This window comes from Nicotiana tomentosiformis, chromosome 2, assembly GCF_000390325.3.
Source record: "Nicotiana tomentosiformis chromosome 2, ASM39032v3, whole genome shotgun sequence".
Lineage (NCBI taxonomy): Eukaryota > Viridiplantae > Streptophyta > Magnoliopsida > Solanales > Solanaceae > Nicotiana > Nicotiana tomentosiformis.
In genome coordinates, this window is record NC_090813.1 from 67,932,666 (window position 1) to 68,076,844 (window position 144,179).

A 144,179-nucleotide genomic window follows, 5' to 3' on the forward strand; every position below is an offset into this window, starting at 1 on the left:
GCATGATATGGAGATAACCATTCCATACCCAGAATAATTTCAAAATCGATCATCTCGAGCAATATGAGATCTGCTCTAGTTTCATAACCACGGAATGTAATAATACAAGACCGGTAGGTCCGGTTCACATAACAGAATCGCCTACAGGAGTGGAAACATAAACAGGAGTACTCAAGGACTCACGAGAAACACCTAGGAATGGAGCAAATAGAGATGACACATATGAATACGTGGATCCTAGATCAAATAATACTGAGGCATCTTTGCCGCAAACAGAAATAATACCTGTAATCACAACATCTGAGACCTCTGCATCTGGTCTAGCTGAAAAAGCATAGAACCGAGCTGGAGCGCCAATAGGCTGGCCTCCGCCTGGCTGACCTCCACCTCTAGGATGACCCCTACCTACTTGTCCTCCACCTCTTAGTGGTCGGACTACTGGTGGAGCAACTGGTCCGATAAGCATAGGCTGCTAACCCTGCTGTACTAGTCTACCCCGAAGCTTGGGGCAAAACTTCCGCATGTGACTGGGATCCCCGCACTCATAATAACTTTTCAGTGCGATGGGCTGCTGACTAAGTGTCGGGCCCTGGGGAACTGAATACCTACTGGGAGGACCCTGAATAGCTGGTGGGCGGTAAGAACTCTCTGGTATAGCACTAAGATAAGGTCGCACTGGAGCACCTCGAGGAGGTGGTGGTGCTGGATATGGGGGTCTGCTGGACTGCCCCCTCACAAACTGAACTCTTCCCCCAGACGGAGCACCCCTGAACTCTCCAGAGTACCTGAACCGCTTATCTCTCATAATCTGCTCTCGGCTCCGCTGACTCACACCCTCAATCCTCCAGGCTATCTCCACAACTCGCTCATAAGAAGTACCCATCTAAACCTCTCGAGCCATAGTGGCCTGAATACCAGTATGTAAACCGGCTTCAAACCTCCGCACTCTCTCTGCCTCAGTAGGGAGTATTATAAGTGCATGGCGAGATAATTCAGAAAATCTCACCTCATAATCAGTCACTGACATCTGATCCTACTGGAGCTGCTCAAACTGAAACCGTAACTCTTCCCTCTAGGAGGGTGGAATATACCTGTCCAGGAAGATACGAGTGAACCTGTCCCAAGTCATGGGAAGAGAATCTGCTGGTCTGCCAAGAGCATAAAACTGCCACCATCTACGGGCTCTGCCCTCTAGCTGAAAAGTAGCAAAGTCAACCCCATGAGATTCCAATATCCTCATGTTGTACAGTATATCCTTGGAACGATCAATGAAGTCCTGTGGATCCTCATGTCATTCACCCCCAAAGACAGGAGGATGTAGTCTAGTCCATCTATCCAATAATTTCTGAGGATCGGCGGCTACAACTGGTCTGGGCTCAGGTGTAGCTGCTGCCACTGGCTGGGCTCAACCCACGGGTAGTGCACCCTGGGTCTGATATACAGCAACTACCTGTCTATGAGCCTGTGCGGTAGGGGTTTGTGCTCTCCCGCCCGCCTGAAAAGTGGTTGGGTCTGCCAGAAATAAACTGGCCTGAGTCATATTGTCCATGAACCGCAGCATACGACCCATGACATCCTGAAATCCCGGTGCAGATGTGAAATCCACCGGAGCTGGCTCTGCCACAGGAACCTCACCCTGCTTCTCAATAATGGGATTCTCTGTTGGACCCACTGACGACATAACTAGAACAGTCCTGGGGCGTCCTCGCCCTTTACCACGGGCTGGAGCCCTCCCTCGGCCTCTCGTCACCTCGTGCGTACCATAATTTAGGTCTATATCCACCCTCCAGTATTTATTCTTCTCTACTAAAGCAACAGGTATGGAATCCTAATTTTCCTTCACCAAATCCTTATGTTTTTCAATTAGTATTCTCCTATTTATCGTTTTTCCACAATCTCCTTGCTTCACATATCTTCGCCGCCATTATAATTTCATCCATATATTTTCGCCCATAAATCGTAGCCGATATTTCTCTCTCGTTAATTCAAGTTATAACTCTATTTGTTTTGTTTACCCTATTATTTTATTATACTTGTACCTTAACATTTTCCACAATCTTTGTTTACAATAATTACTGTCTGCTTTGTTCTAAGAAATAATTTAAATTTGAAGATTAGAGTTCTGTCACGACCCAATTTCACATATAAGTCGTGATGGCGCCCAACACTATAGCTAGGTAAGCCAACTAATAAATTAAGCATACATTGATAAAATTTAAAACCAAGAATGTATAATAAAACCCAAACTCTACCAATGTATGTGCCAAGACCTGGTGTCACAAGTTTATGAGCATCTAGTAGATTATACAAAACCTCAAATACTGTCTGAAATAAAAATAGACAGAATAAAAAATACAAAGAGAGACACTAGTAGCTGCAGAACGGATCAGAGAAACAACTCACCACTATGCCCTTGGATAACGTGGGTGTAAGACGATAGGTCCCCCACTAGTACTTGCCTCAGTTCCTGCACAAAAAGTACAACAAGTGTAGTATGAGTACGTAAACAATGTGTACCCAGTAAGTATCAAGCCTAATCTCGAAGTGGTAGGGACGAGATGGCCGGCTTTGACACTCACTATGAGTCAATAATAATAATTGAAATACAACTAGGATATTTAAATTAGTATGATTTACTAAGTTTAAAATAATTTATTTAATCAGCGGAAATAATTAAATTTCTTCAAATGCAACAATTCTCAATATATTAATTAAATTCCTTCAATTCAAATAATTTCCAGTTTATCAATTAAATATCATTTATAGGGATAATAATTAGTTCTTTAACAAGCAAGAATAATAATTCAATGAACTCCAAGGATTTTTTCAATTTATCAATTAGCTTCGCAAGCTGAAATAAGCTATTAGAGTATCGTGTAATTATTATTATTATTAAGCACGATTTCTGCCAAGGACGTACGGCCCGATCCAGAGTGTCGTGTATACTGTCGAGGGACGTGCGGCGCGATCCATAGATGCATCTATCCTGCCGAGGCGTTCGGCCCGCTCCACAAGAAAGGAGGACATTTTCTTATGTACCTCCGGAAGGAGAATTTATTTATTATGAGATCAATTCGGGAGGAAGAATAATTTCTTTTAACAGTTAACTAATTTAAATAGAAAAGCAAACATATAAATTTTCCATCCTGTAATATTTTAATCTAACAATTCACAATATATATATATATATATATATATATATATATATATATATATATACCAAATAATATTAATTTAACAAAAAATATAATTTACACAAGTAATTCATGCTTTGAGTCCTAAACTACCCGGACTTTAGCATTAATAGTAGCTACGCACGGACTCTCGTCACCTCGTGCGTACGTAGCCTCCGCAATTATCAATAATTATTCAATTTATCCTTATAGGGTAATTTCCCCTCACAAGAATAGACAATAGACTTACCTCGTCTCAAAGTTCACTTTCCGATTATCGCGTCACGTAAAATTATCGATTCAATGCCAAAAAAATCCGAAACTATCCAAAAGTTATATAAAATAATTAATATATGCTCAATAATTCAAAATTCATCTATTAAATAAATTACCCTATCCAAAATGGTAAAATTTCTAAATTTAACCCCGAGCCCACGTGCCCGAATTCCGGAAATTTTCGGATGAAAATATTACCCATAATCTCAAGAACTCAAATATATAATTTCTATCTATTCCATAACCATTTTCGTGGTCAAAATCTCGTTTTTATAAAAATCTAGGTTTTTTACCTAAACCTTTGATTTCTAAGATTTACTAGTTATAATCTATGTATTTAACTCAAGGGGTGTAGGATTAACTTACCTCCAAATTGCTAGTTGATATCCCCTCTCAAAAAGCTCTAAAATCGCCCAAAAATGGAAGAAGAATTGGCAAAAATAGTGAAATCCCGTTCTTTTAAGCTTTCTGCCAAACAGGTCTTTCGCACCTGCGGAAATTGGAACGCACCTACGGCTCCGCACCTGCGAAAAAATTCTCGCAGGTGCGAGTTTCACTTTCCCGGACAATTCTCGCATTTGCGCACAAAGCTTCGCACCTGTGCGTTCGCAGGTGCGCAAATCGTCCGCATCTGCGGTGGATTGTCCCTTCCCATTTCTGCTTCTGCGCTCAAAATCTCGCATATGCGAGTGCCGCACTTGCGAGCTTCTGTCGCATCTGCGAAAGTCGCACCTACGACTGGCCAAGCGCAGGTGCGATTATGACAGTAGCTGGGAGCTTCAGTTTTAGCTCCCAACTTCCAACTTGGTCCGAGTCTCGTCCGATTGACACTCGGGGTCCCCGGAACCCCGCCCGAACATACCAACAGGTTTGAAATAATAAAACGGACTTGCTCGAACTCACGGAACGTGTAAAACAACATCAAATCTAAGAATCATACCCCAAACCAAATTAAATCAAACTTAAGAACTTCAAGTTCTTCAATTTACTTCTAATACGCCAAAACATACTTAAACTACCCGGAAGGACACGAAATTTTGCGTGCAAGTCTTAAATCACAATACGGAACTATTCCCAAACTCGGAATTCCAAACGGACTTCAATTTCTCAAAAACCTACTCCAAACCAATTTTAAAGAACTTTAAACCTTAAAATAGTTAATTTTTACTATTAAGCGCCAAAATGCTCACGGGTTATCCAAAACCCGATTCGGACATACGTCCAAGCCCAAAATCATCATACAAACCTATTAGAACCGTCAAATTCCGATTCTGAGGTCATTTTATCAAAATATTGACAGATCTAGGGACCTCCAAATTAAATTCCGGGCATACATCCAAGTCCCAAATCACGATACGGACCTAGCGGAACTGTCAAAACACTGATCTGAGTCCGTTTGCTCAAAATATTTACCAAAGTTAACTTAGTTGAGTTTTAAGGCTCTATTTCTCATTTTAATCAATTTTTCACATAAAACCTTTCCAGAAAATTATACGGACTGCGCACACCAGTCGAGGAATGATGAATAGTGCTGTTTGAGGTCTCAGAACACAGAAATAATTATTAAATTTAAAGATGACCTTTTGGCTCATCATATTCTCCACCTCTAAAACAATCGTTTGTCCTCGAAAGAAATTATAAAAAGGTACCTGAGCTGGTGAAAAGGTGTGGATATTCACTCTACATTTCTGACTGAGACTCCGAAGTAGATGTTTCTATTGGCTGACCTCTTCATTGCACCCGAACTGAAGGATAACTCTTAGACCTTAACTGTCGGACCTGTCGGGCTAGAATAGTTATCGGCTCCTCTTCGTAAGTCAAATCCTTGTCCAATTGGACTGAGCTGAAATCTAACACATGAGACGGATCACCATGATATTTTTAGAGCATAGACACATAGAACATCGGATGAACCGCTGATAAACTAGGTGGTAATGCAAGCATGTCGGCTACTTTACCCACCCTTTCAAGAATTTCAAAGGGTACAATATACCTAGGGCTCAACTTGCCCTTCTTTCCGAACCTCATTATACCTTTCATAGCTGAAACCCGGAGCAATACTCTTTCTCCAACCATGAATGCAATATCATGAACCTTACGATCGGCATAATTCTTTTGCCTAGACTGAGTTGTGCGAAGTCGAACCTGAATAATTTTGACCTTATCCAAGGCATCCTGCACCAAATCGGTACCCAACAACTGGCGAACGACATCGCCTCCCGTACAATACTTCATACAGAGCCATCTGAATGCTCTACTGGTAGCTATTATTATAGGCAAACTCCGCAAGTGGAAAGAATTGATCCCAAAAACCTCCAAGTCTATAACACAAGCACAAAGCATATCTTCCAATATCTTAATAGTGCGTTCCGATTGTCCGTCTGTCTGTGGATGAAATATTGTACTGAACTCAACCCCCGTACCTAACTCACATTATACAGCCCTCCAGAAGTGCGAAGTGAACTACGTACATCGATCAGAAATGATAGACACGGGCACACCGTGAAGGCGGACAATCTCACGAATGTAAATTTCAGCTAACCGCTCTGAATAATAGGTAACTGTCACTGGAATGAAATGTGCTGACTTGGTCAACCTGTCCACAATGACCCAAACTGCGTCAAATTTTCTCTGAGTCCGTGGAAGCCCAACAACAAAATCCATAGTGATATGCTCCCACTTCCACTCAGGAATTTCTAACTTCTGAAGCAAACCACCAGGTCTCTGATGCTCGTACTTAACTTGCTGACAATTCAGACACCGAGCTACATATGAAACTATATCCTTCTTCATTCTCCTCCACCAATAATGTTGCTGCAAATCTTGATACATTTTGGTGGTACCCGGATGAATAGAATACCTGGAACTATGGGCCTCTTCCAGAATTAATTCACGAAACCCATCCACATTAGGCACACAAATACGACCTTGCATTCGCAGAACTCCATCTTTCCCCACAACAACCTGTTTGGCATCACCGTGCCACATCATGTCTTTAAGGACAAGTAAATGAGGATCATCATACTGCCGCTCTCTGATGCGCTCATATAAAGAAGACTGGGCGACTGTGCAAGCTAGAACCCGACTAGGTTATGAAACATCTAACCTCACGAACTGATTAGCCAAAGTCTAGACATTTACAGCGAACAGTCTCTCACCAACTGGAATATAAGCAAGGCTGCCCATACTCACAGCCTTTCTCCTCAAAGCATCGGCCACCACATTAGCCTTTCCGGGGTGATACAAAATGGTAATATCATAGTCTTTCAACAACTCCAATCATCTTCTCTGTCTCAAATTAAGATCTTTTTAATTGAACAGATATTGAAGGCTACGATAATCAGTAAATACCTCACACGAGACACCGTAGAGGTAATGCCTCCAAATCTTCAGCGCATGAACAATGGCTGCCAATTCTAAGTCATGAACAAGATAATTCTTCTCGTGAACTTTCAATTGTCGTGACGCGTATGCAATCACCCTGCCATCTTGCATTAATACTGCACCAATCCCAATGTGAGATGCATCGCAATATACCGTATAAGATCCTGAACATGTGGGTAATACCTTTGAGCACCTAATTTTTGACTATATTTAAATTTTTATCACCTTCTACTATGTAAATATTTTCAGAAATTTAATATATATATTTTAGCTTTGTTACACTTATATATATATATATATATATATATATATATATAGGGTAAAAATTAATAATAATTTAAAAGATCAATTATTATTATTAGTATTATTTTTAATTTTATTATTTTATTTTAAAATGAAATAAATTAAAAAAAATCGGAAAAAAATTTAATATTTAAAAAAAAAAATTCGAATGGGAATTAAAAAAAAAAAGGAAAAGTAAAAATATAGAATTAAAAAGTAAAAGTAGGTGAAAATTATTTAATAAAAAGGTAAAAAAAAAGTGGAAAATTAAAAACATAAAAGTTTAAGAATGTAGAAATTTTAAAAAAAATGAAAAGTAAATGAAAGTTGGAATTAAAAAATAAAAGTAAATGTAGCTGAAATTATTATTTTTTTAAAAAGTAAAAGTAAGTGGAAATTTAAAAAAAGAAAAGTAAAATAAGTGGGAAATAAAAAAAGAAAAGTAAAAAAAGTGGGAATTTAAATATAATAAAAGTAAAAAAAATGAAAAATTAAAAAATAAAAGTAAAGAAAAGTGGAAAATTTTGTTTTTTTAAAAAAGAAGCAAAATGGGAAGTGGGAATTCTTTTTAATTAAAAAATAATAATAAAATAAAATAAAACTAAAAATTCCGAAAATTTTTCTATTAACAGAAGAGAAATGTGAGGAGAAAAAAGGGAGATAAGGAGAAAAAATAGGGAGGAGGGAATTGAGAGAAATATTTTTGCTTATTCTACGCTAAGGAAATTTTTATTCGTATAATGCTTTCTTCAACTTTCTTTCGAAAAAATCCAGCAATCCATCACCAAACTCTAACCCCGAAACCAATTGGAAACCAAGCTAAAAAGCACGACAAAAATGAGCTGAAAACCCAGCAAAATAGTCCCCTTTTGTACAAAAAACAATAGCTCCAAAGTTGAGTCGTTGAGTTCGAGCTCCGTTTGTCGATTTTGGTCGAGGCTCTATTTGCATTCTTGTCCATTATTCGAGCTTCAAAACAGTCTTGTAAAGGTCCATTTCTCCCATCATTGTTTTGTTAAGATATTATGCTTGAATATCTAATTTGATCTTATTTAGCTTCATGAAGATTGAAATGTTTTTTTCTGTATTAATTGTTAGGTCTCATTAGCTTTGTTAAATTTTGTTACGTTCTTGTTTGATTAACATGAAGATTGATGAAAACATAATTTTTTGGGAACGTAGTGAATGTTTGAACTTTGGGGATAAAATCCATGTCTGCTAGTTGAAATTAAAAATTAAGGTTTAGACTTTTAAAAAAAATGATTGGGCCCGGTGGTTGGGCTTTGCTTAATAAAATATGTACTACTTGAATTGACTAATGAATAGTGGAGTAGCTTGATGAACTAGTAATTAGACATACTCATTAATTGGCTTTAAAAAGTCAATTGTGCTATGATCAATTTTAAGTTATTTGGGCCAGAATAATTAAGAGAAAAAGTTGGTCTTTTTTCACAATTGATTTCATAATTCATGGCCTCACTAATCTCACATCTTAGGAGAATAAATAATATCCGAACCTCGTAGCTTGCTTTAGGCGCGATTAATAATAAATCTTCGTGATTATGGGTACGGTTCCAGTGGCATAATCATGATACATAATTCTAATTTCAAGTGCGCGTTTCACGCGACTTGATCCCAACTTCAAATAATAAAAATTAACATGTTGCGGATCGCGGGTGCGTTTCACGTGGCGCGATTTGCAATATGTACAAAAACAAGCGAGTGCGCGATATCGTAACTTGTTTAAATAAATTCCATAATTGTTTAAAATAATTAAAAGCGGTATAGAAGCATTAACACATAAAGGGTTCTAAAACATGTAATAAATCAGATAATTAGGCCAATTATTAATAGTTGAGCGACCGTGCTAAAACTACGGAATCCGGGAGTGCCTCACATCTTCTCCCGGGTTAACAGAATTCCTTACCGGTCTTCTGGTTTTTGCGGACTTTAAAACATAGTTAAATTTTCTCGATTTGGGATTTAAAATAAACCGGTGACTCAATTATTCCAAGTTGCGACTCTAAACTAAATTAAATAATCCAATTTTGATTAATGTCACTTTAATTGGAAAAACTCCCTATCCCCCAGGAAAAAAAAGGTGCGACAATACCAATATTGGCGCCGTAGTCAGAGCAGTCTTGAGCTTATGAAAGCTCAACTCACACTCGTGTGACCATCTGAATGGAACACCTTTCTGGGTCAGTCTGGTCAATGGGCTTGCTATAGATGAAAACTCTTCCACGAACCAATGATAATAGCCTGCCAAACCTAGGAAAATCCGGATCTCTATAACTGAACTAGGTCTAGGCCAATTCTGAACAACCTCAATCTTCTTAGGATCCACCTTTATGCCTTATGCCGATACAACATACCCCAAAAAGGCAACTGAGTTTAACTAAAACTCGCATTTTGAAAATTTAGCATATAACTGATTATTCTTCAAAGTTTGAAGCACAATCCGAAGATGCTACTCATGCTCCTCTCGACTGCTGGAGTAAATCAAGATATCATCAATGAATACAATCACAAAAGAATCCAAATATGGATTGAACACCCGATTCATCAAATACATAAATGCTGCTGGGGCATTTGTCAACCCAAATGACATCACTAGGAATTTGTAATGCCTATATCGAGTCTGAAAAGCTGTCTTAGGAACATCAGATGCCTTAATCTTCAACTGATGGTAACCAGACCTCAAGTTGATCTTTGAAAACACCTTGGCACCCTGAAACTGATCGAATAAGTCATCAATTCTTGGCAGTGGATACTTGTTCTTGATAGTAGCCTTGTTCAATTGTCGATAATCTATACACATTCGCATTGAACCATCTTTCTTCTTTACAAATAATGCTGGTGCACCCCAGGATGAGACACCGGGTCTAATGAATCCCTGATCAAGCAAGTCTTGTAACTTCTCTTTAAATTATTTCAACTCCGGCGGGGCCATACGGTATGGTGGGATAGAAATGGGCTGAGTTCCCGGAGCTAAATCAATACAGAAGTTAATATTTCTGTCGGGTGGCATCCCCGGCAAATCTGCAGGAAATACTTCTAGAAATTCACAAACAACTGGTACTGAGTCCATAGAAGGAACATTCACACTGGGATCACGAATATAAGCCAAATAGGCTAGACACCCTCTCTCGACCATACGTCGAGCCTTCATATAATAAATAACCCTGCTGGTAGAATGACCAAGAGTTCCTTTACACTCTAACTGAGGTAACCCCGGTATGGCTAGGGTCACCGTCTTGGCGTGATAATCCAATATAGCATGATAAGGTGACAACCAATCCTTACCCAAGATAACATCAAAATCTATCATATCAAGAAGTAGAAGATCCACACTAGTCTCAAGCCTACCAATAGTAATCACACATGAACGATAGACATGGTCTACTACAACAGAGTCTCCCACAGGTGTAGATACACACAGAAGCACTCAGAGAATCACGAGGCACAACCAAATCTGAAGCAAAATAGGAGGACATATAGAAATAAGTAGATCATGGATTAAATAGAACTGAAGCATCTCTATGGAAAACTGGAATAATACATGTGATCACGTTATCGGATGACTCGGCCTCAGGCCTAACTGGAAAAGCATAAAATCGGGGCTGGGCCCTACCACTCTGAACTATGTCTCTGGGATAGCCTCTAACTAGCTGAACTCCACCTCTAACGGTCTGACATCCACCTCTAGTTGCCTGACCCCTACCTCTAGCTGGCTGAGCAGGCGGTGAAGCAACTGGTGCCGGTATGATGGCATGAGAATCCTGCCGAGATTTGTTACTCGACAACCTAGGGCAATACCTCCTTATGTGACCAATGTTCCCATACTTATAACACCCATCCTGATGTCGTGGCTGCTGAAGCTGAAGCTGACCCGAATGGGCCGGATAACCGCTATAGTGACTCTGGAGTAGTGGTGCACTGATAGGAGCTGAATGTGCACTGACAAGGCCTCTTATCCGAGACCTGTCCTCTCTCCTGTGCAAGAACCATCTTGATCCTCCTCGTGACATTAGCAGCCGCCTGAAAGGAAATCTCACTTCCGGTCTCCTTGGCCATCTGAATCCTGATAGGGTGAGTGGGTCCCTCAATAAGCCTCCTCACTCTCTCTCTCCCTTATTAGGTAGTAAAATGAGAGCATGACAGGCTAAATCCACAAAACGAGACTCATACTGAGTAATAATCGTACTTCCATGCTGTAGACTCTCAAATTGCCTGCGGTAATCCTCTCTCAATATGATAGGGAGGAATTTCTCTAGAAATAGCCGTGAAAATTACTCCCAGGTCAATGCAGGCGATCCAACTGGTCTGGTCAATGTATAATCTCTCCACCATATCTTGGTGGAACCCATCATCTAAATACAGCAAAATCGACCCCATTGGTCTCAACTATACCTATGTTCTGCAGCACCTCATGGTAGCGGTCAAGATAATCCTGTGGGTCCTCAGAAGGTGTACCACTGAAGTGAACTGGAAAGAGCTTAGTAAACTTATCCAGTCTCAATAAGGCCTCAGATGACATGGTAGGCCTATCACCGGCCTGTGCCGCAACAACTGGCTGAACTACCCCAACTGGTGGGACTGCTGGAGCCTGATTCTGGGGAGTCATCTGCTCCGGAGCGGGAGTAGTGGGAGTTTGTGCTCCTTCCCCAGCCTGTGAGACGGTTGGTGCCACAGGAAATGTACCATTCTGGGCCACGCCCTCCATAAGACTCACCAAACGGACTAGAGTGTCCTGAAGCACTGGAGTAGCTATGAGTTCTTCCGGGACCTGAACTGATCCAACTAGTTCATTCTAAACTGGAACCTCTTCCTGAAGATCCACCTGAGGTTCTACAACAGGTGTTGCTGCTCGAGCTCTAGACTAAGCTCTACCTCAGCCTCGGCCTCTAGCACCACCTCGGCCTCGACCTCTAACCCTGGCCATAGTTGCCACCGGGGGCTCTGGTCCCTGTCCGTCGGTAGATGTATTACGTGTCCTTGCCATCTGCGAGAGAATAAGAATAGAATGGTTCAATCATCGATGATAGAATAAAATCGCTCGACATGATAAGAAATAAGTGATATTGTTCCTAAACTTCATAGCCTCTGAAAGATAAGTACAGACGTCTTCGTACCGATCCTTCAGACTCTATTAAGTTTGCTCATGACTCGTGAGACCTATGTAACCTAGTGCTCTGATACCAACTATCACGACCCGAAATTCCCAACTTCTGGACCATGATGGCGCCTAACATTTCACTTGCTAGGCAAGCCAACGTTAGAATATAATCAGCCATTTTAATACAATTTTAAATTAATTAATAACAAAGAAAACAAATGCGAAAATGGAATCTGAAATAAAGTGTATAATCCATAATAGACGCGATATCTAAATACCATCCCAGAATTGGAGTCAGAAGTGCACGAACTTCTAGAATAATATAAATAAAGGTCTGAATAAAGTTCGAGCTGTTTAAAATATAATACACATCTGAGATAAGATAGAAGGGGACTTCAGAACTGCGAACGATGTGCAGTTATACCTCAAGTCTCCACTGGTAGTTGCATCTGGGCAAATCTACAGTACGCCGCCAGGACCAACTCCGAAATCTGCACAAGAAGTGCAGAGTGTAGTATCAGTACAACCGATCCCATGTACTGGTAAGTGCAGAGCCTAACCTTGATGAAGTAGTGACGAGGCTAAGGCAAGTCACTTACATTAACCTGTATGCAATAATAATAATAATAATAATAATAATAATAATAATAATAATAATAACAATAATAATAAAAATAAATCAGGTAACTCATTTTAACAGTTGAAGTAAACTCCGCAGTTATAACTAATTATTATTTCAATCAAATTTCGTTACGGCGTGCAACCCGCCCCAATAATATAATTCCTCAATAAATTTCCGTTGCGGCGTACAACCCGCTCCAACAATATAATTCCTCAATAAATTTCTGTTGCGGCGTGCAACCCGCTCCAACAATATAAACTTTAAATAAATCTATTGCGGCGTGCAACCCGATCCCCCAATATAATATAAACTTTAAATAATTCTGTTGCAGTGTGCAACCCGATCCCCCAATATATTTATTTTTATTTCCGTTGCGGCGTGCAAACCGATCCCCCCATATATTTTAACAACTCTTAAATGTAATAAACATACTACAATAAATACCACGTTCAATGAGAAACTATTAAACATCAAGGCATACAATAATTATAATTTATTTATGAAACAAACAATGACAAGTAGCAATTAATTATGAAAATCAGGGAGAAAATAGGCAGTTTAATTATTAATATGCTAAATGTCAAGTAGCAATTAAGACATATAAATCAAATAAGCATGTAACAATTATTGCAGGAATTCAAGAATTAATATTTGACAAGGAATAGGAGAGAAATAATTATTATAATAATTAGTTCATGTCTTAAAATAATTTAAGATGTTTAAATAATTAAGCAAACAATTAAATTGACAAAGTATAGGCACTTGTCACCTTGCCACTTACCTATACATCATTACACATAAAATTCACATAGCAAATAGTTCAAGGGTTCTATTCTCTCAAGTCAAGGTTAACCACGACACTTACCTCGCATCGCAACCAAATTCAAGTTTCTAATACACCCTTTCCTCATGAATTAGGGTTTGAAATCCTCAAATCTAGTCATAAACAATTCAATATATTCAATACAAATCGTAGAAATTAATTCCATATGAATTTACTAATTTTTGTTTCGGATTAAAATCTGAAATTCATCTCAAAAATCAACCGTGGGATTCACGTATTGAATCCCAAAAAAACTCACAAAATCTGAACACTCATTCCGATACGAGTTCAATCATACAAAAATTATCGAATTCCGACACCAGATTGACCTTCAAATCTTAATTTTATATTTTTGGAAGATTTTATAAAAAACTGATTTTTATTCCATAAATCCACGGATTCATGATGTAAATGAGTATGAAATCATAAAATATAATTAATATAGGATGAGGAATACTTACCCCAATATTTTCCCGTAAAAATCGCCCGAAAATCGTCTTGCCCGAGCTCAAAATCGAAAATGGTAGAAAATGGGTCGAAATCCCATTTACAGAACTTAAGTTCTGTTTGTCCAGGTTTTTACCTTATGCGATCGCGGAAATTCCTTCGCGATCGCGTAGCACGTGTTTGCCTAGTTCCATTTTACTCTTCACGATCACGAATCATATTTTGGATGCCCAGATTTTTAACTCTACGTGATTGCGTAAATGGTCATGCGATCGCGGAGAACATTTTCTCAGCCTTACGTGATCGCGCACTGACTTGTGCAATCGCGTAGCACAAATGGCGTGCCCAGCTTCTTCCTTCATTTCTTCTACACGGACGCGATCAACTCTACGCGTTCGCGGTGCACTGGGAGCTAACCTTCCGCGATCGCGTGCCTATCTTCGCGAGCGCGAAGGGTAAAAATACGGCTCACAATTTCCTATTTGCGATCCTGAAGCACTATGCACCAGATGACAGCTGAAGCTCAAAAACTAGATTTTTCCAAAGTTCAAAAGGTCCTTAGGCTATCTGAAACTCACCCGAGCCCTCGGGGCTCTAAACCGTACATGCACATAAGTCCAAAAATATCATACGAACTTGCTCGCACGATCAAAACACCAAAATAATGCCTAAAACTACGAATCTGACACCAAATCAAATGAAATTTTTAAGAAACTTTAGAATTTCTATTTTAACAACCGGACGCCGGAATCACGACAAACCAGCTCCGTTTCCCACCAAATTTGGCAGACAAGTCATAAATATAGTAATGGAGCTATACCATATTATGGAACCAAAATACGAATCCGGTATCAACAAAGTCAAACATTAGTCAAAGCTCTTAAGTCATTAAACCTTTAAACTTAAAAATTTTGACAACATGTGATAACTCGAGCTAGGGACCTCCGAATTAAATTTCAGGTATACGCCCAAATCCCAAATCACGATACGGACCTAATGGAACTATCAAAATACTAATTCGAGTCCGTTTGCTCAAAAAATTAACCAAAGTCAACTCAGTTGAGTTTTAAGGTTCTATTTCTCATTTTAATCAATTTTTCATATAAAAACTTTTCAGACAATTATACGGACTGCGCACGCAAGTCGAAGAATGATGAGTAGTGCTGTTTGAGGTCTCAGAATATAAAAATAATTATTAAATTTAAAGATGACCTTTTGGGTCATCACATGGGGGAACTAGAAAAATATGCTTATATCGTGCATTACTAGCAAATGTTAGATCAAAAGGTATGATAGCTTTGGCAACTACAACCAGTGGTGTAGCAGCAACAATATTATCAGGAGGTCGTACAAGTCACTCTAGATTTGACATACCTCTTCAAACAAATGATACAACTAAGACAAAAATGTCAAAACAGAGTGGTGTTGTTAAGTTAATAAGACAAGCAAAATTAATAATATGGGATGAAGCACCCATGGAAAAGTGTCAAATAATTGAAACAGTTGACAGGAGCTTTCGCGATATAATGGATGTCAATGTACCTTTTGGTGAAAAAGTAATGGTCTTTGGAGGCGATTTCCGACAAGTATTGCCAGTTGTTCCAAAATCTACAAGAGCAGAGACGGTTAACGCAAGTTTAGTGAAATCATATTTGTGGCCTTTAATGAAAAAGATATATTTCACAACTAATATGAGAGCAAGAGCAGATCCAAATTTCAGTAATTTCTTACTTCGTGTTGGTAGCTGGGATGAGCAAACAGTAAAGAAAAACTTAATATGTCTTCCAGAACAAATAGTTATTAAACACAATAGTGATGATAAAGCAGAGGAATGCTTGATAAGAGAAATATTTCCATCACTACATCAAAATGCTAGTTCTGCATAGTTCATAGCAGAAAGAGCTATCTTAGCAAGTAGAAATGAATTTGTAGATAAACTAAATGAAATGTTGATAGCCAAGTTTCCAGCTGAAAGCAAGATATTTATTAGTTTTGACTCTACAGAAAATAATACCAACAACTACTCTCAAGAAGAATACCTCAACACTTTAACACTAAATGGTCTTCCTCCACATAGGTACATCGCCAAACCTATTATGTCACTAAAGTTTCTCTTAAACTCTCTCTCTCTCTCTCTCTCTCTCTCTCTCTCTCTCTCTCTCTCTCTCATATATATATATATATATATATATATATATATATATATGTGTGTGTGTGTGTGTGTGTGTGTGTGTGTGTGTGTGTATACTTTTTAATTTACAAATACCAATAAAATTAAACATATCTATATTCCCCTAAATAGGTTAGTTTTGAAAGAAAATGTGCACATCATGCTACTTAGAAATTTGGACCCTTCAAATGGCTTATGCAATGGTACAAGGATGATCTGGAGAGGATATGACAACAATGTCATACATGCCGAAATTACAACGGGTCAATCAGCTAAGAAACATATTTTTATTCCAAGAATCCAACTTAGTCCACTTGAAAATGAAGGATATCCTTTCAAATTCGTGCGGAAGCAATTCCTAGTACGCTTATGTTGTGCAATGACAATAAATAAAGCACAAGGACAAACAATACCTAATGTTGGATTGTATCTACCATAACATGTTTTCTCACATGGACAACTTTACGTTGCACTTTCAAGAGAGATATCAATATCGACAATAAGAGTGCTGGTTATAACAGAACAACCAAAATTGATGGAAGAAACATACACAAGGAATATCGTCTACAAGGAAGTATTAGGTGAGATACACTTAATTATAAGTTATTAACCTCAAATTCATAAATAGGTATTCAAATCACATGTATGTAATTATACTTTGATTGTTCATCTTTGTAGGTTCGGACGAACAATTTAATTGACTACGATCCTCAATGATCATTCACAAAAAATTATACTATATTCTTTCATGTATACTTATACTTGCTTAAAACTTTATTTTAATAATTTTAATGTTAGTTTGTAATAACGTGTATTAATGAACTCGATACACACATGCAATACACGTGCCGAGAAAATAGTACTAGATTAAAAGTGGAAAGCTCAAAACCAAAAAGTTAAATCACTAAAATACCATTCTAAATATCAAAAACAAAAATTTAAAAAACTTACGCTATAAAAAAACCCACAAAACAATGCTTCATACCCCTTCATTAATAGTCACGACCATTCCATTTACAAAGCCAAATAGAAACAAATAGCTAAAGAAACAAATCGTCACTATCCAAAGCTAAAATACAAATTGTCACTACTCATTCTTTTGATAGATTTCTACAAAATATCCATAAAATCATTCACTATTTTGATAACACTAATATACCGGCAAAAATAACACATAAATATCATATGCTTTAAGATTCATACATATTGTTGAAGAAGCTCCAAATCTATGACTAGCTGCAATGTTGCCTCATTATTTTAGAAGTGCCTGCACTGAATGTTTTTCTTCCACCGGTAAGTATGGATGAACTTATTTCTTTTGTTTTTTTATTTCTTCTTGTCGTGGCTTTCTTATTTCACCTTCGATATATGTTGTGACTTATTAATTTATAGGATTGTTTTTGTGTTGTTTGTGGTTGACAAAACATTCAGGAGCACAATTATTATTTTATACAAAAAATTCAGGAGTAAATTCAGGTTGACTTATTATTTTTTATTATTGACTACTTTTCATGTGTAATAAATTTAAAAACACTTTCATTACTTAGTATATGCTGAAGCATGCGATGTTCATTTTTTCCTTTTCATATGTTGGTTTAGCTTAACATCCATATATTACTATCATAAAAATCAGTTTTGGGTTTCGTTCACTACTAGAAATCCGGTGAAAACCGACCAAAAAAACCGACCAACGTTGGTTGGTAATGGCCAAAAATCGACCAAAACGCGATCATTTACGTGTGGACGGTATTTTTGTGGTCGTAAAGGAATACCGACCAAAGTTGGTCGGAAATTACCGACCAACTTTGGTCGGTCAATTAAATTCAAAAAAAAATAATATGGCAAAAAAAACTGACCAAAGTTGGTCGGTTTTTTCCGACCAAAGTTGGTCGGTATTTTAATTATGTAATAAAAAGATTCACCATCTGAATATCGAACCGGGGTCTGTACTGTGGAAGGATACTATTCTACCACTAGACCATTGGTACATTTTGTTTTAAGACTGTCTTTTATTTGATTTATACTCTTTAATTGTATTTTCGCACGAAAATAACCGACCAAAGTTGGTCGGTTTTATTAAAAAGTAAAATTACCGACCAAAGTTGGTCGGTTTTTTTAAATGACCCGCCGAATTAACCGACCAATTTTGGTCGGTTTTTTTAATATTAATTTTTATTTATATTAATTGAAAAACCAACCAAAGTTGGTCGGTTTCTTGAAACATAAATTTTGCGGGACTCAAAAATAGTTTCTCGCATTTTTGCGCCAAAGAAAACCGACCAAAGTTGGTCGGTTTCGTAAAAAAAAAAATTAAAAAAAATATTTTGAAAAACCGACCAACTTTGGTTGGTTTTTTTACCGACCAACTTTGGTTGGTTTTTTTACCGACCAAAGTTGGTCGGTCGATCTTGGTCGGTTTTTGCCGAATTTCTAGTAGTGATTTCTTTCCTTTATTTATTTTGGAGATTAAAAAAGAGAGAGGAGTATGATCTCTGTGTTGTTTTTTCATACATTTGTTCGCGTGAAGGAAAACACTTGCCATTTTAAACGTGAAAACAAAATAATGGAAAGAAATCTAATGTTATGATTGATAGAAAAGCATTCATAAATATGTTTTATGAAATAAAAATATAAATACAATAGAACTAAAAAATTCATAATAAAATATCTTTAGAAAAATAAACAAGTCCATTATTTTCATAAAATATTTAAAATGTTTCAAAAAATACAAACAATAAATATAGGTTTTTGATGAAGCCAGGTTTTGCTTTTAAAAGGTCTCTATTTAAATGAGAACCGATTGTGTAGAAAAGATAAATAACAAATATAGATTTTTGATGAAACCTGTAGACAATAAATTGGGTCGAGAAAAATAATCGAGACAGAAAAATACTGCAACAATCGTAGTATTTTATTTCAAATATTTGAGTGTACAATCTCTATGAATCATCTGATTCTTCTTTCCAATAGTAAATAAATTCAAGAGCCTTTGAGCTTGATCTTGAATTTTAATTTATTTTAATCCAAGTGCTTGAGGCCTAATCTTGATCTTGACGTATTTTTAATCCAAGGGCTTGCAGCTTGTTCTTGAATCTTCGTCTTGATCTTTTAATCCTTACTCCTTAGAACACTTGAATGCTTGTAGCTTTTAGAGAAATCTGCAGCGTTTGATTCACGAGCTCCCTCTTGCTTCTTGTTATAACTTCTGATCTCTTTTCATGAAGACCCCTATTTATAGTTGTGGGAGGGAAGAGTTATGATAAGAACAAACTCTTTCCGACCAATCAAATTGAAGTGTGACAAAGCCCAATTTGATTGATCAGAACATGTCACTTGCACACGTGGTGCGATTTCATTGGCCATTTAATTTGGCTTGGCATGCCTTATCATTTTGACACGTGGCATGATCTCATTGGCTCTTTTGTTTGACTTGGCGCGCCATGTCATTTGACGCGTGGCGCCAAACTGGGCCTCTAGGAAGATGACAAGTTGGGCTTAATAAAGTGGACTCATCACTTTAGCCCAATTAAATGGGCTAGCCCAATGGATTAAGACTTATTTATTTAATCCATATATATATTAGATTTATATAATTAATTCAATTATATTAGCCCATAATATTTATTTGGACTAATATATTTTAAATTTAAAATATAGTCCAAATTATTTTATAAATTTAATTTTAATAAAATTTATATGCCTACAAATACCCATGCTTCAAAGACTTGTGAGGAGAATGAATTTGCCACACTCCATTCTACTAGGCTTGAAGTACTTAGAGATTACATGTATTTGTATTCTTGAGTGCTCTCTAGGACGTGATCACCAAAGCGCCGAGAATAAAAGTTATCACTTCTCTGTCATAGGATGGTGTCGATGTCTTTCATCTTGTCTGATCAAACAAGATACCCATGTGATTCATGTTTGGACATGCTTCTTCCTTGAATTGAAAAAATGATTGTATTGCAGTTGATGGTTCATAATGACTATGGGAAAGACCATCAGTTTCCACGTAGACCAAAATACATGGAATTTCTTCGCTGCAATAATTGTTTTAATAACTAGAATCTTTGTTTCTATTTAACATGACATCAATTTAACTGCCAGTTCTGTGTAGAGATACCACGTGCCCCTTCTTGATGCACCAAGTTCTTTTCTTGCACCATTTGGATTCTTGGATAGCTGAATTTTGTGGTCTTATATTACCAACGACAATTACTTTCTTTTTGAACTATTTGTCGCCACCTGGAAGTGATGAACACGTAGACTTCCTTACCCTATGCAAAATAGGACTCTATGCCATCTTATACATATCGATATTCTCGTGAGCAACCGCCGTTCATTACCCATTTCGATTAGGAGATTAATTAGTTGTGTTTACCCGAAAAATGAATATAGTTGAATTTATACGCAATTCCAAAGATATGTGGTACAACTTAACACAGAATGTTGGGATAAATAAAAGGATAAATATGAGTTAGAGAAAACGTAATCCAGGCGAATCAATTATGAACAATGAATTTAGAATTTAACAAAATAGAATCAATCTAAGAAACTAGAAAGATCACTCTTCCTTATAGAGGAAATAATACAGTTTTTGATAGTCTAAGTCTCCAGAAAGCTGTCCTCCAAGAAAGATAAAACAAGCCCTTTTATAGTGAAAAGGGTTTGGCTCCAAGTATAATAAAATAAACATTCAGTGGGATACCCATGATAAATCAGCTTTACCATAATTTCTGTCAAGATTCCCTCTAGTTGGCTCCAAGTATAATAAAATAAACATTCAGTGTGAGCTCGATCTTGCTTAGAATCCTCGATTTTGGTTCGAGCTTGAATTCGGCTCGAACTCGTGATCTTGGCTCGAGCCCGATCCTGGTTCGAGCCCTCGGATGGATTCTAGGTCGATGTAGGTTGATTTTTGGATTATCAGCACGATAGATCAACCCGCGCCATGGTTCGATTCTTGTTCGAGTTTGATTATGATATCGATCTCAACACGGACCGGCCTTCCCGGGCTCTAGGTTAGTTCGTTCTCCCCTTCGGGATCTTACTTCGATACACCACTCTTCGAACCGTACCGGAAATACCAAGGCTAAAATCCATTTCGACCGTATATAGATAGTCCCCTCATTTCTCAGAAAGAAATATGGCGAGAAACGATATGATTTTCAACGGCTCGATCGGATTATATCTTGTCGATTCCATCAAGTTCGACCATGACGCACATGATAGCTGTCATGTCAGTTTAGTCTTTCAAGGCATTTAATACATGTCAGGCGGTGGTCAGACAGTGCTGATAACGAACCGCCGTCACTTTGAACCTATAAATAACTCCCACCTTTATCTTTTACCATTTTTGCATCTTCTATCTTCTAAAATTTCTCAATCTCTTCTTTACACTCTCCAGCCTACCAAAAAAGTGTGGATTTCTTTCCGAAAAGACCCCTCAATTCTACCAAATCTCTATCACTTTCTTCTACTCCTTATTTTTAAATTCAAAAAATGGCAAAAACATTACAAACCGTTCCTCAGAAAGAGAAAGCTTCATCTTCACATTGTGCCGCCGATGAGACACCGGCGGAGCCACGGCTAGAGGAGTGTGTCCCCGAGGCGTGCGTCCTTACTTCAGATTTTAAAGTTGATAAAGGTTCATCGGTCCCTGGCTGGTGTGAGCCGGTATCGAGGTACATGTGTTCGATTACTGAGAAGCACCTCGATTTGTTAAAGAAGGACTGCAATTGGGGAACAAAAGAAGTGATAATACCTCCCCCTGACGAAGACATCACTTCTCACGTGAAAGGGTTTTTGAACGTATATACTTACCCTTTCACTTTGGGGCCCCTCGATTCCGTCGTTATCGACTTCTGTCGACAATATCAGGTAACCTTAGGCCAGGTCCATCCTTCTTTATGGCAGATCGTTATTATGATCCGATATTTTGTGAGCAAAATCGAGGGGATGTCGTTCACCCTCGATCATCTTATCCGGCTGTATCGTCCCTGACTTTTTCGGGGAGGGTTAATAAAACTCCAACGTCGGGCTACCAAGGCTTTGTTCTCGAGTATTGACGAGGACAGGGACCAGGGTTGGATGAGCAGGTTCGTTAGAGTAAGGACTTCGGACCTGATCCCGACTGAAAAGATGCCCTTCCCCGAGGAGTGGAATTTGAAACGTAAGTGTGATTTTGCTATTGTTTCTATTTTGTTCTTTCATTTGTTCTCTTATTGATACTCCTCTTTTCGTGATGTAGCGGTTCCCTGGATGCCCGGAGCGGTTCCCGACCTCAAGAATTGGGTACAGGATCTTGTTTTGACTTTCACATACGTCGAACGCTCATGGCGTGATTTGTCTAAGGGTCGGTGGGAGGCCAAAAATCACGGTAAGCTCATTTCTCGGACTCTGACGAGGCATTTCTCGATATTTTTTATAAGGTTTCCCATATGCAGGTTTGGGTAAGGATGCGGTCTTGAGACCTCTGTCTAATGAGGAGGATGTCTCGACCTTCGTTCCAAAGCCGCTGAAGGAGAATAAAAGGAAGAGAGCTTCGTTGCCCGAATATCCAAAAGCGAAGAAGAGGACGGCTCGTAAGCCGAATAAGAATGTTATTCCTTTGACCGTAGAATCCGTTTTGCGCCTAAGGGATGAGGAAGAAGAGGAAGAGGATAATGAGTCCACGCTGGCGGTCCGGACGAAGAGAGCCACTGATGCTTCAATGCCGGCTGGATCGATGATGCCCTATAGGGATCCGTATCTAACTGAAAATATACCGGAGAGAGGTTCTGGTAGAGTCCCCGAACTATCGGATGTCGAAGACGCCTCTCATCGAAATCAACCGACAGAGGTTACAATCGAAGAGCCCTTCGAACCCCTCCAAGCCGAGGGGAATGCTCCAAGCGAGTCACTTGGGGCAGCAGCGGTGATTTTGGACTCGCCTACCTTTCTCGCTTTTTCCACAGGGGTGATTCAGGATGCTCAAGCTCTGGGAGCCCTCGATCTAGGTAGGCCTCACGATGAAGAGGATCCGTTTTGTGACCTGTTTACTGGTATCGAGGATGTTGTCGGTGCCAGTGATGAATCAGATCTTTTTCATGGTTTGCGGCAGGCTTTGAACCAGGTGAGTCTTTTAAAAATCTTTTTGTTGGTATTGCCTTTATGTTCATCTTTAGTTAACTTCGCTTATTGTTCCTTCGTAGGCTGCGGCGGTCCATCGAGAACAATGTTCTCGTTCCCAGAATGAGCTGCAACGATATGCGGCCGACCTGAAACACGCTACCGATGAGAGGAACTCTCTCAAACTTTCCTTAGGGCAGAGAGAGGAGGAAATAAAAGATCTCCGAGCCGAGCTGGCCAAGGCTTATCGAGACCAGAATGATTTGTCTGAGCAGGTAATGTTGCTTTTGAAAGCCTATGGGTTCGATACCAGAAAGGTAGCTAACATTTCGGTCTCATAGCTGCAGCAAAAAATCGAGATAATAGGGAAGCTGTGTGAGGAGGTCGATGTGATAAGGATGGAATCCTTGCGGTGGAAGGAAGGTATGGACCGCTTTGCTGCAGAAAAAGAGACTACTCGAGCCCAGTTATCATCGTCTGAAACCCAACTTCAAAAAATGAAAGAAAAGGGCCTGGTTTAAGCAAGAAAAATTAAGGAGCTCGAGGCTCGGTTGGCCTCAGTGCTCGCCAAGGCCGAATCTGATGCTGAAACAGCAAAGACTTATGCGGATGCGCTCATGGCTGTCTATCGGGCTGATGCTGAAGCTGCCCAAGTTCAGGCAAGAGAGGCAGCCGAATCCGCAAATGGTCGGGCGCATTGGGTAGCCGAACTTGCTAAGTACCGATCCAGGAGAGAAACTCTCGAGGAGATTCATGCTCGCGACTTCGATGTCACAGAGGAGATAAAAAGGGCAAAAGAACTCGAAGCTAATGCTGAAGCTCTGGTTTCCGATGATGATGACGACGACGATGGGAGCAAAAGTGGATCCGAGAACGGGGGGAATCTGATAAAGAAGAGATCGCTCCCGTTTATTTTATTTTTTTTGTAGCCACCTATGTAGATAAATTTTGTGTATAGGAATATATCTATGTATTAAACCACTTAATCAAACTTGAACCTCATGGTCTCTATAACCGAGCGAGCATTTATTCAAACTTGGGGCAATGTAGCCCTTTAGGCTTTTGACGGTCGAGCGAGTGTTTGATTGGGCTTGAATTGATGTAGCCCGTAGGCTATTTGGTCGAATGAGTGTTTGCTCGAACTCGAATTGATGTAGCCCGTAGGCTATTTGATCGAATGATTGTTTGCTCGAACTCGAAATAAAAAATAAAAGATAGACCGTAGGCTTGATCGAATGAATGATTCGAACTCGAATTAATGCAGCCCGTAGGCTATTTGGTCGAGTGAGTGTTTGCTCGAACTTGAAATGAAAAAATAGCTTGTAGGACTGGTCGAGTGAATGATTCGAACTCGAATTGATGCAGCCCGTAGGCTGTTTGGTCGAGTGAGTGTTTGCTCGAACTCGTAATGAAAAATAGCCCGTAGGCATAGTCGAGTGAATGATTCGAACTCGAATTGATGCAGCCTGTAGGCTATTTGGTCGAGTGAGTGTTTGCTCGAACTCGAAATGAAAAATAGCCCATAGGCCTGGTCGAGTGAATGATTCGAACTCGAATTGATGCAGCCTGTAGGCTATTTGGTCGAGTGAGTGCTTGCTCGAATTCTAAATGAAAAATATCCCGTAGGCCTGGTCGAATGAATGATTCAAACTCGAATTGATGCAGCCCGTAAGCTATTTGGTTGAGTGAGTGTTTGCTCGAACTCGAAATGAAAAAATAGCCCGTAGGCTTAATGGTCGCATTATATCTTAATTATTCGCATGTCATTTCACGCCCGGGTTCGGGCCAATTTATACAAGTATGGCTTGCTTCGACCATTTGGCTCTTTACTGTTTTCCTATCGGGACCCTGTTGCTGTGAAATAACTCTCTTACGGGTCCCCGTATATCATTATAAATGTTGCACGACCAGTGGTTGCCTCATTAAATACCTTGCCAAAAAACCCATTTGGGATAAAATCGGTATAAGGAAAAAAGAGTGCAACGCGTGCTTTCTGATGAGAGATCCGTCCCTTGTTCGGACTTCTGCAGGGGTCAGTTTTGAGATATAAATGAATATGGAAAGGTTGTACCTTAACAGTAGTACCGTTTTAGATGTGATACATTCCAGTTGCTTGATAACTATTTGCCATTTATAACGCCGATCCTGTACGACCCCTTTCTGATGTCCTCGAGTACCTGATATGGTCCTTCCTAATTCGGTCCTAGCTTCCCTTCATTCGAATTCCGGGTATTGATGGTAATTTTTCTCAACACTAAGTCCCCAGACTTGAAATGGCGAAGCTTGGTTCTTAGATTATAATACCTTTCGATTCGCTGCTTTTGGGCGGCCATTCGGACGAGGGCAGTTTCTCGCCTTTCGTCCGATAGTTCGAGGCTTGTGTTTGTAGCCTCGTTATTTGATTCTTCCGTCGAGAATCAAAATCTGGCACTGGGTTCACCAACCTCGACTTGTATCAATGCTTCGGATCCATATACTAAGGAGAACGGGGTCGCCCCTGTACTGGATTTTGATGTTGTCCGATATGCCCAAAGGACTTCGGGTAGGATTTCTCTCCATCTCCCTTTAGCATCGTTCAATCTCTTCTTTAAGTTTTGAATGACAGTTTTATTCATTGATTCGGCCTGCCCATTCCCACTGGGTTGGTACAGCGTTTACAATATCCTTCTTATCTTGTGGTCTTCGAGGAATTGTGTTACTTTGCCGCCAATGAATTGTTTTCCATTGTCACATACTATTTCGGCGGGTATTCCGAACCGGCATATGATATGATCCCAAATAAAGTCTATAATTCTTTCTATCTTATTTTCTCGAACGCCTGTGCTTCAACCCATTTAGAAAAATAGTCAATCATAAACAAAATGAATTTGGCTTTACCTGGGGTCGATAGTAGAGGGCCGGCGATATCCATTCCCCATTTCATGAAAGGCCACGGGTATAGGACCGAGTGGAGTTGTTCTCCGGGCTGGTGGATCATTGGTGCAAACCTTTGACATTTATTATATTTACGAACGAATTCCTTCGTATCTTTGCCCATATCGATCCAATAATACCCTGCTCTGATTATTTTTGGGCTATGTGTCGGCTCCAGTGTGATTCCCGCAAGTACCCTCATGCACTTCCCGTAGGACATAATCGACATCCCTCGGACCCAAGCATACCGCCAATGGTCCGTCGAACGTTCTTTGGTACAATGTTCCGTCTGAAGCCAGAGTGAATCGAGCAGCCTTGGTCCGTAGGGTTCTGGAATCTTTAGGGTCCAAAGGGAGTTTTTCGTTTTTCAAATATTCGATATACTTGTTTCTCCAATCCCAGGTTAAGCTTGTAGAATTTATTTCAGCGTGTCCTTCTTCGATTACCAACCTCGAAAGTTGGACTACATTCCCCGAGCACGTATCATCTACCTCGAACGATGACCCCAAATTCGCCAGTGCATCGGCCTCATTATTCTGTTCCCGTGGCACATGTCGTAAAGTCCATTGTTTGAAATGGCGCAAAGTGATAAGCAGTTTATCTAAATATCTCTGCATTCTACCTTCTCGAACTTCGAAAGTTTTGTTTACTTGACTTACCACCAGCAAGGGGTCGCAGTTGGCTTCAATGATTTCTGCTCCCAAATTTCTAGCTAGCTCGAGACCTGCAATCATGGCTTCGTACTCGCCCTCGTTGTTAGTCAACCTGATAGTTTTAATAGATTGTTTAATAATGCCACCCATGGGTGGTTTCAAAACTATGCCCAGCCCGGACCCCTTTACGTTTGAAGCCCCATCCGTAAAAAGGATCCATACAACCGATGATGTACCTGATTTCAACAGTTCCTTTTCGGCTTCGGGTACGAGGGCTGGTGTGAAATCGGCCACGAAGTCTGCTAGGACTTGAGACTTGATGGCCGTGCGGGGTCGATATTCTATATCGTACCCACTGAGTTCATGGGTTTGTGCAAAATATTATGAAGTGGGTAAGTAGACAATACGCATATGGGGTGACATTGGAAGTATGGCCTTAACTTCCTTGAGGCACTTATCAGTGCAAGCACCAACCTTTCTAGGAGCGGATATCTAGTTTTCGCCTCTCCTAAGGTTTGACTTGTATAATAAACTGGGAATTGCGTACCTTGCTCTTCTCGAACTAGGACACCGCTTACGGCGACTTCCGATACTGCCAAGTACGAACAAAGTTTCTCATCGGATTTTGGAGTGTGAAGCAGTGGTGCGCTTGATAGATATCGTTTTAGTCCTTCTAATGATTGTTAGCACTCCGGGGTCCAAGAAAATCGTTCTTCTTTTTAAGTAGAGAAAAAAAATTATGGCTTCGATCGGACGACCTCGATATAAATCGGCTTAGGGCGGCGATCCGACCCATTAGTCTTTGCACGGCCTTCACGCGTTCTATGACGGTGATACCTTCGATGGCCCTGATTTTATCGGGGTTAATCTCTATTCCCCGATGTGATACCATGAAGCCGAGGAACTTGCCCGAACCAACCTAGAAGGCATATTTTTCGGGGTTGAGCTTCATTTTGTATTTCCTCAGAATCTCGAACGTTTCCTGCAAATGAATTAAATGGTCCTCTGCGCGCAGGGATTTGACTAACATGTCATCAATATAAACTCCATTAATTTTCCTATTTGTTCTTCGAACATTTTATTCACTAGGCGTTGGTAAGTGGCCCTTGCGTTTTTTAGCCCGAAGGGCATCACATTATAACAATACGTTCCATATTTGGTGACAAATGAGGTTTTTTCCTAGTCCTCCGGGTTCATCTGTATTTGATTATACCCGGAGTAGGCATCGAGAAAAGTGAGGATCTCGTGGTCGGCTGTGGCATCGATCATGCGATCGATGTTGGGCAACATAAAAGAATCTTTGGGGCATGCTTTGTTCAAATCCTTATAGTCCATGCACATTCTAAGTTTGTCCCCTTTTTAGGGACTACAACTACGTTGGCTAACTATTCGGGATATTTTATCTCCCGAATGGACCCTATTTTGAGAAGTTTGGTTACCTCATCCTTTATGAAGGCGTTCTTTCTATCGGACTGAGGTCTTCTTTTTTGCTTCACCGGTCTGAACCTATGGTCCAAACTTAGCTGATGCGTCGTTATGTCTGGCGGGATCCCTATTATATCTAAATGGGACCAGGCGAAATAATCGATGTTATTGATAAGAAATTGAACGAGTTTCTTCCTGAGTTCGGAGCTCAACCCCGTTCCCAAGTATACCTTTTTCTCGGGCCGGCGCTCGATTAATATGACTTGCTCTAGCTCCTCGATCGTCGATTTTGTGGCATCAGAGTCATCGGGAATTACGAAAGATCGAGGGACCCTTTGGTCCCCTTCCTCTTCAACTTTCTGGTTGTCTGGCTTGGTTGAAGTCGCTGTCTGTGATTGCTATTTGGTGTCCCGTTCTCCTTTCGGGCCCGATCCTTTTATCGGTGAAAGTGAGGACATTGGTTTGGCTTCGTCGACGGCGAACATTTCTTTTGCGGCTGGTTACTCTCTATATACCGTTTTGACATCTCCTGACGCCGGAAATTTGAGGACCTAGTGTAGTGTCGAAGGAACGACTCTCATGTTGTGGATCCATGGCCTTCCGAAAAGGGCGTTATACCTCATATCGCCTTCGATCACGTAAAGCTTTGTTTCCTGGATAGTTCCGGCCACGTTTATTGGTAAGGCTATTTCCCCTTTGGTGGTTTCGCATGCCATATTGAACCCGTTTAGGACCAGAGTTATAGGTACGATCCGATCCTGCAGGCCGAGCTGCTTTACTACCTTCAATCGGATGATATTGGCCGAGCTACCTGGATCGATCAACACACGCTTAATTTTAGTTTTATTTACGAGTATAGATATTACCAGAGCGTCATTGTGAGGTTGGATGACCCCCTCTGCATCTTCATCACCGAAGGACAAAGTCCCCATGGGTGCGTAGTCTTGAGTCCGAGATCGCTTTTCCCTCACCATCGATGCTTTAGTGCGCTTAAGCATCGGTCCTCGGGGGGTATCGGTGCTGCCGATGATCATGTGGATAACGTGCTGTGGTTCTTCTTGCTCGTTCTGCTTGCTGAAATCCCTACTTCTAAAATGGCTCTTTGCCCTATCACTTAGAAACTCCCGAAGATGCCCTTTGTTAAATAGGCGAGCTATTTCCTCTCTTAGTTGCCTTCAACCTTCTGTTCTGTGGACATGGGTACCATGATATTCGCACGTTCGATTGGGATTTATCTGGACAGGATTGGTTTGCATTGGTCGAGGCCATTTAGTGTCTTCGATGTGTCCGATGGCCGACACGAGAGCAGATGTGCCAACGTTGAAGTTATATTCTGATTATCGAGGTACTTCTATATGCTCGGCATATTTGGCGAAGCCGCTCTTACTCATAAGCCCCCGAGAATTTTGTCCCCGATCAATTCTTTGACTGTTCCGAACTACGCTGCGTGTTGAACCATTGTTTACTCGTTCGGTGACGTACGGTCGATATCGGTCTCAATTTGACCTTCGCTCTCTATCGATCTGCTTTTGATTAATAACTGTCTTGTTCTGATGAAAAGGTCCGTACGGGGTCCCTGACTGATCATCCTCGACCCTAATTTTCGATTGATATCGGTTGTGCACATCTACCCAAGTTACCGCTGGATACTCGATCAAATTTTGCTTCAGCCGATGTGATGCTGTCGAACTTAGCTCGTTCAACTCTTGGGTGAAAGCTTGTACGGCCCAGTCGTCGGTGACCGGGGGTAATTCCATGCGTTCCATTTGAAATCGGGATACGAATTCCCTCAGCATCTCTCCCTGCCTTTGCTTTACTTTGAAGAGGTCTAATTTTCTCGTTGCAACCTTTATGGCTCCAGCATGCGCCTTTACGAACGAATCTGCTAACATGGCAAAAGAATCGATGGAATTTGGTGGTAAATTGTGGTACCAAATCATAGCTCCTTTCGAGAGGGTCTCCCCGAATTTTTTCAATAGCACGGATTCAATCTCATCATCTTCCAAATCGTTGCCTTTTATGGCACACGTGTAAGAGGTGACATGTTCGTTAGGATCAGTCGTATCGTTATATTTGGGAATTTCAGGCATACGGAACTTTTTGGGGATTGGCTTTGGTGCCGCAGTTGATGGAAAAGGCTTTTGTATGAATTTTTTTGAATCAAACCCTTTTACCATTGGTGGAGCCCCCGGGATTTGATCGACCATGGCGTTATACGTTTCCACCCTCTTGTCGTTGGCTTCGACTCGTTTTGTGAGTTGCTCGAGCAATTTAGTAATTCCGGGAGTAGTCCCCGATTCCTGCTCGTTAGATTTTACTATGGCAGGCTCTGTTCTGGGGGTGACCTCTCGAAGTAATCCCTGTCGGATCTCTCGCAGTGGATTGGAAACCAACCTGCTTTGTGCTTGAGTTTGGCTCTGTAGCCGAGCTATCGCTAATTACTGGGCTTGCAACATCTCGAAGATCATGCGTAAGCTGGCCCCGATCTCCTCTGGATTTTGGGTGTCTTGGGCTACGGATCGAGCACTGCCCTGAATGCTTTTTTCCGGTTCGGAACGCTAGTTTGCTTCCAAAGCAATTTGTGAATTGACATCTAGTGGTATTTCGGCTCGAATCTCGGGTAGTGCCAGGTTGTTGGTTTCATCTTGAAGGCCAGCTTCGTAATCGGTCGGTGGCTATTCGTAGCCGAACCTGAATTCGGAAATAATTGACCACTGTTATCCTCGGCCCCACGGTGGGCGCCAAACTGTTTACCCGAAAAATGGATATAGTTGAATTTATGCGCAGTTCCGAATATATGTGGTACAAATTAATACAGAATGCTGGGATAAATAAAAGGATGAATATGGATTAGAGAAAACGTAATCCAGGCGAATCAATTATGAACAGTGAATTTAGGATTTAACAAAATAGAATCAATCTAAGAAACTAGAAAGATCACTCTTCCTTATAGAGGAAATAATATAGTTTTTGATAGTCTAAGTCTCCAGAAAGCTACCCTCCAAGAAAGATAAAACAAGCCCTTTTATAGTGAAAATGGTTTGGCTCCAAGTATAATAAAATAAACATTCAGTGGGATACCCATGATAAATCAACTTTGCCATAATTTCTGCCAAGATTCCCTCTAGTGGGATTACAACGGCTTTTGTCTGTGAGCTCGATCTTGCTTAGAATCCTCGATTTTGGTTCAAGCTTGACTTCGGCTCGAACTCGTGATCTTGGCTCGAGCCCGATCCTGGTTCGAGCCCTCGGATGGATTCTAGGTCGATGTAGGTTGGTTTTTGGATTATCAGCATGATAGATCTACCCGCACCATGGTTCGATTCTTGTTCAAGTTTGATTATGATATCGATCTCAACACGGACCGGCCTCCCCAGGCTCTAGGTTAGTTCGTTCCCCCCTTCGGGATCTTACTTCGATGCACCACCCTTCGAACCGTACCTAACATGTCAAGGCTGAAATCTATTTCGACCGTATACAAGTTGCTTGTCCCACATCGGAATATATCCCTAAATAGTCGCCTTACAAGATCTATATAAACCCATGCGTTTGTATTTGTTGAGCATCTGTTTGCAATACTAGCAAGTCACCCCCACTTCGTGTTTTGAAAATCAGGAAGCACTAGTGTGAAGGTAATTTTCTCCTTTTATTATTTTGCACTTTTTTTCTTCCTTTTTTCCGTAGGTCAAGCAATAAGGATATGTTCTTGTTTAATGAGATAATTCATACATGAAGAAGGCAATCTTAGGGTACTCATCATGACCCGAATATTGGAGAGATTACTCGCATGGCCCAATTATTAGAGAGATTACTCTCAATGCAGCTTGACTATCGGAGAGATTACTCTCAATGTGGATCGACTATCGAAGAGATTACTCTCAATGCGGCTTGACTATCGGAGAGATTACTCTCAATGCGGCTCGACTATCGGAGAGATTACTCTCAATGCGGCTCGACTATTGAAGAGATTACTCTCAATATGGCTCGACTATCGGAGAGATTACTCTCAATATGACCCGACTATCGGAGAAATTACTCTCAATGTGGCTCGACTATCGGAGAGATAACTCTCAATATGACCCGACTATCAGAGAAATTACTCTCAATATGACCCGACTATCGGAGAAATTACTCTCAATGTGCCCCGACTATCGGAGAGATTACTCTCAAGAGACTTACATATCCATCTTAAGATTGGAAAATATAATTTTTTTTAAGGAAAAACCCACGAAGAGGCCAACTTAAGGTGCAAAGGGACTTATATGTCCACATTAAGATTGGAAAGTTATAATTTTCTTTTAAGGAAAAACCCACGAAGAGGCCAACTTAAGGTGCAAAGGATATGTCCACCTTAAGATTGAAAAATTATTATAAAAAATTCAACTTGAAGACTGGGCGGACTTTGCAGTTTTCAACTTGAAAATTTGGTGGATTTTTACACTTCAACTTGAAAAAGTAGAAGGCTTGAAGATTTGGAGGACATAAATATTTCAACTTGAAGACCGACGGACTTAAAGACTTCAACTTGAAGACCGACAGACTTGAAGACTTCAACTTGGAGACTTGGAGGATTTAAAAGTTTCAACTTGAAGAGTGGCGAAGACCCATAAAAGTTCACGAAGAAGACTTTTAAAATTTGTGGAGAAGACCCATAAAAATTTGCGTAAAGATCTTTAAAATCTCACAGTCATAGTCTTTAAAAGTTCACAGTGAAGACCTTTAAAAATGCGCGGTGAAGACTTTTAAAAGCGCGCGATGAAGACTTTTAAAAGTTCGTGGCGAAGACCCTTAAAAGCTCGTGGTAGAAATCTTTAAAAGTCGGCAGTGAAGACCCTTTAAAACATGCCACGAGCACCTTTAAAAGTTCGAAATATACGCCTTTTAAAAGTTCGAAATGAAAATCATAAAAACTTCGAATGCCTTTAAAAGTTCGAGATGAACACCTTTAAAGGTTCGCAACAAAAAACCTTAAAATTCGAATGCCTTTAAAAGTTCGAGACAAACACCTATAAAAGTTTGCAATGAGAACCTTTGAAAAAACACCTTCAGAATTGTCCCCGACAACATTCTAAAACCAACTTTATATTGCACCACGCTGGCAATTTCAGATTTGCGCAGTCTCATCAAAATATTCGTATCTTGGTGTAGAAATATCGAAATTATGAATCGTTTGATTTCGTGGAAACTAGACTTCAAAATCTAAAACATGTCCAAAAAGTGGGATTTAATACCTTAAGGATAGTTTCAGATAATATTTCGAAGTCAACTTAAAATTCCAACACGCTGACGATTTCAAACTTGTGCGACTTCGCCAAAACTATTATATCTCTATGTAGGAACGTTGAAATCACGAACGTTTGATTTATTGAAAACAAAACTTCAAAATATAAAACATGTCCAAAATGTAGGATTTAATTCCTTAAGGATAGTTTCAGATAATATTTAAAAGTCAACATCCGATTTTGATATACCGACAATTTTGAATTGGCGCGACTTCGCCAAAACTTTTATGTTTTGGTATGGAAGCCTCGGAATCACAAGACGTTTTGTCTTTCTATCAATCAAAATTCAAGATCTACGTTCTCACTAAATATCTTGGGTTCAAGTCTCACTGAATTTGAAACGTTGTTCCAAGTAACCTTCCTTCTTATACTTGCGTTCCCTTTTGACGCCTCTCTTTCTCCTCTCCCCCTTTTTGGCAGTGAGCGAATATGAAGTCCAACAAACTTGAAGATTATGCGAACATGAAGACATAGCGAATCCCCAGACTTTGATGCAAACATTGCCATCATTTCAGTGAAGACACTATTTTACCATATCAACTTGCCCCCTTTAAATCAAATGGGACCCAAAGTTTAACAAAAAAATGGTATCTCAGCTCGATTTTCAAGTGCTGATTGAATGTATTACATTCCATCGTACTTTATTTGAACAATGATTGAGGCACTATGTATCTTTTGAACTCATGCGACTGAACTCAGAATGAAACTCTAAGCTGCCTACGTACCTCGGTGAAGAGGATCAAGTCATACCGTAGTTCAGAATGGGTGATTTTGTTTTTTTTATGTCCTAACTTTTGCCTAGGCCGCCTCTTTCGAGGTTTTCAACCTAGCGGACTTTTTTTTTTTATGTCTTAACTTTTGCCTAGGCCGCCTCTTTCGAGGTTTTCAACCTAGCGGACTCTTTATTTTTTTATTTTTTGGTAGGCTTTACACAATTTAGACTCATGCGGTCCAGGAGTGTAGGAATATGTTGTTTAGGCTCGTGCGTCAAGGGGCATTGCAACTTCAAGGATAATACTTCTTCAAAAACTTGCCATTGATAGGGCCAATTCTCATGCCATCTGCATCAACTGGCTTGTAATCCCCACTTGAATAAGCTTCTTGTACGACATATGGCCCATCCCATTTTGAAGTGAACTTCCCTACAGGTTTATGGGAAGTAATTATGGGTCTTCGTACGGCAAGGACTTGATCTCCTACTTGAAAGGATCTCGAGCGAACTCTTTTATTAAAGGAACGAGATAATCGAGCTTGATAACATTCAAGACTCTGTTGAGCTTCCAACCTCTTCTCATCAAGAGCCTCCAACTCTGCTAATCGAAGTCGAGCATTTTCTTCATCAGTGATCCCTTTTTGAATAGCCATTCGTAATGAAGGTATTTGACGCTCGAGTGGCAAGACAGCTTCGACTCCATAAACGAGTGAATAAGGAGTCGCTTGTGTTGGTGTGCGGTAGGTCGTCCTATATGCCCATACATCTTCTTCCATACGGTCATTCCAATATCGTTTGGATTTGGAGATGACTTTCTTTAACAAGTTGCATAGAGTTTTGTTGAATGCCTCAGCTAGACCACTGGCGGCAACATTGTACATCTAAGAGTTACGTTGCTTGAAGCCAAATAGATCACAAACCTTGTTCATCAACCTATTATCCAATGGCTTTTCATTATCCGTTATTATGTAACGAGGAATGCCAAAGTGATAGATTATGTTTACTCGGATGAAACTTGCAACATTTTTCTTCTTTACCTCCTTAAGAGCAACAACTTCAGCCTATTTTGAGAAGTGGTCAGTTGCAGCCAAGATGTATAGGTGCCCACCAGAGGACTTTGGCAGTGGTCCAATAATATCCAATCCCCAAGCGTCAAACGGCTAGGATACCACAGTCGGGTGCAACACTTCAGGAGGTTGATGAATAAAATTCGCATGGAATTGACAAGCCTTGCATCTTCGAGTGTAGTCCAAGCTATATTTTACAATCGTTGGCCAATAATATCTCATCCTTTTTATATGGAAAGGGAGCTTTGGTCTAGACTGGTGTGACCCACATACGCCAGAATGTGCCTCTTGCAAATATTGAAGTGCTTCTTCTTCCCCTAAGCATAACAAGAGTACTCCCTCGAACGACCTTCTGTATAGAGTATCTTTGTAGTAAAGGAAGCGAGGTGCACAACGACGGATTTCAGTCCTTCTCTTCGAATTTTCTGGAAATATCCCATAGCATAAGTAGTCGATAATGGGTTGTCGCCATTCTTCTTTCTCAACTTCAGAAACAATGACAAGATGCTTGAATTCATTTTCTTCACCTTCAGCCTCATTTGGCGGCGGTACTACCCATTTTTGGCAGACAGTACCTTGAGCTTGATCAGGCAGGGTTAACGATGAAGTTAGGGCAGCTAAAACATCAGCCTTCTTATTTTCTTTCCTTGGCACATGTTGAATAGTCACGCCACCAACCCATCCCATTAAATTTTTTGCATAATCATGATATGGGCGTAGTTCAGGTTTCTTAACCTCGTAACTATCTAAAAGCTGGTTGATCACCAACTGAGAGTCACCAAAGACTTGCAATTGCAACCGCTTTATTTCGACAGCCATTTCAAGCCCAAGTATTAGTGCTTGATACTCAACAACGTTGTTAGAGCAGAGTTGTGTCAACGTAAAAGAGTAGGGCAGAACTTCACCTTGAGAAGTGAAAAATACTACACCAGCACCAGCTCCTCCGCGATGTGTAGCACCATCAAAGTACATCTTCTATAGAGGTTGAACTTCAATGACCATTGAGTCCTCATCAGCCAATTCATCAGTTAGCTCCCAATCATCAGGTATAGGGTGATCTGCCAAGAAGTCTGCCAATACTTGTCCTTTTACAACCTTTTGAAGGATGTACAAAATCTTGAATTATTGAAATTGGAGGTACCATCTCTCTAGTCGATCACTAAGAACATGTTTTGACATCACGAACTTGATGGGATTTGCCTTAGAAACAAGAAGGACATATGATCTTGAAAGTAGTGCTTCAAATTTTGAATTGAGAAAACTAGCGCCAAACACAACTTTTCAATTGGCAAATAATTTAGCTAGTTTGGTGTCATCATCCTGCTCAAGTAGTAAAGGGAGTTTTCTTTCCCTTCACTATTTTCTTGGACCAACAACACTCCAACAGACCTTTCTTGTGCTGAAATGTATAGTATCAACGGCTTTCCAAGTATAGGGGCTGCCAAAACTGGAGGCTTCATCAAGTAGGATTTAATGCTCTCAAAAGCCTTGCTACACGCTTGGTCCCATTTGAAAGGGACACCTTTCTTCATAAGGCGACTGAATGGTTGGCACCTCCCAGCTAGGTTTGAGATGAATCTCCTAAGGTACGCTAACTTTTCTTGCAAACTTTTCAATTCGTGAATATCCCGAGGCTCAGGCATTTTCAAGATTGCATCTACTTTGGCTTGATCAATTTTAATCCCTCGATGTCGAACAATGAAACCAAGAAACTTTCCGAAAGTAACTCTAAAGGCGCATTTCAATGGATTCATCCTAAGTTGGTTCCTCCGGAGCAACTCAAACACCATTCTCAAGTCTTTCAAGTGGTCGCCCTTCTCTATTAATTTTACCACCAAGTCGTCAACATAGCATTCGACATTCTTGTGGAGAAGATCGTCAAAAATATTCTGCATAGCCCTTTGGTAAGTAGCACCAGCGTTCTTAAAGCCAAAAGGCATTACCTTGTAACAATAAATACCCTTTGGGGTGCGGAATGCAGTAAACTCTTCATCTTTTGGTGCCATGCGAATTTGGTTATATCCCGACGAACCGTCCATGAAAGACATTGTCTCGTAACCAGTAGTATCATCGATCATCAGCTCTGGAATAGGGAGCGAGAATTCATCTTTGGGACACGTATTGTTGAGATTACTGAAGTCAACACATACTCGAATTTGGCCATTCTTCTTCCTTAAAGGGACAATACTTGAAACCCATAATGGGTATTTAACTTCCCGAATAAATCCAGCTTCAATGAGTTTGTTAACTTCAGTTTCGATCAGGGGAACCAAGTCCGGCCTAAAGCTACTTTGAGCTTGCTTAACAGGACGAGTGTCATTCTTGACTGCAAGGTGATGGACTGTTACTTTAGGGTCCAAGCGAGGCATTTCTTTGTAACTCCAAGCAAAGACATCCCTAAACTCCTTAAGTAACTCAATATAAGTGCTTTTTGCATCAACTTCTAGTAAAACACTTAGGTAGCTGGGTCTTGGTTCTTCATCAGTGCCAAGGTTAACTTCTTTTAAGGCATTAATTGTTGCCTTCACCCCTACTTCAAGTTCTAGCGGAGCATATTTTGCATCTTCATCTTCTTGAGGGTCCCCATCATTGAAGGATATGTGATAACATGGTGAAACATACTCCAATTCTGCATTATCCTCCAATCAAGATGGCATACCATTCTCGCCTTGTATAGTAACATGATACGAAGAACCCACACTTTCTTCATCTTCGTCACGTTCCTTAGTGTAGACGACAGTATATGGCTTTACTTTCAGTACTTCTTTACATGAAACCACAAGTTTTGTTTGTCGCCTCATTCTAGAAGGAACCAAACTTTGGAAATCCTTAGAGATCTTCTGGATTTTGGGTGAAGCGGGTGTTCTTATGCTTTTAAAATTTCTCTAGAACTTGTTCCCCTTCTTTAATGGACCCGATCTCTCAAACACGGAAGTCCTCATAGTTGATTTTGCAAGTCGATCAAAGATTTAAGGCTTGTTAGAAGCGGCAGATTCATCTTCTACAATGATCTAATTAATGCTCGTCCTTCTTACGGAGATACGCACTGGTGACAGTTGCTTGTATCCCAAACCTTCACATGGTTATCTCGTCATAGCTTCTGATGGTAGCTTCCCTAACTTTGACGGCTCATTAGGATTATATCCAGATTTTGCAAATAGCCTGTAAGCGTTAGGATCAAAACCTTCATCTGTTCGCTTTGTAGGGAATGCCACATTCTGCAAACGATTTTGGGCCACAAACCTTGCAAGCGGCATTGAGGATGACTTTACTGCCTCAATTCGTTTTACCGAAAGAGTTAACCCCTTTAGCATGTTAGTTTGGAGATTAGATGATTCACCTTCATCTTTCTTCTTTTTAGGGATGTATTGGAGCGGAGGAGTTACTTTCTTGCCGTGAGACACAATGTTCCCTTTATGAGACTTATTTGGGTTGGGGTGTACCTTCTTAGCAACAACTTTGGTTTTGTCAGCAACCACCTCAGCTCTCTTAGCCGTGGACTCATCATCCTTGTCATTCATGACATCATCAACTTTTAGCTCCTTCACAATGCGGTTCTTCAAGTAGAACTTTGCATCGACGAAGTGTGACTCAGCCTCGGTGAATGGCTCGTCATCAACAATTATCTTCTTCTAGACTTCACCTTCGTAGTATTTCAAACATTGATGGTAGGTAGATGGAACCACTTTATTCTCATGTATCCAAGGCCTTCCAAGTAAGGTTTTGTATGAAGTCTTTGCATCGATCGCATGCAGCCATGCACTTGATTGCATATCTTCAATGATGATTTCCAGCCTGATTGCGCCTATGGCTCTTTGCCCCCCTTGGTTGAATCCTTGGATCATCACACGACTTTCTGGGAGTTCGTTCATGGTAATACCAAGTTCTTTCACAGTGCGAATTGGCAAAATGTTCACTAAGGATCCTCCATCAACCAAAATTCAATTTACCCTTTCATCACGCATATAGCCAACCAGGTGCAATGGGTGGTTATGAAGAGTGTCACCTAGCAGAAGATCGTCATTTGTGAACGTGATTTTTTCCTCACAAGCATTAACTTCTTAAGGAGTGGACTCGATGAGCTTTTCCCAAGATGTTGCCAACGGTAGGTCATCACTCTTTTCTTTACCTTCGTCAACATGGCAACAAGAGGCATCGATACCCCTGTGGGAAATCTTCATGCGTAACCAACTTGGTAAAAACTCATCCAAGGTCACTAGATTTCGTGGCTTTTAAGAGTGGTGCACCTCCACTTTTGCTTTCTTTAAGTGCTTAACCGGATTCCATCTCCTTGGTCTTTTTACCATCATTTTCCTTGTTGGCTGTTCTACTGATTCTTCTCGTGGGCTTCTTCTGTGATGCCTATGACGAGTCACCAACGTCCAACCGTTATCATCATCAGGTTGATTGACTTCAGCTTTGTCGTTCTCCAGTAATTCTTCATCTTTACTTTTTTTAAAATCACATAATTCATCTGGACTGAATGAGCCAAAGGTGATAGATACTTGGTTTGCGCTTGCTTTCTCTTCTTCAAGCACTATCTTCTTTTCGCGAGCCAAGTCCATAACTTTGTCCTTGAAGACAAAGCACTTCTCCAGAGGGTGGCTTACAAGTCGATGGTATTTGCAGTAATTTGGGTTATTTGTTTTCCCAGCTTCATTTGGTCGCTTCATCTTCGGAAGCTTAGTGAGATTTAACTCGAGGAGTTCTTCAAAAATAGTTGGCATATCAGAATCCAGAAATGGGTACTCTTTCTCTTGCATTTTTTTTAGAGTCAACTTTCCACTTGGCTTATCTTGAAAAGAAGTGGATTTCATACTCTGCTTCTTACTCACCTTCGTCGTGAACTTTACAGGCGATGTGTTGACATTCATAGCTTCTTTGCTTTCAGGCTTGGGTACGAACTTGCCCCACTTCCTGACTTCTTACTTGTCCTTCCCCTTGTGAGGTTCATAGATGGGCAGCCTTTCATTTCCAGCAGAGGCCATGCTTAATTCCATGTCATGGCTTGATACCTTGCAAGATGTAGCGCAATTCCCAATACATTCCTTGGATGCACATCTCTATGCCCGAAGCTTCACTAAGCCTGTATTTGCAGTTGAATCTTGTATTCCTCCAACGATTGATAAAGTTGATAACTGGTTCACCCTTTCGTTGACGAGTATTTGTGAGTTCTATCATACTCATAGTACGTCTCGTGCTATAAAAATGGTTGAGGAATTCTTGCTCTAGTTGATCCCAGCTATCAACAGATCCAGCCTTGAGGTCCGTGTACTAATCAAAAACATTTCCTTTTAATAAGCGGACAAACTGCTTGACAAGGTAATCTCCATAAATCCCAGCATTGTTTTATGTCTCAACGAAGTGTGCCACATGTTGCTTTGGATTTCCTTTTCCATCAAACTATTGAAATTTTGGAAGTTGATAGCCAGCAGACATCTTCAACATATCGATCCTTGAAATGTACGGTTTTGCATAGGTAAAGGAGGACCTGAAAGCGACTTCATATTTGTTTTTTATAGTCCCTTCAATGAACTCTTTTAGTTGATTGATTGGAATCACCCCGAAGAGACTATAATTTCCTTAGTGGATGCAATTTGTCGTGGGAGAGGATCAATCTCTTGAACTTCTGGGAGTTTGCTAGGTGCATGGGTGGATTCTTATTCCATCAAGATTCCCACCCTATCTATTAGCTTGTCGATTCTAGCATCTTGATTTTGCATGCACTTGGTCAAGCCAGCGATTGCTTCCGTCAAGTTTGCCAACTGCTCCACCACAGATGAAGTGTTTGTCACCATGGCTTGCATGATTGTCGTGGACGATGGAGTGTAGCATGGATTTTTACACATATTGATCCTTGATTGGCTCACGCTATGTGGTGTAAGTGGGAAGGATCCATCACTTGAAGCATCATCGTCTTCCTTCACAGCCGAGTTCTTGGATCCGGAGAGATCAAGCAGAGCGAGAGTTTTCTTGATCTTTTCAGCAACATCGCTTCCTCCTTCGGGTACGTTTGTGGAAGATCTTACTCCTTTTGAGGATGAAGATCCGAAAACAGGGGTTGATGCGGACGACACTTGGGGTGCTTGTTATCCTAACGAGCTTGCTTTGCTCCTCGTAACTGGTCCAAAGCTTTCAAAGGTAACATCGAGGATGCTTTCCACATCAACATAGAATATGGAATTAGCAGCCTTGGTGGAAGTTGAACTGGAGTTGATTTTCTTTGAAGACATTTCAATGTTCCTGAACTTTGATGATTGAAAAGTTGAGATGAGAGGTAGAGATTGTCCCACTGGGCATGCCAGAATTTGTAAATAATAAATTGCGTAGAGAAAAATAATCGAGATTGGAAAATATTGCAACAATCATAGTATTTTATTTCAAATATTTGAGTGTACAATCTCTATGAATCATCTGATTCTTCTTTCCAATAGTAAATAAGTTCAAGGGCCTTTGAATTTGATCTTGAATCTTAATTTATTTTAATCCAAGTGCTTGAGGACTAATCTTGATCTTGCCGTATTTTTAATCCAATAGCTTGCAGCTTGTTCTTGAATCTTCGTCTTGATCTTTTAATCCTTAGAACACTTGAATGCTTGTAGCTTTTAGAGAAATCTGCAGCGTTTGATCCACGAGCTCCCTCTTGCTTTTTGTTATAACTTCTGGTCCCTTTTTCTGGGTTATGAAGACCCATATTTATAGTTGTGGGAGGGAAAAGTTATGATAAGAACAAACTCTTTCCGACCAATCAAATTGAAGTGTGATAAGACCACATTTGATTGGCTAGAACATGTCACTTGCACACGTGGCGCGATTTCATTGGCCATTTAATTTGGCTTGACATGCCTTGTCATTTTGACACGTGGCATGATCCCTTTGGCTCTTTTGTTTGACTTTGCGCGCCACGTCATTTGACGCGTGGCGCCAAACTGGGCCTCTAGGAAGATGACAACTTGGGCTTAATGAAGTGGGCTCATCACTTTAGCCCCAATTAAATGGGCTAGCCCAATGGATTAAGACTTATTTATTTAATCCATATATATTGGAGTTATATAATTAATTTAATTATATTAGCCCATAATATTTGCTTGGAACAATATATCTTGAATTTAAAATATAGTCCAAATTATTTTATGGATTTAATTTTAATAAAATTTATATGCCTACAAAACCATATTTACTTTGAAAAGGTCCTTATTTAAATGAGAACCGATTATAGAGACACACGAAAACTAAAACATAAATATCTTTTGGAATAGATTGAAAGAGTAAATTCTAATTGTTATTTTAATATGAATTCGATATTTTCACTAATTAGGATAGTCTTAACATATTTAAAATCCATCAACACCAGGTAATTCAATTATAATGACAGACTTTCGCTTAAACAAAGATAATATCTAATGCATTGTTATGTTCTTGGATAGAGATTATTTGTAAAAAGAAGAAAAAATAGATTAATCAAAATATAAATGTTGGATTCTGACTTTTCTAATATGTTTGAGACAATTCTTATAGTATTTTTTTTTTCTATAGATTTAATAAATAAAATATTTTTTCTGCTCGCCTAGAGAAAAGACATCTTTTCTTAGTTGGTTGACCATGTATTTAAAAATAAATTATAAATAGCTTTCCAAAACAATCATAAGAACTTTTAAATTTTCTAGGGTTATATGTTATTGCTAACTAGAAAGAAAGCATGATAACTTATAAAATTAATTTTAAAAAATTATAAAGCTTGAACAAACTTTATATTGACTATATTGATTGATGACTTCCAAGGTAGAGTTTCGTCCTTTCCTTGTTCGCTAAACAAAGTCAATAATAATTATTTTCTTGTATTTAAATGTTTTCTTTCATTTTTTATTCTATCGCTCAAACATAATTTTTTACGTAATATTTTTATGATTTAAACAAAAAATACACCAATAGAGGTGGAACATACGCGCAAAACGAGTGCCGAGAGACTAGTATATATATATATATATATATATAAAAGTGAGAAAAGGGCGTATGATCACTGCACTAACCTGTTGTACAAAACGTTACTGGGTTGTACTGTTTCTTAAATTTATTTTGTTCTTTTGTGTGAACACGTGTATTGTAGTCCAATTACTGCCCCACAATTTTCATTTTTTGGACGACACATGTCTACTGGCTTCCACTTTACTTCCATTTTCGATTCTCCTTCTTGTTCTTCATTCTTCTGTCTCTCACTTCCATTTCCGATTCTCCTTTTTTAGTTTATGATTCTTCCTCTCTCTCTCTTCATTCCTCTTTCTCTCACTTACATCTTATGTCTTCTCTGTTACTTATTCTCTTCTGTAAAAAAAAATGCTGCATAATATTTGCCCCAAATATGTCTACCCTTGTGGATTACACCTCCAAAATGCAGGCTAACTCTGGTTAGTACTGGTTGGCTTTTTCTTGGTGTTGCGTTATTGCTACTGGCAATCACAATCTGGTATGTATTTGTTAGTTTCCATTTCTTTTGAATATAATTTCTTGCTAGAATACATGTTCGTAATTGTACCTAATTTACACATGCTTTATGTCTCTTTGATTATTTTTTCTTTGTGATAAACTAAATAGTGAAAAATTAAATCGTGTTATGTAAAATTTAAACTATAAGAAACAATTGGGGTTTAAAAGTGAATTGTGCAGCCAAGGTGTTTGATTTTATGCTTGAGTCATCTTATTTGGAGTATTCTAATGTCTTTGTCCTTTTGTGCTGCAACATGAGATCTCTGGGAGCGACTTAGCAAAGCCTCTTTCCGAAGAAAGATGATTATCTTATATTGACGATTTGAGGGCCACCATTCAAGACGGGTCACCATATTGGCTATTATCGTCTTCCACACCCAATTTGGATCATGACCGACAATCAAGAGAAATTGTCCCCAAATAAGCCTCATTGATAATTTACAGAAAGTCGGGCGGAGTTTTTCCTATTTTACGACTATCCAAAAATAATTCTTGTCTCATAAATAAACAACAACCAACCAATATTCACCTAAACTTGTCATAATCATCATCAACTAACCAAAAACGAATTTCCACCCATATTACCAACCTCTTCAACATAATAAAACTAAATCCATCTCAAAAATAGGGAAAGAAGTATAATACTAGTAGCTAGTCCATATTAACAAATGAATACTCACAACACTAATAAAATAATTATGGAGTAACTCTAAGAGTTTGTAAGAAAAGACTATAGCAAATGAGTAAAACTCTTCGCCCACGCGAACGAGTGCGGGACTCACCAAGAACTATCAACATGTGTACTCAAATTAACAAAATTCTTGTTCGCGTCAACTGATGTCTCTGTAAAAAAGAATAGCGGGGAGTGAGTATTCATTTGTTAATATACACTAGTTACTGGTATTATATTTTTTTTTCTATTTTTGAGATGGGTTTAGTTTTATTATGTTGAAGAGGTTGGTAATATTGGTGTAAACTCATTTTTGCTTAGTTGATGATGATTATGGCAAGTTTGGGTGAATATTGGTTGGTTGTTGTTTATTTATGAGACATGAATTATTTTTGGATAGTTCTAAAATTGGAAATTGGGTCGTGACAAAGTTGGTATCAGAGTTTAGACTTTATGTCCCGAGTCATGGAGCAATGCTTAGTAGAGTCTGGTTTATGGGTATGTAGACGCCCGTACTTATGATCTTGAGGCTACTGAACATATAGGATGCTTTCCCTTCTTTCATTCCTTGATCGTGCGTTGAGATAACTTGACCTTGACTTTGGAGTATTTCTTTCATAGATGGCTAGGACACGTACACCCTCATCTGCTAGACGTGTTTCACGACGCCAATTTCCCTCCATAGGATGTTATGACGATACCTAGTCTCTAAGACTAGGTAAGTCTAACAAATATGCGGAATAACCGAAATAATAATTTAAAGTCTCAAAACTTCAACAATTATATAAAATAAAATCTGCAACTCAGCATGTACAACTCCCAAAACCCGGTGAAATATAAGTCATAAGCTCTATAAAGTGATACTAAATATCTCTATACAATAGTGTCTAACTAAGGACAAGGAAGTAAAATAATCCAGGTGGAGGGGAACTCTGAGGCCTGCAGATGCTGACAAGTGTACATTGAAGTCTCCACGCACTGACTCTACTCACTAACGCCCGGACTGATAACGCCCAGACTGATAGGAGGTACCTGGATCTGCACAAAAAGATGTGTAAAAGCATAGCATGCGTACACCACAACGGTACCCAGTAAGTGCAAGGCCTAACCTCGGTAAAGTAGTGACGAGGTCAAGTCAAGGCCCTACTAGAATAAATAAAAGACTGAACAAGTATTAAGCAATGTAATAATGACAGTAATGAAATTGAAATAACAAATAGCATATCAAGGTTAGCTACACGGAACTAAAGCAATTAGTGCAACACGGAGGAAACAATTAATAATATGCTAAGGAAACACCAACCAAAGACAAGTGCAAACGGTGAAATGCCAACAAGAGCCACTACCGAGGTACCACCTCGTAGTTTCAAATCACAAGAATAAATCGCAATCTGTCCTTATATCACCGCGGGATCCTTTACATTTAGTTTTGAAAATCATTTTCCCGAAATTGCATCCCGCATTTTAGGCCACCTTATCACACTGCATGACTTTTTGTAGCTTCCCTACTAGCCACTCGTATCAAGCCCATCTTATCTTACGGTATGCGTTTCAACCCCAAAACCTTATACCACTGCATGCGTATCAATATCACAACGTACCACAGATCGCACCTCAAGTGCCCAATATCACAACTTGCCAGAGAAGTCAAACATTAACAGTAATTTCACAGTAAAGAGCTCATGGCTCAACCATAAAGTACACAAGAGTCTTAGTAAATAATAACAGGAATGAACAACTCAACAGAATGGTATTTCACAACTTAATACTTTGCCTCAATGTGAATCACGACCTTCATATCTCAATACCAACTTCAACGACAAGATATTCCACGATTTAACAACTTTAAATAAAGAGTTCAACAATTAAGTAATGAATACACAATAAAGGAAACAAGAACTTCAACTAAACATGTGGGGCAATTAGCATATAAGAGAATAAGACAAGTAGGCATGTGAAAATAGACTAAGAATGATGAATATAATATGTTAAGATAACGCAATTAAGGCATGGAAGGAATCTACATAGCTAAAAATGGTAATTACCATATTTAACTCGTGTACACACTCGTCACCTCGCGTACACAGCTTTCACACATCACAATTATCACAAACAACACCAATCCTAAGTAGAGATTCCCCCACACAAGGTTAGGAAAGTCACTTACCTCAAATCACGCTAACTCAATCCACTAGTAGGTCTTTTCCTCGATTATACAATTCCGAATGACTCGAATCTAGCCAAAACAACTTTATACTATAAATATAAAGTATAGGAAACTAATTTGAATATTAAAGTTACGATTTTTGCAAAGAAATAAAAAGTCAACTCAAAAAGTCAACTTGGGCTTGCGACTCGGAATCCGATCAAAATTATAAAATCCGAACACACATTCGATAAGGAGTTCAACTATACAAGAGTTACTCAAATCGCCCTTTCAAATACTCAAATTCGGTCTAGGAAGCTTCTACCACTTTCCCCCAAATTTTCAACTCAAATGCCTAATTAGATGATAAAAACAACAATAGATTCGAGTAATTTAACCAAAATCGAGTAAGGAATTCTTACCCCAATAATCTCGCTGAAAAGCTCCCGAAAATTTGCCTCACACCGAGCTCTCTAAGTGCAAGATATGAAATATGAGATAAAACTCTCGTTTTGAAATTTAAGTCTATTGCCCAGAGATTTCTTCTTCGCGAACGCGAGGCAGCCCAGAGATTTCTTCTCCACGAACGCGGAAAATGCCTCGCATTCACGAAGTACAAAAATGTGGCTTCCCAAATTTCCTCTTACGCGAATGCGAGAACCCACTCGCGAACGCGATGACAAAAGCTCCCAAGCTTTGGGATCGCGAAGCCACACTCGCGAACGCGTAGAACAACCGCGTGAGGTCTCCCCATTTTGCCTTTCTTCTTCGCGAACGCGGCTCCCTGTCCGCGATCGCAGTGCACAAAATCATGACCCTTCGCGAACGTGTGGCTGTCACGACTCCAAATCCACTAGTCGTGATGGCACCTAACCCAACCCCCTAGGTAAGCCAACTAGTAATTATCCAATTTCAATGATATTAACAAGACAAATAAACGGTAGTAATTTACTGAATTTTATTCATTTCCTAAGGACTGGTAGTACAAATCATGAGTTTGTAAGAATAGAGTTTACAAAGTTGAAATGAAGTAAATACATCATCTGTTTGAAAAATCCATTAACAGAGTTTTATAGATCTAAGACTACCATGAACAAGAGGCAGCTACAACCGGGACGCAGGTACATCTTCAATGCCGGTACCCGTTGATCACAGCAACATCAGCAGTCAGTATCTGCACGCAAGATGCAGAAGTGTAGTATGAGTACAACCGACCCCATGTACTCAATAAGTAACAAACCTAACCTTAGGTTGAAATTAGTGACAAGCTAACACAAAGTCGGGTCCAATACCAATATCCTACAACAGTTCATAACACCATAATACAAGTAATAAAAGATGTATCTCAGAAGTAAAATGCTCAGCTCGTTCACCGTTCCAGAAAATAGTCATGTTTTTCAACTACCATAGTGAAAACCCAAATCTTTTATCGAAAATGCCAAAAATACGAGTAAGTTTGAAAACTGTATTTTTTCCAAATATCTTTTCCACAATAAATAAGATGTTTCATTTTCTTTTCAGATAGCAAGTGTGAAATACCTCTATATGCCCACATATCAATGTGTGTAAAAAGTCATGGATGATGTGATACCGTACAACATAAGAAAAAATGCATCTCTATGCCTTTATGTCATGTGTGCATACCAATGCCATGTATCTCAGAGATGGATCATGTACTCACACTCTCAGAGTACTCAATCTCACTGTCTCACACTTTTCACTCATCATGCTCAACCACTCGGTACTGTATATGGCCCATACGGCCCAAGGAAGATCCATCCCGGAATATATATATCACTGACCATCAGTCACTTAGTATAGAGAAAGGCCAATCCGGCCCCATGGAGAAGATCCATCTCCAGGTATATAAATGCTTCGGACAAGATCCATGTCCAAGGAAGATCCATCCCCCAATATAATCAACCGCGCTCACTGGGGGTGTGCAGACTCCGGAGGGGCTCCTACAGCCCAATCGCTATAATCCGCACGGACAACTCACGTGTTGCACGGACAACTCACGTGCCAAAATAACAATATCTGGAACCGCACGGACAACTCACGTGCTGCACGGACAACTCACGTGCTATAGTATCAATATTCTTACAAACAGGCCCCCAGCCTCACTCAGTCATCAATCTCTCCAGTCTCACTCACGGGCTCACAATGTCATGAAACTAGCCCGACAACAATGATATGATGTATCAGAAAATAACAAATGAGTATGAGATATGATATGAATGCATGAATATGACTGAGTACGAAATATCAATGAAATCAGTGAAATGATAGCAAGTAACGACTACTATAGGTCCTAGTAGTATCGTCATAAAGCCTAAACATGATATCTAGCATGATTGACAGCTCAATTACTTTATCACATGGTGAAAACACGAACATCAACAAAGTAGGACCACTATACAGTGCCATGGAAACAACAGTGTCCCAATTCACATGGTGCACGCCCACACGCCCGTCACCTAGCATGTGTGCCACCTCAATACCAATCACATAACACGTATTTCAGGATTTCATACCCTCAGCACTAAGTTTAGAAGAGTTACTTACCTCGAACAAGCTTATACTAATGCCGAGCAAGCCAAACGATGCTCCAAAGATACCATCCCGCGCGTTCCGACCTCCGAACAGCCTGAAACTAACCAAAAACAACTCAAGTACATCAAATAAAGCCTAAGGAAACAATTCCAAATGATAAAGATCGAATCCTTAATCAAAACCCAAAACCGACCAAAAATCACACCCGGGCCCGCGCCTCGAAACCCAACAAATCTCACAAAATCCGACAACCCATTCAATTACGAGTCCAACTATACTAGTTTCACTCAAATCCGACTCTAATTCGATGTTCAAAACTCAAAAATTCATATTATGAAACTTTAGGCCAAAACCCCCAATTTCCTCTATAAAATTCACAATCTAATTACCAAAAACGAAGGTAGATTCATGAAATATAACCAAACCGAGTAGAGAACACTTAACCCAATTCATATGGTGAAAATTGCCTCAAGAATCGCCTCAATCTGAGCTCCATAGCTCCCAAAAATGAAGAAAGAACCAAAAGCTTCGATAATATAGCTTCTGCCCAGCGATTCCGCATTTGCGGACAATGCGTCGCATGTGCAACCACCGCTTTTGCGGTAAAACTTCGCTTCTGCGAAAACAACTGACCCATCAAATGCCTCGCACCTGCGATCTTTAAGCCGCTTCTGCGCACTTGAACCGCATCTGCGGTTGCGCAGGTGCGTCCAAGCACCCGCACCTACGATCCTCACGCCCGGCTCCCCTTAACGCTTCTGCGACTCCTCTGTCGCTTCTGCGACCATCGCACCTGCGCAAACTAGCCACAGGTGCGGTCACACCAGAACCAACAACAACAACATTGAAGAAATTGATCCGAAATCAATCTGAAACATGCCCGAGCCCCTTGGGACCCCGTCTAAACATACCCACAAGTCACATAACATAACACTGACTTACTCGAGGTCTCAAAACACAGATAAAAACATCGAAATGACGAATCATACCTCAAATCGAAATCCATGAACTTTAAACTTTCAAATTCAATAACTCGTGCCGAAACATAGCAAATCAATCCGGAATGACTTCAATTTTTGCACACAAGTCACATTCGACAATACGACCTGCTCCAACTTTCGGAATCGGAATCCGACCTCGATATCAAAAAGTTCACTCCCGGTCAAACTTTCCAAAATTTCAACTTTCGCCATTTCGAGCTAAATTTTACCACGGACCTCCAAATCACAATCCGGACGCGCCCCTAAGTCCAAAATCACCCAACGGACCTACCGGAACCGTCAAAACTCAGTCCCGGGTTCAAATTCACAAAAAGTAAAACTTGGTCAACTCTCCCAATTTAAAGCTTCAACAATGAAATCCATTCATCCAATTCGATTTCGAATAACCTGAAAATCAAAACCGACGATTCATACAAGTCAAAATACATCATATAGAGCTACTCATTCCCGTAAACTACCGAGCGAAGTGCAAATGCTCAAAACGACCGGTTGGATCGTTACATTCTCCTCTACTTAAACATACGTTCATCCTCAAACGTGTCCAGAGTTGTTCTCAAAGCCATCAAACCGCCGTATAACCTTACCATGCATGCACCCGGGGGTGATCCCATGTCACCCAATCCCATACAGGTCTGATAACACAACATAACTGAAATTTCTCAATTCAACCTAGCCCACAAGCCTTAGAATCTAATTTTCAACATCTGGAATTTCTTATAAGATCTGAATCTCGCAACCTACACCTTGTATAAGTCCGAACAAGCTATACCAAGCCGCAATCCAAGATACATTTGCATGATATATCACATAACACAGATACTCGTAGCAATGATTTCTAATCACAGTAGCTGCTCAAAACAACCCAATGCCGGTAATAAACCTCATATCAAACAAGACTCCATTCTAAAACCTTCGTACACTACCAATGATGAAAGAAACACGCATAAACTCGCAACCATTCATCAGATCCACAAGACATGGAGCTCCCTCTCCTTCGACAAGAACTATAGCAATTTTCTAAGCCGACTTTTGATATCATCCTTCCAACCATGCTGCAATCTATTCCGATAGTATCCATTCTAGGTCCAATGACCTCATCTCATCCAACACGACCACTCTAGTGACATGACACACCCATACAATCTAAAGCTGCAACTTGTGCAATCCGTGCACCAATAGGCGACATTCCAAATGTACTCAATCATGGAAAAAAATGACTCAGGCGAGAGAACTGTTCCGCAAGCTCAACAAGTACCACCACAACGCAATGCTAAGAACCTAACACACACCGTAAAACCAAAAAACACGAATCTAGCACAAGGGATCATATCTCAATATAACTCCGCTGCAATATGTGACCCCATCCAAACACTGGTCCATATGAAATACCTCCGCCCCTATGCTCAAAATCAATAACCACGCGCAATCCGACATCAAGTACTCAAAGTGCATTACCATAACCATGAAGAAGCAGATAACACAATGCCACACAAAACCCGAAAGAACATAACCCATACGCCATCGACCATGCAATACCCTATTACTCATCTCGCTCAAATTCCGCTATACCAGCCCAAATAGAACCGCACCAGGTGTGCTTATAACCAACGAATCACAACTCCTCGTAGCATAGAAGAGTAACTTACAGATCATTTCAGAACACGAATAAGCTCAACAACAACCGAATGGCACATCCCTCAACAATAGCAGTATGGAACCAACCAATCCGGCTCGTTGTAGAATACAAATCCTAATTGGGCCTACCAATGGACCCCCAAATCGACTCTGGTCGCCCACAAATAGATAAATAACCCTCCGGAAGTCTGCAATGACAGAATCATTACACATACTATCATCTGGCTAGCTTCGGCCACAACCTCACAGTTCACAACCATGAAACAATCTGCTACTGAGAACTCACAGCTTCCAAATCCATAAAACACACGAATCACCATATCTGATTCTATCTCCACCACCCAAATGTCTAACACATCTCTCATACACGATCATCCCACGAGGAATACTTCTAAAATTCTTCCGTACCACCTAGCAAAATTTGAATATCAGCAGTCGATCAACCAGGAGAGTGCCGTAGTACCCGTGAAGTATCCATAAATCAAAACACATTGCCCCTTCTGAAATGTATACTCTCATCAAGCCATACCGATTAGTAATATCAGTTACCTAGTCATCTGAAATTGTCCATGCTGCCTACAAATTTTATGACCTTCCATTCCAAAACAGAACTGTGATCCCGCTCACATAAATCTCAATCCCACACAACACACCACATATACCATGTCATCCTAAGAAAAGTACGAGAACTTCATAGTCCACTCCGAGTCACAAGCATAATACATACTCGTTCAGTTAGAAACCTTCCATTTGATTTCATCTAGGAGAAAATCACTATACACCACATGCTCCTCACGCCAGTAGGAAATATACCCCTTGAACCTTGGTAAAAACCATTGAGAACTCTTCGAACCTATTTGCACATAACCAAGCTATCAGAACCGAATCTCTCTAACTCAACCCAGCCACGCAGTTTGCCAAAACCCAAGAGCATTTCCACGAAACACCTGTAGAGACTACCCACGTCATAAGTACCCAAAGAACCGATCATATCCATTACTGCGCTAACCCAACCTACTACCAAGCTGTCCTATTTCTCCAAGTCCTTTCCAAATTGCCTTCAAATTGATACTTTTCCTTGCTAGAACACCACGATCCTTAACCAAATTTCACCACACAAGAGACCCTAGTATAAAATCACAACGCCCTAAGGCCTATAAGTCGCTGACTACCCTCTTAAGCACCCCGAAGCACCACAACCGAGACACCCACTCTAAAGAGACCTTATGTGAACCTAAAACTGTTTCCTTCACCTTCTTGATGCTAAAATGCATAATCCACAACGGTATAAAAATGCCACAAGTCTCGACACCATCCAATGTAACTCTTAGTTTCTAGCCATATACAAATCTTGAAAATTCCAAATCGCTACATATAAATCTTGAATCCATCAGAACCATTCTCGAGAGTCATCTAATCTACTAAAATCTCAATTAAACCGACCAAACGGACCGAAGGACCTGTGCCCCATTAGCATACCAACACCCAAGGGAGTAACCTACACTCCTAAGCAACTGAGCAGATTCCTACTCCATGTACACTACACCCTTCACGAATAACCACTCAATTATCTTATGATTCCCATATACCCATAGAGTGTAATACAACCTGTATCCCGAATTTCCTTTACCTGAGTCATTCTCGATCTCGACCTCTACAAGTCATAACTGATTCACCAGTATACCCCGAACCGAAACCAATACAATACATAATCGTGCAATCAACTCATCGATAGAAAACTCCCCCACTTGGCTCAAAGCCACATAACAAAACACTCGATAACCTCACGATACCCATACTCTATTACTTCCGGAATCCCGCACTAAAATTCAACTAAATCCTTCGTAAGCTCATGTAATACAAACCATATAATACCTCAAATCATCTGCAAATCTCGCATTCATCCTCGTGATAGTCAGGTCAACTGTTACAACCGATCCAAACTCAAATCGCACAAATATATCCCGCTGGTAGAAAACAAAGCCTCCACGCAACATTATAAAAGTCACACATCCGTAGATTAACTCGCAGGTTATAACCCACCTGCTTAGCCTCAAACTGACATCTCTTGATACCCTTTCATAGCCACAACTACTAGGCAATCATTTAATCTCCCTGAGTCTGACCTCGACAATAAGACATACGAACCTATTTTGTTCCACCATTAAGCAACAGAAAGGATCCTTTAATGCACTCATACTCGAGACTGTACGTCACATCAAAATGAAAATCAAGCACCCAATAGCCCCTCATTTACATTTTAAGGAAACACTTCTCGCCGCATTCAAATTGTCTTAACACATCCCACAGTCACATCATACTCATCACAAAGCCATTCCACTGCTCATCAAGCCACAAATTTCACTCATAGGAACACTACCGGACGTATAAATCCAAAAGCACGTGCTCACACAATCAAAATCTTCATGCTCAAGCTACAGTCAAAACCTGGCCTCAAGTCCTCCAGACTGACCCATCATCAGCACACCAAAATCACATCTCGCACCTCAACCATGGAATCACAAGCCGTCGTTGCACAGCTGATACCGAACGGTCATGTGCGCATACGAATGCGTGGAAGGAATTCAAAGGGTTACGCTTCAAGCTGAATCAATGTCGCACGATAAGGAAAGAAAGATGGGAAGTATATCCTAAATGTCTTGTAGCCTCTCGAAGATAGGTATGGACGTCATCATATCGATCCGCAAGACTCTACTAGACACTTGCTCATGACTTGTATAACCTATGAACCTAGAGCTCTGATACCACCTTGTCACGACTCCAAATCTACTAGTCGTGATGTCACCTAACCTAACCCGCTAGGTAAGCCAACTAGTAACTATCCAATTCCAATGATATTAACAAGACAAATAAACGATAGTAATTTACTGAATTTTATTCATTTCCCAAGGACTGGTAGTACAAATTATGAGCTTCTAAGAATAGAGTTTACAAAATTGAAATGAAGTAAATACATCATCTGTTTGAAAAATACATTAACAGAGTTTTATTGATCTAAGGCTACCATGAACAAGAAGCAGTTACCACCGGGAAGCAAGTACATCTTCAATGTCGGCACCCGTCGATCACAGCAACATCAACAGTCAGTATCTGCATGCAAGGAGCATAAGTGTAGTATGAGTATAACCGACCTCATGTACTCAATAACTAATAAACCTAACCTTAGGTTGAAAGTAGTGACGAGCTAACACCAGCTCATAACAACATAATACAAGTAATAAAAGATGTATCTCAGAAGTAAAATCCTCAGCTCGTTCACCGTTCCAGAAAATAGTCATGCTTTTCAAGTATCTTAGTGAAAACCCAAATCTTTTATCGAAAATGCCAAAAATACGAGTAAGTTTAAAAACTGTAATTTTTCCAAATATCCTTTCCACAATAAATAAGATGTTTCATTTTCTTTCCAGATAGCAAGTGTAAAACACCTCTTTATGCCCACATATTAATGTGTGTAAAAAGTCATGGATGACGTGATACCGTACAACATGAGGAAAAATGCATCTCTATACCTGTATGTCATGTGTGCATGCTAATGCCATGTATATCAGAGATTAATCATGTACTCACTCTCTCAGAGTACTCAATCTCACTGTCTCACACTTTTCACTCATCATGCTCAACCACTCGGTACTGTATATGGCCCATACGGCCCAAGAAAGATCCATCCCTGAATATATACATCACTGACCATCAGTCACTCAATACCGAGGAAGGCCAATCCGACCCCATGGAGAAGATCCATCTCCAGGTATATAAATGCTTCGGACAAGATCCATGTCTAGGGAAGATCAATCCCTCAATATAATCAACCGCGCTCGCTAGGGGTGTGCAGACTCCGGAGGGGCTCCTACAGCCCAAGCGCTATAATCCGCACGGATAACTCACATGCTGCACAGACAACTCACGTGCCAAAATAATAATATCTGGATCCGAACGGACAACTCACGTGCTATAGTATCAATATCCTCACAAACAGGCCCCCAGCCTCACTCAGTCATCAATCTCTCCAGTCTCACTCACGGGCTCACAATGTCATGAAACTAGCCCGACAACAATGATATGATGTATCAATAAATAACAACTGAGACTGAGATATGATATGAATGCATGAATATGACTGAGTACGAAATATCAATAAAATCAGTGAAATGACAGCAAGTAACAACCACTATAGGTCCTAGCAGTATCGTCATAAAGCCTAAACATGATATCTAGCATGATTGACAGCTCAATTACTTTATCACATGGTGAAAATACGGACATCAACAAAGTAGGACCACTATACAATGCCATGGAAACAACAGAGTCCCAATTCACATGGTGCACGCCCACACGCCCGTCACCTAGCATGTACGTCACCTCAATACCAATCACATAACGCGTATTTCAGGATTTCATACCCTCATCACTAAGTTTAGAAGAGTTGCTTACCTCGAACAAGCCAATACCAATGCCGAGCAAGCCAAACGATGCTCCAAAGATGCCATCCCGCGCATTCCGACCTCCGAACGGCCCAAAACTAACTAAAAACAACTCAAGTACATCAAATAAAGCCCAAGGAAACAATTCCAAATGATAAAGATCGAATCCTTAATTAAAACCCAAAACCGGCCAAAAATCACACACGGGCCCGCGCCTCGAAACCCAACAAATCTCACAAAATCCGACAACTCATTCAAGTACGAGTCCAACCATACTAGTTTCACTCAAATCCGACTCCAATTCGATGTTCGAAACTCAAAAATTCATATTATGAAACTTTAGGCCAAAACCCTCAATTTTCTCTATAAAATTCACAATCCAATTACCAAAAATGAAGGTAGATTCATGAAATATAACCAAAATCGAGTAGAGAACACTTATCCCAATTCATATGGTGAAAATTGCCTCAAGAATCGCCTCAATCCGAGCTCCATAGCTCCCAAAAATGAAGAAAGAACCAAGACCCTCGATAATATAGCTCCTGCCCAGCGATTCCGCATTTGCGGACAATTCGCCACATCTGCGACCACCGCTTTTGCGGTAAAACTTCGCTTCTACGAAAACAACTGACCCAGCAAATCCCTCGCACCTGTGGTCTTTAAGCCGCTTCTGCGATCACGCTTCTGCGCACTTGAACCGCATCTGCGATTGCGCAGGTGCGTCCAAGCAATGTTCGATCTCCCAAGTCGCCTCCTCGACTGGTTGACCCCTCCACTGAACCTTCATTAAAGCAATGTTCTTCGACCTCAACTTTCAAACCTGCCTGTCCAAAATGGCCACCGGCTCCTCAACATAAGACAAATCCTTGTCCAACTAGACTGAGCTGAAATCCAACACCTGAGACGGATCGCCGTGATACTTTGGGAGCATAGAAACATGGAACACTTGATGAACTGCAGCTAGATTAGGTGGTAGTGCAAGCTTGTAGGCCACCTATCCAATTCTATCAAGAATCTCAAAATGTCTGATATACCTAGGGCTCAACTTGCCCTTCTTTCCGAACCTCATAACACCTTTCATGGGCGAAACCCGGAACAAGACCCGCTCCCCAACCATGAATGCAACGTCGTGAACCTTCCGACCCGCATAACTCTTCTGTCTAGATTGGGCTGTGCGAAGTCGATCTTGAATCAATTCAACCTTTTCCAAAGCATCCTGGACCAAGTCTGTACCCAATAGCCTAGCCTCACCCGGCTCAAACCAACCTACCGGAGACCGACACCACCTCCCATAAAAAGCCTCATATGGAGCCATCCGAATGCTCGATTGGTAGTTGTTGTTATAGCCAAACTCTGTAAGCGGCAAGAACTGATCCCAAGAACCCCCAAACTCCATCACACACGCACGAAGCATATTCTCTAATATCTGAATAGTGAGCTCGGACTGTTTGTCCGTCTGAGGGTGAAATATTGTACTCAACTCAACCTGTATGCCTAACTCACGTTGTACGGCCCTCCAGAACTGTGATGTAAACTGCTTACCCCTATCAGAGATGATGGATTCCGGCACGCCATGAAGTCTGACAATCTCGCGAATATAAATCTGAGCCAGCTGCTCTGATGAATAACTAATCACCACTAGTATGAAATAAGCTGACTTGGTCAACCTATCCACAATCACCCATACTGCATCGATCTTCTTCTGAGTCTGTGGGAGCCCAACAACAAAATCCATAGTAACCCGCTCCCATTTCCACTTGTGAATCTCTAGCCTCTGAAGCAATCCCCCTGGCCGATGATGTTCATACTTTACCTGCTAACAGTTTAGACACCGAGCTACATATTCCACTATGTACTTCTTCATTCTCCTCCACCAATAGTGTTGCCTTAAGCCCTGATACATCTTGGCGCCACTCGGATGAATGGAGTACCGCGAACTGTGAGCCTCCTGGAGAATTAACTCATGCAAGCTGTCTACATTGGGCACACATAGCCTGCTTTGCATCCGTAACACACTGTCATCCCCAATAGTGACCTCCTTGGCATCACCGTGTTGAACCGTGTCCTCAAGGAAAACCAGACGGGGGTTGTCATACTGACGCTCTCTGATACGATCATAAAGAGAAGGCCGAGAAACCACACAAGTCAAAACTCAACTCGAGTCTGAAACATCCAATCTAACAAACTGGTTGGTCAAGGCTTGAACATCTAGTGCCAATGGCCTCTCCGCTGCCGGTAGATATGCTAAACTGCCCAAGCTTTCCACTTTGCGACTCAAGGCAACGACCACCACATTGGCCTTCCCGGGATGATATAGAAAGGTGATATCATAGTCCTTAAGAAACTCTAGCCATCTCCGCTGTCGCAAGTTAAGATCCTTCTATTTGAACAGATGCTGGATACTCCAGTGGTCGGTATAAACCTCACAAGGGACACCGCAAAAATAGTACCGCCAAATCTTCAAGGCATGAACAATAGCTGCTAACTTAAGGTCGTGGATAGAATAGTTCTTCTCGTGTACCTTCAGCTGTCTAGACGCATAGGCAATCACCCTACCATCCTGCACTAACACCGCGGCGTGATCGATATGCGATGCATCACAGTATACAGTGTTAGACCCCGAACCCGTAGTCAATACCAACACTGGGGTTGTAGTGAAGGAAGTCTTGAGATTTTGAAAGCTCTCCTCACACTCCTTGGTCCACCTGAACGGAGCACCCTTCTGGGTCAATCTGGTCGTAGGTGCGGCAATAGATGAGAAACCCTCTATGAATCGATAGTAATACCCTGCCAAACCAAGAAAGCTCCAGATCTCAGTAGCTGAAGACGGTCTGGGCCAACTCTGCATTACTTCAATCTTCTTGGGATCTACCTTGATCTCCTCACTCGACACTACATGACCCAGAAATGCCACTGAATCAAGCCAGAATTTACACTTGGAAAATTTTGCATACAACTTCTTTTTTCTTAAGGTCTGAAGCACGGTCCTCAAGTACTGCTCATGATCCTCCCGGCTCCGGGAGTACACCAGAATGTCGTCAATAAACAAAATGACGAATGAGTCAAGATAAGGCTGGAATACACTGTTCATCAAGTGCATGAATGTTGTTGGGGTGTGGGTCAGCACAAATGACATTACAAGGAACTCGTAATGACTATACTGAGTCCTGAAGGCAGTCTTCGGGATATCTGGCTCCCGAATCTTTAACTGATGATAGCCTGAACGCAAGTCAATCTTGGAGAACACTCTGGCACCTTGTAGCTGATCAAATAGGTCATCAATGCGTGGTAATGGATACTTGTTCTTCACTGTAACCTTGTTCAACTGGCGATAATCAATACACATGCGCATAGAACCATCCTTCTTCTTTACAAACAAGACCAGAGCACTCCAATGTGATACACTGGGCCGAATGAAACCCTTATCAAGAAACTGCTGCAACTGCTCCTTTAACTCCTTCAACTCTGCTAGGGCCATACGATATGGTGGAATAGAAATGGGCTGAGTGGCCGGTAACAAATTAATACCAAAATCGATATCCCTGTCGAGCGGCATCCCCAGAAGATCCTCCATAAATACATCTGGATAATCCCTCACTACCGGAACTAACTCAACGGTAGGAGTGTTACATCCCGTACTTTAATACTAGGATGAGTCGTAGTAATCCATATGAGCTTGAAGGGATTAAGACCATTCACGAGGTTATAAAAGATTTGTGATTATGTTATTGTAAGACCCCGTAAGTTTAACAACCTTGATACCGTTATATACATTTGATATGGTATTTTGAATGGAACATTTTTGTAAAAGAAGGTTTGAAAAATATGATTTTATATAGTTATTAATATTATTACTTTCGAATATGCATTAAATTATACACAGAATATAAGAAGTTTATGAGATTTTCTTTATTGTAAAGATAGAAATTATTTTCTCACAAGAAAAGAAGGTTATCTTTTACCATTTTAAGAATTAAGCGTACGAAAATTTTTACTCTTTATATGAGATTAGGAAAATTAGAAGTTGAAAAAATATATGTATTTTTTTACATGGATGTTTTAATGAAATAATAGCGTATGTATTGATTTTATATGGTACCATGATTTATTAATATTTTAATAGTAGTACTTTAGGATGAGGACAAGATTATTTTCGAGGTTATAAGTATTTATGATATGTCAATACCCCGTATTTATGGACTAGTGACATACAAGGGACCACATGACCGTGATAGTAGGGTACATAAAATGTGTTAAAAATGAGTAGTATTTTAGGTAATTTGAGATAATTCTTAATTATGTGGTAATTGATTAAATATTGGATTAGTGGAGAATTAATAAGTTGATTAAGGAGTTGGTGGATGGTTTATTAAGGTCTTTGGATAAAGACTAAGGGATCTAACGTGGCAACAAGACCTTGTCCAAATTATGACTCTTATATTATGAGTGAAAAGGTGGCACATTTAAGTAGTATGTGGCTTAGTCATACCATTATGTCACGACCCAAAATCTCAACCTGTCGTGATGGCGCCTATCTCGATACTAGGCAAGCCGAAAATCTCAATAAACCAAAACTCCTCTTTAAGGTTGAAAATATAATATTTAAATACAATACAAACACTTCCCAAAACCTGGTGTTACTGGGTACATGAGCATCTAATATGACTACAAGTCTGGAAAAATATGGTCTATAATAGTCTGAGACCAAATACAGTAAACAAAGAGATAGAGAAGAAGGGACAAGGTCTGCGAAGCATGGCAGCTACCTCAAATCTCTTGAAAATCAACCACGAGAAAGGGTCAACACTCGCTATGTCCGGGGACACCTGGATCTGCACACGAATTACAGGGTGTAATATGAGTACAACCAACTCAGCAAGTAACAAGAATAAATAAGGAACTGAAGATAGTAACGAGCTACACAGTTATGGTTCATTTCCAATAATTCCAGCAAAGAATAGACATGCTATCAAATCTGGCAATTTAATGTCAAATCAATTTTTATACAGTTCCTGTTCATGTAATCCATATATCAACAATCTTTTAGAGATTTCACAACAATGACAGATAGCAACTAAGTACAACAACAAATGGAAATAAAGTACAACCTCTTAAGACAACAATCACTCACTGGACTCCTAGCCCTCATCACTCCCTGGGCTCCCAGCCCTCATCATTCACTCTCAATGGGTACCCGCGCTCACTGGGGTTGTACAGACTCCGGAGGGGCTCCTACAGCCCAAGCGCTATAAACTACACGGACAACTCACGTGCCATAAAATAAATATCTGGATCTGCACGGCCAACTCACGTGATGCACGGCTAACGCATGTGCTATAGTATAATATAATGATCTGCACGGACAACTCATGTGCTATAGTATCAATATCTCACAATCAGTCCCTCGACCTCACTCAGTCATAAATCTCTCTAGTCTCTCGGGCTCTTAATAATCATGAAATCAGCCCAAACAACAATGATATGATGTATCAATAATAATAACAGAGACTGAGATAAAATGTGCAAGTAAAAGCTGAGACTGAGTACATATAGCATTTAGCAGGCAATTCAACAAGTACGCGACCTCTGTGAGTCCCAACAGTACTATCACATAGCCTAAGCATGATTTCTAACATGATTTACAGTCAAATTTTATCAACACATAGAGAGCATATAGCTAACAATAAATTATTCAACTTTACAGTTTTCCGGGACGGATCAAGTAACAATCTCCTTGGTGCACGCTCACACGCCCGTCACCTAGCATGTGCGTCACCTCCAAAATAATCACATGATACCAAAATCCGGGGTTTAATACCCTCATGACTAGATTTAAAACCGATACTTCAAGTCGTGAAATTCTTATTCTGCAATGTCCTTTCCTCGTGAATTGGTCTCCAAACGCCTCGAATCTGGTCATAAATAATTCGTTTTAGTCAATAAAATTCATTGGAATTAATTCCATAAGAAAATAATAGTTTTCCATAAAAATCTGAAATTAGCTCAAAAATCGCCCGTGGGGACCACGTCTCGGAACTCGACAAAAGTTATAAAATTCGGAAGCCCATTCAACCACGAGTCTAACCATACAAATTTTACCAAAATCCGACCTCAACTCGACCCTCAAATCTTCAATTTAAACCAATAGGGTTTTCAAACTTTCCCAACTCAATTCACCAATTAAATGATAAAAATAACCACGGATTCGGGTAATTTAACCAATATTGAGTTAAGAATACTTACCCCGTTGTTTTCTCTGAAAATCACCCAAACATCGCCTCAATCCGAGCTCCAAATCATCAAAAACTGAAAATGGGACGAAGTCTCATTTTCAGAACTTAAACTCATTGCCCAGGCTTTTCTTCTTCGCGAACGCGGTCAGTGCCTCGCATTCGCGAAGCACAAAATAATTCCCGTCCAAATTCCTCCTTCGTGAACGCGGCATCACCCTCGCGTTCGCGAAGCACAAAATGCCTCTACCTCAATGCCTTCTATGCGAACGCGTTCAACCCATCGCGAACGCGATGATTCATTCCCCCTCCCTACGCGAATGCGACACCCCCTACGCGAACGCGTAGACCAATTGCCTGGGGTCCTCAGCTGCTTCCTTTCTACTTCGCGAACGCGTAACACCTCTCGTGTTCGCGATGCATACCCAGTCCACCCTTCGCGAACGCGAAGAGAAAATATTGCCAGCCTCTCAGTTCCTCTTCGCGAAGGCGAGGCTCCACTCGCGAACGCGATGAAGGAAACTAGATGGTGCATCAGAAAAATTCCAACAGAGTTCCAAGTCCATAATCCAACCCGTTAACCATCTGAAACTCACCCGAGCCCCTCGGGATCTCAACCAAATATACCAACAAGTCCTAAAACATCATACGAACTTAGTCGAACCCTCAAATCACCTAAAACAACGCTAAAACCATGAATTACACCCCAATTCAAGCCTAATGAACTTTGAAATTTCTAATTTCTACAAACGACTCCGGAACCTATCAAATCACGTCCGATTGACCTCAAATTTTGCACACAAGTCATAAATGACATAACGGAGGTACTCAAATTTTTAGAATCGGATTTCGACCCCGATATCAAAAAGTCAACCCCCCGGTCAAACTTCCCAAATATTCAACTTTCGGCATTTCAAGCCTAATTCCACTACGGACCTCCAATTAATTTTTCGGACATGCTCCTAAATTGGAATCATCAAAATTTAAATCCGAGGTCGTTTACACATAGGTCCATATCCGGTCCACTTTTCTAGCTTAAAATTTCAATTATGAGACTAATTGTCTCATTTCATTCCGAACTCCTTCCGGACCCGAATCAATTAACCCGATAAGTCATAAATCAATTAAAAGACATAAATTGAGCAGTAAATGGGGGAACGGGGTTGTAATATTCAAAACGACCGACCGGGTCGTTACATTCTCCCCCTCTTAAACAAACGTTCGTCCTCGAACGGGTTGAGAATAATACCTGGAGTCTCAAATAAGTGTTGATATTTGCTCCGCATCTCCTGCTCAATCTCCCAAGTAGCTTCTTCGACTGGCTGGCTTCTCCACTGCACCTTCACCGAAACTATGTTCTTTGATCTCTGCTTTCGAATCTGCCGGTCTAAAATAGCCACCGATTCCACATCATAAGTCAAATTGTCGTCCAGCTGTACTGTACTGAAATCCAGAATGTGAGATGGATCCCCGACATACTTTCGGAGCATGGATACATGGAACACTGGATGAACACCTGATAGACTAAGTGGCAAAGCAAGTTCATAAGTCATCTCCCCAATTTTCTTAAGTATCTCAAAAGGCCCAATATACCGAGGGCTCAACTTGCCCTTTTTCCTAAACCTCAACACACCCTTCATGGGTGAAATCTTGAGCAGAACCTTCTCCCCAACCATGTGAACAACATCACGAACCTTTCTGTCGGCATAACTCTTCTGTCTAGGCTGTGCCGTGCGAAGCCATTCTTGAATTACTTTGACCTTCTCTAAAGCATCATGAACCAAGTCAGTACCCAATAGTCTAACCTCACCAGACTCATGCCAACCCACCAGAGACCCACACCGTCTCCCATATAAAGCTTCATACGGAGCCATCTGAATGCTTGACTGGTAACTATTATTGTAAGCAAACTTTGTGAGTGGCAGAAATTGATCCCAAGAACCCCCAAAATTAATGACACAAGCGCGTAGCATATCCTCCAATATCTGAATAGTGCGCTCGGACTGTCCATCCGTCTGAGGGTGAAACGTTGTACTCAACTGAACCTGTGTGCCCAATTCTCGCTGCACAGCCCTCCAAAACTGTGAGGTAAAGTGCATACCCCGATCTGAAATAATGGACACCGGCACACCGTGTAGGCGAACAATCTCGCGAATATAAATTCCAGCCAACCGCTCCGAAGAATAATTAGTACCGACTGGAATAAAATGCGCAGATTTGGTCAACCGATCTACTATCACCCAAACGACATCAAATTTTCTCAAAGTCCGTGGGAGTCCAACTATGAAGTCCATGGTAATACGCTCCCACTTCCACTCCGGAATTTCAAGTCTCTGTAGGAATCCGCCCGGTCTCTGGTGCTCGTACATTACCTGTTGACAATTTAAACACCGAGATACAAACCCAACTATATCTTTCTTCATCCGCCTCCACCAATAGTGTTGTCTCAAGTCCTTATACATCTTCGCGGCGCCTGGATGAATAGAGTACTGCGAGCTGTGAGCTTCCTGGAAAATCAGCTCATGCAAACCATCTACATTAGGTACACATAGCCTGCCATGCATCTGTAATACACTGTTATACCCAATAGTAACTTCCTTGGCATCATCGTGTTGAACCGTGTCCTTAAGGACAAGCAGATATGGATCATCATACTGGCGCTCTCTGATGCGATCATATAAAGAAGACCGAGAAACCACACAGGCCAAAACTCGATTCGGCTCGGAAACATCCAATCTAACAAACTGATTAGCCAAGGCCTGAACCCCCAAGGCTAAAGGCATCTCTTCTACCGGTGAGTATGCTAAGCTGCCCAAACTCTCTGCCTTACGACTCAAGGCATCGGCCACCATATTGGCCTTTCCGGGATGATAGAGAATGGTGATATCATAATCCTTAAGCAACTCCAACCACCTTTGCTGCCGCAAGTTAAGATCCTTCAGTTTAAACAAATGTTGTAAACTTCGATGATCGGTATATACTTCACACTGGACACCGTACAAGTAATGCCGCCAAATTTTCAAGGCATGAACAATAGTTGCTAACTCAAGATTGTGGACAGGATAATTCTTCTCATGTACCTTTAGCTGTCTGGACGCATAGGCAATCACCCTACCGTCTTGCATAAGTATTATGCCAAGACCAATTCGCGACATGTCACAATACACAGTATAAGACTCTAAAGTTGTAGGCAACACCAATACTGGGGCTGTAGTCAAAGTTGTCTTGAGCTTCTGAAAGCTCTCTTCACATTCATCCAACCACCTGAACGGGGCACCTTTCTAGGTCAATTTAGTCATAGGCAATGCAATAGACGAGAAACCCTCCACGAAACGGATAATAACCGGCCAAGCCGAGAAAACTCCGAATCTCAATAACTGAGGATGGTTTGGGCCAATTCTGAACTGCCTCTATTTTCTTCGGATGCACCTTAATTCCTTTACTGGACACTATATGTCCCAAGAATGCCACCGAACTAAGCCATAACTCACACTTAGAGAATTTGGCATAAAGTTTCTCCTCTCTCAGCCTCTGTAATATAATACCCCAAGTGTTGTGCATGCTCCTCCTGGCTATGTGAGAATACCAGAATATCATCAATGAATACCACGACAAATAAATCAAGGTATGGCTGAAATACACTATTCATCAAATGCATAAATGCTACTGGGGCATTGGTTAGCCCAAAAGACATCACAAGAAATTCATAGTGGCCATAACGAGTCCTGAATGCTGTCTTTAGAATATCCGAATCTCGAATTTTTAATTGGTGATACCCAGACCTCAAATTAATTTTGGAGAACACCCTCCCTCCCTGAAGCTGGTCAAATAAATTATCAATACGCGGCAATGGATATTTATTCTTGATTGTAACTTTGTTCAACTACCTATAATCAATGCACATCCGTATAGTACCATTTTTCTTTTTCACAAACAGAACCGGTGCACCCCAAGGCGACACACTAGGTTTAATAAACCTTTTTTCAAGGAGTTCTTGAAGTTGCTCTTTAATTCTTTTAACTCAACTGGTGCCATACGATACGGAGGAATAGAAAAGGGCTGAGTGCCCTGTACCAAGTCAATACCGAAATCAATATCCCTGCCGGGTGGCATACCCGGCAAGTTTGCAGGAAATACATCCAGAAAGTCTCGCACGACCGATACTGAATCAATAATAGGAGTATCTACATCAACATCTCTCACAAAGGCCAAATATGACAAGCATCCCTTTCCAACCATACGTTGGGCCTTCAAATAAGAAATTACCCTACTAGGAATAAGATCTAGAGAACCCTTCCATTCAACCTTTGGCAAACAGTCCAGAATAGCATGACATGGAGATAACCAATCCATACCCAGGATTACATCGAAATCAACCATACCGAGTAATAAGAGATCAACTCTAGTCTCCAGCTTCCCAATAGTTACTACACACGACCGATACACACGATCCACAGTAATAATATCGCCCACCGGTGTAGATACACAAACAGGTGGAACTAAGGACTCATAGTGCATATCCAGATAGTGAGCAAAATACGATGATACATATGAATAAGTGGAACTAGAGTCAAATAATATAGAAGCCTCCCTGTGGCACACTGAAACAATACTTGTGATTACTGCGTCGGAGGCAACAACATCTGGCATGGCAGAAAAAGAATAGAATCGAGCTCGCCCGCCACCTAATCGGCCTCTCCCCTCTTGGGCGACCCCTAGCTGCCTGACCCCCACCCCGAGATGGCAGGGCGGGTAGTGTAACAACTGGTGCTGGTGCCGTCGGTCGAGAACTCTGCTGTGAAGCCCCACTCCACAGCCTATGACACTCTCTCTTGAAATGATCGAATTCTTCGCACTCGAAACAACCCCTCCTCTGACGGAACTGCTGCTCCTAATAACCCGAGGAATGACCTGTAGAAGCATGTGCGGATGAGGCATGATGAGAACTCTGTGATGGTAGTGCACTGAATGAAGACTAGCCTGAGTGAGAACTGTAAGAACCATGGCTAGCTGATGCACCACAGTGAGCTGGACGACCCGTCTGAGCGTGTCTGTAAGAACGGACCCCACCACGGTAAAACTGACCCCCTGAAGGAACACCGTTGTAATCACCCGGACCACGAGGTCTCTTAGCCTCTCTCTCTCTCTCCACGTTCCTGGCTACGAACCATCTCTATCTGCCAAGCAATGTCTACTACCTCATCAAAAATAGTACCAGATACACTCTCCCTAGTCATAAGTAACCGCAGTTGATATGTGAGGCCATAAATGAACCTCCTAATTCTCTCCCTATCAGTGAGAACCAACCAGACTGCGTGACGAGCCAACTCAGAAAATCTCATCTCGTACCGCGTCACAGACATATCACCCTGGCGAAGCTGCTCAAACTGTCTGCGCAACTCTTCTCTGCGGGACTGAGGTACGAACTACTCCAAAAAGACCATGGAGAACGGATGCCAAGTAAGGGGTGTTGCGCCAACAGGCCTACGTCTCTCGTAAGTCTTCCACCATCTGAGTGCAGACCCAGAAAATTAAAAAGTAGTGAATGAGACCCCACTGGTCTCCAGAATACCCGTTGTCCGAAGTATCCGTTGACATCTATCTAGAAAATCCTGAGCATCCTGTGACTCAGTACCGCTAAATGGTGGAGGTCGAAGCCTCTCAAATCTCTCAAGTCTCCTCTGCTCATCATCTGCCATAACGGGAACTACCGGGGCGAGAGCAGCTGGAACCAGCTGGGCTGGTAGTGCCCCCGGTATCTAAAGTCCTTGTATTACCTGGTATGGAGTACGGCAGCGGGGGTATGAGTACCTTCCCCAGCCTGAGAAGTGGCAGGTGCGGCCTGAGCCGAAACCGCCTGAGCAAGACCAGTGCAGGCTGCCAATATCTGGGCCAAAGTCTCCTGAATGCCTGCAATCTCAATGGGCACAGCTGGTGCCTGAGCTGATCCTGTCAGCTCAACTATATCTGGAATCCGCTCCTGAGCTGGAATAACTGGTGGTACTACATGTGTTGTTCCAACTGTGGTACGAGCTACATCTCGACCTCTACCTCGACCCCGACCTCTACCACGGCCCCGGCCTCTCGCGGCCCTAACTGGTGGCACTGGTGGCTGACCGCCCGATCCGGTAGTACGTGTCCTCACAATCTATGAGAGAATAGAATAACAGAAATTTAGTTACCAGAATCAACAAATTCGCATGACAGAATACAAGAAAGTGAAATTTTCCTAAGGGTTCTGCAACCTCTCGAAGATAAGTACAGACGTCTCCGGACCGATCCGCAAGACTCTACTAAACCTGCTCATGACTCGTGAGACCTATGTAACCTAGGCTCTGATACCAACTTGTCACGACCCAAAATCTCAACCTGTCGTGATGGCGCCTATCTGGATACTAGGCAAGCCGAAAATCTCAATAAACTAAAACTCCTCTTTAAGGTTGAAAATATAATATTTAAATACAATACAAACACTTCCCAAAACCTGGTGTCACTGAGTACATAAGCATCTAATATGACTACAAATCTAGAAAAATATGGTCTATAATAGTCTGAGACCAAATACAATAAACAAAGAGATAGAGAAGGAGGGACAAGGTCTGCGGAGCACGGCAGCTCAACTAAGTGCAACAACAAATGGAAATCAAGTATAATCTCTTAGGATAACAATCACTCGTTGGGCTCCCAGCCCTCATCACTCCCTGGGCTCCCAGCCCTCATCATTCATTCTCAATGGGTACCCGCGCTCACTATGAGGTGTACAGACTTCGGAGGGGCTCATACAGCCCAAGCGCTATAAATTGCACGGACAACTCACGTGTTGCACGAAAAACTCACGTGCCATAATATAAATATCTGGATCCGCACGGCCAACTCACGTGCTATAGTATAATATAAGGATCTGCACGGCCAACTCACGTGTTATATTATCAATATCTCACAATCAGGCCCTCGACCTCACTCAGTCATAAATATCTCCAGTCTCTTGGGCTCTTAATAATCATGAAATCAGCCCAAACAACAATGATATGATGTATCAATAATAATAACAGAGACTGAGATAAAATGTGCAAGTAAAAGCTGAGACTGAGTACATATAGCATTTAACAGGCAATTCAACAAGTACGCGACCTCTGTGGGTCCCAATAGTACTATCACATAGCCTAAGCATGATTTCTAACATGATTTACAGTCAAATTTTATCAACACATAGAGAGCATATAGCTAACAACAAATTATTCAACTTTACAGTTTCCTGGGATGGACCAAGTCACAATCCCCTCAGTGCACGCCCATACGCCCGTCACCTAGCATGTGCGTCACCTCCAAAATAATCACATGATACCAAAATCCGGGGTTTAATACCCTCAGGACCAGATTTAAAACTGTTACTTACTTCAAGCCGTGAAATTCTTAATCTGCAATGTCCTTTCCTCGTGAATTGTTCTCCAAACGCCTTGAATCTAGTCATAAATAATTCGTTTCAATCAATAAAATTCATTGGAATTAATTCCATAAGAAAATATTAATTTTTCATAAAAATTCGAAAATTAGCTCAAAAATCGCCCGTGGGGCCAACGTCTCGGAACTCGACAAAAGTTACAAAATCCTGAAGCCCATTCAACCACGAGTCTAACCATATAAATTTTACCAAAATCCGACCTCAACTCGACCCTCAAATCTTCAATTTAAACCAAGAGGGTTTTCAAACTTTCCCAACTCAATTCACCAATTAAATGATAAACACAACCATGGATTCGAGTAATTTAACCAATATTGAGTTAAGAACACTTACCTCGTTGTTTCCTTTTAAAATCACCCAAAAATCGCCTCAATCCGAGTTCCAAATCGTCAAAAACTGAAAATGGGACTTTTTCATAACTTAAACTCACTGCCCAGGCTTTTCTTCTTCGCGAACGCGGTCAGTGCCTCGCGTTCACGAAGCACAAAATAATTCCCGTCCAAATTCCTCCTTCGCGAACGCGGCATCACCCTCGCGTTCGCGAAGCACAAAGTGCCTCTGCCTCAATGCCTTCTACGCAAACGCGTAGACCTATTGCTCGGCGTCCTCAGCTGCTTCCTTTCTTCTTCGCGAATGCGTAACACTTCTCGTGTTCGTGATGCACACCCAGTCCACCCTTCGCGTACGCGTTCTTCTCTTCGCGAACGCGAAGAGAAAATATTGCCAGCCTCTCAGTTCCTCTTCGCGAACACGAGGCTCCACTCGCGAACGCGATGAAGGAAACCAGATGGTGCATCAGAAAAATTCCAACAGAGTTTTAAGTCCATAATCCAACCCGTTAACCATCCGAAACTCCCCCGAGCCCCTCGGGACCTCAACCAAATATACCAACAAGTCCTAAAACATCATACGAACTTAGTCGAACCCTCAAATCACCTAAAACAACGCTAAAACCATGAATTACACCCCAATTCAAGCCTAATGAACTTTGAAATTTCTAATTTCTACAAACAACTCCGGAACCTATCAAATCACGTCCGATTGACCTCAAATTTTGCACACAAGTCATAAATGACATAACGGAGGTACTCAAATTTTCAGAATCGGATTTTGACCCCGATATCAAAAAGTCAACTCTCCGGTCAAACTTCCCAAAAATTCAACTTACGGCTTTTCAAGCTTAATTCCACTACGGACTTCCAATTAATTTTCCGGACACGTTCCTAAGTCCAAAATCACCATACGGAGCTATTGGAATCATCAAAATTTAAATTCGAGGTCATTTACACATAGGTCCATATCCGGTCCACTTTTCTAACTTAAATTTTCAATTATGAGACTAAGTGTCTCATTTCATTCCGTATTCCTTCCAGACCCAAACCAATTAACCCGATAAGTTATAAATCAATTAAAGACATAAATTGAGCAGTAAATTGGGGAATGGGGTTATAATATTCAAAACGACCGGCCGGGTCGTTACACATTAAAAGCCTAAAACCTCTCTAATTCAAAAGAAAGGTCTTACAGCAAAGTGTTAGGCAACGAATATTCACGTAAGGATTCAAGAATTCAAGAAAGAAAATTCCTTAAGCATCTTAGCAACGTGACTCTAAAGAAGCCCGGTATAATCTTTCTCAAGAATATTATACGGATTTTTTCCTACTCTGATCTTGCCGTCACGAGTTTTGTCGTGTGTTAGAAAGATTGTCCGGAGAACCGGCTTAGGTATGTTAAGGTTAATCATTCTTTCTTTTGGCATGATCCAAGTAACGATACGTAAACGTAATGTTATTTCATAAATGGTTCTACTCTTAGTAACTAAGAAGGTCTACGTTATTCATTCCTGTAAAATGATATTCAAGCATTTCTAAGTATGTATCTAGTTCCCTATTGAGGTATTTGATAAAGATGTTAGTGTTCATAATGGTATTATATGCATCATCATTTACCACCTAGCTACGACCGGTTGGGCAGTTACACATTTACCATCGAGCTACGACCGGTCGGGCAGTCATGCATTTACCACAGCGCTACGGCCGGTCGGGCAGTTACCACTGATCAGTTGGGCAGTCATGCATCTTACGATATGGATAAGAGTCTCAAAGAGAAGAATTATATATATATATATATATATATATATATATATATATATATATATATATATATATATATATATATATATAATAAGTATGCATATACGGTGGCACTTCACAGATTCAGGTTGATTCTTATATGTCTTTAATAAATGTTGACTTATTGTTATGTTTCAGTTTCGCCTTACATACTTGGTACATTATTCGTACTAACGTCCTTTTGTTGGGGACGCTTCCTTCATGCCTGCAGGTATAGATAATCAGTTTGACGAGCCCTCATAGTAGACGAGGTTAGCATTCGGCGAAGGGTCGTAAGACTCTACCTCATTCGGAGTGCAGCCGAGTCTATGAGTCATCGTATCAGAGTTTTGCTACAGACTGATGGCTAGGTCGGTACCATGTCCCATTTGATGTCAAATAATCTTAGAGGCTTTGTATACAGAGGTTCATTTTGTATAGTATGTCAGAGGCCTTGACGGCCTATATGTATACATGTTTTAAGAATGATGGTTCATTAATACAGCGTTTGCCCACTTATAGTTATACATTATGAGTTGTGGCCATATTGGCCCATGATAGTTACAGAAGAAAAACAAATGAGTTTCAGAGTGGTTCGCTCGGGCTAGTACAACACCGGGTGCCAGCCACACCTCCCCAGGTTGGGACGTGACAAGGAGTATCAACACTGACATCTCTCACATATGCTAGATACGCATCACATCCCTTTCCAACCATCCGTTGTGCCTTAAGGAAAGACATTACCCTGCTAGGAACATAATCTAAAGTACCCCTACACTACAACCGCGGCAAACTGGCATTGCCAACGTCACCGTCTTGGCATGACAATCAAGGATAGCATGATAGGGCGACAACCAGTCCATGCCCAAGATAACATCAAAATCTATCATAGTAAGAAATAATAGATCGACTCTGGTCTAAAGACCACCAAGAACAATTAAACACGACCGATACACATAGTTAACAACAATGGAATCTCTTACAAGAATGGACACATAGATAGGGGAACTCAAAGAATTACGGGATATACCCAAATACGGAGCAAAATAAGATGATACATAGAAGTGGAGCCTGGATCAAATAAGACTGATGCATCTCTATGACAAACCAGAACAATACCTATGATAATTGAGTCAGATGCAACCACCTCTGTCCTAGCAGGAGGAGCATAATATCTGGCCTGGCCTCCCCCTCTAGGGCGACCTCTACCTTCCCGACATCCACCCCTGGCTGGCTGTGTAGGTGGAGTGGCAACTGGTGCGGTAACCACGGCCTGAGAAGCTTGAGGGCCCTGTGGAAAACGCGAATCCTGAGTAGTCTGTGGAGGTGGACCCCTCCTGAGTCCAGGGCAATCCCTCACCATATGACGAGTGTCACGACACTCAAAACAAGCTCTCGGAGGATGTGGCTGCTGAGAGTGACTCAAGTGTGGTCGGCTGGACTAACCGTTGAAAGCACCCCGTGCAGGAGGTGCACTAGATAATAGCGGTGCATAATGGGGAACCTGAGGCCTGGAAGTGGATGGAATACCGCTGGAAGCTGGAAGTGCTGAATGAACAGGGCGGCTCACATAGCCCCTACCATGATGGGCTGCAACTGAGGCACGGGCACCAATATATGTGCAAGAATCTCTAGGCCTCTTGGCCTTCCTCTCCTCTCTCTCCCGAGCCCACATACCCTCTAATCTCCTAGCTATCTCCACTACCTGCTGGTATGGGATGTTCATCTCCAACTCTCAGGCCATGTTGAATCTGATACCGGGGTTGAGCCCCTCGATAAATCGACGAACTCGCTCTCTGACAGTAGCAACCAAGGCTGGTGCATGCCTGGACAAATCACTGAACCGAACTGCATACTCTGATACGGTCATAGAACCCTAGCACAACTGCTCAAACTCTGGGTGCCATGCATCCCTAAGACTCTGGGAACAAACTCCCTCATAAACATATCTAAGAATTGATCCCAAGTGAGTGAAGCTGCCTCGACCGGGCTACCCAACTCATACGCCCGCCACCACTGATAAGCCACTCCCTTAAGCTAGAACGTAGTGAAAGAAACCCCACTCGACTCCACAATACCCATAGTACGAAGGATACAGTGGCACTCCTCAAGAAAACCCCGGGCATCCTCTAAAGCCAAACCTCTGAAAGTAGGAGAGTGGTACTTCTTGTAGTTCTCGAGCCTAATCTGCTCTCCCATGGAAGCTGTTGCTCTAACCTCGGGCTCAACTGGGACAACCGACTGCACTGGTATGACATTTGGGATCTGGTCAACCACGACCCACTGCCCTAGGGTGCGGGAGGCGGGACCCCAGAGCAGCGGGAGTTTATGCTCCTCTCTCGGGCTGAGATTTGGCAGGAGAAAGTGGAATCCCCGCCTGAGCTAAAGTGCCAAACATTCTCAAAAACTGGGCGAGGGTCTCCTAAAGTGCTAGGGTAGTAACAGGCATCTTAGGTGCCTGCTCTCCGGCTGGAGCTACTGGTGGATCCTTTATAGCAGCTCGGGCAGGTGCTCTGGCTGCACCACGTGCCCGTCCTCAGCCTCTACCCCAGCCCCGGCCTCTCGCGGCTCTAGCAGGTGGCGCGGGTGTCTAATTATCAAATCTAGTTGTGCATGTCCTCACCATATTTGAGAGAATAGAAAGACAGAGATTTAGAATTTCGAAGTCAACAAATTTGCACGATAAGGAATCAAAGAAGTGAAACCTTTCCTAACAGTTCCGTAGCCTCCCAAAGATAAGGACAAGCGTCTCCGTACCGATCCGTGAGACTCTACCAAAACTTGCTTGTGACTCAAAACACCTATGAACCTAGAGCTCTGATACCAACTTGTCACGATCCAAATTTTTCTCCGTAGGATATCGTGATGGCACCTAGTATCTAAGACTAGGCAAGCCTAACAAACATGCGGAATAACCGAAATAATAATTTAACTTCTCAAAACTTCAACAATTATATAAAATAAAATCTGCAACTTAGCATGTACAACTCCCAAAACCCGGCGAAATATAAGTCACAAGCTCTATAAAGTGATACTAAATATCTCTATACAATAGTGTCTAACTAAGGACAAGGAAGAAAAATAATCCAGGTGGAGGGGGACTCTGAGGCCTGCGGACGCTGGCAGGTGTACCTTGAAGTCTCCACTCACGGACTCTACTCACTGACATCCAGACTTATAGGAGTTACCTGGATTTGTATAAAAGATATGCAGAAGTGTAGCATGAGTACACCACAACGGTATCCAGTAAGTACCAAGCTTAACCTCAGTAGAGTAGTGACAAGGTCAGGCCAAGATCCTGCTGGAATAAATAAAAGACTGAACAAGTATAAAGCAGTGTAATAATGACAGTAATGAAATTGAAACAACAAATAGCATATCAAGGTTAGCTACACGGAACAAAAGCAATTAGTGCAACACGGAGGAAACGATTAATAATATGCTAAGGAAACAACAACCAAAGACAAGTGCAAATGGAGAAATGCCAACAAGAGCAACTACCGAGGTACCACCTCATAGTCTCAAATCACAAGAATGAATCACAATCTGTCCTTATATCACCGTGGGAGCCTTTACATTTAGTTCTGAAAATCATTTTCCCGAAATAGCATCCCGCATTTTAGCCCACCTTATCACACCACATGACTTCTAGTAGTTCCCCTATTAGCCACGCGTATCAAGCCCACCTTATCGAACCGCATGCATTTTAACCCCAAAACCTTATACTACCACATGCGTATCAATATCATAACGTACCACATATCGCACCTCAAGTGCCCAATATCACAACTTGCCCGAGAAACCAAACAATAACAGTAAAGAGCCCATGGCTCAACCACAAAGTACACAAGAGTCTGAGCAAATAACAACCCGAATGAACAACTCAACAGAATGGTATTTCACAACTTATTATTTTGCCTCAATGTGAATCACGGCCTTCATATCTCAATACCAACTTCAACAACAAGATATTCCACGATATAACAACTTCAAGTAAGGAGTTCAACAATTAAGTAATGAATACGGAATAAAGGAAACAAGAAATTCAACTAAACATGTGGGGAAATTAGCATGTAAAAGAATAAGACAAGTAGACATGTGAAAATACACTAAGAATGATGAATATAACATGTTAAGATAACTCAATTAAGGCATGAAAGGAATCTACATAGCTAAAACTGGTAATTTTCACATTTAGCTCGTGCTCACACTCGTCATTTCGCGTACACGGCTTTCATACATCACAATTATCACAAAACATCACCAATCCTAAGGGGAAATTCCCCCACACAAGGTTGACAAGTCACTTACCTCAAATCACGCTAACTCAATCCACTAGTAGGCCTTTCCTACGATTATCCAACTCTAAACAGCTCGAATCTAGCCAAAACAACTTCATACTATAAATATAAACTATAGGAAACTAATTCGAATAATAAAGTTACGATTTTTGCAGAGAAATAAAAAGTCAATTGTAAAAGTCAACCCAGGTCCGCGCCTCGGAACCGACCAAAATTACAAAATCCGAACACCCATTCGATAACGAGTTCAACTATACAAGAATTACTCAAATCCGACCTCAAATCGCCCTTCAAATCTTCAATTTTGGTCTAGGAAGTTTCTACCATTTCCCCCCAAATTTCCAACTCAAATTCCTAATTAGATGATAAAAACAACAATTGATTCGAGTAATTTAATCAAAGCAAGTTAGGAATTCTTACCCCGATAATCTCACTGAAAATCTCCCAAAAATTCGCCTCACATTGAGCTCTCTAAGTCCAAAATGTGAAATATGAGATAAAACCCTCATTTTGAAATTTAAGTCTGCTGCCTAGAGATTTCTTTTTCGCGAACGCAGAAAATGCCTCGCGTTCGCGAAGCACAAAAATGTGGCTGCCTAAATTTCCTCTTACGCGAACGCGAGAACCCACTCACAAATGCGATGACAAAAGCTCCCAAGCTCCACGATGACAACACACTCGCAAACGCGTAGAAAAACCGCGTGAGGTTTCCCCAGCCTGCCTTTCCTCTTCGCGAACGCGGCTCCCTGTCCGCGATCGCAGTGCACAAAATCCTGACTCTTCGCGAACACGTGTCCTTCTTCGCGAACGCGAAGGGTAAATCTCCACCAATCCCTGCAGACTCTATGCAAACGCGGGAACACCCTCGCGAACGCGGTGACAGGAAACCAGACTATAGAGAAACCAGAACTTCAGCAATCCTCAATGTTCCGAAATGCACCGAACATGGTCTGAATTATACCCGAGACCCCCGGGACCTCAACGAAACATATCAACAAGTCCTAAAATAATATATGAACACGCTCGAACCGTCAAATCACATCAAACAACACTAGAATCACAAATCGTGCATCGATTCAAGCCTAAGGAACTTATGAACTTCCGAATTCCAAAACTAATGTTGATTCGTACCAAAACAACTCCGATTGACTTCAAATTTTGCATACAATTCATAAATGACATTACGGTCCTATTTCAACTTCCATAATCGGATTTTGACCCCGATATCAATAAAGTCAACTTCCGGTCAAACTTTCCAACCTTCAACTTTCCAACTTTCACCAATTCACGCCGAAACAACATACGGACCTCCAAATTAACATCCGGACATGCTTCTAAGTCTAAAATCATCATATAGAGCTATTAGAACCGTCAAAACTCCATTTCGGAGTCGTTTTCACAAAAGTCAAACTACAAATAACTCAAACAACTTAAAGCTCCAACTTAGGGATTATTTGTCCCATTTACTCTGAAATTCACCCAAAACCAAAACCAAACACCCCGGCAAGTCATGTAACCACAATATAACACAAAGGAAGCAATAAATAGGGGATCAGGGCTAAACTGCTCAAAATGCCCGGCCGGGTCGTTACAATGTGGTAATGGACGTGGTACTACCCGAGGTAGAGGTAAAGTTGGGGCACATCAGACTAGAAAACAGGCCGATCCTCAACCTAAGTTATGAACATGGGTCAACCCCAAGCTTCTATGCGAGATCATATGCAAGAACGGGGAGTTCAGGGCATTCCACCACCAGTGCCAACTGTTGTACCTATTGTTACCTTACCTGCAGATGCAGTGGCAAGGTTATTGAATATGTTAGAGACATTGGTGCCTACTCATGGTGGAAGTTTATCTCCTCAGGACACTTCACAAACACAGGCACCTGCACAAACTCAGACTTTCGGGAATAGGGAGGTATCTCTGCAAGAGTTCCTGAAATTGAAATCACCAAAATTCACAGGTTCTAATAATTCAGCAGATCCTCAAAGTTTCTTGGATGGGACACTCAAGATATTACGTGCTCTAGGATGTTCTAGTGAGAGGGTCGTGGAGCTCGCAGCATACAAACTAGAGGATATGGACAATACATGGTATGAAACTGTCTAGGAAGGCCAGCATGAGCAGCAGCACTGACATGGGACGAGTTCAGTAAGTTGTTCATGGATCATTTCCTTTCAGATAGCCTGAGACAAAAATATGCTAGAGACTTTGAGAGATTGGTTCAGACTCCAGATATGGATGTATCAACATATAACATCAAGTTTTGTAATCTGGCTAGATATGCTCCTTACTTGGGTTGGTTGATCGTCTATATACTGCAGTAGCCCCACAGATGAAGACTTTGTCCTACTTTGATGTAGTCGATCTCACTAAAAACATTAAAAACAAGGGACGTAATGTGCGTGCAGCCAGTGAATTACATAAGAAGGCCAAGACAAGAGGATTTTTCAATTGCGGTTTTAGTGAAAATCGCAGAGCAGGGAATCAGGGACAACATCAACAAGGTTCTCAGACAGGGACACATTTGTCTTCACCATCCGCATACAGAACACATTATAGACATGGTACTGGGGGGACATCATCATCATCTGGACATCGTAATTCTGGGTAGATATATCCACTACTCCAGTCTGCCAGACATGTGGTAGATCACATTGGCCAGTGTCATGTTCTCACTGGAGAGTGCTTTCGGAGTGTCCAGTTGGGACATCACTTGAGGGATTTCCCTCAGCCTTCGAGAAACTTCATTCAGGCTTCTATTCAGTCAGTTGCACCTACTCAGACTACTCGTAATACTTCAGGTTTTGCTGGTACATGAAATAGAGGTCGAAGTGCTGGGGATCGCGCTACTGTGAATCCAGGACAAGGAAATGCTGGTAAAGGTCAGGCGAGAATTTTCACACTTACTAAATAGGATGCTCTGGCCTCGAATGATGTGATTATATGTATTCTTTCTGTCTGTTTGTTTGATGTACTTACGTAGATTGATCCAGGATCTACTTACTCTTATGTGTCCTCGTATTTTTCTTTGTAGTTTGATAGACATCCTGAGATATTGAATGATCCTTTTCTAGTTGCTACTCCAGTTGGAGAGTCTCTATTAGCTGAATATGTATATCGTGCTTGTCAGATTTGGGTTGAGGATAGAGATACTCTAGCCGACCTTATTGTACTTGATATGATTGACTTTGACATACTGATGGGAATGTATTGGTTATCTTCTTGCTATGCTATCGTCGATTGCCATGCAAAGATATTTTAAGTTTCATACACCGAACGAACTTAGTTTTGTCCTAAAAGGGGGCCAGGTTCGAGAGATTGGTAATGTTATATCTTTTATGAAGACCCAACGATTTCTTAAGAAAGGTTGCTTGGTCTCTTAGCTATGGTAAGGGACACAAGTGTGGAAGCACTTAGTTTGGAAAATGTACCAGTAGTGAGAGAATTTTCTGATATATTTTCTGAGGATTTACCAGGATTGCCCTTAATACGAGAAATGGACTTTGGTATTGATTTGCCACCTGACACATAACCCATGTCGATACAACTATATCGGATGGCACCAGCAGAGTTGAGGAAGCTAAAGCAACAGTTGTAGGAGTTGTTAGGTAAGGGTTTTATCAGAGCTAGTGTATCACCATGGGGTGCACCAGTATTATTCATAAAGAAGAAAGATCGGTCTCTAAGAATGTGCATTGACTACAAGCAGCTAAACAAGGTAACAATACACAATAAGTATCCTTTGACTCGTATAGATGACATGTTTGATCAGTTACAATGAGATGCCCACTTTTCAAATATAGACCTTCGGTCTGGTTATCATCAGCTTAGAATCAAAGATGAAGATATTTCTAAGACTGCTTTCAGAACTCGATACGGGAATTATGATTTTCTTGTGATGCCTTTCGGACTGACTAATGGTCCAGCTGCATTCATAGATTTAATGAATAAAGTGTTCAAGCCGTTTCTGGATACATTTGTAATAGTATTTATTGATGATATCCTGATATATTATCGTAGCCTGGAAGAACATGAGAATCATTTGAGGACTGTATTGCAAACATTGCGAGAACATCAGCTTTAGGCTAAGTTCTCAAAGTGTGAATTTTGGCTAGACAGAAGTTGTGTAGAAATGGCCCAGACATGCTTCTCTTACAGAGATTCATAGCTTTTTGGGCTTGGCAGGCTATTACAGGTGCTTTGTGCAGGATTTCTCCAGAATAGCAATGACACTAACTAAACTAACACAGAAAAATGCAAAGTTTCAGTGGACGGAGGATTGTGAGCAGAGCTTTCAGAAACTCAAAACGTGTTTGACAACTGCACAATATTAGCCTTACCATCAGATTCTGGAGGATTTACAGTATTATGTGACGCCTCGATGGTGGGATTAGGATGTGTTCTCATACAAAATGGTCGCGTTATAGCTTATGCTTCAAGACAATTGAAAAATCACGAGCAAAACTATCCTACACATGATTTGGAGATGGCTGCAGTGGTATTTGTTTTAAAACTTTGGAGGCATTACCTATACGGTGAAACTTGTGAGATTTATACTGATTATCAGAGTTTGAAGTACATTTTTCAGTGGAGAGATCTGAATCTTTGGCAACGTCGGTGGATGGAACTACTCAAGGACTATGATTGTTCTATTTTGTATCATTTTGGAAAAGCCAATGTGGTGGCTGACGCGTTGAGTAGTAAATTTATGGGAAGTTTGGCACATATAGTTCCTGCAAGGAGACCTTTGGTTGAAGAGATGCATAGACCAGAGAGTACATATGTCAAATTTAGTGTCAGAAATTCAGAGGCATTGTTGGCTTGTGTTCAAGCTAAGTCTTCATTAGTTGAGCGCATTAAGGCCACCCAATAAGAGGATGAGCGAATATACAAATACAAAGATGAGGCCTTAGTTGGTAAAAATAAGGATATGGTTGTTGAAAGTGATGGTGTTCTTCGAATGGGTGACAGACTATGTGTAGCAGACGTAGATGGGTTGAGACATGCTATTCTTGAAGAAGCCCACAACTCTAGATACACTATACATCCTGGATCCACAAAAATGTACCATGACCTGAAGTAATTTTATTGGTTGGAAGGCATGAAGAAAGATGTTGCTAACTTTGTTTCTAGTTGATTGACTTGTCAACAGGTCAAGGTTGAGCATCAGCGACCCGCAGGACTACTACAACAAATTGAGATTTCAGAGTAGAAATGGGAAAGAATTACTATGAATTTTGTCATCGGGCTACCACGAACCCTTAAAGGTTATGACTCTATATGGGTGAGTGTAGATCGATTGCCAAAATCAGCACACTTTTTGCAAGTGAAGACTACATATGGTGGTGTAAGGTATGAGCAGATATTTATGAATGAAATAGTCCGACTTCACGGAGTTCCCGTATCCATCATCTCTAATAGAGGATCACAATTCACTTTACGCTTTTGGAAATCTTTTCAAGAAGCATTAGGTACACGAGTAGACCTTAGTACTGTATTCCATCCGCAAACAGACGAGCAGTGTGAACATACTATACAGATCTTGGAGGATATATTGAGAGCTTGCATTCATGAGTTTGGAGGTAGTTGGGACGCTTATCTACCTTTGGCTGAATTTGCCTACAACAATAGCTTCTAGTCCAGTATTCAGATGATACCTTATGAAGCATTATATGGTAGGAGATGTCGTTCTCCTATCAGATGGTTTGAAACTGGTGAGACTAACTTATTGGGACCTGACTTAGTACAAGAAGCTATTGACAAGGTCCAGTTGGTCAGACAGAGATTGCTCACAGCTCAAAGCAGACAAAAATCTTATGCGAATAAGAGAGAAGAGACTTAGTGTTCACAATTGGAGACAAAGTGTTCCTACGGGTATCTCCTATGAAGGGCGTGATGCGATTCGAAAAAAAGAGGCAAGTTGATCCCGAGGTTTATAGGTCTGTATGAAATACTTGACCGAGTGGGAGCTGTGGCATATCGTTTGGAACTTCCTCCTGAGTTGTCCTGTATTCATCCAATGTTTCATGTCTCAATGCTAAGAAAATGTATATCAGACTCATCTCAAGTGCTTGAAACACCTACTATACCGCTTGATGAGAAGTTGTCTTATGAGGAGGACCCAATGGCTATTGTTGATAGACAATTAAGAAAGCTACGGTCAAAAGAAATTGACTTCATGAAATTCTTATGGAGAAACCACACAGTTGAAGAAGCTACATGGGAAGTGAAAGATGCTATGCGAGTCAATCATCCTCATTTATTTCAGTCTACATGTATGTACCCGAGATAAAATTGGGGATCGAATTTTTTATAAGGTGGAAAGGATATATAATATCCCTTAATTTTAAAATAAGGACATATTGGTCTTTTAACATAATTTAATAAAAACAAATACAATAAGATAGGAATTAGGGTCAAAGCCCTACGTTTAACAGAACACAAAGGAATTGGGGGCAAGCCAAATCAATTTGTCAGAAGCTAAAAAGGGGTTTGAAAAGAAGAAAATCCCTTTAGCCAACGAAGTCCAACAGAGAAAACGAAAAGGAGAAAACTTTCTGGTGTTGCCTCAGCGCAATTACCGTTTCCATCTAAACATTGGCAGCTTCAGCAATAAACTCTTGGTAATTACATGTGTATCTTCTTCTTTTGAGACAATATTATTTTATATACATGATTCTTTGTGAAATTGAGTAGAGATGAGGTTGTATTGATTAAGAGTTGGGAAATAAACTGGGATTTAAGAAAAAGAAAAAGAGATTGCAGTGCACCTTTTTAAACTAGTCTCGTTAGATATCTTGGTTAGGCAAAGTGAAATTTGGATTCTAAGATTTAAATTTTGATGTTTAACTGTAATGGAAACACTAAGTAGGAATTTTTATAGTAAAATAGAGTAGTTCATTATAAAACATATAAGTCATGAATGGAGGATTACAAAGAATTAATTTAAAGAAATAGGCAATCTAACAGTTGCTAATTTAAGTAAAATCAAGACGTGGGTAATCGAAATAGTGATTCGTTATTACCTAAATTATAAATTACAGAACTAGTAGATGGTAACACTAAACTTATATTGATTAATAGATTGCACACGAATTAAGCAATTGGATCAATAAGAAGTCGAGCTTTGGTTAGTTGGCTTCGAGAGGTGAGTAGTAACCTTACCGTAATTTGTGTTTCTACAACTAACATGATTTACATATGATTTTAATATGAACATGTTACTGACTATTTTGAATTTACATGTGGGACAAGTCCTTTACTTAATATGATACCACTATATTTATTTGAGATGATTACAGTTATCTTGAATATTCTCATTATTACTGAATATGTTTTACCGTTACTTGAGATAAGATGTACCGTTATCGAAATGAAATTACATGATTTGATAAGAACTGAAATGCCCTATATTGTTTAAAAATATTTTCCTTTTACTGATTACAAAGACAAGTATAAATGAGAGGAGACTTTGAAGGATCCCGTAGCTAACAACGGGTTTGTTAGACCTGGTGCACCTTGTATTTATAGATTACCGATTACAGTTATAGCCCATGCTAGTGGGAATGTAAAACTAGCATACTGTTACAGTTTTCCCTCGAGTAGGGACCTACAGTTATGTTTGATTCCTTTTACGAAGGGGTCCACACAGTGATACAAATTATACGATCCTTTCTTGGAAACCTCCCAAACATAAAGATTTGCTATGAGACAGTGTTTATCGAATTTATTAGCGATTGGTTAAATTAATTTATGTTACATGAAGGACACAAATAGACTGGTTATATTTACCGTTTTTGAGAGGCCATTTTATTTTTATGATAGTTCTGATTATTATTATTATTATACAAGCATGTTTTCTGACTTGCCTCCACTAAAAACGGTTGTGGTTAAATATTATTACTCACTGAGCTAGCTACTCACTCCCCGTTATTTTTTACAGATATATCAGTTGACACGAGCGAGGATTTCATTAATTAGAGTACAAAGGTTGATAGTTCTTGGTGAGCCCCGGCCCGCACTCGTTCGCGGGGGCGAAGAATTTTATTCATTTGCTATAGTCTTTTCTTTTAAACTCTTCGAGTTGCTCCATAGTTATTTTATTAGTATCGTGAGTATTCATTTGTTAATATGGACTAGTTACTAGTATTATACTTCTTTCCCTATTTTTGAGATGGATTTAGTTTTATTATGTTGAAGAGGCTAGGTATGTAATATTGACGGAAACTCGTTTTTGGTTAGTTGATAATGATTATGGCAAGTTTAGGTGAATATTGGTTGGTTGTTGTTTATTTATGAGACAAGAATTATTTTTGGATAGTCCTAAAACAGGAAAAACTTTGTCCGATTTTCTTTAAAATACCGATGAGGCTTACTTTCCCGAACCTCATTTATGGGATTATACTAGATTTGTTGTTACCGATGAAACTTACTTGGGGGCACTTGCTCCTGAGTTCCGGTCATGATCCAAATTGAGTCGTGACAATGTAGTTGTCACATTGATCACCTATTTATTTCAAAATCACAAGAATGGCAACAAAAGCTAAGATCCAGGGAATGTTTCCCATGCAGCTATAAACGGCATACCTTCAAAGAAAAATATATTTCTTTGCATATATATATATATATATATATATATATATATATATATACATACACACGCATTCAACATGCTCTGCTTGAATCACTTTTAATTGCCAAAGGCATGGTATCTTCCCGTGTTTCTTTTTCAGTTGTTTATGTATTTCCCTAGCTATACATTGACTCGATTATGAAACTCTGGAAATGTTGAAATTCTAATATGTTACCTCCTCTCAGTCCCATTATATTTGTTAACACTACATCTGCTATTAACCATCCATGTTCAGAAGTTACACACACACAAAAAATTACAAGTTATGATTTGTCTCATAATAACAACATGACAAAATCGCTCTTAAAAGTGAATATGAAGAATTGGAAAGTGAAAATTGAGAAAGTAAAATTAAATGTGATCTTATTATATATATGTATTTTAGTTTTTGCTTTACATATGTACATAAAATTCAAGCCGAAACCAACGAATTCAACCAAAATCATGCAATATACAGGTGTCGATGTCGTCGCGAGACCAACTCCACCAGATTTTACCACGTGGAGGTAGAAGAAGACCACGAGAATGAAATTTGCGAGATGCAATTGTCGAATAGTCCAACGAATCAACAAGTGTTACTCTCACTATCAAGAATGGCATTCATGGAAACTTACGTAAACTCAACGATCTCTATTTCTTTGTCGCATGCAAAAACCTCACCAAAGTGTAAACAAGAATTCAAGGATTGCAAATATATCCCCGAACTGAAATATATCAAGTGTACGTCATTCCTGAAGATTAAGCTAGCGTTTGGTTATAGATTTCTAAATTTGTTCTGAAAAATCTGATTTGGGTGAAGTTTGATTTGAAGATGAAAATGTGTTTGGATATCAGTTTTCAAAATATATTTCCCAAATTTATTTTGAAAAAACATGAAACATGACTTATACCCACAAGTTCTAAAACTATCACAAATACCCAACATGACCATTATCAATAACATTCATTATATTATCGCAAATCATAGTCCTGAACATAAATAAATTTGATACAAAATTATCATTTTTATAATGAATTACATGATACACTATCATGTGACCGAGAAGACGAAGCAACATTGTTACAAAATAATAAATGGTGGGTTCTTTTATAAAATACAAAAGTTTGGGATAATTTTTAAAAAATGTAATAGTGATATTTTGGCCGCTGGTTTTGGGATTTGGGATTTTGCCAAAATGTAGGAAAAATCTATGGTCAAACATGTGTTTGCCAAATAAAATCCAAATTTATTTTGGCAAAATCTAGGGTAAAACGGGTCCTTAATTTGTGGACTAGTTGAATAAGAAAACAAGTCCTACAGTTTGACGTCATTATTTTGAGAAAACAATAAAAATGATCCCTTATTTTGGTTAGATTCTGAATAGTCTCTTAACTATGTTCTTGAGCAATTTTGGATCTTTAAGTAAAATAAATAGAAGTGAGTACTTTTCATCTGCGTCAAATATTTAACAAACTATGATTAATTGTAGGGGAAGAATTTTAGAAATAATCTGATTTACAACTGCTCATTGAAAATTAGCCACAATTTTAAAAGTAATTGAAATTTAATTACTTTTTTCATGTAAAAATAAAATCTGAACAAAAACACCCTTAAAAGTCCGAAAAAATTCCAGCATAATATACTGGAATTCGAATTTTTTACATATGAGATTCCAGCATAATGTGCTGGAGTTCCAACATAATATGCTAGAAGTTTATGCATATGAGCTTCATAATCCAGCATATTAGCCTGGAACTTTCTGTGTTTATTTTTTGTCCAGATTTTATCTTCGCATAAAACAGTGGCTATTTTTCAATAACTTTGTAAATGCTGACTATTTTTCAATTACTAGTCCGAAATTGTCTATCAATGCCATTTGTACTTCATTCCAAGCGGTGGTGCTTGCTTATGGGCCGATTGAAAATTTTCAGGATTTGATCTTCTTTGTTTTATTTTTCCTTTTTCTCTATATTTTTTTAATTATTTTTTGCATTAAATTTACGACTTTTATGCTTTATACGTTATTAACATGTTAGTTCTACATTTGCACATTAGTTATATTTTAAAATCGCATTACCTTCGCAGAAACCTAAAGTTAAGTTTATTGTTTCCTCTCCTTATATATATATATATATATATATATTATTTTTTGTTGCTTTTTTTCCACTTCATTGATTTTCAAACTATATCTTTTGAGTTGACTCCCTATAGCTTTTTCTTCTGCAATTTTGTTAGATTTCAGTTCAACCGTAACCAAATTTGGATGAACCAAAATTAGATGCTATAATTAGGGATTCAATCAGAGAGTAGTTGTCATTTAGGATTATTCTAGACAATATCGGTTGCAGAAAGTTTCGTTAAAGAGGAAATATGAAACATCTATGGCTGAAGATGGAAGTGAAAAGTGTGGTGTTGTGGAGAGAACTTTTAATGATATTTTTTCTTCTCAGATGCGTTTAAGAAGGTGGACTTTTAACATAAAACGTTGATTTTTCTGTTTATGCCAGAGAAAAAGGGGGAAAACACAAATTAAAGAACAAGAGGTAAAGTAGGAGGAATGCCTTTTTATCTTCCATTGGAAATTAAAAGTTAGTAAGGGATTCACTAATTTATGTAAAACAAAAGAATTCCTCACCACAAAAAGACTACAACTAAACAACCTAACAAAAATAACAGTCAGAATACTAGTATATATATAATGCATCCCTTCAAGATGGTAGAGTACTTTCCTCTGACCAAAAAAGGTGCTTTCTAGTTTCAATTTTGCACCTGCAGAAAGAAATAACGAAAGCCCAACCAAAAAAGAATAAAATTAGAAAAACAAAAGAAGGGAGAAAATGGCAAAATCAGCAGTAATCTTCTTTGTTAGTGCTATTTGCTTGTTCTCCCTGCTAGGGCTTACTCAAGCCTCTGAAAAACCTCAATTCATTGTTGAAGGAATTGTCTATTGTGATCCTTGTCGTTCAGCATTCAAAACCAATCTTAGTCAGCCCTTAGCAGGTAATTTGAATTTTTTTTTATCCATTTTGCATCTTATTCTTTTTCCAATTATTCAAATTCAACAAAGATAAAAAAGAAAAGTTTAAAAACATAAAAATTGAAGCTCTGAAGAAAATGCATGTTTTATTATCCGTTTATAATGCAATAATAGTCACCGAAGTTATTATCCCATTAAAAGAAAATGAAAGTTTCAGGAATAAACAAAGAACATCGATCATTATGATAATGATGGCTAAGAATTTCTTGTGGCATCTTTCTGCTATAATTGTGGGGAAGAGGTGGGGAATCGACTATGGCAAATTCAGGAGTTAGAGCCTATTATGCATGTACTCCTACTTCTCCCATTATTAGTTATTTTATCAAATTTAATTTGTTTTTAAATGTTTCACATTCTAGAAAACAAAAAATCATTTAATGTTGGATGTGAGAACAAAGTTTTATATTCGTAGCTAAAAAGATTGAGAGCATATATATATATAAGGTGTAAGGATCTCATAATGGTACGAGTCCTTTTGGAGAAAATCGTATGAGTTTGGTCCAAAACGGATAATATCGCACAATGTTAAGAGTATTATTGGGTTGATATATGAAGTCCAACAAACTGGTATAAGAGTTCAGGATAGGCGAGATGAGTATAGCACACCAAAAGAAGCTAGGTGCGGCGTTCGGTTGCCATAAATACTTTGATGATGCAGGTGGAACCGATGTGCGACAAAGTCCCACATTGGTAGCTGAAAAGATTGAGAACATACATAGAAGGTGTATGAATCTCATAATAGTGTGAGGCCTTTTGGAGAAAACCATACGGGCTTGACCCAAAAATATCACATGAGAGTATTGTTTTTTGGCTAATTGAGCCCAACATTTAAATTATTGCTTTTCTTAAAATCATCATTACAACAAGTGAGAATTAATTAAACGAGACGAAAGGTGTAAATTCAATTGAACAAGGTGCAGAAGTTAGTCTCGTCTCTCTGATTTAAGATCAAAATAATTTTAACCTACATTCTTCCCCTCCCCCACAAGAGTAAATTGGCCAAATAAATACCAATTGATTTAACAAGTTTCTAGCCTTTAGACGTGCGCTAACATATTAGGATGCGTGCCTATATATATACATGCAGGCGCGGGTGTGCGGTTGCAATGCCGACATCCTGAAACTGAAGAAGTCACCATCACAATCGCTAGCGAAACGAACACCACTGGATATTATCATCTGCTGGTAGAAGGAGACCACGAGAATGAAATCTGCGAAACTTATTTGACAAAGAGTTCAAAGGAAGATTGCAGTGAGATTCCAGATGAAGTTCATACAAAAGAATCATCAAGAGTTACTCTCACTAACAACAATGGCATTGCTGGAAATTTACGTGAAGCCAATGCTCTCTTTTTCTTGGCCAAAAATGCCTCATCAGAGTGTGCACAAGAATTCAAGGATATGCAATATATCCCCGAACTTAAAGATGTGAACCAGGCATGAAGATTTAATTATTCTGGGGACTGTTGAATTAATATATTATAACAAGACAAATCCTACATTTTGATATGTTCTTATTTACATCTACTAATAAATTACTTTAGGACGTGCTCGTTTTAAAGTTGTTTTTTGTTTATAATTTGGATCTTGATTTTGAGGCTTGAGGGGTTTGTAAACTTGTGTTCATTCAGATCTTTGTAGCAAGGATTTACATTCAATATAGTATTTCTAGGCTCAAAATGTATGTTTGAGCCAGAAAATTTATTAATAAGTGTCAAAAGTGGGAATTACACGGGTAGCAATAACGAATAAGGCCGTACATATGGGCAACGGTAACAGACTAGGTGGGAGGCATAAAAGTAATGATAGCAATTAAGATGGAAGAACATAAATTTTACTAACTAATATGGTAGAAGGCTTAGATGTAGATATAACAAACATGAAGGAAGCATGATCTTTATAACCTAAACAAATAGAAGGCATGGATAACTAACATGCTAGAAGGCTTATACGAAAAGTACAACAATTGAGATACGGCATAGATGTAGATATGACAAACAAGAAGGAAAACATGATATTTACAAGTTAAACAGATAGAAGGCGTGGATAATATGACAACAATTGATGTAGAGGACAAAGGCAGATCAACAACGACAAGTCGATAGAAAACATAGGTGCAATGGTAACAACTCAAGATAAAGGCATGAATGTATACACAAGGAAAAGATATCACAGTATAATGCATGTCTCTCATCCTCGCCTACACGAAAACACCCTTCGTTCCATGGACACATGATAGCATAAAAACAATGGCACGACATCACCCTTCGTGCTCTCTCCTCACATGATGATATAAGTGAAATGGCACGACATCACCCTTCATGCTTAACTCACATGGCACGGCATCACCCTTCGTACTTTACACTCTTCTTCACTTAACAATGTATATGCAATGGCACGGCATCACCCTTCGTGCTTTATACTCTTCCTCACCAAGCACATGTATATCAATAACAAGCAAGGTAGTAAGCATGAATAACATCAAGGAGAGTGATTAATCGAATATTCTAAATGAACATAAAGCACAGCGTTCAAGCCAATAACAATTCAACAAACCTCAAAAACCTCATTGTTCAAGTATCTCAACCAATCTAAAAAAAAATGATCTCAACTATAGAATCCAATATCTCAATAATAACGGTCGTAGTGATATATTTGTGATTAAGTAAAGTGATGACAGAATTTAGCACATTAATAATTTCACAAAAAATCCGTCAAATTTTAATCAAGTTTTAATAAGCTAAATCATGGTTTCTAGCATTTAACTTCATATTCATATTAATCTAGAAGTCAAGTAAAACATGAAGCAAGAATGTCACATATTCGAACAAGGCACAAATAATTGTATAATCTACCCCCGAGCATGATTAACCCTGGCACATGCATATACGCTCGTCACCTCATATATGTATCACCTCGCATGTAGCAAACAATATCAATTAGTAGTAAAAATTTCTCCAATAAAGTTAGGAAAGATTCTTACCTCAAATAAGCTAAATCGATACATTAGAAGTGCTATCCCGCTCAAATCGACTTCTGAACGGTACGAAACTAGCTAAAAGCAACTTAAAATCATCAAATAATGGCGTAGGAAGCAAACCCAAACGATAAAGGTCGAATCTTTACACATTTACTCAAAGTCAACTAAAAAGTTAAACTCGGGTCCGCACCTCAGAACCCGAAAAAACTCACAAATCTGATAACTCATTTCATTACGAGTCCAACCATACTAATTTCACTCAATTCTGACTCTGAATCGATGTTCAAAACTCAAAATTTTACTTTAGGAAAGTGTAGACAACAATCCCCAAGTTCTCTTTAAAATTCATAACGCAAATGCCAAAATCGAAAATAGATTTATGAAATATGATCAAAACCAAGTAGAAAACAATTACCCCAATCCATGTGGTAAAAATCCTCTCTAAGATCGCCCAAATCCGAGCTCCAAAATCATGTGAGAAAAAGTGACTAAATTCCAAATAAGTAAAAAAGTCCAGCAGTTGTTATAGCTCGAATCAAATTTTTGATGACCCCGAAACTCACATTTGATAAGTCCAACATAATCCTTACGAGATTACACCCAAGATAGCCTTTTGAATCACCCAATTTGGCCTTAAAATGAGGGAGATATGATAGTTTTGAAGTTTTAGAGGAAGTCTAGAAATTTAAGAGACAAAAATGACAATTTTATAATTATTTTACTCGAGAAAATCAGCAATAAAAGAATCTTCGTTTTAGCACCCAAAATTCATTCGGAACATCCGGGACACTAACCATATATGCATTTCAATTATAAAACACGCTACGAATCTGCTCGCGCACTCAAAACACCGAAAAGAGACCATCTTGACCCGATATTGATCATGGTCAAACTCCAAATCCTTAACTTAACTAATTTCTCAACCAATGATCCAAAATACACCCGAGGCCTCGAGATCCCATCCAATCATACTAACATATAAAAATACATTATCCAAACTTATCCTAAGCCTCAAAACACCCACGGGAACATCATAATAAAGAATCGAGGCTCAAACCGAATAGAATTTCTCTAGGAACCTCCAAAATGGAATTGTGTCGAATCCTTCTAGGAACCTCCAAAATGGAATCCGAACATACGTACAAGTCCAAAATCATCATATGAATCTATCAGAATTATAAAAACTCGATTCCGAGTCCGTTTACCCAAAAGTCAAACCTTAGTCAATTCTTCCAACTTAAAACTTGCAAATCGATAGTCATTCTTCCAAATTCCCGAACCACTCGAAACTAAAACCGACCATACACGCAAGTCATAATATAGCATTTGAAACTATTCAAAATCTCAAACCATCGAATGGGATACTAAAGCTCAAAACGACCGATCGAGTTGTTACACATATGTACTTTATTATATCAAATTTAGGAGAGAACTTCAGCAAAAGAAAAAAAAAAGATTAAGAGAGAATAAATATGAATCCTGAATGTGTTGTTTAAGAATTTGAGACATTAGAGAAATTTAAAAATTAACGAAGACTTCATGATATAATGACACAGTCCAAGAGTCTTCTTTTATTTAGGAAAACCAAAAATCTGAGGATCTATATGTGTTAGCTTATAAAATAAATCCAAAGTTAGAGTATGATTTATTTACTGGATTTTGTATGATTTATTGGCCAGGCTAGTATTTATGACATTAGTGCAAAAATTGTAGAACATGTCAAACGCGATGTGAATTTTTTTTTTTTCCTTCTCTGGATTACCAATAGAACGTTGAGGTAAGTTAATGTTGAGGTTTTGTTTTTAAGATGAAATAGTATTAAAATGAGGGTGAATGGGAAATGGAGGGAAAATAAAATTTTTTGAGTAAAATTTTAAGTTTCCCCCTCTTGACAATGAGACATTGTCCCATTGTCCCATATTGGAAGAGAAAAAGATTTTTGGTGGGTATATATATAATTGCTCTTCTTGTAGCTCTTAAAGAGTTAAGAAGAAAGCAAGCCTCGCGCCGTCGTCGTCGCTCGCTCGGCTCGGCTTCGGCTTCGGCTTCAGATTTCGATCTGTGTATTGACCACCAGGCAGCCGCCTAATGCTCTTTCCACTATGAATGTGCTTGCTCCACAAACAAGTGCTTGCTCCACCATGGAGGGTGGACGATTGTTCTTCTTCAACACTGGCTGCTATATATATGTGTAGCAGCTGTTGAAGAAAGACACATACAATACACAAAACTGAAATCGCTCAACAGATTTGGCTATACATTGCACTTCTTCCTCTCAGCATTTCCATATGATTTTCTGAGTCTCTACTCCTTCGTTCTGCATTGTTTTAACTTCAAATAAAGCAACTGTAAGTGTGATTTGCTACCGAACTTTGTGTTCGCTGAAACACTGAGATTTGAAGTACCGCTACACCAGTGTGTGATTCGTTCTATCCTGGGAGGAAATAATCCATTACCTTGGGTACTAGGAGGGGATTAAATTTCTTAAGGAAACACTGTGAATTCAGTGAGCTCGAATTAATTACTGTTTTATTACGATAACTTATATTTTGCAGAATTATTATTTACAAATACAGCAATATTGGCGGGACTAACAATCTTAAGGAATTTAAATTTTATTTCTGTATTTGTGTTATTCTTATTATTCTGCAAACTAAAACCTTTGTGGTTTTGTGTACTCCCGTTTTGGAGAGTAAAGCCTTCGTAGCATTTTGTTGGAGATTAAAATCTACGTGATTTTTACTCCAGTTTGAAAACGTTTATTAAACGTTTGTTTGTGTCATCTTTTACAAAAAAAAAATGACGACTGAAAGAAAAAATTAAGCTGTTCCGATGGTGACTGCCAACGCATCGACAAGCCGAACACCGGCGTTGGCACCGGCAGAAAAATCCGAAAAATTTTTCGGGATTGATTTCAAGCGCTGACAGTAGAAGATGTTCTTCTACTTAACTACATTATGTCTACAGAAGTTCATCAAGGAAGATGTTCCTGATCTGCCAGATAAAACTCCAGAGAATGAACGCTTTATCGTGATTGAAGCGTGGAAGTATTCTGATTTTTTATGCAAGAATTATATTCTTAGCGGATTGGATGATAATCTGTATAATGTATACAGCGGCGTGGAGACGTCAAAAGAATTGTGGAATGCGCTTGAAAAGAAATATAAAACTGAAGATGCCGGGATAAAGAAATTCGTTGCCGTAAAATTTTTGGACTACAAAATGGTAGATAACAATTTTGTTATTATCCAAGTCCAGAAATTGTAAGTGATTATTCATGATCTACTTGCTGAAGGTCTTGTCATCAATGAAGCATTCCAAGTAGCAGCGATGATTGAGAAGTTACCTCTGTTATGGAAGGACTTCAAAAATTATTTGAAACACAAACGAAAGGAAATGTCCCTTGAAGATCTCATTATTCGGTTGAGAATCGAAGAGGACAATAAAGCTGCTGAAAGGAGAGGCCGTGGAAATTCAACAATAATGGGAGCAAATATTGTTGAAGATAACAAAAAGAGGAAGAAGGCTTCTGGTCCGAAATACAACCCAAGCAAGAAGCGGTTCAGTGAAAACTGCTACAACTGTGGGAAAAACGGACACAAATCTACGGAGTGTCGTGCTCCGAAGAAAGACAAGAAAAGGGGTCAAGCAAACATAGTAGTAAAGCATGATGATGTTGATAACTTGTATGCCATGCTTTCTGAATGTAACTTGGTGGGAAATCCTAAACTGTGGTAGTTTGATTCAGGCGCCACTCGCCATGTTTGTGCAATTAGAAAAGTTTTTGCTACTTATGCTCCTGCAGAACCCGGAGAGACAGTTTATATGGGAAATGCTTCAACAGCAAAAGTTGAAGGATATGGGAAGATATTTCTGAAAATGACTTCTGGCAAGGTCATGACTTTGAACAACGTCCTTCATGTTCCCGAAATGAGAAAGAATTTAGTCTCTACTGGACTTCTTATTAAGCACGGTTTTAAATGCGTTTTTGTGTCCAACAAGATTGTCATAAGTAAGAATGAAATATTTATAGGAAAAGGTTACCTCACCGAGGGCCTTTTCAATCAGAATGGCATGGTTGTGGAAAACAATAATAATATTTCAGCTTCTTCTTACTTACTTGAGTCAAATGATTTATGGCATGTACATTTGGGTCATGTCAATTATAAAACCTTGCGAAAAATGATTAACTTGGAAGTACTGCCTAAGTTTGAATGCGAAAAATCAAAATGTCAAACATATGTGGAATCTAAGTATGTTAAACATCCTTATAAGTCAGTTGAAAGGAATTCAAATCCTTTAGACTTAATTCACACAGATATTTGTGACATGAAGTCAATATCATCTCGCAGTGAAAAGAAGTATTTCATAACTTTTATTGACGATGGTACTCGATATTGCTATGTTTACTTACTGAATAGTAAAGATGAAGCAATAGACGCATTCAGGCAATACAAAAATGAAGTTGAAACGCAACTTAACAAGAAAGTAAAAATGATAAGAAGTGATAGGGGTGGTGAATATGAATCTCCTTTTGAAGAAATATGTTTAGAATATGGAATTATTCATCAAACAACAGCCCCTTACACGCCCCAATCTAATGGGATTGCGGAAAGAAAGAATCGCACATTAAAGGAGATGATGAATGCGTTGTTGATAAGTTCTGGTTTGCCACAGAACTTGTGGGGGGAAGCCATTCTTACGGCTAATCGAATATTAAATCGAGTGCCCCATAGCAAAACACAATCCATTCCATATGAAAAATGGAAAGGAAGGAAGCCCAACTTGAATTATTTTAAATTGTGGGGGTGTTTGGCAAAAGTGCAAGTTCCTAAACCCAAAAGGGTAAAGATAGGACCGAAAACCATTTATTGTGTTTTCATAGGATATGCGACAAATAGTAAAGCATATCGATTTCTGGTTCATAAATCAAAAAATTCCGACATTCATAATAATACGGTTATAGAATCAGATAATGCTGAGTTCATTGAAAATATATATCTGTATAAAAAGGAATGTGAGTCATTTGGTGAAGGATCTAAACGACCTCGGGAAGAAACAAAAGAAAGTACATGTAATCAGAAGGATCCAAGACGTAGTAAACGTCAAAGAACGTCTACTTCATTTGGACCAGATTTTGTGACTTTCTTATTGGAGAATGAGACCTCAAATATTTAAAGAAGCTATGACTTCTTCAGAATCATTGTTTTGGAAAGAGGCAGTCAATAGTGAAATAGAATCCATATTGAACAACCATACATGGGAATTGGTTGATCTTCCTCCTGTAAATAAACCTTTGGGTTCTAAATGGATTTTTAAGAGAAAAATCAAAGATGATGGCACTATTGATAAATTCAATGCAAGACTCGTAGTCAAAGGGTATAGACAATGAGAAGGTCTAGACTACTTTGATACATATTCTCTAGTTACAAGAATTACGTCCATACGAATGTTAGTAGCATTAGCTGCAGTGTATGGTCTTGAAATTCATCAAATGGATGTTAAGACGGCCTTCTTAAATGGAGAGTTGGAGGAAGAAATTTACATAGAACAACCTTAAGGGTTTGTGGTTCCAGGTAAAGAAAAGAAAGTATGTAGACTTGTTAAGTCTCTTTACAGACTAAAACAAGCACCCAAACAATGGCATGCGAAATTTGACCAAACAATGTTGTCAAATGGTTTTAAGATAAATGAATGTGATAAATATGTGTACATTAAAAATGTTTCAAATCACATAGTCATTGTTTGCCTATATGTGGATGATATGCTGATAATGAGTAATGACATTGCCAACATAAATGCTACTAAGAGTATGCTCAATAGCAAGTTTGATATGAAAGACTTGGGAGTTGCTGATTTAATTCTGGGAATTAAGATCCATAAGACTCCTCAAGGTCTGGCATTGTCACAATCTCATTATATTAAAACAGTACTCGAAAAATTCAAGCACTTGGGCTTTAAAGTTGCAAAGACTCCAATTGACGTGAATCCTGTATTAGCAAAGAATAAAGGCCAAAGCATATCACAATTGGATTATGCTCGTGTGTTGGGATGCTTAATGTATATCATGAATTGTACACGACCAGATATAGCTTGTGCTATAAGTAAACTGAGTCGATATACGAGCAATCCAGGCTAATCTCATTGGATGGCAATGAAACGAGTTTTGGGATATTTAAAACATACCCAGAACTTTGACTTGCACTACAGTAAATTTCCTGCGGTGATTGAGGGATACTGTGATGCAAATTGGATCACCGGTTCAACTGATTCTAAGTCCACGAGTGGATATGTATTCACTATTGGTGGAGGAGCGGTATCTTGGAAGTCGTCCAAACAAACATGTATTGCCCGCTCTACAATGGAGGCTGAATTCATAGCCTTAGATAAAGCCGGTGAAGAAGCTGAATGGCTCCGGAATTTCTTGGAAGACATTCCATTTTGGCCCAAACCGTTGGCACCAATATGCATACATTGTGATAGTCAAGCGGCAATTGGAAGGGCTGGGAGCGTTATGTATAACGGTAAATCTCGTCATATACGACGAAGACATAAAACCGTTAGGCAATTACTCTCTAGAGGAATTATCACGATTGACTATGTAAAGTCAAGTGATAATGTATCGGATCCACTTACAAAAGGCCTAACTAGAGAGGTAGTTGAGAAATCATCAAGGGGAATGGGGCTATGGCCGAGAACAAGTCATTGTGGCGGTAACTCTACCTAGAAGACTGGAGATCCCAAGATCTAGGTTCAAGGAGATAAAACAAAGTCATTAATGACGGTTCAACATTGTCAAATAAAATTTTAGTCTGTTCTCGTGACGAGACAATGTTCAGTACCAAGGATAAAGCATTAAGGCTTTTTATGATTTCTAAATTTGATACGGGGTATATCAAATAGTGTATCTACAGGATGACACGTTTAGGAATTACCTATGTAAGTGTGAAGTGTTAGCCGCTTCAAGGAGAACTTTGTAAGGCCAGTTCTCTACGCACTTATGAAACCAGGCGGAGTTCATGGCTAAAACGAACACAACAATGAGAACCAAAGACGGTTAAGGGTTGATTGTCTGACTTATGGTTGTCTAGGTATACACCAAAGATCGACGGTTCAAAGATATCAAATCTACCGATTGACCGAGTATATCCGACATAAGTTTACTACGAAAAGTTCAAAGGAAAACCTACTTATCCAGATGCGATTAATCCTTGCTTGCAAATCACACAGTTTTACCATGCATACTTCCGTGATATAGCCATTCCCCATTCATGTGGGGGATTGTTGAGATTTTATTTTTAAGATGAAATAGTCTTAAAATGAGGGTGAATGGGAAATGGAGGGAAAATAAAATTTTTGAGTAAAATTTTAAGTTTCCCCTCTTGACAATGAGACATTGTCCCATATTAGAAGAGGAAAAGATTTTTGGTGGGTATATATATAATTGCTCTTCTTGTAGCTCTTAAAGAGTTAAGAAGAAAGCAAACCTCGCGCCGTCGTCATCGTCGCTCGCTCGGCTCGGCTTCGGCTACGGCTATGGCTACGGCTTCGGATTTGGATTTGGATTTGGATTTGGATTTGGATTTGGATTTGGATTTGGTCAAATGATCGATTGATTGATTAATTTTTTGGACTAAATTTATTTATTAATAGTAAATATTAACGTACGATTATCCGCATTTGTAACGAATATTTTCCAATCCGTGTATTGATCACCAGGCAGCCGCCTAATGCTCTTCCCACCATGAATGTGCTTGCTCCACAAATAAGTGCTTGCTCCACAAACAAGCTAATGCTTGCTCCACCATGGAGGGTGGACGATTGTTCTTCTTCAACACTGGCTGCTATATATATGTGCAGCAGCTGTTGAAAAAAGACACACACAATACACAAGACACAAAATTGAAATCGCTCAACAGATTTGGCTATACATTGCACTCCTTCCTCTCAGCATTTCCATACGATTTTCTGAGTTTCTACTCCTTCGTTCTGTATTGTTTTAACTTCAAACAAAGCAACTGTAAGTGTGATTTGCTACTGAACTTTGTGTTCACTGAAACACTGGGGTTTAAAGTACCGCTATACTAGTGTGTGATTCGTTCTATCCTGGGAGAAAATAATCCATTACCTTGGGTACTAGGAGGGGATTAAATTCCTTAAGGAAACACTGTGAATTCAGTGGGCTCGAATTAATTACTGTTTCATTACGATAACTTATATTTTGCAGAATTATTATTTACAAATACAGCTATATTGGCGGGACTAACAGTTAGTTCTTTTAAAAGTTAAACTATTATTTCAAAGAGATATTTCTTTACTTTTTAAGAACATTTCTTAACTTGCGAACCGGATATATGCATACAATTCCTTTTATCTAAATATAGGTTTAATTCGTTTTTGACAGGTTAAGCACATGTAACATTTGACAGGTTAAGAAATTCTTCAGTATTTTCTTATGGGAAAATTGTTTGTTGTAGAAAAAAAGACTCGCCATCAAGGCATCATGGCATCTGATTCAGATTCTATAGGCACGCCAAAAGAAGTACTTTGAGGTTGAAATAACAAAATATGCTACAGAATATTAGAGACAATAATTAGGCAAAAAAACAAAAATAAGGTGTAATTTAGCTTTATTAGAATTCCCATCTCTTTTTTTAAATTCTAGAAGTGTGGTATTTGATCACGCCCAACTATGCTTTATAAAAAGGACTAAGCAGTCGTTGCAAATATAATCCGGTTTATAAGTCCGGAGTCGAATCCCACAGAGAACTAAGGCTTAGCTACAGTTTTTCAATATTGCAAAGAAACACAAGTTCAAATAATTTTCTAGTTATAAAGATTTGATTTTTATTTCTACTAATTAACTAGCAAATATTATAAAGCAGTAAAATTATCAACTAACATGGATGAAATTCTATACAAGACTAAGGAGGTCTAGAGTTGTGATTTTCCCTATTGTCGGAATCTTTTTCGCTACGTTTTCTACAAATTTTTCTAAGTCTTCTCTATCGACCATGAGCACTCTAACTGTCGTAACTCTCTCCCGAGTAATTATCACAATTTACTAGATATATTCTCCCGAATTACGCTAGCTAGCATTAAGCACAGCTCACTCAGATCGCACCAAGGTTTCGTTATCCCTAATCTCACCTTTAAACCTCCGTATTGATCCCTCATATACGTTTAGGAGTGATGTTGTTCAACAACTACCTAAATATGCACTCTCTCCAGAGTAATACATACTAAATAGGAACAGCTAATTGAGGGCCCTTCAATCAACCACAAGAATAATATAGTTGAACAAATAGAGAAAATACTACGGCAAATCTATATTAACGTAACAAGAAAATCATCCTTCAATAGGTTTCATCAAAACCCTAGATTAGAAAGTTAGCTACTCATACTCATAGTAACAATATCCCAAATATTTTGCATAATTAAAATATAGAGTAAAGATGAAAAGATGTAGAAATAGATGATTCTAACTCCCAAGAGGTGATTCCACCAGCTCTCCTTGCCTCTAGCTGCCCAATAACGTGGTTGCTGATAGAAGCCCCTTCCAAGTGGTATTTTAGGTCTATTTATATGTGTAGAAGAAACCCTAAACGTGTGGGCCGAGTCCTAGTCAAACCCGAAACGAATTAAGTCTTCAAAACTCAGATTGGACCTGGCGTTAGGCCTGGCGTCGCCAGCCTAACGCCTGGAAATTGGCTGGCCTCGCCAGGCTAAAGCCTGGTCCAGCCTGGCCTTAGGCTGGCCTCGCCACGCTAAAGCCTGGTCTCTCCTTTTCACTGTTCTCGAGTACATTTTCAACGTTTAAGTATCCCTTTTGCTCTACTTTCATCTCCAACTCACCTACACATAAAATAGACTCTATTATGTACAAATAAAGTATAATTTATCATTAAAGCATGTAAAATGCAAGGCACATAATGTACGAAACTATGAAATTATAGCCACACATCAATACCCTACACTTAAACATTGCTCGTCCTCGAGCAATCAAACTACACTTATAGATACGGCCTTTTTAAGCAATTCTCCTAACTCATTATACCAAGAATTTTTTAAAAATAGTTTAAGCACACAAGTGTGACATCCTCGCCTCAAGATTCGACTCACAAATACCATGCCTTATTCACAATTCACTTACTTACTCTAACATGGATGTCAACAACATTACCTTTTCTTTATGAATCATGTGCCCTCACCCAATCAAAGAGATTAGTTCCACACACAATGAATTTTAAGACCGTAGGAACTCAATATAGGAAGAATTCACTCGCTCTCAGAAATAACATTCATATGCTACAAAAGATGCACCATAGGCTTGCCCGTAGTGTAATACTCTACTAATCGAGTTCATTCAGTCGAAGAACAAGTAGGACTTTCATTGGTTGTAATGTAGGCTGCGGGTCGGGTAGGATACATTTGGATATGAGTGACTACACCTCCCTTAAGTACTTTAATACATATACTTTAACACATATCCCATACTTATGTCAAACCATAACTCCACATTCACCTCAATATATATTAACTCTATATTTCTTTAAGCATAATTACATCAAGAGTCACCACTATCAAGGGATATTTTTCACAGCAATACAACTAATTTTTCTTTTCTTTCTTTTTTCAATTCAAGTGGCTCTTACTTTTTCAAAACAATGCACCTTTCTCCTTATTTCATTAGTTCCACGCCAAAGCCGAACCAACCACCCCACACTTTAACTTTTACAAAGTTCATAACAATTCAAGTACTCATGAGAGGTGAAAAGGTTCAAATATATGGTCGATTAAAACAAAGGGGTACGACTTGTAATGTGGTTACCAAAGAAATAAGATTACAGGCTCAACGGGGTTAACTACAGTACATAACATTTAGGTGGGTAAACTTTATATATCTGGCTTAACAAAAAAATGCCTATATCACTTCCTAGACTGAACAATACTACTATTTTACTTTGCAAATACACGGGGCAAGTTCTAGACATCAAATGCAATGCATAGAATACATACAAAACCTCACACAGACATGGCACATAACTCACTCAGAATTGGTTTCATCGCGACGCTTCAGTCAAAGCAGTTAAGCAAAATTAAGAATCTACGATTTAAGGTACTTATGCGAGAGTCAAAACCCGAGCCTAAGCGTCACAACCATAGTACTAACTATTCTCAAGGCATAACAAAGCTAAGAGATATTTCTTCAATTCAATTCATGGCACAATGGTTCCTATTCCTAAAAATAAATAAAACTAACTACACCCGGTTCAAACAAAACCCTTGAAAAAGAACCGCGGTACAAAGAAAAATCAAGGGGGAATTGCTACACTACCTAACAAAAGAAAATCTTTTTGTCTTTTTCTTTTTGACTTAAATCCCTCAAGAAAATTGTCTAATAGATCCATCATCAGGAAAAGTTCAATCTTTTCTATTTCTGTTCTCTAAAAAAATAATTCAATTAAACTAACATAATTAAAATAGCATAGAAAGTTACCTAGACAATCTCCTCACCCCACACTTAAAATTGTACATTATCTCCAATGCACACCATAACTAATAAGAGGGTAAAAGAGACTCCCTGGTAGGCCAAAGGCCGAAGCACTAGCAACTCATGGGGTACTCAGACTTCTCCCAGGCTTGGTCCTTCGTGCGGGTACCTCACACTTAGTTCCAACCATCTAGTTTGTTGTTGCATCCTTCCAATAGCTTTGCTTTCCATGCTCCTAGAAAAGAAAAAATCGACACTACAAAAATAATAAATAAAAATAAAAAACAAAATAAAGTAGTAAAGCTGGATTTCCTCCCAACAAGCGCTTGATTTAATGTCGCGGTACGACACGAATCACTTTCTGCCTCCACTTTGAACATATGAATCGGACCCCAAGTTTTGATTCTACTCTATGATCATGCTCCTCGGGTGGTGGAATGAATCTGACTGGCCCAATAAAACAATGTAGTATTCTGCACTTCTTGGCCTTTAGATGAGATGTGTATTTCCGACTTTCTGGTAAGAAGCATTTCAGAATGTAGGTGCCTTGTTCCTCATTCCTTGACTCCTCAAGTGGCTCGGATGACTCTATTTCTATATCATCATCCAAACACAATGTGAAAAAATACTTGGAGTGTGGATCAATGCGTTCAACTACATGAGCATTGGGACTGTCTACATCCTCAATACTAATAACACTAGAGTCAACTAAATATGTATTTTCAATGTCCTTGCTTGACTCTAGTATCTCTTCTACAACATCGGCATCATCAAATTCTAGTTGGTTGGTTTGGTCAAATTCTACTCTCAACTCCTCCATTATAATGGCAATTTCTGCAGCCCATTCATGCTCTTCTTGGCTATTATCCACAATGTAAGCCTGTTGCACTTTACAAGGTTCAATTAGTTTATTAGCTTGAACCTCCAAGTTGTGAATAGTTATCTCTTGTCTTTGTATCTGCAGTAATTTCTCATCATATTGTTCCATGAGGCCCTTTAACATATCTTTGATCTCCTGCAGGTCAGCTTCCCAAGATTCTTTGTTCTTATTCACTTTACATGAAAATGTAGAACCATCAAAGTAAGGGGTTGGGGGAGGATAAGACATATAAGCACAACCATGAAAGTGACCATCTTGACCACCACACATATCACACACATTCCACACATAAGATTGAGTTGGTGCACATAACTCGCTCTCAGGAATATTTTAATAATTTTGCCATCGGTGGTTTCCTCCACAATATGCATAAGGAGGATCAAAAGTAGAATTACAACCATCAAAACTGTCATAATTTCAAGATGCCATGTTTTTAAAATCAACAAGTAAAACAAAAATAAAAAAATCAAATACAAGAAAATAAAATAAAAGTTCAAACTTGCAATCTAACAATATGTACACCTACATCTACACCGTTAGTTCTCCGGCAATGGCGCCAAAATTTGATCACGCTCAACTATGCCTTATAAAAAGGACTAAGCGGTCGTTGCAAATATAATCCGGTTTATAAGTCCGGAGTCAAATCCCACAGAGAACTAAGGCTTAGCTACAGTTGTTCAATATTGCAAAGAAACACAAGTTCGAATAATTTTTTAGTTATAAAGATTTAATTTTTATTTCTACTAATTAACTAGCAAATATTATAAAGCAGTAAAATTATCAACTAACATGGATAAAATTCTATACAAGACTAAGGAGGTCTAGAGTTGTGATTTCTCCTATTGTCGGAATCTTTTCCGCTACGTTTTCTACAAATTTTCCTAAGTCTTCTCTATCGACCATGAGCACTCTAACTGTCGTAACTCTCTCCTGAGTAATTACCACAATTTACTAGATATATTCTCCCGAATTACGCTAGCTAGCATTAAGCACAGCTCGCTCAGGTCGCACCAAGGTTTCATTATCCCTAATCCCACCTTTAAACCTCTGTATTGATCCCTCATATACGTTTAGGAGTGATGTTGTTCAACAACTACCTAAATATGCACTCTCTCCCGAGTAATACATACTAAATAGGAACAGCTAATTGAGGGCCCTTCAATCAACCACAAGAATAATATAGTTGAACAAATAGAGAAAATACTACGGCAAATCTATATTAACGTAACAAGAAAATCATCCTTCAATAGGTTTCATCAAAACCCTAGATTAGAAAGTTAGCTACTCATACTCATAGTAACAATATCCCGAATATTTTGCATAATTAAAATACAGAGTAAAGATGAAAAGATGTAGAAATAGATGATTCTAACTCCCAAGAGGTGATTCTACCAGCTCTCCTTGCCTCTAGCTGTCCAAAAACGTGGTTGCTGATAGAACCCCCTTCCAAGTGGTATTTTAGGTCTATTTATATGTGTAGAAGAAACCTTAAACGTGTGGGCCGGGTCCTAGTCAAACCTGAAACGAATTAAGTCTTCAAAACTCGGATTGGACCTGGCGTTAGGCCTGGCGTCGCTAGCCTAACGCCTGGAATTTGGCTGGTCTCGCCAGGCTAAAGCCTGGTCCAGCCTGGCCTTAGGCTGGCCTCGCCAGGCTAAAGCCTGGTCTCTCCTTTTCACTGTTCTCGAACACACTTTCAACGTTTAAGTATCCCTTTTGCTCTACTTTCATCTCCAATTTACCTACACATAAAATAGACTTCATTATGCACAAATAATGTATAATTTATCATTAAAGCATATAAAATACAAAGCACATAATGTACGAAACTATGAAATTATAGTCACACATCAGTATTCAACTACAGTTCTTGTCTTCTCCTAAATAATAAATTATCAGCTTTTTATGCTTGTAGAATCAAATTGAGAGAGTATCCGCGGAATTGAGAGAACTTGGAGGATTTAGCACTTAATAGCATTATTTAATCCTAATAATTATCTTAAGTGTGGATGATTAGACTATCGATCAATCTTAGAAATCCAAGGGATCTAACCTAATAGAGGGACCGACCCAAAGCTGTAATATAATAATGAAATTTTATTTTAACTTTACTCTCAGATTAAATATACCTTTTTTCTCTTTCTTTTGGAAAGACACTTATGTGTGTGTATTAAGTTACAGTACAAATTAAAATGGACTCTTCTTACTGAACGTAATTCTTGAAGAGTCCACAACAAAGGAGTTAATTAATATCCATTTTATTAGGGCATCAGCCATTTCTCTGTAATTCTAAACGTAACTAATTGATAATTGTCTAATTTATTAGCCAGTAATCACATTTGAATCGATTGTGATCTAAATCTACTTTATGTATATGAAGAACAATTACAGAGGAACTAAAAACAGGGAATGCACGTATGGCTTATACCCATTAACATATTTATTCTTGAGGGGGGCTAGAAATGAATATGTGAATAGTGAGGGAAAAGTGGAAAGAGATAATAGAGTAGCTTTTAGTGGGGTTTAAATTCTGCACCTGTGTAATATGATGGAAGGATTTTGATGGCATTATACGATTAAAAAAAAAACAAGAACCAAGGAGAAACATAAAATAGTAGTATGTAACTTTGCAAAGTATAATACTTTAAAATGTGAATGCTAAGTGAAGAATATGCCACAGGGAGATTGAAGTTTTATGGTATCAAATACCCAAGATGCTTCTTTAGTTTAGTTGAACCTTACACACCTTTACTTCCTTCCTATTCTCATTCTTTTGCTTGATTAATGAACCTAGACACGTACATATACCAATTTAATTCCACGAATATGAACACTGTCTCAAACCTTGCTTCAAGAAAAGAACGACAGAAAATAAATGAAAGTTGGGACTTGGGAATAATAAATCCCTGGGCTCATGTCACTCTTGGATTGGAAACAACTCTACCACTACTCAAAAGTTTTATGAAGAAGAAGTAAATTATTCCGTCCATTTCAAAAAATTTATTATCACTAAAGGCTGTGTCGTGGGTGGTAAGTAATCCATCCTTAATTAAAGATCTCGAATTAGGATCATATGTATAAAATCATCTTCGGTAGTAGCATGTTACCTTATAGTAGGCTAGAATCTCGTATTTTAGCCGTAGTATTGCACTTAAATTATTATATTTTACTTGTGTTTGAGCTTGAATGTTAGTGTATTGCACTTATTGTGTGTTTTATGCCTTGTAGGAATTGATTTCAAGTTAAAATGATATTCGGAAGCTAAATCGAACAAGTTGGAGCTTTGAAGTTTGAGTAAAAGTCCAAAGAATTAAGTCGGGATCACGTTCGGGGGTCGAGGACCAAGTTTGGATACCAAAAGTGAGAAAACAAAAATTACTCTAAGAAAATTACACTACCGCGTCGTGGGCATCATAGCGCTAGTGCAATTTTCCTGCAAAGTAAAAAAAAATGAATACTCTGTAAAATTTGCACAGCCGCGCCACATGGGGCGCTGCGAGACACGGTGCGGGCAGTGCAAAATATGGCCAGAAATGATTTTGCAACACGTTCTGGAATTTCCCACAAGCGCGGCGCGCTAGCACAAAAATGTTAGAGTGACTTCCCATTTCCGTTAAAACGGGTGGTTTCGTCTGGGGTTTATTTTGGAAGCGGCTTAAATACACCAAAACACCATTTTAGATGGGACTTTTGATACAATTTCGATCTAAGGGGGCCATGGAGGCTAAGGAGGAGTTGGAAGAAAACAAGAACAAGAATTTCATCATTTCTTCCTCACTCAAGATCCGGGTTTGGATTGAATTTATATTTTCCTATACATTAGTTACATTTGTGAAGAACTTCTCCATATCCATGGAGTAGATCCTTTTGGGTTTTGATGGATTTGGTGTATTAATGATTGTTTGTGGATTATAACTTTATTTTTATGTATTTGAATTATTTTTGGAAGATTTAATTGTTGAATCTATATTCACTTGTTCTTGTAAACGAAAGAGTCATAACTTGTGATATCTTTGCATTATATTATTGGTTGAGTTCATAGATTCTTATAAGTAATCGAAAGAGGTTAGTTGAATCCTTGATTAAACCTAATCATGAGGATAATCGAGAGAGGTTCTCCTAAAGACTAATCCATTACGCATTCTTGCATATCTTCACAGAGCTTAAATTGGTTCATATTGAGAGGTTGAGACTTAATCGAGAGAGAAGTTCCCACTAAACAATTGTACTGAAAATTAAGTGAATTCGAGAGACTCACTTGAACATTAGAAGTAAATTATCTAGAGTTAAATCACATACAATTATCTTGCATCTATCCTATCAAAATCCCATTTTCTCCCATTGATATCTTCCTTTGCTTAGTCCTTGCTTCGATTGTTATTAGTCAATTAGCTCTAGATTCTTAATTAATTTTAGTATTAACCACATAAATTTAAATTGTTGATCATCTTGGATAGCAATCTAGCTACAAACTACGATAATATTGTTTAAATTCAATCTATGTGGATACGATATTATATTATACTATATTCAACTAGCGAACACAATTTAAGTGTGTGTTTTGCACTCGTCATTATCTCCAAAATAGAACTTTCAAATGCAAATCCAAATTAGTCGGGCCCCAAAATGGATAACGGATACTGAATTGGAAAAAAAAAAAGTTCTTTGCTCCTTTTAGCTTTTTTAAGAATCAATTGTGTATCAAACTTTTAATCAACATTTTTTGGAACAATTGTTTGTTATTTAAAAATGGAAAATTTCCACCGTAGAGTAAATCGTACCTTTCGGCACTTCTTTCGAAATCTGTACATAATGTGTACTCAACTTTCTAGAAGAAACATATACAAATAAGACCTCTCTTAACTGGCTAATTTTGGATGGTAAAAGAATCATGTCTTTTTTGGGCTCACAACCCGTTTTCATCTAACATGAAATTGTTAACATACTAATTATCTTTGCATACATACATACTAAGATACTATGAGTGTATACGCAATAATAATGTTGTATGAAAAATGGGCTTATATTATTAAATATTTTATTTATATTTAAATATTTAGGTTTGATCATAGTCCATTCTCCCTAACCTCTATATCCGACAACTAATTCATCTTCATTAGGTATGTCTACGTGCACCCACATTAATATATGTTTATAAAAAATATAGACTCTTTTTGTCTCAATTTATATAATACTATTTTTATTTGAGATACCATTCTATTTTATGAACTATATACTTAAAATTTAATTTAAGAATCTAAACTCATTAAATTTTTATTTTAACATTAACTTTTGAAGGAATATATTTTCTCCATCTTACAAATAAATTTGCCTCGATTAAGGAAGAGATTTTTACCTATGTACTACGTTAGAATTAAGGAACATGCAATTATTGGGCCGATGCTAACAAGTGTGTCGGACTACAGGCCTCTATGATGGGTTGTGGCATGCTATCTTGTCCCTCAACTCGTGATCAACATGATTGATTATAGGACATAAATCAGTGGTACTTTCAATGCTAACAGCAATAAAATTATTAATTAATTAAGAGTAATTAAGACTACTTTGTTTAATAACTAATTAAAGACAGCTTGTATATACAATCAAAGAAGCAAAGTCGGCCTGCAAATGTTTTATTTTTTTGTATTTTTTTCTCTTTCCAATATTTTTTCATTTACTAATTCCACATAGAAGACAAATAGAGAATCAACAAGATTGGCTACCGGAGGTGCTCCTCCTCCTCTTGGCCGCCGGAAAAAGATGCCATTCCTCAGCCACCACTCCATCAAAGTCAAGCTGGTGAATATTCCCATGATTAGTAACATCAAAGAAGCAACCATCTGATAATCCGGCCACCATGTCGCCGTCGCTGCCGCCACAAGGCGGTTTGGCCTTGCGACGGCCGGCTCCTACGGGCACGTTCCGTAGGGCCCCACCGGCCGTCCAGTACCTTTGACAACCTTTGCAAAAGTGTCTTGGCTGGTTAACATTGTAGTTGTTGAAGTAACAAAACTTGGTTTCCATGCTTTTGCATCTAGGGCAAGGGATGATCTTTTCTGGCTTTTTTTCTTGATCTTCATCAGTATCATGATCATCACCTTTTGCAGCTTGTTTTGCTTGAACTTGTATTGTTGCACCAAACAACTTGATGCCTTGTGAGATGCGACTTTCTTGAACTTGAGCCATATTTTCTTGGTTTTGGGGGGTGGGGAGGCAAGTGAATGTCTATGTTTGATGTAGAGGAACTTAATTAGGAGTTGATATATATAGCTAGAGATGTGTGTGTGTATATATATATATATATATATATATATATATATATATATATATATGCACTTAAAAAGGAAAAGGCAAAAAAGTGCAGAGTGAGGTTTAGAGGTTGGGGTTGGATGGTGGGTTAGATAGGGGAGGAAAAAAGTTCATAGATATGATGGGGGAGAAAGAGATCTAATTGAAGAGTATAAAAGTATAGAATAAAAAGGGCATGAGAGAGAGAAAAAGGGTAAGTCAAGAAAGAAAAAGTTCATGGGTGATGAGCACAACTTCTTTTTAAGAACTTTTGGATGCTCTAATTTATATATTACTCAAGTGTTATTCCTCTGGTTCTTCTAAATTTACTGAGTTAGCAACATTTACAACGAAAATTTAGTATACAGTTTATATATTTTCTCTGTTCCAATGGTTCATATAGTTTGACTCTGCATGAGCTTTAAGATTAAAATAAAAAAAATTGTAGTCTTAAATATGTATTAAGTAACACTTTTGTAATCATAAAACTTTTAAAATTTATTGTAAGAATTATGTTATTATATTTGAGTCCCTATAAACTTTTTCATTAAAGGCACACTAGAAAGTTTAAAATTAATTATTTTTAAATTATAAAAATATTTTCTTAACGGACTAATAAATAAAAAATACCAAACAAATTGGAATGAACTAATAACAAAAATGTAAACGTAATGTTCAAGATAAATGTTAAATTTGTTTTTTAAACAGATTCACCATTAGACTGATTAAAAGGAAAGTATGGAAAAAATTTATAGGCCAATTTTTATTAAGATTCCCCAAGCTTTTTATGTTATTTTTAGCCAATGACTTTATGAAACTCTATATCTCCAAAAAGTCACTGTTTGTAACGCTGCTACTGATACTTAGCATTTATAACAAACATCTTCCTTTAGACTCAGAAAAAAAGAAAAAGTAAAATCATTGGTTTTCAAGTATATTAATATGTTAGATACCATATATGTGTGATAGACACAATTAGGTGAGCAAAAAGTGAAAAAGGAATAAAGTAAGTTGTAAATTTTCCAGTAACAGAATAAAAGGAAAAAGGGAGCCGCCATGAGCAACAAACAAAGGTTCTTTTTTTCTTTTTATTCTTTATTCTTTGTATTTTGGGGGGGGGGAGAGGAGGGGGGATGGGGGATTCTTTTTGTTGGGGTGAGGGGGCTGGTATAAAAAAGTTGATGCTGAACTTTTTGTCCACATCATTACTCCACGTCATCTGGTTATGTTGAAAGTCTCTACATATAGTGGGACCCAACACCAGGTAGGTTGATTATATTTTTCAACAAAATGGGAGTGTAAAGATAAGGGATGAATTAAAAGAGAGAAAGCTGGAAAAAGGAAGGTCTTTTCTAAGTTTAGTTTAATATCAAATCTGGATTAGCTTTTTCCTAAAGTATTTTCTTTTTCTTTAATCAAGATTGAGATTGTGCTGACACATCATGTTCATGTGGTTTTAATCCTTAAGGGTGAAGCTCCAACATTTTCTTTTCCTTCTTCTTGTTCCTCTTCTTCTCTCCCGATATTAATTATTTTAACAACAATAACATGACGAAAAATTCAGTTGTTTATATCATTAAATGATTTAAAATTAATATAACAATAAACATCAATTAAAAATATATTTAATGATTAATGTGATATAATTAAAAAAATTAAAATAACAAATATCATACTAAATCTAAAACTAGAAGTTAGTATATTCTATACAATTATGGTAAGATGGTCTACTTCTATATATTTCCTACCTATCTTGATCATTCTGGTTAAAACTAATTATATAAAGACTTGTCTTGTGAATTCCTATAATATTCATATGCGAGTAACAGTTGTTTCTCCAAAATTAATACTACACTCTAAATCTTAGTTAAATGACATTTTTCTCTTCTTTAGCTCATGGAAATAAATTATTTGACGGTATAGAAATGATTATATATATTGCAGGGTACGTATCTTATTCTTAACAATGATGATGCTCACATTAAGGAAAATAAGAACTTCCATATATAATCGAACTACTTATACCCTATTAACTTGAGTACCAGATCAAAAGAGAGAGAGTCCTTTTACACGAGAGCAAGCCACCCCAAAAAAAAAAAAGGTTACATAAAATACCACCTGAACTTGTATCTCAAATCACCATTATACACATTTTATCATCGGATTATTTTTATATATTCAAACCTTTCAGATAGGTGTAAATGACACACTATTTTTATGATGTGGTATGCGCGTGCTTTTCACACAAAATAGGTTTAGTGAATTTTAAATTTTGATATGCCACGTGTCCCATTTTATATATATATTTTTTTTAATCATCATCTTCTTTGTCAAACAAAGCAAATAACTCTCCAGCAACAATGAAGAAACGAGAATCCGTTTCTTTTTTCTCCAAAATCCCACCAGAAAATATTCCATCCCCTCCCTTTTCTTCTATATTTCCTTCCATGTTTTCTTCTCAAAAATTCCTCTTAAAAAATCTGAAAAAAATCAGAGATCTTGGCCCCAAAATGTATCAGACCTTCACCATCTTTTTGTTGTTTATTCTGACTACTTGAGGCAGTGGGTTGGTTCCTTTAACTTTGTTCTAGTATTAATATGATGATGGTGAAGTAGGGACTGCGAACGAAAATGTAGATTTAAATGGAGGAAGTGGATGTGGATTCAAGAATAGGTAATGAAGAATGGTTGTTGGTGGGGGGATTTTGTGCTTAGTAGTATAGTTGACGGCGAAAGGTGCCAATTTGGTAATATTTTCTTCAAAAGAGTATGGTGGTGCCGAGCGACGACTATGGAAGATGGGTGGCAGAGCATTGGCTGAGTAAGCATTTCATGGTAGTGGAGAGTTAATTGGGTGGTGAGAGAGGAATTTTCTTCCTGTTTTGATGCACATGGAAAATGAAGCATGTAAAGCATATCTTTGTCAAATAGTGAGGGGGATTTTCGGTGATGGGGGGTTCACAGCCGGGCGACGGTCGAGTCGGTGCTTGGGAAGAAGAAAAACAAGAGTATTTTCAATTGTTTTTTTTTTGTTTTTCTTAAGTTAATACACGTGTCGTCATCTCATTGGTGCGTGATATACAAATACAAATTAGTGTGTCATAAATATACATTTTAAAGGTTTGGTGTGTGATCAAAATATCTCATTAATCAACAAGTGTGTGAGAGGGATTTGGGTACAAATTCAGGTAAAAAAAAAGAAAAAAAGAGGAAAATCGAAAGAAGAAAAGGTCTTTCTCCCTAAACTAACGGAAAAATCACGACTTGAATAAGGAGAACAAAGAAAAACCATAAAAATAGATAAGTGATAAGATATTAAAGGGGATGAATTTGATACTTTAAAGCTGGATGCTTGTTATGGTAAATGCTATTCCTTTTGGCTTACTTTAATCAAAGTCTTTGCTTTTCAAGCATCTAATATTTTTATTTCCTTTTTAATGAACTTTGTTGTGCCATCTTTTTCAAAATCAATCAGAATTTTTGCAATGTGTTGTTGTCTGGGTAGCTTTCAGTTCATAAATTACTAATCAAATGAAAAAGTAGAGTACTTTTTTAAAATTTTCAAGATTATGGTGTTAGCTTTAATAAAGTTACCTTTTCCTTTTCTTTGATCAAAACTGTTTACTATTACAAAAGTAAGGGCTTCTTCATTTCCAACACAAAACTTTTCTTTTATTCAAAATAAAAATGTAGACAAACAAGCATTCTCGTCTTTTACATGGAAAAGATATATGCACTTTTGCTTTATGGGTTGCTTTTAGGGTGTGATTAAAAATATTCAAAAAGGTCGTTGGATAGAATATTCAATCTTATGGTTGTAATTAGTTCTTCACATTTCCTATCCCACCTAGCTGCCCTTACAGTTACTAGTATAAATTACTAGTATAAATAGCAATATATATGCCCTTGTACATGTAGTCATGGATGCTATTTAAAGGAATTTGTTGGTTGCATGCTTTGCCAGAGATCATTTTATCCCTACTGAACTGTATAAATAATCTATTCTAAAAAAGCATAAATTATTAGAGGATACAATTTTATTTATTTAAGTTAGGCATGGGACAATACAAAAGAAATATTTAGCAGATAGTGTAAAAATTCTTTTCTATCATCAAGTGTATAGATTTCTAAAATATTTACTCTGAAGTTTGCGATGCCATAAATGAACAAATATGCTCGGATTTGACCATTAAAAAAAAAAAAACTATCGTCACATACCACTAAATTTAATCATGCCATTTAAGGGTTTGGTGATTTCAAAACAAATAATTCTACTTGGGAAAGTACCTAAAGAAATTTTATAAACTTCAACCCGATGTATAACAACTATATCATATTTAAGAAGACATTTTTATTTATATTTGTTGTGCCCAAATGTCACCACAAACAAAAGTTGGGGTACTAAATATCACCACCTAACACTACATATTAGTTTGAATAAAGGTAAGGAAAAAAAAACTAAACTAATAAAAAGCATATTAGGGGTGTGTTGGAAAGGCTAAATTTCATGTTGTTGCTATTGTGGATGATAACCAAGTTGCTTAAATTAATCAAGGGAAAGAAATAAGTCTTTACTTTCCATTTCTTTCTTTTGTTTATTTATTCGTATCTTCTTCTGTAATTAATATTATTTTCCTCCAATCAAGGCCAAGTTGAAACTTCGGAATGCATCATCCCAATTAAAAAATAGTTAACGTTATAACTGTTGATATTGTAGAAGATAAGAGTAATCTGCTCTTGATACATGCATCTTATTCAGAAGATATTGCTTTGATTTTTTTGTCCTAATTAATTAGTGTTGTCGAATTTATCACGACGTTACGTAAGACACGTGCCTTTTTAGGAAAGAAACAGATAAGGTTTAATTGGGTCCTTTAATGCCACAAAAACTTCTTGCCCTATTGCTTGGTCTCATACTTGTTCCAAAAACTATTTGCTCTGTTATTTTAAATGATTCGTAGATAATGTGCTATTTTTTTATTTTTTTTTGGGGATTCATCCAATATTTCGATCTTCTGATCTCTTATACCTGCTAAGTGGAAATTCAAACTTAGTCCCCTCCTTCAAAGAAAATGATAAATGTGATAGTTTTGATAACATGAAATACCTTTGTTCTTTTTCTGCCATATTAACTGCAAAATTCAATTATCAGGAAAGTTACACAACATCACAGAAACACCAGCGTGAAAAGAGGGACAAATTTCACGTTAGAATATAATTTAGTTGCCTGTCCTTCAAGGCAAAAGGTATTACATTTTGTTTAATTTGTGTTGTAAAAGATTCAAAGAAAACGAAAGTAGCAGAAAACAAGGAACACCCTAATAGAAACAAGAAAGTCAGTCGAAGGTGTACGTAGTTCTTAAGCAAGCTCAGTTCATTTCTGGGTAAGTCATGCCAAAAAGTCAATTCTCAAGCAAAAGTTTTCCACCTAGTAATATCAGCTATCCGATTAATGATTATGAGCAGCCCTCAAGCAAAAGTTTTAAGGTTGTATTTGTCCAAAAACTCATCCCGCTACTTTTATTTTAAAAAATGATTTTTAAGCATCTGACATTCAAAACCTACTTGTCCAATTAATTTAGAATCGCACTAGGTAGGAGTGCTTCTTATTACAAAAGTTGTCTATTTTCATGTCTCCAACCCAACACTTCTGGCTAAGGATGTACCCATTAACGGTCGTTAAGCTACTTGGGTTGTCTATAGGTGGTTGCCTGGTTGGCTATCCTGTTTTAGTAGAGCAACTATAACATAAGTTGGGTTCCCACTAGCAGATCTGCTAATATTTCTAGCGCAAGTTGCCACGGTTCTCGGTGTTTGACCCTAATTTTCAGTGTAAATCAGCAGAGCGGAAGTCAGTCAAACACAATCGACTAAAACTATATAAACAAATACTAGTACACCTTTTCCCATGATTCCAGCATAGAAGCAAACGACACGGTCAGAATCTTTTTTAGTCGTGGACAACAGGTTAAAGCTACAGATAAAGAAGATAGAATAATACTGAGGTGAAGTGATGAATTTATTACCATGACTATTTCAGTTTGAGAAATTTCAAGATATTTGTTCTACTATTAAAAGTAATATATAATTCCACAGCTTTCAAGAATTCAAATTCGTATAAGTACTACTAAAATCTTATATTTCGAAGCTATGTTTCTTAGCAAGTTAACCTTTCACTCATTAGTTTAATAATTTTTTTGCAGTACAACTAATAATATACAAGTACAAAATAACATTTTTGAACACCGTGATTAATCAAATGTCATCATGTAAAATAGACCAAATGGAGTAAAATGAATTTATTTATCAGTAAAACAAACACGCTAGCATCTTCATGAAAGCTGTAGATGAAAATCATGTGACATCACACAGATGTCACCGTCGATCTTCACACAAGCTGTTATCATATCTCATCGCATTACGAGAGTCTCTATGATTTGCTAAGGAGTCAAATAGCACATATACTAAATTTAGCTATGCTTACAGCTGCAGTCGAAGCTGTGAAAGAATACTAGATAAAATGTTGAAAAAGGCTTATGCATAAATGATGCCTCGGTAATCAAGAAAATGTTGCTGGATCATACTAGAGCACAATGTTTACAGAAACAGGTTGAAAGCTACCTAAGGGAAAAAGCTAATCGAGATACAACAACAGGACCTAAGAATAATTACAGAAAATAACTAGTTATTTACATATTTATAACACCCTCTCACCTAACTCCAGAAGCAAAATTATACATGGTTGGGTTTGATCGACTAATGTCAACATGGTTGGATAAGAATTCAAGTGTCACTCCAGTTATCTTCTCCATCATCACTTCCAACTGCCTGAATATGTGTCAAAGAAAGGAACAAGTGATCAGTCAACAGTTTAGCAAAATATATTGGTAAAGAGGAACCATCTCAATCCACTATTTCTGTGTTCATCATTCTCGGGGTGACCAAGAGGGTGGGCATTTTTTTTGGGGGGGGGGGGGGGGGGGGGGGTTTATTAGGGAGAGAAGGATGCAGGATAAGATGTTGATACCTGACGGATTGCATTGGCCCTCTCCAAAATTGCAGTGACCTTGACGCTTGCTGGAGGCCCTGAAGTTCCCGCTTGTTTTGCTGGAGCAGTTCGTCTGAGATTGAATGACTGAATCATACAATAAAAGAGAAAGTAGGTAAAGTGAATTCCTCAAATGGCATGAAATTGGACTAAATAGCTCATTTTGGTAAATAGTAGACACTTCATCCTCAAGTTAAGATCATAATTTCACAATGACTTCAACCCCACTCACAATTCAAAGAAGAGTGAAACATTACAACAAACGCAATGGAGAAATTATCTACAGAAAGCGGTTTGGTAACGATCAAATTGAGAAAGCAAATTAATAAAGTAGTTCAAGGACAGAAGCTAGCAAACCCGTCAAGAGCAGGCTACAACTAGCTTACTATCCAATATCCAAGTGGAAAAAAGTTTTTTGCCGATTTTCAAAATCAGAGATAAATTCTTGAAGTATTCAGGTAATTTACACGGGCTCAAGGAAAATTAAAAGATAAAATAGTAAGTAAATCCAAAAAACTAAATCAAATATCAAAACCAGTTGCGGGCACATATTCGATCACCAATGGGACAATAATGACCACTCACTTTTGCTCTAATCTGGTGCAGGAAGTCTTCCTTTTCATTGATTCTTCTGCTATTTTTAGCATGATCAACGAGTTTCCGCCCAGTTGTGTCTATCGAGTCTGGCTGCTGCATATGTAAATGCATAATTGTCACCTCCTACTTTTGATACGAAAGTGGAAAAGAGAGCCTTCTAGATAAAATTTCAATTCCTTTTTTTCTTTTTTCTTTTCTTTTTGAAGTTTCATAGTGGGATCAAGAAGAATACCTTGCTTTTCAATGTAAATGCAGCTTCAATAACTTGGTGTTGCTTAAATGGAGGAGGCTTAGGTTGATGTGAAATAGTAGATCCCAGCTCCTTGTGATCAAACACATGATGGTTTTCAGAGGAATTCTCTAGATAATCTTGTTCGTCATCTAAATGTGATTGTGTACTCTGCCACTGTATTGGAGGGAGAGGAGGAGGAGGCAACGCAGACTGCTTAGCAGACAATGGCTCTAGATCTCTTGCAGTCAGAGCATTACCAGCTCCATGCTTGAATGAGGAATGCTGGGTATCCAGAACTGGAAGATCAAATAAATTATCAGACTGACAATCCTCCAGAGAGTATTCTGCAAAAGGAATATGACGTCCACTGCAGGGGCGCAACTCCTGCTGAGATGTCCGGCCATTCTCCAAAGATGTTGAAGTTGATTCAGTTAATGATATTCTTTGCAAAGCATCGTATACTTCTTGGTCCTTTAAACTAGGAGAGTTACCAGATTCCCACTGTTCAGAGTTTGACTCTGACTGATGGCTAAGATAATCATCTGACAGATCGGGAGATGATCTGGAAAATGTGTCATCATCCGAGTCTGAACCAGCTTCTTGCAGAGGAATCGAAGGCTCCGGTACCAGCTGAAATGAAGGAAAGATATCTCCATTGTTTTCGTGGATGTTATTCCTATCAGGAAATCTGAGTTTCAGTTTCGAAGCCTCAATGCCATCTATCGGTTGGAATGAGATCTTCATATGTCCAAGTGGGGGAGACGAAGAAGGTGATGTAAACGAGGATCCACTTCCTGGGAAGTCTTTAATTCTACCGGAAAATGTTCTACCCACAAAATGTTGGTAATCATTCATTGGCTCATTAATTCCAGTGTTCAAGGAACTGACTGAATCAGTGTTATCATTCCAACCAAGTGAGAGTTTCCCGTGAAATCCATTAGTAAGCAGTCGATTACCTAGTTCAAGAATACGTGATGAATTCTTTCCATTCTCTTGACCAACTCCAATAGTTTGGGATTCCAGACTCACCGGACCCACTGTGCTAGATGTCAGTATACCAGATCCACTTAAACAACTCTGTAGGGGCTTATCAGTGCAATTTTGCTGGTATAAGTTACTTGACTCCTCAAGCTTGACATCTAAATCTTTGGTTGAAAATCTTGAAGATATGTTCTTAATAGAAATGCCAACTGCTTGAGCAGAATTTTGGCAATCAGCTTTATCTCTTGACCTATTCTGCACAATATCTTGTTTTCCTGCATGTTTCTGACTGACAGGAACAGGTTCTTGTCTTGATGTACCGACTACCTCATTTTGATTAGCTTCATAAACTTGACTAACAGTATTTATTACACCATCTGGCGGCTTTGAGGGCTCAAGCCCGAGCAAGCCACCATTTGTCCAGAATTTGACTGGAGGAGTGCCCAGAAGCTGGGGTGGGGGCTTTTCAGAGTCAGAAGGACCACACAGGATCTTGTTGGCCATTGGCAATCCTGAACCAGTTCCCCTAGGGCTAGAGGTGATATGATTACTAACAAGTGGTTCTACTTGTGATGCTTCCAGAATATTGGATCTTTCACTTGAAGGGACACCGAGAGAACTGTCTGGTTTAAAAGCAGTTCTAGCTATCTGAGGAGACGATAAAAACTCACCACACTCTGAAGAGATATTCTCTGGAATTTCCTCACATTTTACTTTGCCAGAGGAAGAGAAAGCTCCAGGGTCAGAGTCAGCAGACGCAAAGTTGATATTACCACCAAAACCACTGTTTTCAGGGGAATTTCTAGCTGCGACTTCAGGTGTATTAGTAGACAAATTCCGATCAGAAAGTTCTGCTCTAATTCCAAGGGTTCCATTCGGGGCTGATGCAGTCTTCAGACTAGATTCCAGCTCCACTGCTCGTTTTCTTTGACAATCTAAATCAGTTTCAGACTCTGACTCAATGGTGTTTAGTGCATCCATAAAATTGTCAGTTTCACTTTCAATGTCATCAAACTGGCTTTCATAAGAAGTTGACCTTGGTATAATTTCAACCTCAGGCTCAGAACTTTGTTGTTCAATGTTTTCAGTTACAGCAAAATCCAATACACGAGTATCTAGGAGTAGATTTTCTTGACCTGTTTCCAAACTCTCATCATTATCATACTTCAGAATTATAGGATCCAACGTTTCATTCTTAACACTGCTAGTTAAGAAAGACAAATTAGGAACAACTTCCTCTTGTCGAAAATTGTTACTCTCTTCATCAGATATGACCCAGAGCTTTTCATCAGGAGAAGCATCTTCTACTGAAGCATTTGGATTCATCTGCAATGGAGAGTAGAAGACTTCCTTAGACGCTACTTCTGCAGTTCTCATCTTACCACTGCAAGCAACAGACAATGAGTTACGCCCAATTTGTTCATCTGTTAAGCTATTCCCCATATCACTGTACTCATCATCACCTTTCCGATCAGGGGAAGCACAATCGAGCAAAGCATCATGCTGAATCTGGGATGGAGAAGAGAAGGATTCTCTAGACTCTTGTTTCTCACATCCTGTTTTATCATTCCAAGTAACAGAAGATGTGCAGTGGCCAGCTTGCTCTTCTGATACACTATTATCAATGTCATCATAAACAACTTCACTTCTTTCCTCAGGAAAAGCGTGATCAAGCATATTGTTAAGATGTAGCTGCGATGTCGAATCAAAGGATCCTTTAGGCTCTTGTGTGTCAGGTTGCATCTTCAAATTCCAAGCAACGGACGTTGAAACAAGGTCAGTTAGCTCGTGTGACAAATCTTTTCCATTATCATTGTAAGCATGATCACTCTTTTCTTCAAGAAAAGAATAATCAAAAGATTGGTTATGCTGCATTTTTAGTGGAGACGAGATAGTCTCAGATTTGCCATCTTCAGGTTGAATTGAGTATCTTGGCTGTGAAACAAATTCCCGCTGCCCCGACCCATGTCTCGAATCTAAGTCAGATTTCAGGGTGGTGTCATATGTGCAGAAACTATGAACCAGGGAAGGTCGCCTATCCAGATTTCTGGAAGAAAATGGCATTCTGTAATGTGCAAAGATCACAAAGTTATCTTTCAGCAAATTCCGATCTGTAAAAGCTATGAATATAAAATCCCTATAATATGTCAATTCTCTGAGGTCACCACTTTTTCTCCATCTTTCCTGTCCATAAGAGAAAACAAGTAATGCATACCTACTACCATAATTGGGCATAGATGCACTACGAGAGACTTCTCCATTCCTCCTCCATGATCGTTTCTTCTGTTCAATGTTGACACATATTTGTGACAGAAATTTATTAAAAGTATCATCAGAAATAAACAAGCTTGCTATAGCACAGATTTTTGTTTAAACATTCATGAACGCATGCTGGGAGGACACCAATGAATAATTAGAAGTAACAAAGCTTTCAGGACCAAAGTAACAACTAGTAAAACAAAAGATTACTGTCTAGACAAGGGAATAGAATAAAATCTTAGTGCAAATATGAGCTGGTCTTTTTCTATTTTTACTATGGAAGGGCGATGCTTAAGGAGCCTATCCCTTGCCTTTTTTGCTCAATCTGCATACATAACATTGCCTTTCATTGTTGTTCCTCGTTAATGAGTATGGCTATCGCAAAAATTATAAGATTAAGTGGAATTATAACAGACAGTACTAACACATGCCTTTTGGAACTCCTTATGTTAACCATGGAAAGTTAAATTCCATCAATTTCGAGCACGGTTATGCACAGGTGGAAAAGTGGGTGTTAGAGCCTTAGAAGGGCAGCTCTCCCCTCCACTACCCCCTCCCAAATTTCTGCCAAATCGCTTAAAAACTACCCCATGAGCAATCTCAAAACAAGAAAAATAAAGGAAAAAAGGACATCCTTACATTCATATATTTTGGCAGTGGATTCCTAACATTTGGCATGGAACTTTATGATAAATGGTATCGTAACTTTATAGTACAATTATTTAGTTTTGGAACTTTGTTTGGTTTCTATTTATCCCTCCCTCCCTTCCGAGGATAGTAAGTAATTCATGAGATGTAGCTGTCCACACAAAGAAAGTTCACAAACCAAAAAGCTAAACAGATAACGCAGGAAAGTAAGATGACAAGATGAAAGAAGAGTATCTTTGTTCCAATAATTGAAGAGGAGCCTTGGCGCATAGCTAAAAGTTGCCACCATATGACCAAGAGGTAAGAGGTCTCAGGTTCAAGCCGTGAAAACAACCTCTTGCAGAAATGAAAGGTAAGGTTGCGTACAGTAGACCTAATGTGATCCGTCTCATCCCCAGACCCTGCGCATAGTGGGAGCTTCGTGCAGCGAACTGCCCTTTTTTTGTTCCAATGATTGTCAGATGTAAATTGTAAATTAGATGCGTTTTAGTATATTAAATGACAATGCTATGTCCAAAAAAGAATTTAATATGAAATACAACCTGAATTATATAGTTCCATTAAATTTGTACATAAAATATATTAGTGATATGGTTTCCAGTAATGTGGGATCGATGTTAGTTTCATTGAGTTAATTTTGTACAAGAGAGACTGGGCACCAGCTTGCCATCCAAAAATGTGCCCATACTGGAAGACATAAAAAACATTGATCCAAGCTTTCAAGTCTTTTCATTTGTCGTGTGATGATGTTTATTTTATTTGTTGAAGTTGAGCTTCTTTTCTTTTGTCTAGAAGACATGTATCCTATAGAGTTCCTTAAAAAAATATGTATCCTAAATAGTTGAGATGAACTAGCATGGTGCAGTATAAGAAGATGCATTTTTTCTTTTTTCTTTTGAAACGAGAGTTTCATTGAGATATTAATTAATATCTTAGTCTGTTGTTTTCTTTTTATCTGCTGAATTTGTGCAATAGTTCTCAATCAAAGTTTAGTATATTACACTTTGCTTCTTTTTTCAATAATTTTTATCAATTTTAAGACTTCTCTTGCCTATGTAAATAAAATACTACAGACTTATTTGACATAAGATGATCCTCTGTGTCAAATTTCCAGCTCTGTCCCTGCAATTATATGGTGCTAACATATCCCATAAAGCAAACTTCCGCTCTACCTATATAAATGGGAGGAGAGGCCTTTACATAGTTTTCGATTTAAGATGTGTTTCTTCAACTTCTTAACATCCTTTTATGTAACATCCCGTGAATATATGAGATGATATTGCTCATAGAAACACCAAGTAAATCTCCCAAAGTTAAGCTGTGGCAGGTAATTTCGGAATTATTCATGACATACCTTAATCTTTCGACCCTTCTTTTCTTTTAGGACTTTTTCAATATATTCTTCATCAGACCCAACTGATGCTCTCTTAAAGAAGGTTGGATCTGAATACCTTTTCAAGCAAGATCCAGGTCCACCAGGGTCAAATCTGAAGAGACAAGTAAATTTTTCAAGAGTATAGCAGTGCAATCAGGAGATATAAATATAGCTATAAATTTGGGTTCACGTACTTGTCAAGCAAATGCAAGCGTGGCGGCCCACGACATTCCTCATATGAATCCATGATAAATCTTGGCAAGTCATTGTATATAAAATGATTTTGTTCAGTACGGATACGGGCATGCCAATTTGATCCTGCACACCAACTGCTTCCATAAAAAAAACTCGAAGAACAGGAAAAAGAAGCCATTTAAGAAGCAGAAACAGACATTCCAAATACACCAAAGTTGAAGTATTTCCTACAAGCAAAACTTTATTTGTGAAACTATTTGGAACATCATTTCTATCATAGGCAGGCATATCTGAGTTTGAGAAATTAAACCAATTACCCCCCATTCTCACTGTCACCTTCCCTTGGCTTAAAGAATTTGGTAATGGAGATCAAAAAGGCATACCAGCTGTATAAGCAAAGTGTAAATGACTCCGCTGTGCCAATACTGATTTCTCAAGTGGAGGAAGTGCAGCTTCAATTTTTTGCACACGAGCAACCAACCTGTTGCTTCTCGAGGATGTAACCATCACTTGCTCTTGTAAGCCATGAAACACTTCTGCCGCAAATCTACAAGTACAAAACTGCTCTTAACTACTAAGTATATCTTTAGCATTCAAAATTCACATTTCCAATCCTTCATTGAACATCAAACTGGGTATTTCATCCCACCAAATGAAGACCAAAGAATACTATAGAGCTATAGATAATAGAATGTACCCCCAATCTTCCTAAGGACCTTGTGTAGATCTTAAAGGATAGGGAAATGTTAATGCTCTCGAGACTTATTGGCTGTTCGAAATACCCAGTGCAACTTGCGCATCAATATCCACCTCAAACTCCAGTAACAGGATGACTATTACAGAGTGCTAAAGGTATTTGCAGTAAAAGATACTAGAACAGTAGAACTAAAACTCAGAAAACAACCCAAAGCAACAATAGGAATTCTGTCCAACAGAATTCAAATGCATAATTAAGCACAGGACTCATTCTTCTTCCTCAAAATGGAAATGAGTCATTAACCTCTGATAAGAAGGTAAGACCATCACATTGAACTCCTCTTCCTTAGTTTAATAAATGGAATAAATGTAGTATCCGGACAAGCTTGCGCACACCTCAACTATTTCACCAAGTACTTGCATCCTCCCACCATTACATGTATCAGGTAATTTTACCCAACAAAGCTTAGGCCGATGGGAGTAAATCACCTTAGGTTTATTGCCTCTGCTAGGATTCGAACCTTGGCCTCTCAAGTCTCATGATCTTCATTCCAACTTCATCGACCACTAAGTCACATCCTTGGGTGCTCACATTAAACTACTTTTTCGCAATGCGAGCCCAGTGTTTACCGTTTCCTAGGTGAATTATAACTACTCTGTTAATCTGTATGAGCTGTCATGGTTCAAGACTTCCCGCTAAGTTTTTATTGGCCATACAGGGTATTCCCCAGCCTATGCAATACACAATGGTCGATAAACGTCATCACCATGTTGAAACCAACCATGTCTTCCAATTAGCTGAAGAAAAGCTTGTTTCTAGCACTTACCAGAACAAAACAAAAAAAGAAGGTTCTTCAATAAATGGAGTAAGTTTAAAGATGACATATCCCGCAAAAGGCAATACATTAATGTTGAATGCTAGAAGCTACAGTATTCTCCGCCAAACTCCACCGTAATTATACAAAATGGCTGCTGAAAGCCTTAGTCAAGTTGATAGCCGAATGTACGTGTGAAGAACCATCACTCAAGTGAAGACTACAGTTGTAGTGCTGTCACATTACATTTTCCAAATACAACTTTTTCCCCTTACGGCATTATTGGCTATAGATTAAGCTTCTTTTGCATGCACTTAACGGACGTCCCTTTCGTCCAAGACGTTTTCAATTCACAACTCTCTAGAGTCAACACAAGTAAACTTTGACCACAATTTTCCTTTGTAAATCTCTAATTACTATCTTCAAATGAAAAGTTTATCCTTTTCTCCTTTTACCCTAAAAATCAGTTGACTTGACCCAGGTAAATTTGAAGTAACCAAAATATTGAAAAGCAAGAAGTTACCTATTTTTTTCTAACTTATATCTTTTTTCTCCTAATTTGAATGACATTGTTCCCATTTTGAAATACCCAAAATTGTTTAACGTCACTTGTGTAACAATATAGTTTCAAAATCCAAATCCATTCAGCTAATGAATCTAAACTACACTAGCATTTTCTTCCACTACTTATACAAATCTACAAGTCAAATAAACATACTTGTGTCATCAGCAGTGGACAGAGGGACAACCTAATTTGCATGTAATAAGACTAAGAAAATGATTATGAAAAAAAAACAAAGAAAGATGAAGTCATAAAACTCTGCTAAACAAGAAAATTAATACGAGATTTAGCAAATTTCAGTACGCCTAATTTGAATCTCAGCAATACTTCCGTTTCACCAAAAAAAAAAAAAAAGGTCCGATTTTTTTCTCAGAAATTACTTCAATGTCACCACAGCATAACAAAATAGAACACAACAGAAAACCAAAGTGCAACCTTTTCCGGGAACTTCCACTAAAAATTAAACAATAAGAAAAAAAATGAGCATTCTTCAGAGTTCGAGAGGGCATAAATGAGAAAAGGAAAGTAAAAAAACGTACTCAGCGAGATCGCCGAGCTGACGCAAGATCCCGACGAGTCCAGCGACAGCAACACCGTCAAGAACGACCTTGGGATCCTCTTTATCGGCGTCCCGGTACAATTCCGGCGTTCCCAATCCGTACACATTCCTTGCCGCAGTTCTCACTAACGGCATCGTTCCGTTTCACACTTCTCTCTACTTTCTCTCTCCACAGTCCACTCTGTCTCACACTAAAATAAAAGTATTCTGAAATTGAATGCGAGAGAGAAGTAAAACAATAAATATAGTAATAAATGAAGGAATGATGAGAGAGAAAGTAAGAGAGGAGTAGTTGAAGGAGTGGAGCAGCTTAACTACTTACTGCTCAGATAGAGATAGTGATGTGTGTGTATATATATATATATATATATATATATATATAGAGAGAGAGAGAGAGAGAGAGAGTTTGTACTTGATATATGTAGAGAGAGAAAGCGATGGGTCTGAAGGTCTGTAGTTTTCAGCGGAGAAAGAGAGAGTGAAAATGGTGAATTCGTCCAAAGAGAAACGACATTGCCAACTCTGCAAGCCATGCTTCCCCTGGTGGGTGTATCATTACAGGTTAAGGGAATCTGAAATGACTGTTTTACCCTTTATCTGTACTGAAATTTCAGTTTTCCCTCTTAAGTTCAAGTACCACTATTTTGACCTTTCCCCTTGTAGTTTGAGTTCCAACTGACAGGTTGGAGGGGTAATGAGACAAAATTATAATGAGCAATTTAAATTAGTCAATTAGAAAGAAAAAGGGAAATAAAAGCGTAATTTGTAGATTTACATAAAAATTAGGACTCAAGGAGAATAAATCAACATAACTTGAGCTTTCCTCGTTTTATCTTTCATGAGCGGTTACAAACTTACCATGTCTTTTTTATAAGGATTTATTTTACAAATTTTCACCTTATTAAAAGTGTTACTCATAAGGGTAAAAATTATTGATATCGAAATGCACTTTAAAAAAATCTACAAAAAGTTCTAAAAAGTTTCAAACAAAAAAGAGTGCCAACCACATAAGATACTATTGTTTGGTCGAGTAATATATATACCTACCTCAAAGTATCAAATGTTGTCAAAACTATAGGGATCGAAACAATTGTGAGAAGATATTAGTTTTGGACTAGAACCCGTTGAGAGAAAAGAAAGAGGACATCTTTCTGTGAAGGAATAATGAATCTCAATAGAACTATCCAGAAGTCTACTATGTTTATATACAAACGGGTTGTACCCGACTATGAAGTGACCCAACTAACTAAATTAAAACTATCAGCTATATTGTTACACACATGGACCATTTAATCCGAAAACTAAGATACAAATAAATACATCACAATGTCTTCTAAGTTGGGCCATCAGTGTGAAGCTTAAGAGTTAACTGGGCTGGGTCATTCTGAAGTCCAACACACCCTTGCAAGTTGGAGTGGGACACCACACCCAACTTGAGCAAGAGGGAATGATGAGCAATGCTGGTGAGAGGTTTAGTGAACACATCTACAAATTGTGAGGAAGTAGGCACATGGTGTAAGGAAATCAACCCATCTGCAAGCTTGGTTCTGATAAAATGAAAATCCACCTCGATGTGTTTGGTTCGTTCATGGAAGACATGGTTCTTGGCGATATGTATAGCAGCTTAGTTGTCACAAAACACATGAACAACAGTAGGAACAACCAATCCAAAGTCTGAAAGAAGCCTGATCACCCAAGTTAACTCAGCTACAACTTTGTTGAGTGCTCTATACTCGGCTTCTGCTGAAGAAAATGGTACAACAGTCTGCTTCTTAGCCTTCTAGCCAACTAAGCAACCACCCATCAGAATACAAAAGCCAGAAACAGATCTCTTTGTGTCGAGGCATGCAGCCCAATCACTATCACAGTATATAGATAAGGAGAGAGCATGATAGTTACTAAAGAAGACCCCAACTTCAGAAGTACCCTTCAGATATCTAAGAAGATGCAAACCAGCCTTCATATGAGATTCACAAGGCCTCTGAAGAAACTGACTGAGGTGTTGATCAGCAAAACTCAAATCAGGCCTTGTGTAGGTAAATAAATCCAGCTTACCCACTAAGCTTTTGTAGGATTCAGGAGAAGGAAAAGAAGCATCCATGTCAGCTTTAACCTTCAGACTGAGATCCAAAGGGCAGAAAACAGAAGATGTATCCTCACATCCATATTCTCTAAGAAGGTTCCGGATAAACTTCCTTTGGTGTATGAGCAGCCCCGAAGGGAAACAACTCACCTCAATGCCCAAAAAGTAATTGAGGGACCCAAAACTCTTAATTTTAAATTGATTTTCCAGAAATGTCTTTAAGACAGAAATTTCATCCAAATCATCCCCAATAAGGATAATATCATCCACATAAATAATAAGAAGAATAATAGAATTAGGAGATTTTCTAATGAACAAGGAGTAGTCATTCATAGAGTGGGAGTAACCTCTGGAGCACAAGGCCATGGACAACTTAGCATACCATTGTCTTGATATTTGTCTTAACCCATACAAAGATTTCTGAAGATGACACACCAAGTTGGAAGATTGACCAGAAGAAGATATAGCAGATAACCTCGGAGGAAGTTTCATATAAACCTCCCCATCCAAGTTCCCATGCAATAATGCATTATTGACATCAAGTTGGAAAAAAGGCTAGTTTTTCTTTACATCTACAACAACAAGGCATTTAAAATTTGAAAATTTAGTAACAGAAGAAAAGGTTTTATTAAAATCAACACCTTCAACTTGTGTATCATCCCTAACTACCAACCTAGCTTTATATCTCACAATAGTTTCATCAGCCTTATACTTGATCTTATATACCCAATTGCAACCTATAGGTTTCTTCCCAGCAGGGAGTTCAACAATAGTCCAAGTGTGATTGGCCTCGAGCACCTCAAATTCCTTTCTCAGGGCTTCTTGCCATGCTGGAATAGAAGCTACCCGATGGTAAGTATATGGTTCAAGTTCAGCAGCAACAAGTAAAGGTGGAGAACAAGAGGAACAAGAACTAGAGCCACATAAAGATGGAGAAAGGTCACAAACATAGTTCTGAAGGTGGGCTAGAGGATTATGAGGTCTAGTGGATCTTCTAATGGAAGGGGAGGAAAGACTAGGAACAGGCAAGGATGAACGAGGAGATAGAGAAGAAATGGAAGAAGGAGAAGAAGAAAATGTAGGTGCAACTTCATGTGTAGGGGTAGGAGGTAGCGAGGAACTGTCAGGAAAAAGGCTGGAATAGAAGGAAGGGAAGAATGAACAAAGGTAGTAGAGGCAAAAGGAAATACAGATTCATGAAAAACAACATCCCTGAAGACTAAAGTAGTCTTAGTAATCAAATTGTAAATCTTATAACTTTTCTTAGCCAAAGGATAACCCAAAAATACACAAGGTTCAGCCCTAGGCTGGAACTTGTCCCTATGACATTTAGGAACTGTAGAAAAATATAGGCACCCAAAAGTTTTAATGTATAGATAGGAAGGAGATTTTCCAACTAACAGTTCAAATGGTGTTTTGTTTTGAAGCAACATAGAGGGGAACCTGTTTATAAGATATATATGGCTGCAAGAACACAATCCCCTCAAAACTTGACCGTTAATTTAGACTGAAAAAGTAAAGCGCTTGAAGTTTCTAACAAGTGTATATATTTTTTTTCTACCACACCATTTTATTGTGGTGTGTGAGGATAAGAGGTTTGACGAATAATACCATTGTCAACAAAGAATTGACTGGCAGAAGTGCTAGAACCAAGTTTAAGTGCATTGTCACTTCTGACAGTTTGGATAGAGGTTTGGAATTGTGTTTTAACCATGGCAACAAAAGCTTTCATCAGAGAAAAGGCATTGCTCTTGGATACCATAAGATGAGTCCAAGTAGCTCTCGAGAAATTATCAACAATGGTAAAAAAAAAATATACAGCCATTATATGTAGGACTATTGTAAGGATCCCAAGTATCCACATGAATTAACTGAAAAGGATGTGAAGTTTTAATAGAACTATCAGGAAAAAATAATTTGGGTTGTCTAGCCAATGGACAAATAGTGTAAGTAAAAGGTTGTTTAGAAGAAAATTGACATGGAATGTGAGGAATATCCCTCATTCTAATGAAAAGCATATGCCCCAATCTAGTACGCCATAAAATCTCTATTTTATTCATATCGGAATGGTATGTATAATGTGAAGAATCATCAACATTGGAAGTTAATGGAGAATGGTATTTACAATAAGACATGTGGAAAAAACTTTCAGAATTAGAATGTGAAACAGAGGCAAAAACAGGAGATGTGTAGACTGCACAAGCTTGTATAGCCCATGTATCCGCTTACCAATTTTCAGTGGCCTCTTCAGTGAAGGGCCCTATAGAAGACATGAAACTTTGGTAAACAAGACATCACAATCCAACTGCGGGATAAGTTTGTAAACATATATTATGTTATAATGAAAACTAGGAATATAGAGTACATGATGGAGTGTGTATGAAAGAAAATAAAGAGAACCAGTACAAGTTACTTTGACCTTGTATCCATTTGGTAGAGTGACAAGGTAAGGTATTACTAAAGGTTTTATGTCAAAAAGAAGATCTTTATTAGAGGTCATATGGTATGTGGCTCCATAATCTATTATCCAAATGTAATCATTTACCTTAGTTAGCATGTATGCACCATATGACACTTTATCTACACAATTAGAGGGAGAGGTCATACCAGCAAAGTTGGCATAGGCCATTAGATTTGACTGAGGAGATTCTGAAATGTGGCTCTATTGCAGGAATAGCAAAAGCTGAGTGCATTGATCATTTGTTAGGCCGGGAATTAAGGATCCAAAATCACTGGAACTACTGCAACCTTCAGCAACAAAACTAGAACCTTCATAATGAACATCAGGATTCTGCACCTCAACACTTGCAACGGTCCTCCTTGGTAGCCCCTTAGTAAATTTGAAATTGGATAGGAACCCATGAAGCTTATAATACTTTTCAATCAGATGTCCTTGTTTCTTGCAGTATTTGCAGTACATTGTGGACTTGTTCTGATCAAAGTTTACTTTTTGAAAATAGTGTCTAGCAGGATTGGGCGACTTATTAGGAAAATTAACATTGAAAGAAACTGTGTCAACAACAAGATTAGAAGGAGAGGCTTGTCTTTGCCTCTCATCCTGAAAAAGAATGCTATAAGCAGTGTCGAGGGAAGGAGGAAGTTGCATCATCAACAAGTTACTTCTGAAACCAATATAGGCCTCATTCAAGCCCATAAAGAACCGATGCAGCTTGCTTTCCTCATCTTCCTTCAGAAGATTAGACTCGGCAGCATATGTGTATGGTATCCCTTGAGAATTACGCATGAACCTAAGCTCATCCTAAAGTTTCTTAAGTTTGTTAAAGTAGAAGGCTATGTCTAGGGACCCTTGGTTAGTGGAAGCCAATTCTTTTTTTATTTCGAAAACTTTAGTACCATTAACAGTTTCATATCTTCTGTTTAGTTGAGTCCAAATGCACCCTGCAGTATCTGAGTATTGAACACTTCCGGCTATATCAAGGGACAAGGAATTAGTCAACAAGGATATCACCATATTGTTGCACATATCCCATTGCTTAAATTGGAGAGAATCTATAGTATGTTCAGTACAGGTCCCATCAATAAACCCTATTTTGTTTCTCGCACAAAAGGAAACAATCATACTGCGTCGCGAATCCCAAAAACCAATTCCTGAAAAGGGCACTGTGGCAAGAGATACTCCAGGAACATCGGAGGAGAGGAGGAATAAAGGACTAGATGGGTCAGGAATGAATGCAACAGCAGAAGATGTACTAGTACCAATACTTCCCATGGCAAAAATAAAACTGTTCAAAGGAAAACCAACAATTTACACCAATAACCAGAATTAAGAGAAACAACCAAAAGCAACAAAGGAAACCACACGTGCAATACTAACAAAAGGACCGAGATTACCCAAACTTCTTCGCGATCGGAGAAAAGTAACGACCTTGAGATGTAAACGCAACCCTAGCTGCAGTAGATAACCTCGAAACCGCCAAAAATCGAGAACTTGCAAACGTTAATTCTTCAACAAAAAAAAATAATACTAGAAGCCACCAACAATGAGTCGAACAGTAATTCTATGAGGAGATAATCTTCTGAAAGTGAGAAAATCGCACCAAAAATTCGAAATACCCACAAAAGGCCAAAAATTGATTAACAACCGAAATAAGGTCAAAATCTGGATGAAATCGCCCAAGGGTAATACCGCTCGATAGAGAAAATCGAGATCCACCTAGTTCCTACCTCTGATACCATGTCAATACTATATGGATCGAAGCAATTGTGAGAAGATATCAGATTAGGGCTAGAACCCGTTGAGAGAAAAGAAAGAGGACATTTTTCAGTGAATGAATAATGAATCTCAACAGAACTATCGAGAAGCCACTATATTTATATACAAACAGGTTGTACCCGACTATGAACTGACCCAACTAACTAAACTAAAACTATCAGCTATATTATTACACGCATGGGCCATTTAATCCGGAAATTAAGATACAAATAAATACATCATAAGGTCTTCTAAGTTGGGCCATCAGGATGAAACTTAAGAGTGGATTGGGCTGGACCATTCTAAAGTCCAACAAATGCACTCTATGAAAAATTACTGTAACTTAACAAGCTCATATAAAAGTGTCAACTAAATAAGGGGCTAAAATTTGTTTGGAAAAAATAAGTATGTACATGAAAGTATCAAACTACATTTTTGTCCATTAAGTTCTCATTTTATTCTTATAAATTGCCAAATTTATATTGAACGGAGATAGTAAGATACTTCCTCAAAAGAATTTTAAAGGTGAAAAATACTCTTAGGGATAGGGGTATTCACATAAATAAAAAAATTAAATCAAATTGAAAATGAATCAAATCAGTAGTAAAGATCGATTACTTTTTGGTTTGATTTCGTTTTGGTGTTAAATTTTAGAGATCAACAAAATATGATTTGGTTTGGTTTTGGTTTTAAGCAAAAAAAAATATTCGAAAAGTTGAACCAAATCGATGTATGTATCAAAAAGTCAAACCAAATCGAAAATGAATCAAATCAATAGTATAAATCGATTACTTTTTGGTTTGATTTCGTTTTGGTGTTAAATTTTAGAGATCAACTAAATCTAGTTTGGTTTTGGTTTTAAGCAAAAAATATTCAAAAAATTGAACCAAATCGATAAAAATACCTATTTAAAAATTATTATAACACACACATGTGTGTGTAGTTTTATATAATTTTTTTAAAAAATTACAGTAATATTAGTCGTTTACACTCTTGGCTTGCCGTTTTTATTTTGCTAAGTCCAAGAATTTATAAAATCCGAACCAATAAAAAAAATCATAAAACCGAAAAAATTGATAAACCCGAACCAATAAAAAACTAACTTACTTAGTTTAATTTGATTTTGATATTAATATTTTTTTTTAGGGAAAAACAGATTTAAACCAAACCACCCCTATTTAGGGGGGGTAATAGCGGCCCCAATTTTAACTTACTGGGGTAAATTGGAATTTTAATGTTTGGCGCTATGGTTATGAATTCAGATGTTCAGTCCCCGGAATAGGTGGAGATTAGCAGATAGTAAATGACAATATTGCCCTTCATTTTTATGTTTATTTGAACAGTGGGAAACATTTGGGGTTCCCATGAGCGTTTATTTATTCCGCCGTGTATGGTAAGGCCACGGCGCCATTCTAAATAAAAGTATATTTTGTAAGTGCTACTATTAAAAAAGAAAAAGGGTTTTCTCATCCTCTATTTTTTATGCAACATAGGATTTTCGCTTTAAGCCTTTTTCTCTTCACTTCATTCTTTTGTTGTTAATTATTCGTGCACATTCAGTTATTATTGCTCTTTTTTCTAATTTGATTCGGTTTTATATTATGCTCATATCGTTTATTTACTTAATTTTTTTCTATCACATGGGGAAGGAAAAAAGAACAAGAATAACACATATTGCATGGAAGACGCATATTAATATCACTAAATTAATAGTTTTTGTGATTATTTTACGTCGATAACTACGTTCTCAAATTTATTATTCGTACTTGTCGATTCATAAAAGTATTACTAAAGTGCTACTAAATAATTGGTGTAAGTTTTTCTTACTTGACATATTGTATGCAGTAACTTTTTTTATCCAAGACCCTTTTTTAATCTATCAATTGACTTCAATTGATATAGAACCGAAAACTATAACCTGTTATCTAGCATATTATAGCTAAGGTATTAAGAGAACAAACGAAAAATTAAATTTATGACACAGAAAAATAATTAAGCAGAGGAGAAACCCAGATGCTCCGGTACGGAGGTGTGAGCAGCAGGTTACGGAGGGCACGAGGAGAGGTAGAGGGCGGCCTAAGAAGTATTGGGGAAAGGTGATCAGGCAGGATATGGCGAGGCTCCAGATTTCCGAGGACATGACACTTGATAGGAAGATGTGGAGGTCGAGTATTAGGGTTGTAGGTTAGGAGGTAGTTGAGTCGTGCCTTACTTCGTAACATGGTAGGACTAGTCATGTAGGATTTTTTTTCTAAGATAACTAGTGGGAATGTTGTGGCTTACTATTTCTCTTTTCAGTGCAGGTCCTATTTACTAGCTATCGCTTTTGCTTTACATCTTTCTTCTAGATTTCATGAGGTTCCTATTTTTCTTACGACTGTTGTGGTGATACTAATATTTACTAATATTGTCTCTTTTTACTTTGCATCTTTCTTCTGGATTTCATGGTGTTCCTATTTATCCTATGATTGTTGTTGTGATACTAATATTGTCTCCCTTTTTGCCCCTTTTGTCTTTTTATTTTTTTGAGCCGAGGCTCTTTCGGAAACAACCTCTCTACTCCTTCGGGGTAGGGGTAAGGTCTGCGTACACACTTTCCTCCCCAAATCCCATTAGTGGAATTTTATTAGGTTGTTGTTGTTGTTGTTGGAGTAATAAATGCGACAACTTTCAAATTAAAGGTTTAGCTATATCAATTCTCTTCTTTTCCAGTAGATTATGACTGATGCTTCTCTTGTTCAGTAAGAAGTAAATAGATTATTGACATGCCCTAATAAATGTTCCCTTTTGAAAGAAGCAAAAAAGAAAATAATAATAATCAATGATATGTTAAATATCAACAAATGACGGTCAAATAAGTAGAAACTAGAAAGAATGAGGTGATGAGAATGGAATTTTGGAAAGAAGAAAAAGGATGACGAGAAAAAATATTCTCTTATACTAGCTCAAGAATAGGAATACTATTAGCAGCACACCATTAGAAACGTCTTTCTTAAGATTAAGACATCTAGACGACAAAAGTATTTGAAGCATGCTTTTCCTATGTATGCTTACAATTTTTTTTAAAAAAAACAACAGGAGAGGCGTATAATTGATAGACAAGTTTTTATATTCTTTTTCTGAAATATCAATAGGCAGCAGAAATGAGAATGTTGAGATGAATGTGCGGGCACATCAGGTTAGATAGGATTAAGAATGAGGTTATTCGCGACAAGGTGGGTGTGACCCCTATTGAGGACAAGATGCGAGAATCGAGGTTTAGGTTTGGACATATGAGGAGCAGGAACACAGATGCCCCGGTGAGTAGGTGTGAGAGATTGACATTGGAGGGCCTACAGAGAGGTAGATGTAGGCTGAAGAAGAAGTGGGGAGAGGTGATTAGGCAAGACATGACGCAACTTCAGCTGACCGAGGACATGATCCTTGATAGGAAGGTGTAGAGGTCGAAGATTAGGGTAGTAGGGTAGGTGGTCTAGATTGTTCATACCGGTAGTATTAGTACGCACTCTCGCATTCTGTTGGTAGTAGGTTTCTTTGACTACCCGTCATTTTCTTTCATTTTGATCATCTTATTATCGTGTTATTTTTATGCTACTTTTACATGACTTTTTGGTGTTGTCCCTCTTTGTCTATCTCTTAATTAATGTGGTGCTTATGTTTTTCTGAGCCGATGATCTATTGGAAACAACCTCTCTACCTTCACAAAGATAAGGGTAAGGTCTGCGTGCACACTACCCTCCCCAGACCCCACGATATGGGATAATACAGGGTATATTATTGTTCTTATTATTTTCGAAATATTATCATTTATTTCTTTTTTTAACAATAGGTCTATTAAATTTAACAAAACTTTTTTAATAGAATGCTTTAAGGTTCAAAAATGAAACTTAATTCTCAGAACAAATAACTTAACAATTATCAAAATACCTTCTTAGAAAACATTTTGTCAAAAACTTTTGCAAAAAGTTATCCAGACAGACAATTAACTCATAATCTTCAACTTTCTCATCAAAGAAAGAAACAAGAATTGCAGTCAATCATGTGGATTCCGGTTTCTAGATCTTGTGCTCTTTCTTTTGTCCAAACTCCAAAAGAATAAAATATGTGTAAATCCCCATCTAAACCTTTCCAAAATCCAAGATTTAGTAAAATTACTATTTAGTAAATCTAACAACACAATTTCCTTGACTTAAAAAGAGAAAGAAAAAAAATAGAAACAGCATCTTCATGTCAGTAGACATAGTTGACTTCAACTAATCTATAGACTTCATTTAGCCGTTCGGAATCTTAGCGCTAACTTCAACTAATTAACGCAATTAAATAATTCTTTTATCTTACCCAAAAAGTTAAATAATTTTTTAATAATTATTGAACTTTTATCGTCAGGTCATTTGTATAAGGGTCAATGCCCCCAAAATATTCCAAATCCTACTTGAGACACTTACACGATATCTATCTAAAAGTGAGACAACAGACAAGCCTACAACTAATCAGTTCAAACGAAAAGATCGATCACCAAACTCTTATTTTTCGACATTTATATGTTTTGCAATGTAGACGTTAGTAGTATGTTTGACGTTAAAAAGAAGAAGTGTAACACCTTCATCACATACTTTGACCGTTTGACATTTTTCAGACCCTTGTATGACAATATATTTAAATTTATATTTTCAAAATTGCACTTACTCCATGAAATCTTGAACATGTTACAGTAAGGGATCGTTTATCTACATTTATTTAATGCTACTATTATTTGTTTGTATAATTACTGAGAGTTCAAATTTGGTCCCTACTACCATAAAAAAATCAAAAGAAAGATATGGATGAGTAACTCTAAAATTAAATATAAAAAGAGTGATAACACATGGTATTCAATTTCTTTACAGTTATTTGTAGGTTAAAAGATTAGGATTCATAGGCTAACATTCTTTTATTAATTTACTAAACATTTAAGGTAAACCAAACAATAGTGTACATAATTTCATAAAGATACTATATGATAGCTGTCTGCATGATGAGATCCGAGAAAAAATATAATAAAATGACACTACATTTATTTATCATTACTGTCTTTTCCAATGTTATAAGTACAACTACAATTTCATACTATTACCTCATTTTACTTTATATATCCAATCAAAATGAATTGGTTAAATCTAGATGGCCTATTACTACTAGCACCCTTACCCTGTGAAGCTAAGTTTATCATTGTACAAAAACAGTTCTTATCTTCTTTAGTCTTAAATTCTATGATTAATATTTCGACCATGAAAACCTTATATATAGTTGCACATTTACTTCTTGTTTGGATGAGAATTCATATCATATAGCTTGATTGTTCGTTGATTTTCAAAATGATCTATCTCAAATGATGTCTAATCCTCTTTTAATGAGTTTACTGTTAGATGAAGGTAATACTGCTTTTTGGTCTTGTTTCAGATATATATATATATATCTACTCAATATTATATTCATTAGAAGTTACAAATGAGCACAAAATCCTTAATATAACTTTTCTTTATCGTGATTTTTCTTTTAGAAATTAAACTCTTGATTTCGATTTTTTTTAAAAGTTGGACATTGCACTGCCACAACTCAGAGAGGGATGGTCGTCCTTACCATGGATGTAGAGGTTTCATTATTTTATTTTAATTTTTAATCATAAATATTTACCATAACTTTTTTTTTCTTAACCATAAATTGTTTTAACATTCCCCTTCAGGGACATCGGATAAATAAGTGTATTGGCGACGAATTTGAGACAAATATAAGAACACAATTCAAGTAAAGTAAATTTGGAGGGTTTGCAAAAGTGCTTCTCAAAATAAATAATTTTTAGAAGTTTGGACAAACAGGTACTCTCTTCGTATAGGCATATAATTTTGTTATCAATAGGTAAATAAAGGCAGAATAGTTTGGGACCCTCCTGAACTTAGGGGTGAGCATAATACCGACCGAAAAAATCGATCGAACCATAAACTTCGATTTTTTCGGTTTCGATTTTTCGGCTTATTCGATCAGTTTGCAGTTTATGTTTTCTATAATTTCAGTGTTCGGTTCGGTGCTGATTTTACAACTTCGGTTTTCGATTAAACCGAAAAACCGAAATTTTCATAAAGGACATAGTTTTCTCGGCGGGCTACCCATAGATTGGGAGGAGTATATAGACAAAGTGAATCAACTGTTTTCAAAGATTCCTCATTATAATAAGGTGTCAAGACAATATGAGTTAGATTTTAGAGATAGAGGAAGAACAGGACTTAGAATCCAGAGTTCAGTTAAGAACTTTCAGCTGACTATGGAGAAGAATGGAAGGCACACGATTCTACAACTTGGTAGAGTGGGGAAAGCTAAGTATGTGATGGATTACAGGTATCCATTGACAGGTTATCAAGCATTTTGCATATGTTTGGCTACTATTGATTCAAAGCTGTGCTGCACACTGTAAATGGAATTTCTGAAAGCCTTTTGTTGTTCAACCTCTGAACAACAAGTCATTGAATTGACTAAGTGTGTTCAACAATTTTTTCTTTAAGGCATCACTTGGAGTGGAATAGGAATCATTATTCATTGTTCAAAACCGATCGAACTGAATCGAAAACCGACCGAATCGAAGAAATCGAACTAATTTTGGTTCGGTTATTGGTGCACCAAATAGAAAACCGAAAACCGAACAAACCGAACCGAACTTCATAAAAATCGAACCGAACCGGCCGACGCCCATCCTTGGCTGAATTTGGCAACTTTTATTTAGTTTCCCCTTAAATTTCATGTGATTTTTAATACCCCTGTACTTGGCAATTTCATAGCTTCGACCAACACACATGCCACATGATTTTTTTTTGTCTATGTGACATTTCTTTTTATAATAAAATATATATTTTTATCTTTTTAAGTACACCAACTATTTAAATTATTTTTTCGTGCCAAAATTTGTAAAAATAAACTTGAAACAACGTTATTTTAATTATAATTATTTATTTGGCTAAAGATAATGATAGTTTAATCAAGTTACTTTTACATATTTTGTCAAAAAAGAAGGAATACACAGTTAGAACATATATATTATCTTTGCATCTCAAAAAATAATAAAAAAAATATGTTGTTGGAACTCCATATATTGGCTAAATAAATATTTTAGCTAAACATAGTAAAATTTCGATCAAATATTTGCGAATTTGACTCGAAAAAGAAAAATGCATAGTTTAAACAAATAGTCATTGCATGAAAATAAAAATAACAATATATAATATTTTTTCCTTTTTGTAGAAAATATACCTTTTGAACTTCATTACTTTGGCTAAATCTTCTTTCTATTTGGCTAAAATAAATGGAGTTTCAACTAACTTTTGTAGATTTGGACTGAAAAAAAAAGATAAGAAATATATAATTGAAACATATATTCATTGTATCTAAAAAAATACAATTGGAAAAAAATATACAATGTATATTAAGAAGAAATAACGATAAATACAATTCTAACAAATAAATCATTATATTTGATTATGCGGTAATTAATATTCAAAAAATACCCCACTTGAAAGTTAATTTTTTGATTTTTCTTCCCTCCCGCGCGCCTAAAAAAGAGTGTATTCACGCCCTTTGCCACATCAACATCAAGGGGGTCAAGACTATCAAATTTTGAAGTTTAGACCACGTGAAGTTTAAGGGGAATTAAACAAAAGTTATCAAGTTTAGATGGGTCCCGAATATTTCTGCCGGTAAATAAATGTTAATGTTTAATAGGCTTCTCATTTCTAACATGATGATGGACCAATATTCGTTTCGGGTATAGACAGCAACCTAACAATGACTTCTACCGGTCTAGCCATGAATTCGATATTAATAATTGATAGAATTTGGACCTAGTTGTTTTTTCTTTCACAATAAATGGTTGGTATTTTTTTGTAAGAAACTGAGCTGCACGGGATCATTTATTTCTTGATCTTTATTTGTGTAAGAGCTTTTGATCTTGTCTTTAGCTCCTCTGTGAGTGGTCGCTTTCGATTACAACCTTGCAATGACGATTATGTTTGTTAATAATGACAAAGTGATCAGAGTAGTGAAATTCATTTAGTACGTAAGCTAATTCACACTAAGTTCTTACTATATAAAGAACCTGATGCCAAAGACAAGGTTGCTGCCAATGAACCGTTTTCTACTTTGTAGGAATATAAGTCCTTTTCATTGTAAATATAGCGTAGTTTTATTTCATGTATTTCCATTATGTCTCCCTAGTTTAGTTAGGTCAAGTCCTATAACTTTGGTTTATTTTTTTTAAGCACTATTAGGGAGGATCAAGCAATCAAACATTCTAGCAAGCAAACAATTCTCTGTACTGGTGTCCCTGTCCCTCGATACCGTATTGCTTTTCTGTAATAGCTTTCATTAATGCAATCAAGCTTTCATTCATTCTCAATTCTCATTTCTGTTCTCTCAATTGCTCTTGACATTGATTTTCCCGTACGACGCTGACAATCTCGTCTAGCGTACGGAGGGGACTTCAGTTGGCAGATAGTAACTGCACTGACATCTGTTGCTTAGCCTTACGTCGCCCTTCCAAGGAATCTCAGGAAGGCGCCGCGTAACAGGGTGGAGGTAGAAGCCGAGATACGGGTTCGACCGAATTCAATAACTTTTACTCGAACAAAGTATTTCATTGAATATGTACAAAAATTAATTTAGAACTCATTCACTAGCATTTGAAGTCGTTGTTGTAAAATTCCATAATACAAAAGGTTAAAATCCTGACTCCGCCTCTGGAGTGGCAACACCAGGTGTACATAGCATCATAGGTAAATAAAAGTGGCCAGATTTATCACACTACGTTCATGTAATACGATAGTGATAAAGATTATCACCATAGTACTATATATGAAGCCATTATATATTGCTCTAATTCGCTTCAAGAGTAGAACACTAATGCTTAAAAATGATTCTCATGGAATCTTTACGTAGACAATTGAGAAAAGCATAAATGATGGCTCCTTTTAACACAAAAGTGGAGTAACCTCATTTCTCCAAAACATGTATATATGGTATATACATCATGACTCTCATTTGTAGTGGTCCTTACTATATTACGTTGCAGGTTGAAATAATAATTAGTAAGCATTTACACCTACATGTTCAATGTCTATATGTGTGTATAAATATGTGCAGACAGACTAGCAACTAATTAATATAGTGAAAATGAAACTGTTTGCCTTTGGTCGTCCTTTTCCCCTCCTCTCAAACGGAGTGTTGGAGGGGCAAAACCCAAAAATTCGGCAAAAGAAAAAAAAAAGGTTATATATATTCATATAGTATGACATTAGAGAGAAATAACTTAAAAATTCCTTTTGATGATTATATAATTTTATCCTTCTTCCTTTTTCCTTTTTTGGGTTTTCAAATCTTATTTTTCAGTTCACAGATAACTTACAAAAATATGTGAGGAGGAGCAGGGCGTACGTACGATTTTTCATAAGCGCTGTTGACATTTAATCGCTTAAAAACTTTTTCATTATTTGATTTACAAATTGGTTTGGACCAACTTCATCATTGCCAATATAAAGATAGAAAGAAAAAGGCCAAATACATATTAAGCCCATTCAACTTGGTCTTATTTTTTATTTTGGCATTCTATCTCAACCTTGTTCCATTTTGGCCCTCAAACTCTACTTCTTATGTTTCATTTAAACACAAAAGCTGAAACCAGTGCAAAAAAATATAGCGCGTGTGTATACACAAATCAGATGTGTAATAAATATCCAATTAAAAGTTGTTCGTCCTTGTCAAACGAGTCAATAATAAAATACCCGACCCGGATTTCTTGGTGTCCATGATACTTTCAGTTCAACTTGAAATCCACAAGAACAAATATCCATTCCATTATGAAAAATAATTTTCTTTGAGACATGGATTCACTTCAAACTTCAAGCTTATATGAAATAAAGGATGAAAAAACCTGGTGGCAACATTTAATTGGATATTTATTACACTTCAGATTTGTGTATAAACATGCGCTATATTTTTTTTGCACTGGTTTTAACTTTTGTGTTAAAATGAAACATAAGAAATAGAGTTGGAGGGCCAAAATGGAATAAGGTTGAGATAGAGTGCCAAAATAAAAAATAAAGTCAAGTTGAATGAACTGTATATTGGTTTGGCCGAAAGAAAAAAAATAGTGAGATAGCTTACCATAGAACCTACGAAAAATTATTGTTAATGCACCCCAAACCTAGTGTGGTCCACTAGTTTAGTTTGTCCTTTACCAGCTAAGGGGTGAAGGGTTCCACCTTCAATGACACATTCTTAAGCAGAAAACGCACATAAAACATTACTCAATTTTAGCACGGCATGAAGCTATTGAGTTTCAAACCCAAGATCTCTCCAAGAAACGTGAAGCGCTTGACCAGGAGAGCTAGCGAGATATATGTGTAAAGCTGTGTCTATTCTTTTTTATTTAATAACTATTTTTGTACATATTTATAATTTACACATATTTAGTGAACTTTTTCGATGAAGCGGTGTCGGATGATACCACTTATATCAAGGTACATCCACCCTTGAGGAGGAGAAGCACATACGTCCCGGTAAGAAAGTGTGAGAGGTTGATATTGGAGGGTCTTAGGAGAGGTAGAGGTAGGCCGAAAAAGAGTTGGGGGTGAGATGATTAGGCATGACATGGCGCAACTACAACTAACCGAGGACATGACACTTGATAGGAAAGTGTGGAGGTCGAGAATTAGGGTAGTAAGTTAGGTAGTCTAGATTATTTATACCGGTAGTATTAGTACGTACTCTCGCATTTGGTTGGTATTATGTTTCTTTGACTACCTGTTATTTTTTGCATTTCGATCATCTTAGTATCTTGTTATTTATGTTGCTTTTACATGACTTCTTGGTGTTGTCCTGATGTTAGGATAAAAATCCATATTTTTGCATGTAATTTGCTTTGCATTATACCTCAATCTTATTAACTTTGGCGTAAATATTTGTGACTCGAGCTTAATAATGGTGTTTATATGTGTAGGAGTCAATTTGAAGTGATTTGAAAAGCTTGCATGCGAAGTAAAGTAAAAACAAAAGAATTTGAAGGGAGTGTGAGTTTGGTGCCCAGGTTGGTGCACCAACCAAAACGCCAAAGGTTGGATAGTGAAAAATTTCGGCGTCTTGATTGGCGCCAGGCGCCAAGCGCCAAGCGAGACGGCTAAGGGAGGATTTTGTCCTATTTCGATTAGGACTTGGTAGTTTCGACCCTACACGCCCCCAACATGTATAAAAGGGGTTCTAAACCTATTTCTTAGGGGGAGACATTATTGGAGAGAAAAAAGGCTATGGAAACACTTAGAAGCAACGAATCACAAGAGTTTTTCTCTTCCATTCTTCCTTAATCTGTATTTTAATGCTTTCAATTATTATCAAGATTGTTAGTATAATTATGAGTAGCTAAACCTTCCCATCTAGGGTTTGATGGAACCTATTGGAGGCTATTTTGGTCACTACATTTAATATAAATTTACCGTTGATCTTTCTCTACTTGTTCAACTATACTTTTGTTGTTGTTAATTGAAGAGGTCTCAATTAATTGTGCCTATTTAGTGTGTATTACTCGAGAGAGAGTACTAATTTAGGTAGTCGTTGAACGACACCACTCCTAACGTATTTGAGAGATCAATACGGAGGGTTTAAATATGTGATTAGCGATAACGAAACCTTGGTGCGATCGTAGTGAGCGGTGAATTAGTACCAGCTAGAGTAGTTCGAGAGAATATGTCTAGTAACTTATGGTAGTTGCTCGAGAGAGAGAGATACGACACCCAAAGTACTCACGATCGGTAGAGAATACTTAGGCGAATTTATAGAAAACGTAGCGGGGGAGATTCCGATAATAGGGAAAATCATAACCCTAGACTTTTCCAAATCTTGTCTACAACGTTTGCTCTGCTAGTATAAATTACTGTATTTTAATTACTCTTATCTTAGTTAATAAACACTCAACTCGATATTTAATATTTTTGAAGGTTGATTACTTGAATTCTTGCGAAACTAATGGTTGTAATTAATAGGTTAATTCCCTATGGGATTCGACTCCGGACTTGTAAACTGTATTATATTTGTAACGACCGCTAGACCTCTTAAGAG

At 38.4% G+C, this 144,179-nt stretch overlaps 6 protein-coding genes and 1 long non-coding RNA gene across 12 annotated transcripts; 3 read left to right on the forward strand and 4 right to left on the reverse strand.

Annotated features, from left to right (window-relative positions):
* The first annotated feature begins 8,714 nt into the window (after window positions 1-8,714).
* On the forward strand, window positions 8,715-89,856 carry LOC104102828 (olee1-like protein). Its single transcript, XM_009610665.4, has 3 exons — window positions 8,715-8,726; window positions 87,871-88,108; window positions 89,233-89,856. Exons 2-3 carry the CDS (start codon window positions 87,946-87,948, stop codon window positions 89,586-89,588), a joined length of 519 nt encoding a protein of 172 aa, XP_009608960.1. The 5' UTR covers window positions 8,715-8,726; window positions 87,871-87,945; the 3' UTR covers window positions 89,589-89,856.
* Window positions 15,533-16,012, forward strand: LOC104102829 (uncharacterized). Its single transcript, XM_009610667.2, has one exon. It carries the CDS (start codon window positions 15,533-15,535, stop codon window positions 16,010-16,012), a length of 480 nt encoding a protein of 159 aa, XP_009608962.2.
* On the reverse strand, window positions 34,685-36,277 carry LOC138904978 (uncharacterized). Its single transcript, XM_070193472.1, has 2 exons — window positions 35,732-36,277; window positions 34,685-35,272 (listed from the first exon to the last, which is right to left on the reverse strand). Exons 1-2 carry the CDS (start codon window positions 36,275-36,277, stop codon window positions 34,685-34,687), a joined length of 1,134 nt encoding a protein of 377 aa, XP_070049573.1.
* On the forward strand, window positions 43,591-84,767 carry LOC108946256 (uncharacterized). Its single transcript, XR_001970558.2, has 3 exons — window positions 43,591-43,922; window positions 72,425-83,119; window positions 84,439-84,767. It is a non-coding gene; the product is annotated as an uncharacterized lncRNA (long non-coding RNA).
* A 19,349-nt stretch (window positions 89,857-109,205) lies between the features above and the next one.
* Window positions 109,206-109,685, reverse strand: LOC104097168 (dof zinc finger protein DOF1.5-like). The gene has a single exon (XM_009603697.4). It carries the CDS (start codon window positions 109,683-109,685, stop codon window positions 109,206-109,208), a length of 480 nt encoding a protein of 159 aa, XP_009601992.1.
* Window positions 109,686-116,308: 6,623 nt separating this feature from the next.
* On the reverse strand, window positions 116,309-126,300 carry LOC104097176 (protein SCAR3). Of its 6 annotated transcripts, XM_009603716.4 has the most exons (10): window positions 126,167-126,300; window positions 125,735-125,945; window positions 123,506-123,669; window positions 123,122-123,245; window positions 122,907-123,039; window positions 120,861-120,928; window positions 117,665-120,710; window positions 117,421-117,525; window positions 116,815-116,922; window positions 116,309-116,615 (listed from the first exon to the last, which is right to left on the reverse strand). In XM_009603716.4, the coding sequence occupies exons 2-10, from the start codon at window positions 125,887-125,889 to the stop codon at window positions 116,571-116,573; spliced, it is 3,948 nt and encodes a 1,315-aa protein (XP_009602011.1). In that variant the 5' UTR covers window positions 125,890-125,945; window positions 126,167-126,300; the 3' UTR covers window positions 116,309-116,570. The 6 variants fall into 6 exon arrangements, with proteins under 6 accessions (XP_009602011.1, XP_018626640.1, XP_009602019.1 ...); XM_018771124.3 differs by lacking the exon at window positions 123,506-123,669; XM_009603724.4 differs by lacking the exon at window positions 126,167-126,300 and having other exon boundaries at window positions 117,421-117,522; window positions 125,735-126,119.
* Window positions 126,301-131,096: 4,796 nt separating this feature from the next.
* LOC138904979 (uncharacterized) lies at window positions 131,097-131,567 on the reverse strand. The gene has a single exon (XM_070193473.1). It carries the CDS (start codon window positions 131,565-131,567, stop codon window positions 131,097-131,099), a length of 471 nt encoding a protein of 156 aa, XP_070049574.1.
* Window positions 131,568-144,179: the final 12,612 nt, after the last annotated feature.

What these genes read in the sequence shown, in the direction of transcription:
- LOC104102829 (XM_009610667.2), top strand. Translation starts at nt 15,533, where the DNA reads ATGTCAAAACAGAGTGGTGTTGTTAAGTTAATAAGACAAGCAAAATTA.
- LOC138904978 (XM_070193472.1), bottom strand. Translation starts at nt 36,277, where the DNA reads ATGGCTGTCGAAATAAAGCGGTTGCAATTGCAAGTCTTTGGTGACTCT. An exon ending in TGCAAGAGGCACATTCTGGC is followed by an intron (nt 35,273 to 35,731) that starts GTATGTGGGTCA and finishes CGTAACTCTTAG; the next exon opens with ATGTACAATGTTGCCGCCAG.
- LOC104102828 (XM_009610665.4), top strand. Translation starts at nt 87,946, where the DNA reads ATGGCAAAATCAGCAGTAATCTTCTTTGTTAGTGCTATTTGCTTGTTC. An exon ending in TCTTAGTCAGCCCTTAGCAG is followed by an intron (nt 88,109 to 89,232) that starts GTAATTTGAATT and finishes ATATACATGCAG; the next exon opens with GCGCGGGTGTGCGGTTGCAA.
- LOC104097168 (XM_009603697.4), bottom strand. Translation starts at nt 109,685, where the DNA reads ATGGCTCAAGTTCAAGAAAGTCGCATCTCACAAGGCATCAAGTTGTTT.
- LOC104097176 (XM_009603716.4), bottom strand. Translation starts at nt 125,889, where the DNA reads ATGCCGTTAGTGAGAACTGCGGCAAGGAATGTGTACGGATTGGGAACG. An exon ending in CAGCTCGGCGATCTCGCTGA is followed by an intron (nt 123,670 to 125,734) that starts GTACGTTTTTTT and finishes TTGTACTTGTAG; the next exon opens with ATTTGCGGCAGAAGTGTTTC. An exon ending in AGAAGGGTCGAAAGATTAAG is followed by an intron (nt 120,929 to 122,906) that starts GTATGTCATGAA and finishes AACATTGAACAG; the next exon opens with AAGAAACGATCATGGAGGAG.
- LOC138904979 (XM_070193473.1), bottom strand. Translation starts at nt 131,567, where the DNA reads ATGGGAAGTATTGGTACTAGTACATCTTCTGCTGTTGCATTCATTCCT.